Source organism: Solea senegalensis, linkage group LG13 (genome assembly GCF_019176455.1).
Source record: "Solea senegalensis isolate Sse05_10M linkage group LG13, IFAPA_SoseM_1, whole genome shotgun sequence".
Taxonomy (NCBI): domain Eukaryota; kingdom Metazoa; phylum Chordata; class Actinopteri; order Pleuronectiformes; family Soleidae; genus Solea; species Solea senegalensis.
Window position 1 is genome coordinate 17,777,242 of NC_058033.1, and position 123,093 is coordinate 17,900,334.

The 123,093-nt window shown below is 39.6% G+C and overlaps 3 protein-coding genes across 12 annotated transcripts; all 3 read left to right on the plus strand.

Annotated features, from left to right (window-relative positions):
* The first annotated feature begins 5,176 nt into the window (after window positions 1-5,176).
* On the plus strand, window positions 5,177-18,355 carry LOC122779730 (sodium channel subunit beta-4-like). Its single transcript, XM_044042317.1, has 7 exons — window positions 5,177-5,365; window positions 5,621-5,675; window positions 5,919-6,140; window positions 14,241-14,404; window positions 15,507-15,726; window positions 17,112-17,241; window positions 17,569-18,355. The coding sequence occupies exons 1-7, from the start codon at window positions 5,177-5,179 to the stop codon at window positions 17,663-17,665; spliced, it is 1,077 nt and encodes a 358-aa protein (XP_043898252.1). The 3' UTR covers window positions 17,666-18,355.
* Window positions 18,356-35,793: 17,438 nt separating this feature from the next.
* Window positions 35,794-93,624, plus strand: LOC122779892 (spectrin beta chain, non-erythrocytic 1). Of its 4 annotated transcripts, XM_044042555.1 has the most exons (40): window positions 35,794-36,251; window positions 49,737-49,924; window positions 68,945-69,096; window positions 69,260-69,433; window positions 70,335-70,426; window positions 70,940-71,020; window positions 71,993-72,108; window positions 72,422-72,534; window positions 72,658-72,845; window positions 74,310-74,427; window positions 74,604-74,762; window positions 74,850-75,152; window positions 77,189-77,342; window positions 77,463-77,857; window positions 77,952-78,215; window positions 78,298-78,509; window positions 78,691-78,828; window positions 78,933-79,152; window positions 79,316-79,852; window positions 80,702-80,904; window positions 81,003-81,093; window positions 81,205-81,351; window positions 81,446-81,709; window positions 82,298-82,522; window positions 82,644-82,733; window positions 83,560-83,838; window positions 83,932-84,062; window positions 84,153-84,357; window positions 84,446-84,820; window positions 84,915-85,159; window positions 85,248-85,386; window positions 85,524-85,608; window positions 86,093-86,289; window positions 86,402-86,529; window positions 86,619-86,694; window positions 88,083-88,154; window positions 90,013-90,191; window positions 92,159-92,332; window positions 92,730-92,772; window positions 92,884-93,624. In XM_044042555.1, the coding sequence occupies exons 2-40, from the start codon at window positions 49,768-49,770 to the stop codon at window positions 93,094-93,096; spliced, it is 7,134 nt and encodes a 2,377-aa protein (XP_043898490.1). In that variant the 5' UTR covers window positions 35,794-36,251; window positions 49,737-49,767; the 3' UTR covers window positions 93,097-93,624. The 4 variants fall into 4 exon arrangements, with proteins under 4 accessions (XP_043898490.1, XP_043898492.1, XP_043898491.1 ...); XM_044042557.1 differs by lacking the exon at window positions 88,083-88,154 and having other exon boundaries at window positions 35,795-36,251; XM_044042556.1 differs by lacking the exons at window positions 35,794-36,251; window positions 49,737-49,924 and adding an exon at window positions 57,418-58,035.
* Window positions 93,625-101,046: 7,422 nt separating this feature from the next.
* On the plus strand, window positions 101,047-118,989 carry LOC122779634 (zinc finger protein ubi-d4-like). Of its 7 annotated transcripts, none has more exons than XM_044042173.1 (12): window positions 101,047-101,130; window positions 106,274-106,434; window positions 106,704-106,811; window positions 107,227-107,405; window positions 107,503-107,595; window positions 108,128-108,218; window positions 110,392-110,433; window positions 114,478-114,615; window positions 114,704-114,835; window positions 114,922-115,034; window positions 115,462-115,543; window positions 116,712-118,989. In XM_044042173.1, exons 1-12 carry the CDS (start codon window positions 101,099-101,101, stop codon window positions 116,792-116,794), a joined length of 1,254 nt encoding a protein of 417 aa, XP_043898108.1. In that variant the 5' UTR covers window positions 101,047-101,098; the 3' UTR covers window positions 116,795-118,989. The 7 variants fall into 7 exon arrangements, with proteins under 7 accessions (XP_043898108.1, XP_043898109.1, XP_043898110.1 ...); XM_044042174.1 differs by having other exon boundaries at window positions 108,140-108,218; XM_044042175.1 differs by lacking the exon at window positions 110,392-110,433 and having other exon boundaries at window positions 108,140-108,218.
* The last annotated feature ends 4,104 nt before the right edge of the window (window positions 118,990-123,093 follow it).

The window sequence follows — 123,093 nt, forward strand, 5'->3', positions numbered from 1 at the left end:
GTACCTTTTCAAAGGCTACAAAGTGAATGAAATCAGAAGGAACTAATCTCATGCCAAGGGTGCAGACACACTTGTTCCTTTTAAAATGTAAAAATGAAAATGTTCTTTAGAAAGGTTATTTTCAGTACCACTGCACATTGTATGTATGTTTGCAATGTTAAAGCATGAATTAGCCTTTAATTTGTGCAAACAAATTAAAATTATTGTGTGGACAATTGTTTATTTTTGTCCAAAGAAAGTCACGCTGTATAGCAGTGGCCAGCGTTGTTGCCTCACAGTTTGAAACCCATTTTTTAATCTTAGATCAGGACTTTCTGTGTGGAGTTTGTGTGTCCTCCCCATGTTCAAAGACATGTGGAGGTTATACTCTATACATATATATATATATATATATATACATATATATATTGTGCTGCATACCGACACCACCGTTACACCCCACAACCCTGATGTTGAGGATAAAGCCCTAGACGATGAGTGAATGAGTAAAAAAAACATAATCAGAGCCTTTCACTGGGTATAATTCTGTACCATATTGTTGTAAAGGTGCATCATGCAGTTTGATAAGGGACACAAATGGACTTTCACGAACAGTTTTTGAGTGTTTAGTAAATGTAAGTGCTTTTTTAATTGTAGGTTTATTGAATAGAGATGAAGGCCTTGGAAGTCAACTCAAATTTCCCATGTAGCCTGACAACTAGGATAGGGTAGGGATATTAGTGACCATGATGATGATGTGCAGATGGGCAGAACCTCTTCAGGTATACCACGTTTTCAGGTATAAACCAGTGTATATCTAGTAATGTTATTTGTATGATCCAGGTGCACATCTATTAGTATTGAAATGGGATACATAGGATAAAAAAATGTGTGCGTCTACTGCCTCTCTCCAGTAAAACACCAGCGACTGCATTCAAATGTTGCCATTATGTAAAATGTCTTCATTCTGAAAAGATTTGTCATCAGTCAGTCATCATCTAACCGCTTTATCCTCCACCAGAGGGTCGCGGGGGGTGCTGTGCCAATCTCAGCTACATCGGGCGATAGGCGGGGTACACCCTGGACAGTTCGCCAGTCCATCGCAGGGCCACACACAGATAGAGACAAACAACCATTCACTCTCACACTCACTCCTATGGTCAATTTAGAGTGTCCAATTCACCTAATCCCCACATTGCATGATTTGTTCAGAATTCCATAGTTTACATCAGGCATTTCCAAAGTCAGATGTTGTACGGCCCTCAGGTCTGGTCTGAGGGACATGAACAGAAAGTCAAACACCAACCTGTGATAGACAGATTCAATTCATTATGTTATTATAATATTTGAGTCAAATATTAACATTTTTTTGGTTACGTTGCCGTTTAAAAATTAGAATTGTGACAATGAAATTGAGTGATTATGAAACCGCTCATGTTAGAGCCATACTTACCTGAAGGCCACAGTAGGTGGCGCTCTGCACTGTGCAGGAAGGTGTTAAATAGAGCAGCAGGTAATTACTCGGCAGGTGTGCTGCTGACTGGGGACGCACACCGTTTTTTGACCGCCGCCGCCGCCGCTGTCTGTTTGGATTAATAAATGTTGGTGATTACATACGACGCTCATGTGTGTAAATTCATTCATTGGACCCGGAAGACGACGCGTCAACTACTACGAGTACCAGCACAGCGGCCCCCTCAAGTGGCTTAGGTTCGTTTTGTTGTTTTATTTTAAGTCACTATAGCTCATTTGTATGTAACATTTACTGTTTGTTGTCTTTCTGTATGAACACACGGGTCTTACAGTAGTGATACTGCATTCCATTGGAATTTACACAGAAATGTCACCTGAACCTGAACACTGATACTTTTACACTTAATAGCACGTTTGTGGTGTTTTTTTTTCCTGACTTCTCTGTGGAATGCTGGGAACTCTGACTTCTGAGTTGTGATGTAAATGCAACACAGCATGAGATGTGTGTGTGTGTGTGTGTCCTTGTTGCTGCAGCAGCTGACACGTCTACATGTAAACTGTGAGCAGACACACGGAGCAGGATGACTGTTCACGGTCCTGTCCTGCTGTCTGTGTATTTATACTTGCCTCCACTCCACAGCAGCACCCTGCCTTTCTGCAGCAAAATGTTTTGTTTTTTTTCTCTTGCAGTTCTGGAAGAGTTCCCACAGCTGCTGCATTGATACTCTAGTGGAGGGGCATGAAGAGGAGAGCAGTGAGCCTGCAGTCCAGCCACTATCTATCACTTAAAGCTCCACACCCATGAAACAACCTTCTACTTCTGTCATCTCACACCACTCCCCCACCTTCCTTGGGTCACCATGGATTACCACAAACACTGGTTGTTGTTAGTCGAGTTAGGGCTATTCACCCTGCAGATGATCACTGAGGTCAGTCTCTAAATCTTATTGGTAACACTTTACAATAAGGGTACATTAATTATTCATCTTATTATGAGCATTTAGTAAGAGTTAGTACATGTTTTAACTAACCATAGTTAACCATTATTAACCTTTATTAATGCTCCTATAGTGGTTAGCACTCTTGCCTTTGCAGCTAGAACCCCCAAGTTCTTAAGTTAAGTGATACACAGCCCACTTCATATTAAAGGTCACAAGGAGCCTTGATAAAGTTTAACAATGGTTAAGCAATGCTTATTCTGTAAAAAGTTATCACTGTGTTAACTGATGTTATCAGTAGCTTCATAAACTATTGAATAATAATAAAAAAATTATTAACTGGAATAACATTAATAAATGATTATTTAAAACAAGCAGTTTCTAAATGCTTATTACAGCATTTCCTATGTTCCTTATGTGCCCTTTTTGTAAAGTGTTACCTTGTTCTTTAACTGATTTTGATTTCATTGTTGACTATTGGGGGCCACACGGTGGAGCAGGTGGGCAGCAAGCAAGATGTTTGCCGGTTTTGCGTCCTGGTTCTGGCCTTTCTGAGTTAGGGTTACCTGTGTCCTGTGCAAAAACATGCAGATGTTAATTGGACACTCTAAATTGACCATAGTTGTGAATGTTCTTTCTTCTCTGTGTCTCTGTGAGACCCTAGTGAGCTGTCCAGGGTGAGACCCCAGTGACCTGTCCAGGGTGAGACCCTAGTGACCTGTCCAGGTTGAGACCCCAGTGACCTGGCCAGGGTGAGACCCTAGTGACCTGTCCAGGGTGAGACCCCAGTGACCTGTCAGGGGTGAGACCCTAGTGACCTGTCAGGGTGAGACTCTAGTACCTGTCAGGGTGAGACCCTAGTGACCTGTCAGGGGTGAGACTCCCTGTCAGGGTGAGACCCAGGGTGAGACTCTAGTGACCTGTCCAGGGTGAGACCCCAGTGACCTGTCCAGGGTGAGACTCTAGTGACCTGTCAGGGTGAGACCTAGTGACCTGTCAGGTTGAGACCCCAGTGACCTGGCCAGGGTGAGACCCTAGTGACCTGTCAGGGTGAGACCCAGTGACCTGTCAGGGTGAGACCCTGGTGACCTGTCAGGGTGAGACTCTGGTTACCTGTCAGGGTGAGACCTAGTGACCTGTCAGTGAGACCTAGTGACCTGTCAGTGAGGGTGAGACAGTGACCTGTCAGGTGAGAGTGACCTGTCCAGGTGAGACCTAGTGACCTGTCAGGTTGAGACCCCAGTGACCTGGGGGTGAGACCCCAGGGTGAGACCCTAGTGACCTGTCAGGGTGAGACTCTAGTGAGGGTGAGACCCCTCAGGGTGAGACCTGTCCAGGTTGAGACCCCAGTGACCTGGCCAGGTGGAGACCTAGTGACCTGTCAGGTTGAGACCTAGTGACCTGTCAGGGTGAGACCCCAGTGACCTGTCCAGGGTGAGACCCTAGTGACCTGTCCAGGGTGAGACTCTAGTTACCTGTCCAGGTTGAGACCCCAGTGACCTGGCCAGGGTGAGACCCTAGTGACCTGTCCAGGGTGAGACCCCAGTGACCTGTCCAGGGTGAGACCCTAGTGACCTGTCCAGGGTGAGACCCCACATTCTACCCTATGTCAGTTGGGATTGGCTCCAGCCCCCAGTGTCCTTCATGCGGAGGATAAAGCAGAAGATTGAATAAATGAATGAATTACTGTTTGGTCTGAGTGAACAATGTGACATTATTTGTATGCTGCTTCCTTCATCTAGCTCTGTCAAGCAATACTATCAGACATGACTGAGGGAGCGTTCATCCCAGCAAACTGCTGAATGACGGGAGTTTTGAGCAATAAGAGTAACGTCTGGAACCTTTTGTGGGAGCTTTTCTACTGTATTTGTTCTGTTATCCAACCTTTAGTCATCTTGTTTACTAGCACTTGCCTATGCACTACATGGGAATGTGAAGCTACAGCTGACACACAGTTTAAATACCGTTACACTGAGAAATGCAGACAGTTGTTTGGAGCCGATAGGCTTAATTGTAAATGGTGTGTATTTATAAAGTGTTTCTCTAGTATTAATGACCACTCAAAGCTGCTTTACACTACAGTTTGGCCTACACCAAACTCTATAGAAAAGTGTATCAATGTTACATCACAACACACTGTGTTATTTTGTGACCTTGATGTTTGGAAAGGAGAGAGCCAAAGTTAATGTGCAGTCGTGCCTTTGTGACTGTTCAGTAGCTCGGATTGCAAACTCTGTCACATTCTCTCAATTTTAACCATTCACAATTTTCCTTTCTAATAAAATCATACCAATAGGCCAAAATGACTGCATAGTCGGTTTCTCTTTACAGACTCTGACTGACAAGCCTCTAAGTGTATGAATGCAATATGAGTCAGGTCTAAAAGTGACTAATCAGATCCGGGACCTCTGAGCTAAGCAGTTCCTCCATCGTGTCCTGCAGCGAATAATGCAGACACAAGCTGTTGTTGAGTGATTGTGTTTGGATATTTTAAAAAGGAGAAAAAGAATAGACATCATATTGCACTTACAGTTGCATCACAAGAAAATAAGCAGTGCATATGATTAACACGTCTGTTTGACCTTCCATGTTTTGAATGGGACACCGGAGGGGAGGGGCGAGGAGGGGAGAGGAGGGGAGAGGAGAGGAGTGCAGAAAGAAGATAGAATAAAAGAAGCAACCATTTTAAATTGTATTAGTAAGAAAAGATAGTAACTCTGTGAGTCTCTTTTCTTCTTGTGAGTCTGCTGAGTGTTGATGCTCTCAGTGACAGAACCTGTCTGTGAATGGAGTGTGACTCGGCCCTGGGGCTGCATTATCCAGCCTCCTCCTCCTCCTCCTCCTCCTCTCCCCCTCCTCCTCAACCTGCAGTGCAGAACTTTCCTGTGATCTTCACAAACACTCCGGTGAGAGTCTGCATACACGCCCAGAGGCACGAGATGGGGAGGAGGGTGAGAGTAGCAGAGGGGAGGCAGGTAAGGGAGGGGGAACAGAGGGGGGAGGCAGAGAGAGAGAGAAGGGGGGAGCTGCATGCAGCTACTTTACGGAAGAGGGGAAAGTTGTGAGATAGCCAGAGGGACAGGCAGGGAGAAGAGTCAGCTTCATCGTGGCTCCACTGAGGATGAAGAGGAGCAGCAGCTTTTCATCCTGTCCCCCTGTCTTACTCTGTGTGTCTGTCCTTCTTTCTGCTTGTCCACCCCCTCTCCTCCTGCAATTGTCTCTCATCCCAGCCACCACTGCAATGTGGCTGCCTCTGCATTGAGAGTGGTGGCAGCTTCTCCTTGAGTGAACCCTGAATGTGCACAGTGAGTGTTGGTCCACGCTGCCAGCCTCCTGCGAGTGAGTGAGTGAGTGAGCGAGCGAGCACCGGCAGCACAGCAGGTAGGACAGACAAAAACTGCATCACATTATGTTGTAAGGACACCTTTCACCTGTGTGCAACTTCTTTGTGTGTTTCTCTGGATTAACCTCACGTTGCTCTCCGCTCTCTCCTGATCTTTTCTCCTCTGCCCTCTGGCTCACCTGCAGTCTCTGCCACTGGCGTGTGGCCGGAGCCGGCAACTCTTCACCCAGGACCACTGGGATGCGGCTTGTCTAGGGACGACACACTCGACAACCTTGTCCACATCGAATCCAGTTTAGCAGGGCAGCTACATTGTGCTAAGGTTGATTCTCCCAGCCGTCCTGAGCCTGGACTGGATCCTGCAACACTGTCATGGAGGTTCTGTGGTTTGGGGTTGAACCCGCAAGGTTGGATCCTCCATACACAGCCATCGGCCTGATCTTCTCTGTACTGCTCGGTAACGTCTATCTCTTCACTGCACGTCACCTCCCTTGGTGACACTTTACAATAAGAGCTCATTAATTAACATTCCACAGTAATGTCAGTAATAACTGTTAACAGAGTTACAAGTGAAATTAAAATTACATTAAAAGTAACTGTAACTGTAAATATCTTTCTTTTGTTAAAATTGATTAAAGGTTTCTGTGTCTGTAAAGTTGAAAATGTGTTTCTCTTAAGCGACACTACATTAATATATAATAGCACTAAATAATAATTTCCTGACTCATGTGGGAGTACAGAATAAGCTTTACTATAATTAAGCATTTATTAACCATTATTACCCTTTATTGATGTTCCTTGTGACTCTTTTTGTAAAATGGGAAACATGTCCTACAAAGGTTCAGTATCTGTGTAGTTGTTTAAGACTCTTATTTAGCATGTATGTGTATACATGTATTTGTGAAGATGTTGTCCTGCAAAGCATGACCCACTTTACTATAAGGGTCATGAGGAGCATTAATAAAGGTTAACAATGGCTAATAAACGCTTAATAAAGATAAGTAATGCTTATTCAGTACTTCCATAAGCGTAACAGTTATTACTGTGTTAATATACCTTAATTAACCCGAAAAACACGATTAAATGTTATAATTTAACAGTTAGCAATGCTTATTACAGCATTTACTAAACGTTAAATGATGTACCCTTTCTGTAAAGTGTTACCCCTCCCTATTTTTGCACGGTGGTCATCAGTGTGTTTGTTTTTCTTCTGCTGTAGCTTCTCTGAAACTGGTCCTCATCTGCATCTGACCTGCATACAGTGGATTTTAGATGCAGACGTATTCATTGTGTTGCTACAGTGGGGATTTTTGTGTCAGGATTTTCCTTTAGTGACAGAACTGGTTGGCAGCAGTGCACTGCATGTTGTGATTAGGGCTGCAACTAATCGTTTTGGTTATTGATTTATCGTTTGGGCCATAACATGTTCTTATGGAGCAAAGAAACCGGAAATGATTCACGTATTTAGAAGCTGAAGGATTTGATAACTTGCTTTTCGTTTTTTTAAAGCGTTACATCCAGGTTAATACATGCTGTTGTTGTTGTTCTTGGTAACATGACAGGCCAAGACTATAAAAGCTAAAACAAAACAATTGTCAGCTTGCAGTCAAACAGTGTGGTGTGTCCTGTTTGAGTCATGACATTTGCAAAGAGTCATAGAGACTAAAGCTATTTTGGTGCTGACAGTGAGGGAACAGCACAGTAGGAATCTGATAGTGATAATGTTGTGGGTCAATTCACATGGTGGTGATAGCCTCTCATAGAATAGAATAGAATAGAATAGAATAGAACTGATTGAACAGTCGAAAAAGAGCAGCATCAGTCAGGAAATATCTGATCTAGACAGGTAAAAATATAAAACAAGAGAAACAAAAAAACAATAAGAAAAATACACACAATTAAAAGGCTGTATAATATTAGAAATATTCACTGGCCAGGTAATAGTGCAAATAGTGCAGTATAAACAGTAAGAACACAGTAGTGCAGGCAGTACAGTGATAACATGTAATGGCAAATGTGACAGTCTGTTAAGTGTACCATAAAAGGTGCATTTACAGTTTGCCTTTACCTTAATTGACATCGACCAAACAAAAGGTTTTCTTTTAAAGGATAGTCCAGGTTTATTTTGAGGTATTGACATCAGAATCCGGTTTATTGCCAGGTATAGCTAACACAATGAAAGGAATTTGTTCTGGTCATTGGTGCAAAAAACACAGTGAAAGGCGCTTTATAAATCAAAGTTGTTATTATTATTATTATTAGCAAAACAAGAGCAAAACATACATCACTGTACAATTCATGCAATCAGAGGGGGCAGCCATAATTTTAACTGCCTTCCTCAGAGCATGGAGGTTTAGTTCCTGTATATTCACTGACTGGACTAAACACTCCTCGTGTACCAGGAACCAGCTCTAAAATCGACTGTACCTGATTATTAAGATTAATCGAGTACTTGTTTGATCTGTACAAGGTCAGAAAATCTTGAAAAATGTTGCTTAGTGTTTACCAAACCTGTTGTCTTGTTTTGTCCACAAAGCAAAATGATCTAGTTTTAATGATTAACGTGTTACATGGAGAATAGAAACCAGACAATATTCACATTTAAGAAGCTGAAAAATCAGAGCGCTTGTTTTACTTGTGTCTAACAGTGAGATAAAGAAGCGAAGAAGTCTAGGACACATTTTCTTGTTTTAGATTATTAATGTTGATGTAATTATTCTGCTGAGCAACTTAATCAGCCTTATGTGAAATCATTTGACCCCGGTTTCAATGTATCAGACATTTGTTTATATTCAAATGTTGTTCACAACAGTTTTCAGCAGGAATACATTTTATGCTGTGAGCATTTTATTACATAACTAAAGCCTTTTTTGCTGGCAGTGAAGGCGGCACAGTGTGTGAGTCCTGGCATGTGTCAGTACCTCATTCAACACGTTCAAATCGCCATACGTGTGACTTCAAATTTATGTTCATGTGACAGGAACTGTGGGTTTAAATCAATAAAACGTATTATTTTATATTGTTGATTTTAGTCAAAAAAGTTAGTGAATTCTTTTCTTCAGAGCCTTCGATGCTATTTTTGCTCACAGGTGTTGTCTTAATATAGAGAGAAGATGCTACAAGAACTGCAAGATAGACTTAAAACCAGCTAACGTAGGGAGAGATATATTACCTCATTTGATGAAGTGCACTTAATGCGTGCGGGATAACCCACATATCTCTTGTGATTTCGACAATGCACCAAAGTCACCTAATGTTTCCCCTTTTAAACAGAATAGACAGCTCAGTTTTTGTTGAACATTTATAATGACTAGATATCTGGTTGAAAAGATATGAAGGTTACCACGGATCCAGAAGTAATTATTACAAACAGGGTGACAAGTCTGGCAAGCTACTGGCACATAATTACGCCAGTCTGCCTCTTCTCACCAAATCCCCCAGATTAATACATCAATGGTGAATTTAAAACCTATTATGCTTTATTATATACATCTGAGTCTGATTTGTAGGACTTTTTTCACTTGACATGTTTGAGAAGTTGGAGATGCCAATAACCACCAATGAACTTTCATTACAGCAGATGCCCATTAGCCCCTGTTTTGTTAGATATGTTTAGTGAATCATTCCCATCCCTTAGTTTACCCACCAATCCTCTATCTCTCTTATTCTTAAAAAGAATAAAGACCTGTAAAGACCTCCAATCGAAGTTTTTAAAATGCTTGCCCTACACTTGGATCATCTCTCCCTACCAAACTGGACTCTTTTTTTAACTTAAGAAGTCTTTTTAATTTGATCTATCACCACACTATGACAAAGTGTCATGAAAAGGTGATTGTGAGAGAAGTTTGGCTTTAGTAAGAACTTTATTGCATGGGTGAAGCTACTGTATTCCTCCCGTGTAGCCTCGGTGAGGACAATAACACCCAATCAGCGTACTTCCCTCTCCATCGCTGCACTCACCAAGGTTGTCCTCTGAGTCCCCTCTTGTTTGCCTTAGCCATCGAGCGCTTTGTTGTGACCCCTACATGGTTTCTCTTTATGCGGATGATCTGCTCCTCTACATTTCTAATTATAACGTCTCCATCCCTGTGGCTCTCACTATATTTGACTGCTTTATATTTGGTGCTATTTCTGGCTGCAAACGCAATTTAAATAAGAGTGAGTTGTTTCCTTTGAATAAGGCTGCACATGAGTATTTTTTTTTTAGTAAAATTGATACTATCCTTTTTGAATTATGGTATGGTAATTAAACATTTGGAACAAGAAAATCCAGAGGATTCGTCAGCAATTTTTACAGAGGCCAAAAATGCTGGGTGGAATGGCTCGACCAAATCAGAGGTTTTATTACTGGGCAGCTAATCTCAGAGTTTTCGACACATACTTACCCACCTATCTCGCTCAAGATGGAGGCTGTGTCATATGACCCAGTGTCCCTCTCGGCATTGGTTCATTCTCCCATCAAGAGTCCCTCTTTTAATTATACAAAAAATGTGACTGTTAAAACATCCTTGAGGGTCTGGAATCAATTCAGACGTTGTTTTAGTAAATAATAAATGTGCTTTTTCACATCTACGAATGTACAATATAGTATATATTGACTATTAAGACTATAAAATAGAACACACTACACAGTATGTAACAGATTCTATACAGTATGAGCTTAATATTTACAGTGGATTTTACTTTACTAGTGTATGTAGACTTACACTACTATCACTTCAGCTTCAGTATTGATTGCAAAAATACTGTAAAAGGGGGGAAAAAAAGCCAGAATGACACTTAAGAAGGTCCACGAGTATAAAGAGATGGGGGAGGAAGCAGATGATGTTGTTGCTCCCCTGGCGCTGTTTTTGCAAGCTCACTGTGCTGCAGTGGACCAGCTGAGGAAAACACTGGAGAGACAGCAATGATAGATTAGAGAAGCAATCAATAGCATCCCCACATACAATGGTTGACTGTTTTTCACTCCTTCATTCCTATGCTGTGGCATTCATATATTGCTGCAGTGATGCTCGCCGTTGCACACCGACCTTGAGCGCGTTAGCGACAGAGCACTGTGTGTGCGAAACAAAGAGCTGAATCAGCAGAAAAGATCCCAGGTGCTCCTGCAGACTTTACTCCAGGTGGAGTGTCAGCATGACTGCATTGTGAGAATGTAGTTTTGCAGCTATTTGCTACAAATATGACCTTGACACATGACTGATCAGGAAACTGAGCAGCTAAATGAAGGTGACATACTTGCACCATGTAGAAATGGGTTTGATTTCTCAATGCATCTTGTAGTGAGTCATGGGTGTGACTTTTCAGTGCTGTTTGAATTTTGTCCTTTGGTGTACAGTTACAGTTTTCATAGGGAGCAGCAGATTCCGTCCTCTCTTCTTCACAGTAACAGCAAGGACTTGGTGTGGTCATGCTACTCAGGGTTTGACTCAGCAATAATTCTAACAGCACATTCATTCATTGTCTACTGCTGTATCCTCCACTGCTGCAATCCCAGCGGTGGAGGATACAGCTGGGGTTGGGAGCCAGTCTCAGCTGACATAAGGTGACAGGCTGGGTATACCTCAGACCAGTTACCTGTGCCTCTACTCGCCTCACCCCGGCACGACACGGCACAGTTTAGGTTGCATTTCCACAACAATAAAAAGTACCTCAACGTGGGCGGAGTAATCACTGCACGGCTGCGTGAAACTGCGGTGTCTTCGTTTTATATGCGACACACACACACAAACATCATGTGACTAGTGACTTTACACCAGACTCCTGGTAGTTATTGGAGATGAACCCACGTTTTTAGGATTGTTAAGTAGTTTTAATGATTTGTGTGTGGGACGTCTCTTCCTATGACGGCAGTCTGACCAATCATCGCGTAGTACCTACTCAGCACGCTTTTGGAACCTCGCCGGAGAAGGTGCTAAAAAGTGGAAACGCTGCTTAAATCGTGGCGTGGCGTGGCGAGGCGAGTAGAGCTGGTGGAAATACGCCAAAACAGGTTGCCCGCAGGGACCACATGAGTTGTGGGGCATGTTTTAAAAATAACACTAGTCACCAATGAGCTCGTCTAAAATTGTGTTCAATATTTCACACTTGCATTGATGTATATTTGAAAACGGAAATTTTGCAGAAAAAATTTTTTTAAATGTTATATGCATACATCAACTCTGATTTCTAGTTTGGTTAAATCTCATAAGCGAGCTTGCGCTGCGAGGGGCTCAAGGTGGTTTCTACCCCCAAAGACGTGGCAGAAAGAAAACCAAAAACTTGAGATTTTCACAGTGAATGGAAGGAAGAGTTATTTTTCCTGACTGTGAAAGAAAGCTGTGTGTTTCATTTGCGTGGCGACTACTGCAGTGAAATTAATTTCAGGTTGGATATTTAATGGACATTTGCTCCAGATCTAGCGGCACCCTCCTCTCTTTCCATCCAGTAATAGCTGCACAGTCACAGTTTTTTCAATGTCCGACCCATCGCTCTTAACTACCACGGCCTCATTTGGGGACCATCAACAAACTACTGCTTAAATGCTAATATTTACAATAAAAAAGTAATAAAAACTGAGTATTATATTAAGTATTACAATGGAATAAAAAGAGTTGTGTCCTGATTAGGCAGTGCAGCTACCAGCTCTGCCCAGGTCGACTCCCATGCTGCAGTCCTGGGTCAAGAGAGGTGATCTCTGGGTCTCTGTGGTGTTCTCGGAGCAGCGCTTGTACCACCCCCTCTGGGGCCCTCTGCTTGCTTCTTGCCTCTGCCCCTCCAGGATCAAATTTCATTTTTTTATTCATTTTTTTATTTCTGTTTTAAGTTGTGGTAATATAGCTTTAACTAAACCATATGCTAAACAGTAGATCTCTATGTCTTTCATTTCTCATCGTCACTTGAACCTGGAAACTGGCCTATAGTTCAACTCTCTGATTTTACATCATGCAAGAGCTCTCCATCATGCCTCTGGAATGTTTTTTTCTGTGCAACTTGCATGAGGACCCTCAGACCCTCAGATGCTTCAGCACTGATGCAGATCTGTCCTTTGTCACCACCTCTCATCCTTCACTGAGCATTCACTCGTTCACTCCTCTCTAGTGACCTCCGATTTCTTAGACTTCGGCTCCTCCAGCAGTTACCTGGCTAACCTGAAGGGTTTCTTGAAGAAGTTGTCTCACTCCTTCTCCTTCCTTTCACCTCCTTCTGATGCGCTCTGCCCTCGCAGATTGGTTCTGCTTGATCTCATTCCAAAGACGTTTGAGACCCTCCTTCTCATTCTGATTTGCTTTCCTCCAACACTTGCGGAGTTGATGCCACGACTGGACTAGCTGCTCAATCTCACTCTCTCTCCCCTCCTTCAAATATGTCTTTGCATTCATGACAGAGAATGTCTCAGAACAAGTTAAGCCTGGACTCCGTGGTCCCAGGCAGGACTGAAGAGCCTTACTGAGGTCCAAGTCCAATTTCTGCCACGTTGCTGCCTCTGTACCTTGATTTTGCTCTTCCTGACTGGAGCCTTCTCGTCCATGCCTCTTGGCTTCACCCTTTCGTGAGAATTCCGTGGGCCTCCGTGGTGACCGCAGTGCTGGCCTTCCTCCTCCACAGGGCCTTCCTCAGCCTCAGCCTCCTCCTCCGTCTGGCAGTGCTTGTCAGATTATGGAATGTTCCCTCCACATTTGTTCTCCCCTGTTGTATTTGGAGGCCTCTCACAGTGGTCACTTTTTCCCACCTGCATCTTCATACCCAGAGGCTCTTCACGTTGTCCTTGAAAAATCTTCTTTTTTTTTTAACAAATCCGAGATTTCCGGATATTATTATCAATATGTATTCATATTTGATCCTTCTAACTAAAAAAGTATATTGCCTTTCTTGTTTTTCATTTTTATTGTGGCGAGAGGTGCTAGGAGCTGATGGGGGCGACAACGCCACCTGGGGGCTTTCACGCCAGGAAGTTATAATTAAGCACACAGGTTAAATTTTACTTTTAATTCAAGAGAGACATGAGCATACTTCCAGTTTGAACAAAAATCAATCAAATCATTTATACAATATAATTTGCATGTTTTTAAAACACCATAAAAAAAGTGATTAAAAAGTGCATGTATTAATTATTAAGAGACCTAATCAGTGCTGGAGCTCACCAGTGAGAGGAACCTGGGTTGAAAATGGGTGCAAAAGCTCCAAAAAAAACATAAATCACCCCAATCACAAGTGCACAAAATTAAAAGGATAAGGGGGTGCACAGCACACACATGAAGGAAGGGAAACCACCAACTGGGTCACTAGGACCATCACTGTGGCTCTCAGAGACTAAAAGAACAAGAACAAAAAAGACAAATAGTATAATACTTCGTTTTACACACGACACACACAAACGAGTGACTGGTAAAGCAGTTGTTTTCAGTGTAACTGAATAGGACAAGCCATAAATGAAGGACGGATGAGGATAATAGTAACATTAGCAGTACTGTGAGCAGCTGCTTAACTTGTGTGTTCCATCTTATCATGTAGTTCTTGTCTCACAGGTGTGTGGTCTGCTGAGGCCCTGGAGATGTCAGTCGGGAAGATTCCCTTCCTGGAGGCAGTGAACGGCAGCACAGTCATGTTGCCCTGCACATACTCAAGCTGCATAGGCATCGAGAACCTCTACTTCAACTGGCAGTTCAACCAAAATGGCACCATGCAGAGGGTAAAAAAAAAAAAAAACAGTCTGAGAGAAACAAGGGTAACACTTTATTTTGATAGTCCATTGTTGACGCTCTATTCGTAATCAACAGATATAGTAGGGGTTTGCTTGTCCCAATGATCCTAGGAGCTCAGTTGACAGTAACCTGGTAGGATTACCCAAGGCAAACAGATCCCAAGTGAGGGACCGGACAAAAAACAACGTGGAACCCCCCCTTCCCATGGGCTCAACACCTGTGGGAGGGGCCATGGAGGTTGAGTTGGTCAAGCTTGCCTTGACACACAGCTTGGGCTTAGGAACCAGTCTCCTCAAGAGGGGCTAGATGGTTACTTGCTTCTCCCTGTAAGCAGACAGCTGCACTGCCATTTAATGTGATGTGCCCTGCATTTGAATACGTTTGAATACGTAACAGTTTGAATGCAAACTCAAACATACGCACGTGACAGTGTGTCACATACGAAATGTTCCCACACTGTGGACCTCATTTTGCAATCGACTATTCGTCAACTAGTCGTTGCTACAGTGGCTGATGCATTGCAACGACCCAAAACACATGCAGCAGGAGGAAGGAGCTGCATATTCACAAACGCAAACAAAATTCCCTAATTCAGGCATTAAAATTCAGCATCAGATAGTTTGACTGCAGAGAAACGAGTGTCAGATAGCTTGACCACAGTCGGATAACCTCTTAATAAAGGTATTGTCCCTTAGTATTGTAACGGCTGGTCATAGAGCTGCACGACAACGAGCGATCCCACAGACCTGGCACTTATGTTTCAGACACCTGTTAATCGGACATAAAGTTTTGGGTCGTTGCAGTGTGTTTGCCCCTGTCGGCCACCGTATGTTGCAGCCTTAAAAACAAATACACACACATCTTACAATTTTGCGTTTGGGGACCCAAAATATTTTTTTCTGTTTCTCAACCCAGTTTTTGGGATCCATTGCTATGGTTGACAATCAACATACAATTAGTAGGGATACTACACTTGCATCTGTAAATGTGTCAGGACCGTCTAATTAATGTGGAAAAACACTGAAAACAACAAAAAAGAACCCAGTATGTTCAGGTTGTGGTTGATTGATAGCTCACTGTTTGTGTCAGGTTTGTGAGTCAACAATACCAACAGAGGGAGTGGAACCTAAGGTGACCATATTCAAGGAACGAGTAGAGTTTGTGGGGAAGAACCATCACAACAACATCTCCATTTTGCTGTGGAACATCACCTTTGATGATGGAGGCCTGTACACTTGTTTTGGACGCAACCCAAAAGAGAAGGACAAGAACCACAGTGCCATCTTTGAACTCATTGTGGTGGATGAGTGTAAGTGGTTGCAATCTGTATCGGTGCTGTGTGTTGATATGTGTGAGGGTGTGGTCTCATCTGTTTCCCTGCCATTATGCACATACATTAGGGCATCAGATGTAGAGTCGCAAAGCAATAACAGTCAGTGCCAGCCCAAAGCAGTGTTTGGTGATACAAATGTAGCACTTTAACTATAATTGCTTAAATTATAGTTGTGTTATCAAACCAGTGTCACAATTTGTTTTTTTTTGTTTTTTTTTTTTACATCCCAGGTAAATGAATCACTTCTGTGCACTTTCGTATTCAAAATGAAGCATTAAGTGTGGTGATACTGAACTTGGGTTAAAAGAAAAAGTAAACCAGTAACCTTTTTTAAAACAATCTTCAACAATAAAATAAAACCAAATACTTTACTCTCAACACTATTTGCATATCTAAATATATCAAAAGTTATCTCGATTTGTTTATATAGTATAATAAAATGTTTTTTCTCCACACACCAGTGGGGGGGCCCCCTGGTGGTCACTTATGCTTTGGGCCAGCTCTGGTAATAGTTACAGTATAAATGCAGTAGTAGTAGTAGGCCTTTTTATTATTTTAGCACCCAGTTTCAGATGGCAGGAAGTGTGTGAGCCATTACTTTTTTTCATATACATATTAAGGATAAATCTGATGATGTTATTTTTTTCTTAGATGTATATATCTCAGCGTCATCTTAACAGATCAGGAAACATTTTGTCATGCTTCTGAAAGATGGTGATAAGCAGGTAAAGTTCTATGCAGATCTGGATCCAATGCTCAAAATGTACATTTCAGGAGTGGTTTGACAACATGTTCAAGCCTGTGCTCTCTGAGGGATATTCTTTTATTGTTATATTTGAATGTATGATTTGTTATTCGAAAACATTTTCACTTCACTGCTGATGGCTCACACACTTACATCCTAATTTATGTTTGCTTGATGAAGGTCTAGTACCTAAAAGTAAAATATTCTTGCAAGTTCAGACAGTGTGCAAGTGTCCCCTAGCAACTCAAAGGAACCCATCAATGTGTAAAAAAAATGACTAATGAATAACCTCATGAATACTGACATGAAAATAAATTAGAGCATGTTAACTTATATTTAAATTTAAGATAAAATACACAAAAGCCCCATACATAAGAAGGAAACAATATACTGAAACAAACCTGGATCCTGAATCTCTTAGTTTGTTATATTTGAGTATTTTCAAATAACAACCTTAGCTAAAACCTCCTTGGTGGAGGTAAATATTGATAATCAACCACTAGATGGCACCAGATGGGCAGATCTATCTATCTGTGTGTCTGTCTCTGTCTGTTTGCCTGTATGCCTGTATATCTGTATATCTGTCTATCTGTCTGTGGTGCGGTGTTGTTTGCAGTGAGGGTGGTGGACAAAACACTTACCATCATCATAGCATCAGCTGTGGGCGGAGCCATCGCCTTGTTGATGGGCTTCATGTTGCTGAAGAACTTCACTCTCTTTGTTCTTTCCAAGCTGGAGGAGAAAAAGTGAGTTTATTTTCCACATGGGAGGATGTTGTCGGTGCTTGGCCTCATATTTTTATGAGGCCCTTTTTAAATCAAACATATTTTCATATAATCTTTTTTATTCTTTTTATTCTTGTTTTCTTTTAATGCTGTGTGTCTGTAATGCTTTCATTTTGTAAAGCACGTTGGTCAACTGTGGGTTGCTTTAAAGGGCTATAGAAATAAAGTACATTACATTTTATAGTCATGATAAAGCAAATTTACACATGTAAAAAGTTGACGACGTGTTTGGAGCTGTTGTTTCTCTGCAGCTTGTCTGTCTGTCTTACTTTTTGTCTTCATCTGCAGTAAGGAGTGCCTTGTAACTTCATCAGGGATCGACAACACAGAAAATGGCCTCTCAGGATCCAAAGCTGACTCTAAGGCAACACCAAAAAAGAAATGAGGAGGTGCATGTATAAAAACCACATATCCTCTCTGCATATATTTGTATATGCACGTGTGTTTGGATACTTCCCACATTTCTTGCAATTTGAAAACAACTCTGCCTGGCTGTGGGAGTAAACCCATTTGTACCCAACCTTATCAAACGTGCTTAGAAAAGTAACTGTGCAGATTTTATGAAAACTTACAGATGTGCAACTCATGACATCAGGATTACAAATAATTTACTTACTTGCGATTGCAAAAACACCTATCAGAAATAATCCAGGGCTGACTTATTTATGTGCTATTTTATATATACTGAATTTCCACCCCTCACTTAATTGTATTAGTTTAGTTTATATGGATTATATGGATTGTATGCACCCTCTTGGCTGCACCACAGACCCTGTTCAGACCTGATATTCACATCTGTCCTCAGAGATTTGATCACAAGTGGGCAGCCCTGATTACAGGTCTGAACGCACCCAATGTGTCCTGAATGTGACTTCCGATCTGCTCACAACACTCACATTTGGAGGTGGTCGGAGTGAGACCTGCTATGATGTATGACTCGGAGACAGTGGCACTGTTTAAAAGACAGGAGGCAGAGCTGAAGATGTGTTTGGGGGTGACAAGAAAGGACTGGAATAGAAATTAGCATATTGGAGCGACAACTCAGATTAAATGGTTTGGAAATAAAGTGGTTTGGTCACGTGCAGGCGTGGGAAAGTCATGATTATATTGGACAAAGATGGAGATGCTGGGCAGGAGGAACAGAGAAGGCTCATGGATGTTGTGAGGGAGGACATGAGGACAGTTGACGTTACAGAAGAGGACACAAAGAAGAGGACAAGATGGAGGCAGAGGATCTGCTGTGTTGAGCTGAAAGAAGAAGAAGAACAAGAAGTAGCCACTGTTATCATTTATAACCGCACTACTGCCTCTGCTGAAGAGGAAGAAAACACACTGAATTAACAAAGTTTAACTGTTCACTTATCATTATCATTAGATGGTTGTTTAGAGGAAGTCACACATAGGTTAAATGCTTTTAAATCCTGGGTATGTTTTGATTTAATTTGCATAGTAATGACATTGTGTCAGTTTATCCCTGACAAAGTTGCATGTCATTGCAGTGTTTTGCACTGTTTAAAGTGCTTTGTTGCAATGACATAGCAGTTGTTTCCACAGCCAGAGCAGAGTTTCAAAGTGTTTATCATGTGATGTCCAAACTAACATTTGTTTTCTTAAAATTAATTTTCATTGCTTGAAATTAAAATAGAAAAAAAAAATCTGGATATAAATTGAGAATACATTTTAAAGCAGCTCTACTTAACAGATATGCTAATGCATTTGTAACTGCTCATCTGAGTATGTTCTGATTTACTAAAAAAGTGTTAAAAAAAAAAAAAAGTAGCACAAAGCTGATACTGACAAAATATTGTAGGATTCACAGTGGTTCTTTATCTTCTATCTTCTCTTTGCTTGATAAAACACAGGTGCCTGGTAGTGCTTCTCTGCTCTTCTGTCAGTGATGTTGATGACATATTGCAACAGTTTATAGAACTCAGTAGACAATGATAATAATAATAATAATAATAATAATAATAATACAGCCAGCTTCTGAGGTGAAACCATAAACAATCAGGGGTCTCAAACTCAAATGACCTGGGGGCCACATGAGCTTCAAGTCTGGTCAGAAGGAGGGCTGGTCAGGTGAAAAACAAATTCCATAAGATTGGGCAATACGAGACTGAAACTATATCACAGTATTATCCCATCATGACATTCATATGTATATATATATATATATATATATATATATATATATGTATATGTATATATATATATATATATATATATATATATATATATATATATGTATATGTATATATATATATATGTATATGTATATATACATATGTAGAGAGAGACAGCAAAATCAAAATGTGTGTTTCTATAATTAACAATATATAGTTAAAAAAAATCATGATGCAAAAAGAATCTATGATTGTAAAAACAGACATTCAAGTGGTCACCCCAATTGAATTCATGTGGCCCATGGGTCACAAGTTTAAGACCACTGCCTTAAAGCCTCCTGCCTTTAGAAAAAAAGTATTAACCCTCTGATGATGATGCTTTTAAAACAAATAACCAATGCATTTTAAGCATGTGCAACATGGGGCAGACTTTAGACAAAGTGCTTGAAAACAGAAGTGTAAAAAGTGGTAGAGTGAGTGCTGAATATAACTTTATGCCATGCTAATTACACTGAGCTAACCCTTGCTAAGGCTACAAACACTATTTGCCTTTATTCTTTAGGCTGGGCCTGGATTAGGGTCCACATTGCTTATAGTAATAACCTCATCATGGAAATGGCTTGGTTCTGCTGAACACTGACTAATGGTCATTTTGTCAGTGTTTGATTCACAGCAGTGAATATTTCTTCCCTAGTCTCCATAAACTCACAGTTTTAATCAACGTGGTCTCAGGGCTCAGACAGCAGGCTGTGTGTGTGTAAAGATAAGATAGTCTTTTATTTGTCCCACAGTGGGGAAATACACAAGGGTGTGTGTGTGTGTGTGTGTGGGGTGGACGAGGGACCAGTGTTGACAGGGACGATTCCTACTGAGCATCACCTCAGGAGACAAATGTATCTGCATCAAACTCCCGCAGCGAAATGTATATTTTGAAGCTGCTTTTACATCTCTTGCATTTCTAAGACTCTGAATGTCTGGCTTTAAAATAAATAGTAATACCTCTGCAGTGTGACAGTGTGGGGGACAGATGTGTCATCAGACTCGCTGTTATGTCAGTAATAATGTGCCACAAGTGTTTAGTCACTGGCGTGTAGCAATATTATCATAAAGGAGGTGTGTTGGACACTTAAACTGTCATATATTTTTGGGTATGTATGATGACATTTTGTCAAACGAAATTTACCCATGGAATAAATGGCCTGATGTGAGTTTGACAGGTGGCTGACACTCTCCATGACAGACAGGAATAAATCCTCTCATATAAATATCAGCAAGAAAGCAAACATACTGTATGCATTTCCTAAAATGATTACCTCAAGTATGTTCCACTTCATGTGTATCCCAATAGGTGATATACACTATATGGACAAAAGTATTCAGATGCCTGACCATTACACCAACAGGGACTGTAATGACGAATGACTTATTCAAATACTTAGTCATTTAATATGGAGCTGGTTCCCCCTTTGCAGCAATAACAGCTTCCACATTACCTAGGAGACTTTCTTCAAGATTTGAAAATATTTCTTCGCAAACTTGTGCCCATTCATTCTGTAGAGCATTTATGAGGCCAGGCACTGATGTTGGATGAGAAGGCCTGGCTTGCAATCTGTTCCAATTCACCCCAAAAACTCTTGATGGGATTGAGGTCAGGGCTCTGTGCAGGCCAGTCAAGTTCTTCCACACCAACCTTGTCAAACCATGTCTTTATTGTCCTTGCTTGCCTTGTCAGGCATGGGTAAATATACAGCTAAATGTACTTTAAAATAAAATACCAAATGCCCAACTAATAAATGTATCAGAATAAACATCAAAATAAAATAATGTATTTTTGTATTTTCAAAATATTAAAAATACTCAGATTCAAGGAAGTCTTCCTCAGTATCTTTATTTACTTTCTTGGTGTTTAGTTACAGATGGCAAACAGTGAATCTGCAAACAATCCAAATCGATGATCTGACTGGTGTGATTGGTATGTGCACAACCTCTATTAAAAAGAAAAACATCAGGTAGTCATATTTAAATGTAACGTCCTATTACCATCCAATCCAATAATTACTTAGAAGCCAATAAAAATGACCCTGTCACTTCATCAACATACACAAATTCAAAGAGATCAATTATTACAACTCAAATCGCTAAATGGAGAACAAATAAATACATGTTATAAAGGGTCACTTGAGTGACAAATTAACAAGTCCAGACAAATTAAAGTTGGCACCATGACGTCCAATCTGCAGCAGCACCTCACATATTCTTATGATGTCAACATGTTGTATTTCACAGTATTTTAAAAAATACATGACACGGATCTTTTTATAAAAGATATGAAGGCACTTTTGTCATCTCAATAAAATACAAAATACATTAAATAAATGTATCAGAAATACTGCCCATCCCTGGGTACAATCATGTCCTCAAACTGTTGCCACAAAGTGGAAGTATTGCATTATCCAAAACATCAAAGTGTTAAGATTGCTCTTCAGTGGAGATAAGGGGTTTGCCCACAGCCTGATTGAAACACCTACTGTATATTCAACTTAATAACAAGTGTGGCCAAATACGTTTGTCCATATAGTGTATATGTAAAGTTTTGTTTTGTTTCTAATTGAAAGAAAATCATCTTCTAGCAGGACTTTGAAATCCGACATTTGCATATAATCTATTGCTGTGTCCAGGGACATTACAGTGGAGTTTGGGGGCCCTGGCAAAGGGACGTGAGGGGCCCTTCATCATACAAGACATTCTTTGTATTTATGCATTAATTAGTTTAATCCACTGACAAGCTAGCTGTTGTTAATATTTAATTCAAAGTATCTATTTTATTTTATTTAAATAATCGTATGAAAAAAAAATTAAATAATAAGATCTGTTATTGTGTATTAATCAGTTACAACCCTTAAAAGTGTGTTAAATATGGCTATAAAAATCATTGAGTCAAAATGTATGAGAATGATTTACATTGGCGTTTAAGTATAAATGTCAGAGCACACAAAACACACTGGATTGATTGAAGTTAACAAATCTATTTCTTAATTATTAAACTTGGCCTTGACTGGAATATACATCACATGAAATGCATCCATCGGTTTATGTTAAAACTGTGTAATCCCAACCAGCATGTCCGTGTGGGCTTACAATATGGGTCCCAAGTGGATTTGTCTGTGGTTTCCATGGTGACCATGTAGTACCCCTTCCTGTCCACCTGGTTATCAAGTGGGTCCCAAGTGGGCATGGGCTTCAAGTGGACAAATTTTGCAGGTCCCATATGGTTTCAGTAACTTGGACAAACACGTGTGGGGTCACCATGGAAACCACAGACAAACCCACTTGGGACCCATATTGTCAGCCTGAATATAATCCATATGGGGCTCACATGGTCTATGGAGGAGCAAAAGGGACAAAATTCAATAAATAAATACACCATTAAATCATTCATTAAATGTGTCATTAAATTAATGATCCACTGCAACATGGAACATGAAATCATGAAATGTGTCCTTAATTAATTAAATGTATTTCATGACACATTTCATGATTTAATGACACATTTAATGAATGATTTAATGGTGTATTTATTTACTGAATTTTGTCCCTTTTGTTCCTCCATAATGGACATGCTGGCTGAGTATGAGTATGTGCTTACTCTGTTACACACACCAGGCTGTGACTTTGGAACCACAACACTTGCTTTTTGAAAAATCATAAAATGTAAATTATTTCATTTTAAATTGAGAATTTTAACATTTGTTTTTTTTTTCTTTTGACTTGTGTATGTTACATTAATTGTCTGTGGATGAATCTGGCAAAGCAGATCATTCTTCTTCAAACACGGACATTTAAGTTGGTGAGCAAAAGACCAATATGTTTGCCCTTTTTTAACTTATGGATCTTATGGACTTGAAGTGGGCAAACATGGGTGGGGCCACAAACCAATTTAAGACCCAGATTGTCAGCCCAAATATAACCCTTATTGGACCCACATGGACATGCTGGCTGGTCAGTGACAACTACAACGACAATGTATTTGTGCATCAGTTGTTCTTGGGGCCCTCTTTCAGCTTTGCCCACCCCACCCTGTTGTTATGCTCCTTTGTGACTCTGAGAGTTTTTTAAGCAATATGACAATGTTCTGGATCAGAAAGTTGTGATGATGAGATGCAGGGTGAATGCGGAGTATCTGCAGAGGAGCGTGGTGAAAAGTGCAGCTCTTGTACTTGACTGGACCCACTGTGCATCAAATCCCAGTCATACACCTCACTGCTTCAGAAACACTGCTATTATACTCTGCTCACCCTTAAATGATGTCCCCATGTGGAAACATGGAATCTAATAAAAGTTTGAAATAAAACCTGTCTTACTTTGTCGTTTTCATTCATTCCTTGACATCACTGCCTCCTGCTGGAGAGAGGGAGGTAGTATCATTATAAAAGTAAACTTAAAGAAAAACAGTGTCCACTTTAAATTTTACAGCAAGTTTACTTTAAATAATACGTTTTTGAATATTTCGTATTTTCCTACAGATTAAGCTTTTTTAAAAGCAATAAATAGCTTAGAGATTTGTAGATAGTAGCAGTAATTTAACAATTTGCCATAATTCAAAATTAGGTTAATACTGCATTTTTTATGGAAATGTATAATATTTGTACATATTTAAATTAAATTTTACATGAAATGTGGGGTGGTATTTAACAGATTATTTGCTGTTCATGATAAAAATATCTGTGGAATTACAGAAATTGGCATCCATTGAGTGTTTTCCTTAAAATATCAGGCAAGTATATTTGGGTATTTGTACATACACTAAACTGTTGTGTACATCACTGTAGAAAGACAATTAAATGTTATTTACAGAATGTGCACTTTAACTGCAATTTTACAGCTTTTTGTATTTCTTACGGTCTCTCTCTCTTTTACATTAAAATGTCTGTAGGTTTGTAGTTGTTTCCATTAATTTAAAGCTTTTTCTATAAAGGAGACAGAACTCAAAACACATGCAGAAGGAGAAATGAACTGCAAAAAAAAAACAATCTGCAGAAAGCCAAAACACACGCATCAACAGAGCGGGGACAGACAGGGTCGATAACGGGAATCTGTCCAAAAATTGCTGGAGAGACTAGTACAAACGACATAGAACAATCTGGCAGTGAGTGCATGGTGGAGAGGAGAATATATATAGTGGACTGATTAGTGATCAGGTGCAGCTGCTGTGGACAGGTGAGTGGAGTTGAGCTAATGAGGAGGGAGTGGCTGGTAGGTGATGAAAAGAAGGGAGAAAGAACTGTGAGGGGGAATCATGACAGCAAGTCCCAAAACACCAGCAGGTCTTCGACCAGCCTGTTGACTCGCAGTGTTGGGCCAAAGTGAAATACCGGTAAGTGATGGATGAAGATGATGAAAATGTGTTTTAACAAAATGTGGAGATAAAACAAATTGTGTCTAGTACAAATTGGCTCAGACAAGTTTGCTCATAAACGTGACTGGAAAACCATGGGAAAAAATCCACAAATTTGTGCCAGGAGCCAGGAGCTGTTTTGGCCCCTGCCATTTGTGGCACACATACAGTCCTGTCTGTGATAAGTGTAATTGTAATGTAATTGAATGTTGTATGTAATACATTTAATGATGTGATAATTATGACTGAATGTCTTATTATTACTGTTGTAAAAACATTGCTAGCAAACATTTCTACACTAGTCAATAACAATTCAATTAAATTCAGTTTTATCTGTATAGCGCCAAATCATAACATACATTATCTCAAGGCACTGTACATAGACAAATGTTGATAAAAAATTACACAGATATTGACTTAATTATAGCATTATAATAATGGTGATGATATTTATGATAATAATATCTGGATCCTGCAACCTGCAAGATGAGGACACAGAGAGAGAGAGAGAAAAGGAAGGAAAGACACAAACTAGGGAGAGAAAGAACAATGTTAATGACGTACAAAAAAGTCATATTCATACCCTGAGTGTGAGAGAGTGAATGTGTGTGCACCACAGGAAAATCCCCCAGCAGTCTAGGTCTATAGCAGCATAACTAAGAGATGGTCCAGGTGTCCCTGAGCCAGCTCAAACTATAAGCTTTATCAAAAATGAAGGTTTTAAGTCAAACTTTAAATACAGAGAGTGTCCGCCTCCTGATTTTGTGACCCAAGTGGTCTATTTGGATGATAAGGCAAGACTAGGTCTTTCAGGTATGAAGGGGCCTGACCAAGTGCTTTGCACTTGAGGAGGAGGATTTTAAATCTGGAAATTAGTTTTATGTGTGAATGTATCCGACCTCATTGACAAATATGGCTGTGTGTCATCTGCATAACTATGAAAGTGTATGTTGTGCTTTCTAATAATGTTCCCTAAATTGTGGCTACAACAAAAAGTAAGAGCAAACCGACCCAAGACACAGGGATTCCACTAGACAACAGATTTGCTCCACTTTTACAAGACCCTGACTCCCCAAAAGAAAGGTCATCTTCCAGCACCAGAGAAAGGTATGAGGCTAAATCATATACTAAAATATGAGGAATCTGACACTTCAATCTTCCCTCTAGGTGGGGCTGTCTGTACAGTGGGAGGGTCTTCAACTCCTGGTGGTTGGCATCTCAATGACGGGCAGGAGTCAAGATTGGGTCAGTTTAAGCTTCATGTTCGTTGTATTATCGGTGTTTTATGTTTCTTTATTTACACCAATCACAGAATATTTGGATTTTAAGATGAACTGAGTTTGTTGAAATTCAGTGGTGACAATCTGAGACACCATATCAGGCCTCCCATCTCTACAGAAATGGAGGGTGGAGGCTGGAGGCTGGAGAAGTTTTGTCTCCAGGTTGGCCACTTGCTGTCCATGGAGTCTCAGACCCCCACTCTGCTAGATCCCATTTCTGACACCAAATTGTCATGGCAAATTCTTAATAAGACCATAGTGAGTGGATAGCTAAGGACATAACAGCAGTAGCTGTTTTTGAGTTTTTTTTTATCAATTTTGCAAGAGGAACAGACAGCACAGCACATCAAGGTTGTCTGTGCAGTAGTTCCGGGGAAAGGAGTCACTGTTTGGGTTGTTATCTTATTTTATTTAGTTTTTCACCTCGTGTGGGGATTTGCAGATACCTCGCACAGAGACACACAATGTAACCTCGGGAGGAAAAGTCAGGGCACATGTTTGGACTTTGCATGTGTAAAAAGGTTCAGCTGCATTATTTTCACTTTATTTTGTTTAATTCCTTATTTTTATCAAATTTATTTTTGCTCCTATTCTTTGTTACCCACATCGACACTTTAAATACAAACACATGAATATACAATCATACAAATTCAATTTAATCCTTCAAAAGCATAAAATATTTTTGCTTTTGCTTTTTGAGATGTTGATTATGAAGGCGAGGAAATATTTTTGTTGCCCCTGTTTCTTTATACATATATTTAGGTGTGTTCACAGAACCAACGGAGCTTGTTTCCCCCAGGATACGGGAGTTTGGTTCGCACAAGGCCCCTAAGCAAATAAAACCGTCACTTTGAGGTTCCGTCATGAAAGGTAGTGTGTGTGTCTTATCCAAAGTTATGGCTGCTTATATTGAACACCAGGCCTGGTTATAAGACCATGTGAGTAATTAAACTTAAAGTTGGCTCAAGATAAACATTTTCTCTCACAGATCCCATGACATGGGACGTGCTATCGTCGATAAATAGCTTCCACTGTAATTCAAGTGTCCTAGTACCCTAAGTGAAGTCAATAAATTTGTGCTTATCAATGTTACGTCTACAAGCTTGACCCTGAGTCTGCTACTCCAGGGGCCAACTGTTGGCATGAAAAGAAAAACTCTTTTCTTTTTGTTAGTGGTCAAAATAAAGAAAATTAGAAAAGATGTTTTCTTCAAAGGGTCTTTCTTGTAAAACAGGTAAAGAAACTAAAATACAAAGTACAAAAACTAAAGTTAAAAGAAACAATTCTGGTACGTTAAATTTCTGTTACCTCCCACATCACGTGAGCCCATATCAACTGTGTTAGGATTTCATCTGACATGATAAAAATAATCGAATAGACATAAATGTGTTAGTTCAGTTACTGGAGATTCTGCAGGTCTTTGTCATTGCTGTTATGTCTCCCACTTAACCTGTTGATTCTGGGACTTTTGTTTGTTTGGTTGGTTTTTTTTTTTGTGCAGACCTGCAAATGGTCCTGATTCTATGAGCTTGTTGAGTCATGTTGCAGTGTGGTGGCATCACAGCTCCTCACAGTCCTGGTTTCAGTCTGTCCAAAAAAGTCTATAATTTTAAACTGGAACAGTAGGGTGACCTTCAGCAACTAGTGTAGGGAGAGCGAGAGAGAGATAAGAAAAGGAATAGAAGAGATAAAGAGATGAGTGGGACCTAGAACAGAAATAGCATAGTTGTCCTATAGGGACATGTCTCAAAAAAGTGGAGGGAGGATATAAATATATTTATTAGGTCACAGTGACCAGAGCATAACCCAGTGCTGGCTGTGTATAATGCAAGCCATGGCACTTTATTCTTCTTTGCTGTTCAAATATAGCTTTGCAAGCTGGGGGACAAACATGACATTTTGTAATGACTTCCATATTTCACATCTGCAACATACAGATGAGATACAAGCCCACATAATGTGATGTTTTACCACATTAATAGCACAAAGTCATAAAGAGTTTATATTTGGAAACATAACCCCTTCACTCATCAATATCTCTATAATCATTTATTAAAAAGGGAATGCTTTAAAGGCAATGTATTGTTTTATTGGCAGAAACTATATTAATTCAACCACAGTATACAAGCACTCAATATAAAGGGTGTTTCTGTTTGTGAGTCAATGGAGGCCAAATATACGGTGACCAACAGGGATGCTGCGGATTCACAAAACGCCAGCAAGTCCTAAAGCACCGGTAAGGCCCAAAATACCAGCAAAGTCCTAAAACGCAGGTAAGTCCCAAAACACCAGCATGTCCTAAAATGGCAGCAAGTTCTAAAATGCCAGCAAGTCTCAAAACATTTGCGGAAGGGGACTCAAAAACAGAAGTGCTCGGGTCTGTGGGAGTTGTCGTTTTTGTGCAGCTATACGACCAGCCGTTAAATGCTCGGGGACTACTTAATTGTTACTTTATTATATTATATATATTGTAAATATAAAACTACATTTAACATGTTGTTATTGTTCCTAATAATATGATCACTGTCATGAACTATTTCAAAGCAGAACAAGGGACTCAAATGCAGGATTCTGGACACGATTCAGTCAGTAACAGGGTTTTATTCTAGGCAGAGGTACGGTACACGGAAAGTCAAAGAGATCAGGCAGAGGTACAAAAACGACAGGCAACAAAAACACGAGAAGACTAGACTATGGCTGTGAAACAAGAGTGCTGGAACGTGAGCTATGAACTACAACAGACAGGCGACAAGACACTGAGGGGAATATAAGCAGTGCTTGATTAGGGAGTGATTGGATGCAGGTGTGGAAGACACAATCAAGGATCAGGTGCACGCAGACGAGGAAGGGGGCGGGGTAGACAGGAACCTGAAACAGAGACAAGGGTGAGTGATTTCAAAATAAAACAGGAAGACTAGACATGGAACATGAAGGGAAAAACAAAACAAGATACTTAACAGAAGTGACAGATCATGACAATCACAAGTCTGCAGGTTTTCTGGCTTGACTTTATTCTAATATTTTATTTATTATATTTACCATAAATTGTAATTATAGCAATAAGTTAGCTGTAAAATGTGTAAACCACCTATAAAAACAGTTAGAAATTTGAACTTTGAAACGTAAATCAAAATACAAAGCATAGCAATGAGACCAAAAATCATATTCATGGTTATTATTCAATGTAATTTTTTTTAATCATCATAAAAGTATTTTCTTGGACAAATAGCATTTAAAATCCCTGAGTTCTGTGAGAGGAAAATGTTGTATTTTACAACATTTTTGATGATTACCATACAGTATATCAGTGAATGGAAGAAAACAACATAATTCCTGTAACAACACATATCAACTAATAGTCACTGTCAATTAAATGAACCATTAAATTGATCATTTTATCCTGTAATGACGACATTATACTTTTCATCTTACTGTATTCACTATTGTTGGTTTTAACATTCATTTACGAATCCATGGTTTAAAGCCTGAAGCAAATGTGCCATCGGTATTCATGAAATCCGCTTGCGCACGTCAATAATGTACTCCCATCATGCCTTTCGCTGTTCATGGACGCGCCGAGCAAGTCGAGAATGTGGACGGCTCGTTCACATTGCCGAGAGTAACACTACTGCTCATGCTCTATGGGCTGCACAACCCGGAAATAAACCAGGAAGTCAGAACGTTTTTTGGCATATTCACTGAGTGAGCAACTCCATAGGGATGAACGAGAGCCAAAGGGATGGAGCTATATCCAGTTCTTATCAAACATCCATGATGTGAGTGTGGAAAACAGGAAGTAAACAAAGAGGAAGAAAGAGGAAGTGATGATTAGTAACCAGGGCACTGCCACTCCCACTTTAGGAACCAAAATGGCGAATGTGTGCACAGTAGCAGTGACTGTAGGCCAACGCCTCCACACAAGATGGTGCTCTAGCACAAGTTACGATATGGCCGCTGATCTCATGCAGGGACTGTAGGCCCACATTTCTGCGCAAGATGGTATCCATGAGTGAGGTCTCAGCCGACTGAGCCGCCACAATAGAGTGAATGGAAGAGAGAGAGAGAGAGAGAGGGGAAGTTATAAATGCTGAGTGTGTGAATAAGGACGGACGTTCAATGCACAATATGTAGTGTGAATGAACAAAGGATCACTACTTCCACGCACATGCCACGCAGTTCAAAATCTGGGCTGCACGCACAACCTGCGCGTTGCGCATTGATTACACAAATTACGTCATGCGCATGATGCGAGTTGGGTCAGAAGTGCAGGGAAGTATACTAGGGCCTTAAAGGTTACTCAGTCACTGACTCCGCATGCGGCGACAACAACAGTAAAGGAAGGAACAGGGCAAATAAAACACTTAAGTTACATCAACATGTGAATGCACAGTCTGACACCTTCAACACAAGGAAACAGAAAACAGTACTCCAACTGCCCAGACACAATACAAGTGAGGTGTTCTGCCATCTTGGGTCCGGGCAAATCTGTGGAGTGTTGACGGGCATTTCTAGAAAAATGTCTGTAGAGCGCTTACATATTCTGCATTCCCTGCCAAATTGATCCAAGTTCCCTGGACTATCCCTTAGAAATACATATAAATATAAATAATATACATTGCCCTCCTATAGTATTGGAACAGTGAGGCCACTTTACTTTTGCCATAGACTGAAAATATACCTGGAAGTAAAAGCTGAAATGTTCATCTTTTATGTCAAACCCAAATGTCAGTCTATGGCAAAAATAAAGGAATTGGCCTCACTGTTCCAATACTATAAGAGTATTGGAACACTGTATGTCAAATAAATTAACATTAGAGAGAAGAATTGGGGTCAAAATAATTTTTATAATTTGTGTGGGTGTGTTGTTAATAGTGGCTGTGTGATGATACAGGTAGTAGGTGAAGGTTATCTGAGTTTTAATAGTCACCCTGTTTTTTTTTTTTCAATTAACGCTTTTGTGTGTGTATCTGCGTCATTAACTCATCAACTCTTTTCCAGGCGATCCTGCCTGTGGATGTGCCTCTTTCTGACATTTTTTAATTGGAAAGGGTCTGCATTGCATTTCACAATGTCCACAATGCTGTAATAAACATCAGTGGGATACCTGTTTATGGAAAGTAGTTTAAAAAAAGTTAGAGTAATGTGATTCAGCTTTATGCTGAGAATATCAGTCACACTCTCATTATCCTGAAAAAAAAAACAGACGAGGGATCCTACCCACTTGGCTGGGAAACGTTATAGTCACACCAACTTCCCAAACAGAGGCCCCTCCACTCCACCCTGGCTGCTAATGATGACCCCACCCCTTAGGTCCTGTCTATAGAGAGCAGACATAGGGGGGTTTAGTTCAAATTGCTGCACTCTGCAGAAAGCACTGTGCTGGACACACTTTGTCAGCCACCGGCAGCCTTATATCCTGCACTCAGCTCTTTCCCTTTGTCATGGAGGATTGTAGATGAGCTCCCTGCTGGGGCATGGGCCTGTGGGCTGGGATAGGGACTAGGGCCGGGGGAGTAAACAGGTTGTGTGTGTGTATATTTGTGTTTGTTCTTGTATGTGTATTTTTGTGAGGACCAAAAAATGAATAAACCACAGGGAGTGAGGGTTAGGGTTAAGCATTTGTGATGATTAAGGATAGGTTAAGGCAGTATTTTCTCAAATAGTGGGACGGGCCCTCCTGGGGGGGCGCGGTGAGGTGTCGGGGGGGACGTGAGAGTCAGGGCAGGACAACTCATACAGTGGTTTATACAGATAAATAAATAAAAATGATCAGGTTCTCAATAGTATTTCAATTCGGGGGGCAAGAAAACATTTCTGTTCTCTGGGGGGGGGGCATGACAGAAAAATAATAGAGAACCACTGGGTTAAGGTGCTAGGAAATGCATTATGTCTATGAAGGTCCTTACTACAAATGTGTGCGTGTGTGTGTGTCAGATGAGAGATTATTTTAAACCCTGGGATTTTTGATTTTGTCTTGTTCACTACTGTCTAGCATCTGGATCTATGCTGCATTTACATCTATGTTCGGAAGTCGAATAGTGTCTTTTGGAACTAGGAGTGACATCTCCCCAAACTTCATTGCATGTGTATGTGTATTTGTCCCAAACTGTGCGGTACAGGACGTTCAGGACGAATACGGGCATGCATACTTTCAAAATATGTTGAGCAAAATATGTTGAGCAGTAAACCAACGGAATGGGATTACACTGCAGGTGTTTTGCGTTGTTTGACAGCTCCGTTCCGCTGTTGCTGCGAGTGCTTGCATGGCTAGACAGCTAAAGTGGAATCCTGTGGTTATCCCACGAGCAGCCCATGGCCAAGTGGAAAGGGAACTGAGCTTGTAACAGGAGGGTTGCCGGTTCAAGTTCCCAAAGGGCTGGGTTACCCCTGAGCAAGGTACCCAACCCCCACTGCTCCTAATTCGAGGAAGGTTCCTAGTAGAGGATGGAGAGAAGAATTTCCCCAAGTGGATTAGTAAAATATAGAAAAAAAGAGCCTTCTATGGAGAATGTGAGAGTAGTTGAATAGTTGATCAAGTTGAAAATATGGTTTGACTTCAATAAATTATCATTAAATGAAGATACAACAAAATGTATGATTTTTGGTGGCACCAGGACCAACTTTGACATAAAATTGAACTTAAAGGATGTTGAGATTGAAAGAGATGAAACAAAGTCATTAAAGACCACAAACTTTGTTGAAAACCACACATAGAACACATTTGAATTACCTGATTATCTGATCTGACACAGTCACTGAAATACAGCGGCAGGGTTTGTGATGCCACTCGCAATCACTATCAGCAGTGCTGTCCCTAAATACAGTTAAATACTGTTAAATATTGAGATTTTAGACATTCCCCTGGTAACTGTTGGAGATTAACCCACGTTGTTAGGATTGTTAAGTCTTTTTTAACTGATCTACAGGTCGGCACTGTTTGGCTTGATTTTAGTGTCGGACTTCTCTTCCCGTGACGGCACTCAGGCCAACCCGTGCAGTCTGACGACGTCACGCACAGTTCCTACTCAGCTCACTTGGTACCTCACCAGAGCAGGTGCTAAAAAAAGTACCTGGTACCAGGTACTTTGCTAGTGGAAACACAACTTATCCGTGCCGTGGCACATTTGTGTGAAATTATTTCACTGTATGTTTACTTCTTATATGAATGTAATTCATTCATTCATTCATTCATTTATGTATTTATTTATTTAAAAATGCAGAATACCAAAACCAAACTTACAACACAGAGGAGCATTTCAATTACCACTCACTTCTTTTAAAGAGTAGCATGCTATTCCCCAAACTGCTCAGCCTTTCCCTCACAGGCCTATCATTCCATAAAGCCCTCACTCACCACTGCCACTTTGTTGGTTCAGCTACACCCATACTCAAAGATACATACCCTATTATAGAGAAGCAGACACGGTATAGACAGAGAACACAAAAATAATGTAGGTGATGGAGTTTGGATGCCTTCCTTTGCCGGTGTCTTCACAACACCAATATGAATGGTTTACTGAGTCTGGATCTTTTACAACAGAGACAATAAAATCGCTGCTCACATTCACTACACCACACTGAACAAAAAAAGAAAAACACAGGGGGGAAACACATCCTGGTTTTAAAGCTCTCTTGACTGAAGATCTTCGAAGACTTAATAAATAGAGCGAAAAGCAGGTCTTCAGTGATTTGAAATACAACATATCATGATTGAAGAGGATTCTTTTTAAATGTATTTATTAATTTTGGAAAAGCGATTTTAAGCTCAGGACTATAAGGCTGCAATGATTAATCGATTACTAAATTAATCATCAACTATTTTGATAATGGATTACTTGCTCCATATAACAAATAAATTATTAAAACAGAATCATTTTGGTTTGTGGACACAGTTCCAGATATTTAGCCTGCTAGATATCTTTTGTAAAAGCACCATTAGTGACATCTAATGGTGAAACTGCAGATTGTCAGAAATGGATCGATCTTTGTTTGTGTAGTAAGCTTCTACTTCAAAACGCGGGACATATGCTAAAGCAGATTTGTCCCCTGGTGATGTTGTAGAAGATGGCAGCATTAGAAATCTGCCCCTGACAAGGCTCTTGTGTTAAGTAAGTAAAGGCTTATTCTAAGGTTATGAAAACCGAAAGGTTTTTATGTTAGAGTGATTATATGCTTATCTAAATGTACCTATGGGCCATGTATTGGAAAATATATTGTTAAACCCTTTATACTTTGCATTCACCTACATGGGTTCATGCGAGGACACTGTCTCTGTGTGATATCAGAACTGGTTTGAATCAGCTCTACTTTATCGTGTAACCTTTCTTCATGGACAGATGATACAAGTTTTATCACAGCACCATGAAGCTGTGGACGTCACATGGGTTTGGTTTTCTTCTTTGTTTAAATCCGCGCAGCAATGATATTATGGCACTTTTAACTTGATTTTTTGAGGAGTAGTTGCCCGTCTCCTCAGTCCTAACGCCTTTAAAGGTGAGATTGAATGCATGTATTAAACATATATGTTAGTTATGGAGGTCTACTTACATATATTAACTGGTTTTCGTGATTAAAAACCTCCTAATTGCTGCAAACGAGCTGATCAAAATATCTCCTCACTGATGCTCTCGTCAGCTGCGCTGTTTCAGACCAAAACCACACCCCCAGAATGTGGACTGTGTTGTGATTGGCCAGCCAACGAGAGCTTTCCCACTGTCCTGTGATTGGCCAGGTACCTGGAAGTGCCGTAATGGATAGGCCAGCTCTCAGATACACAGCTCCCCCTCTGGCACGGTGGATGCTCTGCATCTCAGCAGCTACAACGAGAGTAGTTCTTCTTCTTCTGCGGTTGAATGTACGCAACCGGATGTGCCCGGACTAGTGCCCGCACCAGGAGGCGCTACCGTGGTGAGGATTTCTGATGACGACATCAAATTAAGGAAGTGCTGATCCGCTTCGCAGAGCCCAGGAAAACAATACAACACTATTTTCTCAGCAGTGGCTGAACTGTTTGTTCTGAAACTTTAGGGTTTCATAAACGAGGTAATGACGCAGATACACACACAAACGCAGCGTTAATTGGAGCTTCCGGTCTATGTGGGCTTTAAATGTGCTTTCAGGGTTTCGAGGGATGTTAATGTCATGATGGGTTGAAAGCATATCAAGAATGACATTATATGTATGTCCTCTTTCAAAATATTCCTCTATTAATGTCATATTGTCCTCCATTCTTTCCAACGTGGTTTAAAACTTGTACACTTGACACAGCGGAGTAGAAACAGGAATTGACGTTACACTGTCGGGTTCTGTCCAATCGAAAACAAGAAGTGTTGTCCCCCTTTCTGTAATCTCAGATGTTGCTGTGTTTTCTGCAATGTTGTTGTGTTTTGAACTTCAGGGGCACTGAAGGTAACAATTAACTGTGCCCCCACTCAAATGCAACAAATAGGACATTAAAGTGGGCTATAACACCAGAGAGATGTGATAGATTCACTGTGTATCTGTTTTAGCACCAGGGACAGCACCACATAGACATACACCATCTTCCATCCAGTGTTCTGTGCAGTTATTGAAGAGATTATTGGCAACAAATGAGCACGGTGTTTCCCACGTGACCGTGTAGGGTCAGCAGCACCCACACATACATCCACCAAACCACCCACACCACGCACGTACACACCCCTGACAACCATCAGCACGTCCACTTTTCTTTCTTCTCCCTGTTGAGCGGGAGGATAAGGGAGTGAGGTGCGGACGGCCCTTCGGATGCTCTGCAGCGAGGAAGAGAAGAAGAAGCTACCTCTGCCGCGGATATCCCAATCAAACCTGCCTGCTCAAAACGAGCTCTTCTCGACGCTGATATTTTTTCTTCCCCACTGACCGTTTTTATGTGAAAGCTAGTTAATTAAAGAAAATACCATAACAGACAACAGTTGAGAGGAGAGGGAGCGAGAGCAAGAAAGAGGGGTCTATTTTATGAGGATGCGGATTTATCGCAAAGTCGTTATCAGTGTCACCTGGGATTTTTAAGCATTAAAATTCGAGTTAGCTTTGTCGCACGCGTTGGTAACGAAGCAAGCAAGCTATTTTTTTTTATGTCTGCCGAAATACCACACACTGTGACGCGGCAGAAATAATACCAACAGCGTTTCCAGCAGACGACAAAATAAAGGGGTAAGACTGTTGTTTTATTTTTTCTTCACCACCTCCAGTAGGCTCCCCACTCATAACAAAGCTAATGTGATATTAGGTGACTCCTGCTAGCTTGCCACTGCTATTAGCTCTTTTCGAGCCCACATATTACGTCCTCACATCACATCTCATGCCTTTTGTTGAAAGTCTGACATGCTGGTTAGAATGGACATGTATCTGGACTATGAGATCTGTCACAGAAAGAGAGAGAGGGAGGGAGAGAGAGATGGACCAGATTGTATCGCCTGACGTGTGTTACTGAGTCCATCTCTCTCTCAGTGTATCTATTTTCTGCCTTTGTTTGAATCGATGTGCAACGCAGCCACATTTCATCTTCATGCTCTGCTCTCTATATGAGCCGTATATGGATATGCCTTGTTGTTGTTGTTGTTGTTGTTGTCTCTCTGGTCAGGTCATGCGAATTAGTATGTACCAAAACGTAGTATGTAATAGCGCCTGCATCTTGTAAATCTGTATAGATATTGTGTGGCTATGTTATGATATAGGACTGCGTGCCTGCCTGGCCTAGATTGAGAGTCATAGGTAATGGATGGATGAGATGAGAGTGTTTAAAGGAGAGCTGGCAAGTAAAACACAGTGGCAGTCTGAGTTAATTGGAATAAAAGCCTGATCAGAATAAAAATATGTCATGCCAATCTGAAAACTCTGATCCAATATAGTCCAATATATGGGAAAAAAAATAATTCCAAAAAAGTATAATTAACAGACTTGAAAGTCTTTCTCTGTTTCTACTTCTGGAGAATTAGACAACACTACACGTATCAAATGTCAAAATTCTCCATTGTGCACACAACACAAGCGGATCATTTAATTGTGTTTCCATGTCAGAACAAAACGTTTCGTAATGAAGAATTTTTGCACATGATGTAAACATAGCTACAGATGTTGACTGAAGTTGTGGTTTCTTCTTCCTTCATTCTGCTCCCTAATATGAAATACTTTAACTTGCCACCAATTCCTGGATCATTTCAATTAGGTTTGACAGGTTAAGACAAATACTGTTTTACTATTGTTCCTGAAAAGTTTACACCAATCCAATTTATTTATAAAGCACATTTAAAAACATAGTTATAGTAACATAGATTTGACCAAAGTGTTTTACAGTAATATAGCAAATATTTAATAAACAAAACATGAACAGAGCACAACACACATCGCAGGTGCAAAAATACGAAGAGATGAGTTTCTAAGAGATTCCATAATTTGGGAGTTGCTACAGCGAAGGCCCGATTGCCCCTGAGCTTCAGCCTTGTTTTGGGGACCACAAATAGCAGCTCATCAGCTGGTCTAAGGGATAGTAAAGGAGTGTAAGGCTGAAGTAGGTCGTCAAGGTAAAGACATTTGTCGACAAACAATAATAACTTAAAATTGATTCTGTCGTGTACTGGGAGCCAGTGGAGGGAAGCCAAAATTAGAGAGATGTGTTAATGTCTGCACGGGCCACAAGGTTGGTGTAGTGGTTAGCACTCTTGCCTTTGCAGCAAGAAGCTGTAGAAGATGGATGGATGTTCATATCTGTGAATTCTTGTCAAAAGTGTGCAGCAACATTGTGAACAAGTTAAAAGCGGCAATGGAAGTCTGGCTAACCCCAAATGGAGATACATTTGAACATTTCACCCACTGAGTCATGACGTATATGGAATGAAGAGATCATTATTAAGATATAAGTAATTATCAATTCTGTTGCAGCAACTTAAACTTAAACTTTAAGGGTATGCATGTAAAATTGATGTTTACTAGTTTGCCTTGGCCGCTTTCCTTTTCCATAAAATTAGCTCTTTAAAAAAAAGACCTCTGTTAGAAAGGAAGTATTTGCATGTCTTTATTTTTTTTTCGTTCTATGGTGTCAAAACAATGTTTAAATGTAGTTACCAAATTTTTTTTGGTAATGTATTTGTACAAGTTATAAATACTTGTTAATTACTTGTAATGTTGTTTGGTGCATGATAAGCATATAAAAATAAAATAAATATATATATATATCTGTATATAATCATTCAGTTTCCTTTACTCATTAATTTATGTTTAACTAATATAAATAATCAACTTAGGATAACAAATCCACTGTCAAAAAATCTATTTGACGATAATGCTTCTTCTCCAACATAATAAACCATAGAGAACAAAATACAATAAACAGGAACTGATTCCCTGTGAAAACTATATTTTTATGCTTTTTCTATGTGCTTTATACTTTGACATCCTGTAACTCTTCATTCCTCAGCCTGTACACGGTGCATATAGCCTAATATTAGCCAATACTAACCTGGTATTCGACATATAAATCTGGGTGACGACACTGCAGGTGTTTTATGAGGTTGGATGTGTTCCCTCCTTTGGCTCCTATAGCTTGGTGGCAGCGCCTGCACAGTGGACGGCCATCATCCATTGCTTTACCGTCTGTGCCTTGTTTAAAGCCAACATAGTTCCAAATGTGACTTTTGGAGTTTGGTTTCTTTGAGCAAAGTTAGTGGTGCCACTGACGACGATGCCGCGGCAGACTCGCCGCTCGGGCCCGGTGCTTCTGCCATGGTGAGTGTGTTGTCTCGTGTTTGTGATTGTAAGCCATGCGCGCGTCTGGGCGAGACAGAACTTTAGCTTGTTGTTTGTTTTGAAGTGAATTTCTATCAAAGTGGAGCTGTCTTCGTGGAGTTCGTTCTTGGTGAAACAAACAAACACCCAATCAGCTAACAGACGGGCGGACCTAGCGTGTGAAGCCGGGAGGCTATGTAGCGGAAACTGGCACCGGTAGTATAGTAGAATTTCTAGTGTAGATTTGGCACCACAGGGTACCGTGGGTATCATGCAACTCTAACATACACACACACACACACACAGACACAAGGAGCTACACATAAACCTGGCGTTACACTGTGTTCATGGCCATACAATTATGCTTAAATGTCTATGCCTTTTGCTGTATTATAAACAAATATATTTGGTTTCTTTTTGCTTTTCAACAACAGATGGTGATTTAATAGGGACAAAGTCTCTGGTTTGGGCAACAGCAGAGTCACAGCACTGGAGAATTGTCACATGATGAGGCAACAATATTGTATGAGAGAGTTAGCTAATGGTGGCTGAAGCTTTTTTCAAAACTGTATCCGTTTTCAGCACCACGTTTTTGGTCAAAGCTTTTTGAGGTCATGAGGCTTTGTCATTAGTCTAATGTTCAGCTATTTGTAATTGCAAATATCTGATCAGCCAATCATATGGCAGTACATTCATGCCTTTAGCTATTTAGACATGATAAAGACAACCTGCTGAAGTTCAAATAAAGCATCAGAATGGGGAAGAAATTTGATTTTAGTGACTGGTTGTTGGTGCTAGATGGGCTTGTTGAAGTATTTCGGAAACCGCTGATCTGATGGGATTTTCATGCACAGCTATCTTTATGGTTAACATAAAGATTGAAGTTTAAAATGGTCTGAAAAAAGGAAAATATTCAGTGATGAAAATCTCAGCATCTTCAGCGCCGCCTCCTGTCTTTTAGACAGTGTCACTTTCTCCAAGGCATACGTCATAGCAGGTCTCACTACTGTCTTGAAGTACTATTTACTCATATGATATGGTTCTCATTTGCAAATGCAATACAGGGCTGTTTGCAAATTTCTGATGAGGAACTTATTTATAAGAATAAACTTTAAAAAAATAAATAAATCTCAGATTATTTTTAAGTGAACAAATCCTGAAAATATTGTATTACTTGGTGTAATGTTAGTATGAAAACTATTTTTGGTGAGCAGAAAAACAATTGTAAATTGTTATGTCAATTTTTTTAAGTCTGTTACTTTAATAAATAACAAATATAGCAATTAATTTTTTTAAAATAACTTGCTTCTTTGTTTCAGATGAAAATGTATGTACCACTGTGCCATATGTAGAGTAAGATGTCTGTGTCTGTGTGTCTTTGAGGGTGTTCTGGCTGCTTGATTTTTTTGACGAATGAGATACTACAGGTCAACAAAAGACCTCTGCTGTCCTATTCACCAGGGCATTCAGGTCAGGATCAGCAGCCTGTGGTGGGCCTCTGATATATGTGCGCCTCTGGCTGGCTCATTTCTGCAAACAGGAAAGGCTGGCCTCAACTCTGCTGACTCCTCCATTGTATGGGCAAAAAAAAATCAAAGGCCAAACTGTCCGGTGGAAAATAAGCCAAATAATTAAATCAATGACATTAAACACGCGGGGGTGAAACATTCTAAATCGATCGTAAAATAAGGAGAGGAGAAAATAGAAGCTTTTTTTACTTGAATTAACAAAACAGACTGGTGATTGCTCCACATACAGTCTGCTGCACCGAACATCCACAGCTTGTCTGTGACCTTGTTTATGTGTGCTGTGTGTGTCTGTGACTTTGTGTGTGTGCGCCATGAATAATTGTATGTAGGTTTATGACAGAAAGTCGCGTTTCAGGGGGTCCACACCTTTTTTTTTAAAAAAAAATGTTTTTTAAAACTTCCTACTGACAAATCTAGCAACTTTCTGTCATAAACCTAAGTACTTTACAAGAATGCACAATTCTGCCACACAAGTGAGATCCATCTAACTGTATTTACTGGGGGCAGAGAGTCTGCCTCGGACACACACACACACACACACACACTGAGTAACCGCAGCGCACACACAGTCACAGACAAACACACGGACCAGAGTTTACAATATTTTTGATGGGCCATGTGACTGTTAATATTTTAAAATTCCGGCCATGCGTATTTAATGCCGGACATACAGTATTCTTAAATAGACACACGTAACAAGAAATTGTCCAAGTCTTTGTGACAACTTTACAGTATGACGGCTTCTTTGGGCTGTTTTGATTCAGATTTGGAACAAGAATCTGTGTTCACGCACCAGACACGGGAATTATGGTGGCGATCTTACAGACTCCAAGTTTTTTTAATTATTAAAGCCCACATAGACCGGAAGCTCCTATTAACGCTGCGTTTGTGTGTGTATCTGCGTCATTACCTCGTTTATGAAACCCTAAAGCTTCAGAACAAACGGTTCAGCCACTGCTGAGAAAATAGTGTTGTATTGTTTTCCTGGGCTCTGTGAAGTGGATCGGCACTTCCGTAGTTTGATGTCATCATCAGAAATTCTCACCACCGTAGCGCCTCCTGGCGCGGCACTAGTCCGGGCACATCCGGTTGCGTACATTCAACCACAGAAGAAGAAGAACTACTCTCGTTGTAGCTGCTGAGATGCAGAGCATTCACCATGCCAGAAGGGGGAGCTGTGTATCTGAGAGCTGGCCTATCTATTACGGCACTTCCAGGTACCTGGCCAATCACAGGACAGTGGGAAAGCTCTCGTTGGCTGGCCAATCACAACACATTCCACGTTCTGGGGGTGTGATTTTGGTCTGAAACAGCGCGGCTAACGAGAGTGTCAGTGAGGAGATATTTTGATCGGCTCGTTTGCAGCGATTAGGAGGTTTTTAATCATGAAAACAATTTAGTATATAACTAACATATATGTGTGATACAAGCATTCGATGTCACCCTTAAAAACAGTGACTAGCCATATATCTAGCGACTTTCTGTCATAAACCTAAATACACACCACGCACAAACAGAGTCACAGACGAGCTGTGGATGTTAGGTGCAGCAGACACTGTGTGTGGAACAATCACTAATCTGTGTGATCTGATCTGTTTGTTTATTCAAGTAAAAATAGATTTAGTTTTCTCCTCTGTTTATTTTATGAGTCAATATTTCTTTAACCACTGTGTGTGAAATCTCTAAAGACCGGATGTGTTCTAGTGATATCTAGTGATATCTAGTGTTTTCAGACTCACTTCAGTTACTTTCATTGACAGTAGGTAACACTGTCAAGCAATCTCCAAACACAAGACAATGAATGACAGTGCAAGAGAGAGCTGGGAATATGACATCATCGTTTTCCTAAAGTATCGTATTCACTGAAACGTGGCCGGCATTTTGAGTTTTTCCCACTCTGGGAGGCATTTTCAAAAAATAATATTTCAGGTCCACTAAAACACTTTCTCCATGCAAAAATAGTATGCATATTCACCTAAACCCGTTTCCGTGTGGAAGGCCCCTAAGTGCGATACGGAACGCCTTCCACTGCAGTCTCCTCTGCCAAATTTAGTTCGCATGAAGTTGGTTTTTCATGGCATTGCATACAGTACATGTCAAGGAGATAGTGGGGTCTGACTGGGTGTTGCATTTAATTACCATAGGACAAATAAGTTTCCGTGTTGTGAGATGACTTTTCTCTTTTCATGGCAAGTGGAATCACACTACATCTTAACTCCGTTACATTTGCTTTGTATGCTCAAGCGACATCTGTTCCCAGTGTGAGGGTTTTGTGGTTTATTTGGTCAATGTTTACATATTTGTGGTTTATGGCACAGACAGAAAGTTTGAAAGCTTAAATCATCTCCACAATGGAGTTTAGTTGTTTATTTTTTTATGTTGCATTGTTTTTAAATTTTTGTTATTTAATTTCTGATTTACAACACAGACTGAAAGTCCGTTACATCCAAGTGTGGAGGAGATTATTTTTTGCAATAATTTATGTAATTTACTTTGTTACAGAATGTGGATTAATAAATAGTCCAGTTTTTGTTTTCAAAGTCTCTTTTTTCATCGACAATCCAAATCAGTCAAAAAATAAATTGAACCTTGGTTCGAAAATCGTGATGTGAACCAAATCGTGACTTTGGTGTATCATTAAAGGCCTAATATATATATCGAGTACAGTCACAATGAAGCGCAGGGGATGCGAGTAGATCTTAGTAAAACACTTTGACAGACTCACATTTTAGGGAGCACTTTTAATTGTTTACACTCCCTGGTCCATCTCAACCTCTGTGTTAATATATAAATTATAATATATAGTATAATATATAAATTAATATGATTTGTTGACTACCAATTCATACTATTGTGTGTGTGTGGCTAATGTGCACAGGACTAATTCTCTGCAGGGGGACTGACTGTGGTCTCCATTTCTCTTCTTTTCTCCCCTGCTTAATTAGTGCATTGACAAATAGGCCAGCTGGGTGAAGGGAAGAGTGTGGCAGAAAGAAGTGGTGACTGCCCTGCTTTCTTAACTGGTGTCATTCTGCTGTTAGGAATGACCTGATGGTCAGATGCCTTGAGGCATTGCTCTGTGTCCCATTTTTACTCTTGTCTTTGCTACATGGTTGGTTAAATGTGCACTCATGAGTTGACACATACAGTATCTGGATACTATCTGAAGTTCTAATACTATTTACATTTGTTTATTTTAAAAATGATATCGTCATCTTGATCAGTTTCAGTCTTTGTGCAACTTGTGACTTCCAGCGTAGTGATATGGGCAGTGTTGGGAAGTAACGATTTACATGTAACGACGTTAATACTACGCCTGCATGACTGTGATATAACATTACATGTCATTTAGCAGATGCTTTTATCCAAAGCGATTTACAATGGAATTGAGTACAATCAGCCAGGGGTGGAGTCGAACTTGTGACCATTGCGACCATGATGTCTTTCGCACACAGGGTACCGGTCTTAACCACTGAGCCACTCCAGCCCCACCACCAATGATATGATTATCATTGGTGGTAAGGTTTGGCTCAGGTTAAACTCTCTGTAAAACATGAACGAATACAGCAAATGGACACCATTTATTTTTACAGTGATATGTTATTTCGTTTTTCAGCTTGTACTTTTGTTTTGACTCTGGTCCAAACACCGCAGCATTGGCAGAGCTTCATGTTTCCATGACGACTGACCGGGAAAGGACGCGCGTGACATAATTTTTACATGATTCCAGATTGTTAAAATGAGTCTCTGAAGTAACGCTAAACTTTAAAAGCAGAGGCATACATATGCAGGACACAGGTACGCTGGATAGTTGTAGCGCTGCTCTTTCCGTTTAATAAACGGGCCGCTCCAGTTTGATTGTAGGCGCGCTAATGTAGCTAGCGCAGCTAACAACGCTAACAGAGCTAACTGGTAAATACTGCCAAACCGCCGACATGATGAGCTAACGTTAGCTCCTTGTCTACAGGTGTCGGGTAATCAGTTCTTCTTCACATCTCTAAAACAGCACAGCACAACTGTTTCAATAGCAGCGAAGAAGAACTGTGTCAGAGAACTGTGTCATGGAGCTCTAATAAATTACGTGGTATTGGATCGGTGCATGGACTCCAGTACTCGCCGATACTGATGCCCACATTTTCGGTAGTATCGGAGGCATTTCCGATACTGGTATCGGAATCGGAACAACTCAAAGTCAGCTTTAGTTTCATATCATTTCTGATGCAAGAATAGTGCACAATAAAGTAAGATGTAGCCTAATCATTAGTCTCAAACAAATAAGCGCCAACTTGTGGTGCAATATTTCTGTTAGTTTAAATGAGATTTTGAAAAGGTTAGACCAGGTTAGACCCATAATGTATGGTTAAACTTTCAAACACATAAAACAACACTGACTTTTAAATAAACATTTTTTATTATTTATTTACATTTCATCATGTTTTGTTATCAAAGAACAAATATGTAGTTAATTCCTAAATAATGATCTATGGTTTTAATCCACTTTTAAATTAAGAAAAGTAATCAAGATGTAATCAAATGTAATTAGTTATATTATTTTGAGAAAGTAATTGAAATAGTTACACTACTGTTACATTTTCAACAGGATAACGTGATTGTAACCAACTACATTTCCAAAGTAATCTTTCCAACACTAGATATGAGCCAGAAAATAGTGCCAAAGTGATCGTGATCTGACATACTGATGGGCAGTGGTTTTATTGTTCAAACCTGTTAACATAACATGCATGCATGTTTGTGGTTTAAAACCCGTTAGTTATGTCATAAACGCTCTCCCAGAACTAGGGCTGGGTACCGAACTCCGTTCTTTTATGGTACCGACTGAAATGCTTTGATAGTACCTGGTATCGAAATATGCCTTGTTGTTCGGTCCCAAGGGTTAGAGGCTGGTGGAGGTGAGTAAGGGTAGTGTTGACCAGTTAAGTCTTGGTTTTCTCAGCCTAGATTATGGAGTAATAATAATACAACCATGTTATTGTTGTTTTGTGTCCTAATGTCAAATAGGGAGATGATAAGACAGGTTAAAGAACTGCTAAGAAACCTCTGTAAGTTTCTGTGAGGTCCTTAGTGAAAATGACTTGTCATTTATTTGCAATTGTTCTTTTTGCACTGAAAATAATTTGTATATTTTTCTATGAAAAACTGCATTGAGTGTAAAAATAAAAACTCAGGAATTGTACCATAATGTGCAATTTTTTATTTTTAAAACTGTTATAATAAAACTGGTATCGAAAAAAGTATCGTTCAGGAATCGGTATCAAAGTGAAAATGTTTCATTGATACCCAGCCCTACCCAGAACTGCTTTTCTCAGCTCCAAACCGGGGCAAGATCTCTGAACTGCAGCTGAAATGATTTAACAATAATGCATCCACTCTACTCCTGTGGTCTGTGTCATATAACTTAATGTTCAAAATCTGAGCTATCCCTTTAATATGGTTACCTAGGGATCATGGTCTCTTTTAATTACTGGAGGGTTAAATGACATAAGGTCATGCCTTTTTTTTGCAGTGATGGGCAATGCCTTTCTTGTTTTGTTAATGGTGGTCATTAATTTTAAAAATACGGTCTGCTCACGTTTTCTACAATTTCCTACAATGTCACTTTTTGCATCAAAGGAATTTAAAAACTATACTTTGATGTTTTATTCAATCAAAGCCATTCAACCAAAGTGCTGCAGAAAAAAAGTGAAATGAAGGAATGCGTGCATTGTCTTTAGCTTCAACTGACTCACCAGCACGTGCATGGCACAGCGACACATCAAAGGACTAACTGTTACCATGACATCAAAGTGATCCGGACACAGACAGCCAGTCGTTTCTTGAATTAATATACCTATAATTCATTGCAGTTTTACAGGTAAGAACATTAATCATTTTGCAAATACCTACCTGTCATTTTACAAAGGCACATTTGGACACAGAAAAACTGAAGCCCAATGTATGAACAAACATTTTTGACACACTCATAAAACTGCATTTTACTCCCTCATTGTTAATAAATTGGAAACTCTAAAGTCTTGTTTCCATCATGGCGCTTTTTAGTTTGGTATAGTGCGGCATGGTTTGGAGTGTTAAAGCCCCAGGTTACTCTTGCATTTCGAATGAGAACAGTACCATTGCGCCAGTATGAATGGCTGAGTTTCATCAGGAAGGGGATGTGTTGTAAAAATGTCTCCCAAATCACGTGTGAGGATGTCATGCCCTGGACAGGTTGCCAGTCCATTGCAGGGACGAGCAACCATTCATATTCACACCTACGTGGGGCTGAAACAATCCCTCAAATGACTCCAGTAATTAGAATATAAAAACAATCCTTGAGGCAAAAAAGCTTTGCATTGTTTAACTACTGTTTAAATAGAGTGTTTTGCTCAGAGGACATGGTGTTAGTAACCCTGCAACACATTCAATGTCAACAAGGCACACACATGGAAGAAGAAGTAGCAGCAGTGGAAACTCATTAAAGGGGACACAATGGAGAGAAGGCTGCACATATTGCAAATATGTATGTTACCAGTCAGTATACAATAGCCTGTGTTGTCTGAAATAGACAACAATACAAATATGTCTATTATGTGAATACTTTGAAAATGTAATTAATATTTCTGCATGTGGTTAACTGGTTGCTAACATAGTTTTTGGTGGTGGAGTATATTATATTTAGTTTGTATTATGGATGTTTTATAACAGAAGTATTGTATTGATGGGTTTCCAGGTGATAATGTGAAGATTCCTGGTGGCTAATGGTCCCTTTAGACTTTTTTCAGACCAGTAAAGGTTATATAGAAATGCATTGTTTTATAATAATTTTATTTTCCTTGTAACAATTTTCATTATTAATTATCATCATGTAACCAAATCTATGCCACGCAGCAATGAACAAATGAAAAAATTCTGCCTTGTGAAAATTCTTTCACATCTGAGTTAATTGGGCAACACACGACTAGAGCTGATATTCTGTCAGAGTCCATCCCTGCCCATAACTAAAATGAAAATGTGAAATGTTTATTGTGCTCATGAACAAAAAATTAGAAACATTCAATTAGGCATTAAAGTAAAATGCCTGTGTGGTTTATTTAGGCCCTGAACATGGCCCTGCATAATGGGCTTATTGTTGTGATTATTGTTATTGCCATCACAGGAAGAGGCACAAGTATAAAAATGAATAATGTCGAACTGTAGATTTGTATTTATTTTTTATTAAGCATTTAGCAGACATGTTTATCCAAAGTGACGTACAAAAGAGGAATAAGCTACATAGAAGTAGTCTTTGAACTAGACTAGATAGGAACAGTCGACTGATAGAGGATGAGAGTGCCGAGGTGGATCCAAGTGCAGAAGGAGATAATCTACCCCCCGGTAGGGTTACAGTAAGTGCTAGGACAGAAGATGCTCTTGGAAGAGCTTGGTTTTCAAGAGCTTCCGAGACGACGGTCCCTCTTCATCGTTGTTGTCAGCCACAACGTGCTTCCTATTCAGGTGCTCGTGCATCGCACTTGTGCTGCCGTGGAAGGCAAGTTCTGTCTTGCAGATATTGCATTGCACATTGTTTTCTTTTGTTTTCTTAAAATGCTCCCACAGCTCCATTGCCGCCGGGTAGCCATAATACCAGAGAGCCCGTCTGGTATAACTTCTGGTGACATCACGGCTGACCCAGATTACCACTACTGCGCATGTGTGTCAAGGACCGAAAGGCTGACGTGGCAGTGTAAGGTGCTGCAGCAGTTTTGAGAGAGAAAACAAAGTTTATGAAAATAGCGTCGGCTATTAAATTAGTTGTCGACGATTTTAATAGTCGACATAATCGTGACTAGTCGACTTATCGTGGCAGCCCGAGTCTGGCTGTCTGGTCCAGCTGGACTCCTCCTCTCTCTGTCTGTTCTTTCTCTCTGGTAAAGTTCCTCATCTGTGTACTCTGCTTCATAAAGATAACCCAATGGATTTTCTCCACAAGGTTCATCCTCAGTTTCTTAGTCAGATGTGTGTGTTTGTTTAATTTCCGTGATACGGACCAGAAAATAGTACCCAACTGTTTATGGTTTAAAACCCATTAGGTATGGGTCCCAAACTATCTCCCAGAACTACTTTTCTCAGTTCCGAACCAGAGACTCATGAAATGATTTAAAACGTTGCGTCCACTCTACTCCTGTGGTCTGTGTCATACAACTACTTCTAATCCTGAAGATGGCACATCTGGACAGCAGAAAGCCTCCACATCTTCCGCCGCCGACTAAAAACACATCTCTTTGGACTCTACCTTGACTAAGACTACGACAACGACAAAAAAAAGCACTTACATTGTACATCACACTTATGACTAGCACTTCATAGTTTGGCTTACTTTTAGCTCTTGTTTGTACGCAAATGTTAAAATGCACTTATTGTTTGTCGCTTTGGATAAAAGTGTCTGCTAAATGACATGTAACGTAATGTAATGTAAAAATCCGACTATCCCTTTAATGCAAGATCAGATTAAGTGAAAATTTGTGTATGGTTAAAATGTATCTTTATCCCTTTTAAAGGCTTTACATTTTCCATCTCTGATTTCTCACTGGTCAGGAGTAGGCAGTCGTATGTCACTGAGAGTAACATTATTGAAAGTGTTCATCTGACTCATTTTGTATTCTGAATGCAAATTCAGATGAATACATCATGGGTGGCTTTAGAAGCGGCTTATCAGACCGACACTCTGTGCTCCGCTCATGGAGGAAGTACTGAACAAATATTTTTAATTAACTGATTCTAGTGATTTGATTCAGTTACACTGAAAACAACTGCTTTACAAGTCACTTGTCACTCGTTTGTGTGTGTCTCTCGCATGTCAAAGTCAGCGCAGTTTCACGCAGCCGTGCAGTGATGACTCCGTCCACGTTGAGTAGGTACTTTTTTTGTAGCGAAGATGCAACCGAAACTGTGCCGTGCCATTTGCATTACAAATCCTGAATTTTTGTTTTTATACACAATGCAATTTAGACTGTGACTGGTACCCGTCTTGTTTTTCTTTACTCATTTTCTTTTTCTGCCAGTGTGAACGGACTCACACTGACTGGCCTTGTCCTCCTCCTCAACACTAGAAAGTGCTATATAAATAAAGACCATCTACCATTTTATTAAACTTTTGTACTAAACACAGGTACAGTCTCAACAAGAAAGTAGACAAGGCAGGCATGCCTTTTCAAGGAAAATAATGTTTTTTGTTTTGTAATTTGTATTTGAGAAAAGGACAAGCACCCTGTGAAAGGTAATAGATTCTGTTTTTAAACTGAATCTTCTAAACATTAAAAGGAAAACTCTTGAGAATGTTTTGGTATGTGTTGCCTTTTCCCCTCTCTGTTTTTACTGACTTTGGATCATTGTTTTGTCTAACTTATAGGTTGAATGTGTTTTCCTCCAGCCCGGACACCATGAGCACCATCTCACCAACTGACTTTGACAGTTTGGAGATCCAGCAGCAGTATAATGACATCAACAACCGTTGGGATCTGGCAGCAGAAACTGACTGGGATAATGAGAACAGTTCAGCACGGCTCTTTGAACGTTCACGAATCAAGGCTCTCGCAGGTATGCTACACTTAAGGCCTCACCAACACACTTAATATGTGCTTGCATGAGAGCCAACAACCATTCACTCTCACATTCCCACCTATGGTCAAATTAGAGTGTCCAGTTAACCTTTGCCTCTTTTTGGATGGTGGGAAGCAACCGGAGAAAACCCACGGGCAGACGGGTAGAACATTTAAACTTCACACAGTAGCGAACCCGGGTCTTGTTGCTGCAAGGAGACAGTGCTAGGTACTACAATATGGGGTTAAATTTGTTCCAATAATATTTGTAAATGTGCGGACGGTGATCCACACGTATTTCTTTCATGTTTCATGTTTTGAGATCCACAAATAAAAGAAAATCCCATTTGTAACTTGTATATTGATTTGGACAAATATAGATTTGTATTTGTAAATAATATGACTTCTGTAAAACTGAAAATTGCATTTGTGAATTGTGATTCCGCATTTGTGGATCACCAGCACACGCATTCCTCTCTTTCCAGTTACAGATTTTTGAGACAGTCTTTGCATGAAAGTCGCACAGATCGACACATATGTGCAGAGGGTGATCCACAAGTACGTCTGGATTTGCATGCATGTTTTTTAGATCCACATATAAAAAAATCCCACTTGTATATTGATTTTTACAAATAACATTCTGATTTATGGTTCGCAGCACACTCATTCATCGCTTTCCACAGTTACAGGTTTTTGAGACGTTATATTTGTCTGAATAATGCCTTCCTTCATCAGCAGGTGGCACTCTTTTACAATTAGAATCTAGGGCTAGATATACATAATAGTCAGCATACAGAATTGTATTATTTGTGTTGAAACTAAACATGTAATAATTCAAATTATTTTATCATATTAGTAATATTCCTATTATAATATATAATAGGAATATTACTACATATACACAATATATATTTGTATATTACAACATAATAATAGAATATTAGTACATTAGTACATTATTCTATTCCATTATTCTAATTTCTTTTTAGAAGATAATTATTCATAAGTATGCTGTGTCGTAACTACATCTCTGACGTTTATAACAAACCAAACCGTTTGAAAATCGGTAGAAAATTGAGGAAAATGAATTGGAAATGATGGTTATTTAAAAAGTACATGTACCGCTACAACACAATGTTATGGGTGAGCGAGCTGACTGTGGGAAGATGGCCACCAGTGCGGAGGTTTGATACTCCGCCATAAGACATAAGAAGATCTAGTCTTTATTATGTATATCTATGTGCTTAAGCCCTAGATTCTACTTGTAAAAGAGTGCCACCTGCTGATGAAGGAAGGCATTATTGAGACAAATATAACGTCTCAGAAATCCATAACTGTGGAAAGCGATGAATGCATGTCCTGGCAATCCACAAATGTGGAAAAACAATTCACAAATGCAATTTGCAGTTTTACAAATGTCATGTTATTTGTAAAAATCAATATACAAGTGGGATTTTTTTATTTGTGGTTCAACAAAACATGCATGCAAATCCAGACGTACTTGTGGATCACCCTCTGCACATATGTGTCGATCTGTGCGACTTTCATGCAAAGACTGTCTCAAAAATCTGTAACTGGAAAGAGAGGAATGCGTGTGCTGGTGATCCACAAATGCGGAATCACAATTCACAAATGCAATTTTCAGTTTTACAAAAGTCATATTATTTACAAATACAACTCTATATTTGTCCAAATCAATATACAAGTTACAAATGGGATTTTTTGTGGATCTCAAAACATGAAACACAAATCAAGAAATATGTGTGGGTCACCGTCCGCACATATACAAATATTATTGGAAGAAATTTAACCCCATATAGATAAATGTTGATAAATCGACAAACAAATGTGTCTTTTTTGCCAAAGCAGCTTCATTTGCAATTACAGTTATATCTATAGTTGTAATCTTATTTTGTTAGACACCAAATAATGTTTTTAAAGGAAAGCTGCAGTTTTGATAAATGTTCAGGAAGCATTAACAGCAATCTCTGACATACATATAAATTAGTGCTGGGCCATATACTGGTTCATATAAAATGTATTGTTCGTATACCGCAAGACCAGTATATAAAATTGGAAAGTGGCCCAGCAAAACACTGCTTGACGTGGGACAGACACACACACACACACACACTCAGCTGCGCCTCTGTTTCACTGTACCACTCACTTATGCTTCAAAAGGAACTAAACCCCTGGTCTGAGGCTAACTCCGCCCAGTGCCTGATCTTGAAAATCTAAAAAAAGTGGGCTGGGAGTTATTGGTGAGTGAGCACTGCAGGGGGCATGATGATCAAGTGACAGCAAGCGCAAATTGCGGCAGCGGTAGGTTGCTGAGGTATTTCCAGTGGCAGCTTAGAGCTGCATTCAGCATGAGATACACGCATTTCAATAAGTTCACACACTCACACTCGCTGATAAGTGATAAAAGTCACCGCACATAAATTAGTCATCTATGAATCGATGATGCGAAGGCAGATTGCTCTGCGTAGTTCATTCATATAGCTGTCTTGAATTAGCGACCTATCAGCCAAACAGAAAATAGTATTCACTGTTGCTGGGCAGACTGGGTGCGCTGCACTCTGGTTAGCACGGCTCCACCAAGTTACAGTGCTTGTGTCTCACATCCACCCGCTTTTTGGGGGGTTCTTCCTACACAGAAATACACTGTAAATGTTGTAAACACAACAAACGCCCAAATAAACGGGAGCATGCTGAGCTCGCGAGGACTGTGATGTAGTTAAGTGAAATACGATGTGGTGTCAACATGGGATCTTGTATTCTGAAAAGTAAACCGGATGTTTTATTTTCCTACTTCCTTTCCTGCTCGTGCTGAATTTTCACAGACAAAAATCCTAAACTGTCATTAGCACAGATGTAATTTCGCTCTGTTGACGAGGGAACAAACTTGAATTGGGTTTTTCCCAAATGGCATACGTGTCTCTTTATAGGTCAAGACAGAAATACTTCTAAAAAGAGGACAAAGCTGGAAGACAATTCACCAGGAGCAAGAAGCTGTGAAAAAATTAGGTGCACAGACTACAGTCAATTCAGATTTAGTCTCTTTTCTGAGGTTCGATCATTATATTAAATTTGAATGTTTCTCCTTTTCACACATTATTACATAGCACAGCCAGAAAGTCAAGTGAGGGCCTTATTGTGTGGAGTTTGCTGCGATATCTTTTGTTTTGAAAATCTGTCTTGGTGCGTCTTTATTTGAAATTCCTCAAGATGAGGAAATATATTGCATTAGAACAGAAAAAAAGGCCACATTGTAGTGAGTGAGTGAGTGAGTGAGTGAGTGAGTGAGAGAGTGAGAGAGAGAGAGAGAGAGAGAGAGACTCAGTTGAACAAGAATATGAGAGAGAGAGAGAGAGAGAGACTCAGTTGAACAAGAATACAAGTACAGGCTTGACATATGCATTCTTTTACATGTTGTAGCAGCTACTTGCCTGCAGGCCCAACTCCCGCCCCTTGCTTTTCATGCTATCTTCAAATGTCATGCATGACCTGCATTCTGTAAGCTGCTGCTTTCTCACATTTCTCTCATGCTCTCAGTCAGAGTTTCACAGAGGTGGACAACCCAGTCATTTGCATAAATATCTGCTCATCTACTACTAGACAAGCTATGCTGATTTGCCTTTAAAAACAGTTGCCTTCACACTCAACCAGCTACTCAAATGTATTATACAAGTGTACGGCATCAAACCCATGGCGTTGTGAGGGAGATATATGAGCTCCTTGTAGAATCTTGAGTTGTATAGCTTTACCTCTATTAAAGACACTTAAAGCCCTCACACTCTCCCAAGCATCGTGCTATTGGTCATTTTATTGTAATATCTACATCAAGTTCTTTTCCCCAGATTTGTTCCCACTGAAGAGTGCTTATATTACCATAGTCTCTGAGATTATTGTGGAACAGGTTTACAGATTTGGGGGCTTCTGAACAAAAAAGCAGTCTTTCTTTGCAAGAATAACTTTGATCGAAGAGTAGTGTAGTGCTTCTCTTGACATAGTCAAGATAACAAAAAAAAAAATCTTGTTTCTAAATTTTGTATTTTTCTGCTAATTGAGTTAAAGCAGATTTAAGAGATTTCAGTGGTTTAAGAAATAGTTTTTTGAAGGAAATCTGGACATAGAACTCTCAATATCTAACCACCCAGTCAGTTCTAAACTGTCTTCAGAAGAGAGACGTAACATAGCCATTTTGAGGTGTGCTCTCTTCTTGGCCCACATGAAGGAGCTAAACCAGCTATTCAAATTGTTAATAGTTTTATGCAAGAGGCAAATTGTTCATTTGAATTGGGTATGATAAACTTGGGAGGATGTTCATCATAAGTAAATATAGAAGTAATAAAATGGAATTCTCTAGCCTGTAGCAAGTATCTTTGAGAGGAGCTTTAGATCCATGTTTAATAATAAGATTGGCCTATAGGAGGCACTATCATCTGCTTGTTTATCCTTCTTTAAAATTAAGGAGACATTAGCTTCGCCAGACTGCATGCCTTTAAACGGCACACAATAGACCTGTCTCAGCTAATAATTTTGAGCACTAAGTGTAGAATTCTGATGGTCTGATAGGCTAGGTAGATTAAGCGAAGAAAACTCCACTAACTCTAGGGCATCAGCTTGCAACTCTGATTTATACAAATTTTCATAAAAGTTCTGAGATGTGTCATTAATAGTTGTAGTATCAAATGATAGCAATTTCCAGTTGCTACTCACTGTGTCACTGTTTTTGTCGGCTTAAAAACTAAACATTACCCTTAAGTCTTAGTTGAGTTGGGTTGTGGTATTTTTTAAATGAAAAGAAAATACTTAACCTGGGGAAAATGGCCAAGCTCATGTTTTATTTGTGAATATAAGACAAATAAAATATCATGTATGATGGAGCGGACGAGCGGTGCAAATTGACACACAATCTTCACAAAGAGCATTAATAACCTTTGCCTATGGAGAAAGAGAGTTTGTATAAGGGGAATTTGTCCATAATAGGGTTTAAATGACAATTGAAATGCCCTCCAACCAACAAATTCCTAACATTAAGATCAGACAATTTAGAGAATGACCTGGGGATAATAGATAGATTCATAACAGCAATCTCCTCTCCATTTAAAACCCCTTTCATAATTATGATGTTTAAATGGTCTTTTTATAAATAAAATAGCCACACCTCTGCTCATTGATGTAAATGAGGAGAAAAACACCGGTCCAAACCATTCTTTTTGTAATTTTAGATGTTCCTTATCATTTATGTGAGTCTTCTGTAATAACGCAATTTGAACCCTTTCTCTTTTGAGGTAAGTCAAAACCTTAATCCGTTAAACACTAGTGTGGACACCATTAATATCAAGATTGAAGTAAAATATTTCCTCCGCACTTAATCTGCCTATAAAATGACACATAATACAAATGAAAAGTGAGTCGATCGACAATCCCCAAACAACAGTACAGATAAAAACAAACTTTACACTTGAGGTGTAACCTGCCTAACATTGGCATGAAAATAAGGCACTGTCCTTCTCCTAATTAGAGGAGAACTAAGTGCAAAGGCCCTCTAACGGCAATAGAAAACCAGGCCAACTGTTCAAGAAGTCGAGAGGTGACGCCATAGATTTAACCCACGACATAAACTTGAATTAGTAATAACACTTTGTAAATCACAACTTTAAGGCAAGTAGTTCAGTCTCACGTAAAAAACAAACAAACAACCAGACAAATAAACAACCTACTGCAAAAGTCCAAACCTCAAGTTAGACTGACATTCACACATTATCGACATCCAACGAATCGATAAATTTCTCCACTGCAGTTGTGTCCTGAAATGTCTTGGTGGTGCCGTGGTAGGTGACTCTGAGTAGAGCAAATCGTTTGTGCCTGCAAAGAACAGCCGCTGAGAAATCCCGGAAAATCATCACCATGGACTCAATATCAGATCTCTTTTCCCCATCTCATTCGATGCGTCACAAGCTGTTTATCCAGAAAGTTATGGAATCTCACCAGCATGGGTTTACGGTCTTGTGGTGGAGTAGCAACTCAGTAGGAGGTGTGGCAGCACCCCATTACCCGTGCCCCTTATTCACATCACCATCTTTATCATCTGCATGTGACCATTACATGGTCTCTGCTCTTCAAAAGGAAGCCCGGTCTTGTTGGATCTCATTAGTCCAACTCCTCCTCCATAAACACCCAGTGAGTGAAGGCCTGCAGCATTTTGTCCTCTAATGACACCCGTCCAGATGCTCCCACCTCATTGGGTCAAACAGATCAAACGCACAACCATGGCTTTTTACGAGTACCCCCTGATCAGACCATCCACTCGTTAGGATGTTTTGACATTCTTTTTGCACGTGCATGTGTACATTTGAACTTGGCACACAACTGTGACCCACAGTCAACTCCCACCCTCATGCAGAATAAACTGATAAGATATATTGGTCACTGAGATGTGTTTATTTTTGCAGGACCTGTTAAAGAAAATGCTATTTTGGTTGTTTTCCATCAAAATCACCTGGAAGACTCCCACTTCTCTGTTGTCAGTTAGACAGTGCAGCTCTCTTGTCACAGATTAGACCTGTCTCAGCTAATAATTTTGTTGTTCTTAGTATTTCTTTACAGAAACAGAGCAGAGTGGGAAATATTGTTTAAGTAATGAATAAAAGCAGCAGGTGAAGGCTGCAATGCATCTCTCTCTCACTGTTTCCTATGGAAGCAAATCTGCTGTGGAATCTTTTGAAAATTAAATCTTAAACGTCCTTTTCTTTTTTTATTTTAATTAAGTTACAAAATGAACAGTCTTGAAGACGAAAATGATTTATTATTCATTTTATTTATGAGTCAACAAATGCAGTTATATTCTGAAAATGAAAAAGCATTTCTGTTATTCCATTTTAGTTTGAATTATGGTACAGATTTGCTTCCAGAGTTTCTGTTTTACCCAATCTTTCTCTATCTGCTCAGCAGGACAACATGGGTCTAAAGTCACATGTATCTCATGCAATAATAGTTTGCAATACTTTTCTATGAATACATAAAGTGTAATTAGTAAAATAAACACAATTTATGATGGAGACATGTGCAAACCATGAGGCAGGAAAGAGCTTTTGGCTTTGTTGTTGCTCTTGCAACAACTTCCTTCCTGTCTTTAACACCCTGTGAAGGCAGGGCCTCTTACCAGAAGATAGGAGATCAAGTGTTTTCTTAGAGAGTGATAAAATAATAAATGAACTGCAGCAAGACAGGATAGGGCCTCACATTCTGACTGGGGACTTCTGATGTACCTTTTTGGCAAGCCACACCCCCACTGCTCACTGGAATTAGGGTGGGGTTACATAATCTGCCCGAAGCTACACTGAGCAAAGAACTCTAATGGTTTATTCCACCTCTACTCCTCCTCCCTCCCCTCATCCTTCCACCATGTTCTTTCTTTGTGCTCCTCCCTCAAACACACCTTATGCAAATGACACATTTTCACAGCAGGCTTTGTTTACACAGCTACTCCAAATGCAGCCAGTTAGCTTGCTGTGCGCTGCTCCAGCCTGTGTGAGTTTGGAGTTTGTAGGGAAGGGATTTCCACTCTTCTTTTTACTTGAACCACGAGGGAGTGTAACCAAAATATTTTTTTACTTTGCTCGGCAGCCACAAGTGTGGTGAAACTAGAGAACGTTTTGTTCTTCAGTTTTGGTTGAAAAGCTTCTTTGAAAAAAAAAAAAACAACTCTCCACCCCTGCACCCATTGCTGTTTTTTCATTGGATAAGGTGGGACACACAGTAGATGAAGAGAAGTACGGGCCGTGATATTTTCAAGTTGTGTTGTGCCTTACTGAGGCACAGCACTGAGTGAATCTGGCATTTTGGATATACAGAAATCTTACCTGTGAAGCAACCCTCTAAAAGATTTGATCCATTCGAGTCGGAACATTAGGGTCCATTTTGCTATGTGCAAAGACTGTCATTCATTCAGTATCTGAGAGGAATATTTTGAGGAAGATTCTGAAAAAAAGGACATGGAGTGGGATCAGAAGGATAGAGAGCCTTGCTTGTCTCCAGCAGCATTTGTTAATCAGGTGCAATACTCTAATATCTTGGAGGGACGGTTTAAACAACTACAAGGTAAGAGTCATGTTAACTGGGTTTTATTTCATTGGCTTTGTTTTATATTATATACAATGTACAGTTGGTTTTAGTGTTGAAAGTTATTGTTAAGGTGAGAATTGTTACCGTTAAACACATCCTGTTGTGCTTTGAAACAGGAAATATGGTTTGTGCTCTCATTGTAGACCTCTAGCACTGGCAAGTACCCTGCTTTCTGAATGAGCATGGCTCCTTATGGGGTTATGAGGTTAAAATGATTTCTGTGTATTTGTTAATGAGTTACTATTTCCGGGAGAATGTGAAGATAATAGAGAAGAATAGAGAGTTGTAGTAGACATGCGACAGGCTTCAGCTCAGCTCTAAGAGGCAGGCAGCCTGGCACCTGATCACCAAGCCACCTGTCCTTTCTTATCTTATTACAATATACAGCTCTGTGTCTGACCAAAGCCTCTGAGCTCTGTGAGGTCCTGCACACGACAATCACACAAGCCCTTATTTGTGACTTTGGACTTTGGAAATAATGTGTTAAATAAATGTCTGTTTTTTTTAAGTATTCTATTATCATGTGCCTTCTTTTGCTTGAGGTTAAAAACCCATAGTCACAGGCTATATGTATGCAGAAGGAGAGTGTGTACATGCGTTTGTGTGGTACTGTATGAAACCGGTATGTCAGTCAGTGCTGTGTGTGAAGATCACAGTGGTATGTTGGCTTCCGGTCCCTCCCTGGTTGCTTAAACCCATATGTCGGTGCAGTGAAGAATGTCTACACATCCACCCTGACAGCTCAGGCACTCATGACTGTAGATAAGATTCAGAGAGGGAGATTTGATCTTTTAACTCAAAGAAAGTACACAATTCACAACACTGTTCCATCCATAAAAACATCATGTACAAAGAGTCAAAGGGTAGATACCAAACCCACACACCCAGAAAACCTTTGGGGGTCAGTGGTCAGTCACCAGGTTTATACTGAGAGGATATATTCACACTTCCCTTAAATAAGTGTAATAGTGTAAAATGATGTAAGTGTGTGACCTTAGTTTATGAACAGAGGCATTTAGACATACACTTGTTGTTCTTCACTGGTCTTTTCTGTGAATGGATATGCTCTGGATGGAGTTTGCTGTAAATACACTCACACACTTACGTACTCTGACACACAAACACATCTTGGCAACACCCACTTGTATTTCCAGTTTGACTGTCCTTGTGGTTTATGTCGCTCCCTCCCTCCCTCTCTCCCACTCTGTGTTAGATCATGATGGCTGTTGGAATTATGAATAGGACAATGTGACATATTTGTGTCATTAAACCACCGTTAAACACAACTGGAAGACAATCACATCACATAGTGGAGAGTAGACTCTAATTAACTCTGACTTAACCTGGGTTCAGTCTGGTTTCTGGTACACGGAAACTTGCTCCCAGAACACGTTCTCCATACATTATATGTTCAATACACATAATTCTGATTGGATTCTAGTATACCCACAAAAAATAGTGTAGAAATTTGAAAAGTGATTTGTGCAAGGACAGTGGTTTCAATTATGTCTTTGCAACAACAATACCTCAGCTGTATGATACATGAATTATGATGTGAAATTACATATTTTGACAAAAAGACAGATTTAATATAACAAAATATATTATATGCAACCAGTAAAGATTATTAGCCTCCATGCAGGTCTAATACTGTAGCACTGAAACCTGTATCATTATGTGACTTGCTGGTAAATGATATCTAACAGTAAAGAATGAACTGAGTAACTTAATAACTTTGGCTAAGGGAGACAGGATTAATGAAACACTGGGCCTGTTTAAGTTAGGGGGGAAACAATTCTGCCATGTTTTTGAGTTGCTGTTTTTCACCATGTCAGTACGACAGACAGTACTTCAATTTCATACTGCGTTTTATGCCCTGTGAACATTTATAACACTTTGTACTTTCTGCTGTTGATCTCTGTGCTTAGATAAATCGTTGATAACCCAGTTGAAAGATAAATACAGTGTGAGTTTGGAAATCGGGTTCAGGGTCCTTGTTTATAGGGTCACTGCACAAGCTACCTGGGCCCTCTGAGTCAGCTCCTGTGGTCTTTCACTCACCACTCTTTATCCGTATGGCTTTATTCACATACACAGTAGTAGTGTGATGTTTTACAAACAGGATGTGACTAATGCTTTATAGCACTGTTTAAACTAATCTCAACTCAAATTCTATTCATAGAACATGTTTAAAACAACTGAGATTGACCAAAGGGCTGTACAGAACCCCATCAATAAAATAGCAAAAAAAAAATAAAAAATAGCAGCAAACAATTGGAATATTATAAACTTAAGAAAAGTTGTGTTTGGTCGATTATTTCTTAGTTGTAACTGCTTCTTGGTAATAAATCTTAAGCCATTGGAAAGCTTTTTTATTTAGCCTTTTAAATGGTGCCACATTTGTAAGAAAAGTTGTAAGAAAAACATTTGAGCAGAGGAAGTTGGGTTTCATGGGTTGTGCCCATGAAAAACTTGCCAAAGAGCATATTCTGCTATTAACTCTTGTTTGGTGTTTATTGGATTGGATGATGGAAGTCAGAAGAAAGAAGACATATTGGCAATTTATTAATTTAACAAAAAGGGGCCTCAGTAGCATGTGGAAGAACCATACACTGCAAACACAGCCTGGCACTTCTTCATGCTGGTCACCAAGATGACAACTCTCACCCCCACAGAGCGGGGTTTATCAGAAACTACCTCCAGAATTTGGGAGTGGAGAGGATGGAATGGCCTGCCTGCAGTCCTGACTTCAACCCCATTAAACACTTGGGATCATCTTGGGCGTGCTGTTCATGCCATGAGTGACCAACACAACCACACTGGCTGTGCTACAAATGCTGGTTGAAGAAGGGGATGTGACCACTGCTGGTGGCCAGCATAAGGAGGATGTGCCAGTCTGGTGTGGCTGTGTATGGTTAAAACAAATAAATACTCAACCAAACTCAAATTTCCTTATTTTTTGTTCTTATTTCGCCACTTATGTACGACACAAGAAAAACACAGAAAAAGGAGAAACATAGTATGTTTGTAATTGATCAGTCCATTACTTTTTTTTATTCACAACAAATAATAATCAATTAATTGATTATGAAAATAGATGGAAATTCATTTAGGAATCGATTAATTATTAATTTATTGTTTCAGTCATAGTGTATTATCACCATTTTAAAAATATATCCCTTATATTATATATTTTCCTTTTCCCACCCAGTGAAAGGTTGGACTTTAGTGGCCTCCAGCTGTAACTCGGAGTCACATTACCATGGCCAGGTTTCATCACATACACAGCGAAGACATACAGACAGAGTTTGTTTGTTTTGTTTTACGAATGTTGACCATTGACAAATTGGAAGGGCAACAAGAAAGCTTTTGCAGGCTTGAGGACTATTATTGTCTTGTTGACATTTCACACCCTTCCTGTGTCCAGATGTTGTGACTGAAAGCTGCTTGTGTCTGTCTTCTTTCTCATGGGATTGGCCTTGGACCGTCTTCTACTTCCTCGGTCTTCCCTATTATCAGTTCCAGCTGCAGATGCACAGGCAGGCATGGCCTCTCAGTAATAACCAACCTGTGAGATTTGGGCAGAGCACATTGTGTTTCTACATGAGGGTTAAACAGTTAAAAGTGTAACAATATCATTGACCACATGTCATGGGTGGTGGTTTTCACAATCTTCCTTGCAAAATAATAAGAAAAGGAAGTGCAGTTCTGCTTTTATAGAGAGTAGAATGGCAAAGCATGAAGTTGGTTGTATGAGACACTAATATTATTTGCTCGTAAGCACGTTTCACTGCTCTCATGACTTTTGACATACACATACATTGCTTGCTTTATGATAACTTTTATTTTCTTTGCTTTGTCGCTTTCTTCATTCTGGCTCCATTTCTGTGATTATATACTTTATACTATTATATTATTATACATTGTAGGGGTGTCACTATCTCCATTATAAATCGAATATTGATAGAAACAATGTCACTTCAAAAGCAAAGGTGGAATCAAGGATTTAACCACGGCCCTAGTGTGATGTCCTGTTGTTTGCGCATGCGCCAGGCAGAGAGAAAAGAGAAAACCGGAGCAGATCAAAACGAGGCATTGTATGAAACATGACCACTTATTTCTATATTATATCTACATGAAAGACCTGTTCACTAATAATAAAACGGCTGACACACAGCTCTTGTGGAATGCCCTTCAGTTTGAGTAAATACTCATGAAGTCATTTAGGAGTTTGTCGATCCACAGTCACTTCAAATATGCCCATATCAGCGGCTATCTGATGCTTGAGATCGAGATCACAACATCCATACTAACTAGTAACAGCAGCAAAAGGGTCATAGGTAGACAAGCAACAAATACAAAAAAGGAAGAATAAGTTATAAAATAAATAAGATTATTAAGAAACTTATGTGTGTGCAATATGTGTCGCATGTACAGAAACAAGTTAAACAGATTACAAAAACATCACTTTTACAGTGGATGTAGACAGAATCACAGAAATGTAAAATGTAGAAGATTGGAATTTTAACAGAAACATCCTAAGGAAAGATGGGAACGACTAAAACTGCATGGCCTCCTTTCAGCCTGATGACCAGCGAGAGAGAGAGAGAGACCTAGTATTCAGAAGTAAGATTATGAAAAATGTGAATACAAAATAGAACAGTACAGTATAGTACAATTGGCAATAAATAAGATACAATTAGGAATATAAAAACACAAACATGGGGACAGAATTAGTATATTTTTCTTCTATGGATGGGTATAAAGTGCAATGTCATGTACCATAACTGGCCTTCAGTAATGTTAGCAAGGAGAAAAAGCCAGCCTGTCCATTTGAGGGCTTCAAGTGTACTGTACAGTCCACTGAAGCTATGTGAATGGTCCTATAGCATGTATCCAGCTTCTAGTATTATCTGGTGATTTGAACATTTTACATGAGGTTACATGGTCACATGGCAAGCCGCTATAAAAAAGTTATCATAATAGATGAAAAACAGCTTCTGTCATCACTCGGTACTCTCAGGACTATTCCAGGTCACGTAACTCTCACATTAATAGCATACTGTCTGACATGGAATGGAAAAAGTCTGCATTTTGCTTCTCCTTAAAAAAAACAAAACAAAAAAAAGAAAACGGTTTCACGTTATACATTGTGCATACATATTTTACAAGCACAATTTAATTATGGTCACTATTAAATTTGTACCTTAAATGTTTTTATTTACTAATATTTATTGTTTTTACATTTTTTTAATGGGGTGTCATAAAAGCTGCAAGCTCCATTTTATTAAACCTCACACTGTGTATGTCATATTGTCCTCAGTCATAAATATCTACGTGTTCATGTATCCTTTCTCGTGTTATCTAATTTCATCCTAGCCCCTATTCGCCACATGCACAGGGTTAAGTCCGGCTGCATATTTGCTCACATAACATACAGATAATCATTGTTCTCAGCAGTACTCAACTATGTTTGGTGTTAAATACAGAAATCAGCAGCGAGCTAAACCTCAGGACTTTGACATTGTAGAGGTCTCTCTCTGCTCTGCATCCTGACATATACTTAAATCTTACTACCAAAGACAAACATGTTCAAAGTGAGTGGACATGCCCAAATATGCTTTTGAAATCTGTAGTGCTGCCCCTAACTACTAGTTCTGATCTACCATTATCACTGGTCTACAAAACAAAAAAAATAGCACAGAAAATCAACTTGTTTTTTGAGCTTGCAAAGAAAATGCTAGGCTATATCTTCCCCTTCATATTTTTGTTTAAAGCTGAATAAATTCTCTACTACCCCAGGGATTTAGTGCCCCAGAAACAGTAAAGTTTAAAACCACCGCCGCCTGTAGACCCGATAACAATCCATGGAGAGCCCGGTGGTCTCACTATGTTGTCTGGGATATTATGCATGTCGTGAAAGTAGCTCAAAACAGATATCTGGTGTTGGTCCCCGATGTCCAAACGTGTCGGTGGTGTACTGGATTTTCGTAGAACCGATGTGCACAAACAAGCAAGAAAGAAGTACAAAAATGACAAGAAAGAGCACTGAAAAGGAGAGCCGTAAGCCGCTGCGACCATGCGTGCCACCATCTTGCCTTCTCTTATGTAGCAACCATTTCAGCGTGAATGTCCTTGGGGGCTAACCCCTTTTTCTGCAGATGTGCCAAACACCATGTGCCAAATTTTGCGATTGTTAACAAAATGTCCAAGTACCAAGTCCTCAATTACCCATCAAATGTAGATTTGAAAGAAAACAATGCAGTCAGTATCAAGAAAGGCAGAATTTAATGCAGGTTAATCCAAGTTTCATCGCAATGGCATTACTCGTTGTTAGTCAGTCTATAAACTGGTCAGCCCACATTCATATTGTGTATGCAGCACTTTTTCTTTCACACATCTGTCACACACATTATCATCTTTTGTCACTTTAATAGCCTTCACCACACTCTGCACTTTGTATATTTTAAGTAGATTTTACTGCTGTGTGTCATGACCAGGACCAGGACCAGGAGGTTATAGGTTAGTATGGAACAAAGAATTAATTTAGAAGTGTATGTGCAAACATTGCAGAAGACATCCTCCCATGCACTAAAACAACACAACCTACAAAAGTCACACTGTTCGAGGATACAGCTTGGATAGATTTGACCTTATCTAACACCTCTAACTGGTGACAAGTCTGTGTTTGCTTTATGTAATGAGTAAACATACCTAAGACTCATATCTGTGTTTGTTTGGCATTCTTGTTCAGTCGCTTTGGTATTAGAAGTTGCATCACTCGTCTGGTAACGACACTTGTCAGGATCCCAGCCCACTGTCCTACAATGTGCTCAGTGCTAGTTGTTGTCACAACATGACCAAGCTTCTGAAGGAATGTAGACCTCTCTGCTGTGCTCCACCTGCCATGGTAATCCACCTCTCCTAGCTCCTTGAACGGACTGAGATAGCTTTGTTGACCTTCAACTGAATAATATGATAGCAAAGGTGAGCGATAGAAGGAGAAACAAAGCAGGGTTAAGTCTGTCAGTTCTTAAAAGCTGGAACAGAAAAACCCCAAAGAAAACTTAACCAGCACACCGTATTGCATCATACATTTAAAGTGTGATTGTTGAACTAGCAGAGAAATATCCTCCTCTGCCTCAGCTGCAGACATTTAAATTTTCCAGTCAGGGCTGTAGTCAGTCCTGCTACCTGCTTTGAATGAACATACTGACTTTGTACAGTTAGATAATGTATTTGCCTCTATGTCTTAAATGAACTGTTCATTATGGAAATTTCAATTTTATATAGTACTGTGCTGATTCTGAAGATTTGAATGAATAAGAAAAAACATTTTTCTTTAATGATGTTGATTAATTTTTATGTGAACTTGCATCCACTCCTCAGGTAGGAGTACTCCGACAATATTGACAACAGGGGTTGGCACCCCTTGATGTTTCCCAGAATTTGAACCAGTGATCCTCCGGTTACAAGCCCACTTCCCTTCCTCTTGGCCATGTGCATACTTTATTCAAACTTGAGTTTACGACAAACACTTCATACATGTCACACTGGCTTACCTGTGTGTTCTTGTTAGCATGTTGGTGATGTACTATATACATTGAATAAAATAAACAATATGGAACCTTACTCATTCAAATATCATTCTATCATTCCAAAACAGGTCAAATAAATACACAAATAAAACCTCCATTATTTCTATTACCTAAATTACTGCAGAGGTGTAAGGTATTGCGTCTTATATTTAATAATCATAAAATAACAGTGTATTTAGTTTAATCACATTAAAAACAATAGCTGTGGGAGTCTCTCTTTTGGTGTTCTTTACTCACTGTATCATTTCAAAAGAAGACCTCTACAGGTGAGTTTAGATACAGAGGTGAGCCGGCAGTTGGTCGAGTGGTTAGTTAATCCTCGATCACCTCAGCCTTCAGAAGTGGCCCCATTACCTCTGTGTTTGTGTATCTCCAATTGTGAGCAGCAAATCATAAAAAGTAAAGGATACATTGCGATGACATTTTTGGGGGGTGTAGATTGTGAAAATACTAATTCAAAACAGAAACAAACTTAATCCAAACAACCAGTAAAAAATATAAAGAATCTTATTTATATTTAAATCCAACAAAAACCTTGCTCACCTTTAAACCCCCACCCCCCCCTTCAGACAAACTACAGAGGTATGTGGTAGGCTGGACCTTGGATTTGAACTATTTGGAAGTTATTTCATTGGGTCAAACAAACACAGGCCACTTTTGGCAGTAGAAACAAAAGCTTTGGGAATTAAAAAACATGTCGGTAGGATGATGTTGACAGTAAAAACATAGTAAATCAGTTTTTATGCAATGTTACATAATATCAGAATATTTACACACAATTTCAAGTCATAAATTGAAATGTTTTAAACATTAAATTGAACATTAAATGAATATGACAAGTGACTTTCTGCTACATTAATTGCATTTTTACCATTATTTTAGGTTTTCATTGCAATGAAGAAAATAGAGAGAGAGAATATTTTAGTTTTTTTGAAGTGTATTGAGGTACTGAAGGCTGCGTAGTTGCTAGCACTGTTGCCTTGCAGCAAAATGACCCGGGTTCATGACTGGCAACCTGTCCAGGGTGTACCCCACCTTTCGCCCTATGTCACGTCTGTGGAGATTAAAGCAGTAGGCAATGAGTGAATAAATGCATGAGGTACTGACACAATGTCAGCATTGACTGACTCTGCTCATGGAGACACAATGAAAAACCATTTCCCGTAAGGCATATAATCGTGTCAGTGATGTCAAATGTGTTTTTTTTGTGATTTCACTGTCCATATCCCAAGCTAGTTCTCGGTGCAGGGGGTGCACACAGTACAGTTCGTGCTGACTTAGGCCCTGTTCGCTTGGAAATGGAGCGAAACCTAAATGACCTTTTCCTTTGGGCTTTGAAAATGTTTTCCGTAAACACACCTCATTTCATCGCTTCATCCAACCCCCCAGAACGACTCTAAATGCTGTAGTACATATGCCAGGCCTGAGAAAAAGAAGTTGAGCATGTGCATTGTGTACAAACTTTTTTTTAAATAAAGCTTTATTTGAATTAGTATACTTTACAATATATACAATCACAGGAACAAAAACAGCATAAAGCCAGGGTGACTAAGGAAAGAAAAAGAAAGTTATCATGAAGCAAACAGACAAAACAATCCGAAAACACAAGATGAGGTTAGAATATGACAAAGTATTGGTTGTCTACATAATCACAAGGGTGTTGAGATTTTCCCTCTACTGGAATCATTTTCACTTGGAATCAAATATACAGTTTCAGTGCCTCCAAAACACAACAATTGACCACAGATTTAAATTAGCTATTTAGCTAACTCTGGTACAGACCTGGTTCTGTACATGGTCCCTGTCAACTAAAACAATACAAAAACAAAACAGCTGATCTGTCACTTTCATGTTGGTACACCAATCTGTTTGAAGTTTACTCTATGAATCCTCATGTTGCTAATTGTAGTTGTTTTTTTTAAATCACATATCCCATTATAATGTGTTATTTTAGGGTATTTTTTTAAATATCTATTCATCCTCATCACTATTGCTTTCAATTACATGCTGTTATAAGTGGGTTTCTTTTCTTTGACTCATTTGCACGTCTGTGACGTCTGTCTGCTTCTGGTTTGTTCTGTTCAGGCTTCTGTTAGGTGCTGTTAAGTGCAATGCTAGGGAAGTCTTTTTTAAGAGGCAGGGAGACCTTGTGTCCTAGAAATGAGGTCACCTTGTTAGGTAGTGGATCAGGATTAGCTTCTTACTCCCCTGCTCCATATGTCTGAGCTGCTGTTACAGCTTAATTTATTGTCATTCTTTTTTAGTCCTGTTCTAAGAAAGCATCTACATAAACACTTCATGTCATTGCCTTCATACTCAGTCTTGCATAGTCATGTTTCTCTTTTAAACTCCCATAATTGGAGTAATCTCACAGCAATGTAAACATGAGTACAATCGTCGGTAAATATCGGTGTGAAGAGTGAAAACCTCTTGCTAAGCTGCTGATTTAATGGTGCAGCTTATGAACTGCTCAAGAGCTCAAGTCTTTATGATTTACTGTGTTAACTGTCTGTTCTCAAATCAAATCAAAGCTATGAGACTGGTGCAAAATTAATTCCTTGTAAATGAAGCCTGAGCAACTTATTGATATATCTATACAGTGACAAGAGAAGAAGATATGGTCTCGTGATAAGGTGTCTGTGATGACTTGTCCTGGTTTTAAAGGCTGTTGCATTGATTACCACCATATTTATTAGATTGAATAAATTAGTGAAATACAATAAATATTATGAAATAACTAGTATTTATATTGATAAAAAAAACATGGAATTGACAAAATTATATATAAAAAAAAGTCACTTGGTAAGCCTAATTATTTGTGTTATAGCTGAATATATAGTAAATTTCTTTGTTTTGAACACATGTAAATATCATTCTTAACATTAAAAAGCCATCGAAATAATCCACGTATTATTATAATAACTGTATTTTAAGATCATGTAATACAGATCATAAATGGTAGATATTTTACAAACCTCTTTGAGATACACAAACATGTCAAAAGAAAACCTTTCATAAGCCCACAGAAACAACCTGTTTGCACCTTTAGGATCAGGATATAATCTGATATAATTTATAAGCCATATAACCCAGCCTTACAGAAATATTGATTTGATTTACACCATGGTATATATCTATATTGGTTTTTTTCCCATATCACCCAGGCCTATTTTATATACATGGATTTTTTTTCTTTGACTGGAATGACATTAAGACCAGTGGTATCTCAGTCGTTAGAGATTACTACACACTGTCACTAACCACTTCTCTTTTTTTGCCCTTTGCAGATGAGCGTGAAGCAGTACAGAAGAAGACCTTTACCAAATGGGTGAACTCTCATTTAGGCCGTGTGACCTGTCGCATTGGGGACCTGTACACGGACCTTCGTGATGGCCGCATGCTAATCCGCCTCCTGGAAGTGCTTTCCGGAGAGCAGCTGGTCAGAATCACACAGAAGTCACATTTTGCTGTCCCAGACCCTAACGTGGCCTCCATGTGGCCTTTATACTTGTTTTCCCCTTTTTAAATTCCTGCTACATTTCCTCTTTGTGCATGTTGAAACCAATTTCTGACTGACTTTCTCTTCTTTCTGCTCCTTACAGCCAAAGCCCACAAAGGGACGCATGCGTATCCACTGCCTGGAGAATGTTGATAAAGCCCTGCAATTTCTCAAAGAGCAAAAAGTCCATCTAGAAAACATGGGCTCACATGACATCGTGGATGGTAATCACCGTCTCACCCTGGGTCTCATCTGGACCATCATCCTTCGCTTTCAGGTAACATGAAGAACCCTCTCCTCACTCCACTCCCAGACCAGCTTAGCTCTGCATGGTCACAGCAAGAAGGTGCTGAGTTCAATTCCTGGTCTGGGCCCTTTCTGTGTGGGCTTTGCATGTTCTCCCCATGTCTGCGCGGGTTTCCCCCGGGCTCTCCGGTTTCCTCCCACAATCAAAACATGTAAGAATGTTAGACACAATCGGTCAGGTTGGACCCTTGTGGCTGCGCACTCAGTCGCAGCGGCTCTGATCCCTCCATCTGACTTCGCAATTTCGTTGTGCAATCAGTTGTATAATGACAATAAAGATCCTTTCCTTTCCTCTGGGACATCTGGCTTCTGCATGAAGTCTGGTCCATCCTCAGGCAAAATCACTACAGTAGTAAAGAGGTTACACTGGGGTGTGATTAACAAAGCAGTTCTTCATGTTGTTTTAGTCATGGACTAAAACCTTTTTTCCCGCAAATGATTTGGAAAAGTTGTTAATTAGGAATGGCACAGTCCCATATCAGATATATGGGATACAAGCTTCAAGCTGCATGGATGTCTCACTTGTGTCACATGATACACGTGTCATGTGATACATGTAGTCTGTATTATGTGTGTGGCTTTCAAAAGACAAATATAAGATGTGGCTCAAAAGAGAGACAGAGTCCACTGTGGATGTCATTAGAAATTCCATGTGATATATTTGCAACAAACCCTGTGATAAGGCTAACTCATCAAAGTAAGAGCCTTTGTTTAAATACTTAAATTGAGTCATGGAAGTTGGGTAAAATATTGTGGGAAATGCATGGGAAACCTGACTACCGTAATACACATGACATGCACAAATGAGAATACACTACTGAATGTTCTAGGACTTTTTAATGGTTTTTACTGCATTATTTGTCTGCTTACAGATCCAGGACATCAGTGTGGAGACAGAGGATAATAAAGAGAAAAAATCAGCTAAAGATGCCCTGCTGCTTTGGTGCCAAATGAAAACAGCAGGGTAAGAAAGTATCAGGATTTGATAAAATAACATGAATAAAAGTAAAATGAATGTTACTAATTAGGGCTGCAAATATTAATTAATTATGAATCGATTACTAAATTAATCAAATATAATTTGATAATTAATTAATCCGTTTGAATGCTTTTAATAATTAAAAGAAATTTTAAGATTATTTTTCAGCGTCTTTAAAGTGAATATGTGAATGTTCTGGTTTCTTTGCTTCATATGACGAATCATTAAAACTGAATAATTTTGCTTTTGGAAGCATCATCATTTTCAGGTTTAGAAAACAATGGTCAACATTTCTTGACATTTTCTGACATTTCATGGACCAAACAACTTGACCTGCAATGATGAGTCATCACTAGTAAACAATGAGAATGATGATGCTTGGCTGTTAAAGCTGATTTGTCTGTAAATAAATGAAAATGAACAACTAATTGATTTATGCAGTAAAGAATTGACTGTGCTGTGTTGGTTTAACAATTAATCATTTCTGATCTTGTGCAGATACCCCAATGTCAACATCCACAACTTCACTACCAGTTGGCGAGATGGCCTGGCGTTCAATGCCATTGTGCACAAACACAGGTCATTGACTTCATCTTTCACTTGATATCACATGCTACATTGTTATGTGGCATGAAACCAGCCCCTTTAGACGTAGTTTTAAGAGAGCTCCCTTTTCAAAAGTAGACTTTTACCATGCAAAACAGAACATTGTCTTCTATCCGTCCCCTCTTTTATTAGTTTTTATCTAATGAGGAGCTTATGTTGTTCTCACAGCACAGCTATGCTTGTGGGTGTTTCTTTTTTGTTTTTTTTTTAAATCTCCTTTTCTATGTAGGTCTCATTCTATCATTCAGTCTTTAGTGTGACCCAAATGATGAAAGTAAAATAGGGAGTAAGATGACCTAGATCATCGAAATACAGCAATAACCCCTTTTTCTTTTTTTTCAATGAAGACCTATGTGTGTGCACTCACTTGCACACCCTGCTGGAAAGAATGTGTTAATAGAGAAACTGTGCCATAAAATCTCATATCATTTAGAACAAACTGCAATGTTGATACCGAATACATCATACATACATCTTTATCTCCCTGTAGAGCACAGTGTTCAATACTACGTACATAAAATCACTGCACTAGTCAACTTTTGCCCTTTTATGTCTTCTACAGAAGTTATGTACTATGTAATCTATATGATTAAGATCATACCATGGAAGAGACACCACAGCTCCACTAGTATTCTTCCCCTAACTTTAGTTTAATTTCTCAGGTTTCATAAATTAATAATATACTGTGATATACATGTTTCCATGTTTATATTTAGGATTTGCCAAATCATGCTATTTGGTTTTCTTTTTTTTCTATTTGGTAGGCCCAATTTTATACACCTGTTATATCCAAGGAAGCATGGTTTAGAGACCACTGAAAAAAAATGCCTGTTAGCATGTACACGTCACCTGAATTGACTCAAATACTTTATGCAACCTTGTTTAAAAACTGTCATGAGTCATCATATTACCATTCATTGTCACCTTCACTGTTGACCTCCACAGACCAGACCTGATTGAGTTTGATAACCTGAAGAGGTCCAATGCTCACTATAATCTCCAGAATGCTTTCAATGTGGCTGAGAAGGAAATGGGGCTTACCAAGTTGCTGGACCCAGAAGGTGAGTGCCTGAAAGCTCCAAAAAAAACAAAAAACATGAAACCTGATGAGCTGATCCCTCTTTCCCTGCCGAACATGTGTGTTCTCCATGGAGGATTACTGGAATTTTTTATTGCACTTCTTATTAGGGGTGGGAATCTTTAGGTACATCGTGTATTGATTTGATTACCAATCAATTATGATTACTATGATTGCATACACTGACATTTATTAATACAAGTTGGAACAACATATTTTACTGGAAACCACGCAAAGGAACAAATATCTAAATATAATGAAAATAGTAACAGTTAATCATGCTCTCTTTTTTTCAGATGTCAATGTTGATCAGCCTGATGAAAAGTCCATCATCACATATGTGGCAACCTACTATCATTACTTCTCCAAGATGAAAGCCCTGGCAGTGGAGGGCAAAAGAATTGGAAAGGTTATCTCTCCCTCCCTCTCTCTCTCTCTCTCTCTCTCTCTCTCTCCCTCTCTCTCCCTCCCTCTCTCTCCCTCCCTCTCCATACAGTATGTTTGATTCCAAACATATCTTTCTCCATTGCAGGTGCTGGACTATGCCATTGAGGCTGACCAGCTGATTGAAAAGTATGAAACGTTGGCCTCAGAGCTGCTGCAGTGGATTGAGCAGACCATAGTGACACTCAATGATAGGCAGCTTGCAAACTCACTGAGTGCTGTGCAGAACCAGCTCCAGGCTTTCAACTCCTACCGCACTGTGGAGAAACCACCCAAGTGAGTAACAGCTCTGACTATCTCTGTGTCTACATCCACACTACTCCTATTACTACTACTGCACTACTACTTTTCATGTGAAAAAAGTGCTGCTGTCAGATAAAAAAATGCATGTTTTAGCGACTTATCAAAAGTGATCTTCATCCATACTAAGTGGCAGCAGGGCGTGACATCACCCATAAAAATCCTTACTCCCTCCCTATCCAATACTCAGTTTTAATTGCACCTAAGATTCAGATGTATCTCATACTGACCTCAGTCCAAATGAGTACTTTATTGACCCCAAAACTGGGAAATGATTGTGTTACAGCAACTTAACAGACACTTAACAACTTTCAATATTTCATTTTACATTTTACAATTTAAGCATTTAGCAGACACTTTTATCCAAAGCGAAGAAAATAGATTAAAAAATAAAATGTTAAAATATAAAAATACAGATTTAACATCAAGAGGAGGATCTGAGAACAACCCTGTCCAACATACAGTGAACCAAACTGTGTGCCTCATTTCTGGACAGGTCAATTAAATATAACCTGACATACTGAATACGTATATCATTCATTACGAACGGAAAATGGAAAAACAGATAACAAACTACTAATTTGATTTTCAAAATAAAATGAATAAACAGATAATTCAGCTGGGTAACCCGAAGAACAAAAATCAAATATGCAAGGAAACAAAAACAAAATAAGGAGTTAATAAGGAGAACATACGTTGTTCTTTATCGGTTGAAAAAGTTAGTGCGAGGACACTACAGTGTGGACCAACTTCCGGTTTTCAAAATAAAACGGGGGTAATTGAAAGGCAATAAAAAGAGTCAAAATGTGTCAATATGATCCAATATGAGATAAATGCAATTTTTGAGAGAAGTATTAAAATGGAATATAATGTGTCTTCACCAGCCACTGTAGTAATATTATCCTGCCCTGATTTTGAGTCATGAGGTCACATGACCTGGAAGCTATTGAGCTAAAATGCTAACATTTACTTCTTCTATAACATCTGTTATCTGTTTTTTCATTTTTCGTTTCAGTTTGAAAAATGACTGAACAAATGATACACTGATTCTACTGATTTTGAATTTTTGGGTATTTGCAACCGTTATATCACATATATCACCAATCAATTATTCTGTTGTCCTCGCAAATGTGCCGTGCTTTACTGTCTATTTTCTACTCAATGAGAACATTATGTACAAAACTGACAACATCTGTCTACAAAATCAAGCTCCAAAGTTTTCGATTGAAAACAGAGACAGTAGTGTTTTCAAACATTTCTGTTTTCAGGCCTTGAAATCGAATGATAGTGTGGATGTATACAGAGCAGAATGTATGTAGTTTTAAAATGGAGATGTGTGGGAGTAGTTTAGGTAAATATAACCCAGTGATTTATTCAATACATATTATTAAGTGTGAAAATACACAGTATCTGAAACCGAGGTTGTGTCTGTCTCTGCAGATTTACAGAGAAAGGAAATTTGGAGGTACTCCTCTTTACCATCCAGAGCAAAATGCGAGCAAACAACCAGAAAGTCTACATGCCACGAGAAGGCAAACTCATCTCTGACATCAATAAGGTTTGGCCTGTTCTACTTGTAAATAAATCTTTCCAGAGATTCTATTTTCATATGTGATGGTGTCAGTCAACATGATAATATGTTAAAATGAAATTGAATGAAATTGGTCAGTGGGCCATAGCCACCATCGCCTCCGTGAGCCTAAACCTCAGTTTGTGTTGACATTGGTGTGACAGGCGTGGGAGCGACTGGAGAAGGCAGAGCACGAACGTGAGCTGGCTCTGAGAAATGAGTTGATTCGACAGGAGAAGCTTGAGATGCTCGCTGCCCGTTTTGACCGCAAAGCTGCAATGAGGGAGACATGGCTGAGTGAGAACCAGAGGCTGGTGTCTCAGGTAGACAGATGTAAAATCCTATTCTGACATACAGTTCATTACATTTCATAGTTTCACTGTAACATGCTGAATTCACTCTGTTATTAGGACAACTTTGGAACTGACCTTGGAGCAGTGGAAGCTGCCACTCGTAAACATGAGGCAATCGAGACAGATATTGGGGCATACTTGGAGCGTGTGGCTGCTGTGGAGGCTGTTGCCAAAGAGCTGGAAGCGGAACGGTACCATGATGTACGGCGTATACTTGCACGGAGGGATAATGTCCTTCGACTCTGGGAATACCTGAAAGAGCTTCTGGTTGCACGCAGGGAGCGGCTAAATGCCCATCGTGACCTGCAGAGATTGTTTCAGGAGATGCGCTACATCATGGACTGGATGGCAGACATGAAGGTAAAGACACTTAACAAAAGAAAGAGGATTAGGACCACATGTGAATATTTTTTCAGAATTCTGACTGTTCTCAGTGTCCTGTAGGGGTGGAGCAGTTCACAAAATCCACAGTTCGGTTCATATCACAGTTTTGAGGTCACTGTGTTTGGTGCAGTGTTTTATTTGTACTATTTTTTACCATACATCAGCATCAGCTCTATAATTTAATAATCCACCATGTACAGATTTTTTTTACTCCGATATTCTTAAGGACATGTTGTGCAATCATGCACCAACTGAAAGAATGGACATACAGTTATTGTTACAATGTGAGATGACAGCAAGAGGGGAGACGTTGCTGCATTTAATTTATCCGTTTGCCTTTTAGGTAAGAATATAAACAATCTGTTCTGTCAAATCTTAAAATAAGTTTTCAGACCAACAGCAAACACTGAATGGACTGAAAGATAAACACCCCCCACACCCCGTCTGACTTCACACCAAGTGGCTGTTTAAATGCTGCGGTGTGTAGAAGTTGCCCTTTCTTACCCAATTCTCGCTACCCAGTGCCGCCACCTGTCACACTGGGGTGATGTCTCCGTATATCCCCCACAGTCATCGTAGGTAACATGAAATCTGAAGTATCTGGAGAATCTGGAGAATGAAACGATGTTGCGCATCCATTAACTCTTACTCCGGCCCTCCTTTGTCTTCTCTTGTGATTTCTCCAACTGGCTCGCAGCACTCACGTTCCCCGAACCGAGACATTACCGAACGGGGCGGATTTTTTTAAGTGAACCGTTCCACCCATCGTATTCTTTTTCTCAGAATTCTGACTCAGATCTTAGAATGTAAACACTTGCAAACATATACATTCTGACAACTATGTGAAAAAAATCGAATTACAACTTTCATCTCAGAATTTCGACTTTTTTCCTCTGTATTCTGTTTTCTCAGAATTGAGATTAAAGTCAGACTTAAATCTCAGAAAACTGGCTTTAATCTCTGAATATCTTTTATTTTTTTAAATTTTTTATGTGTAATTCTCTTCTGTACCCCCACTATTTTAGCAGTCCTCACATTGTCTTAACTTGTGGTGAACCACTGTCAAGTTCTATAATTTGTTGGCTTTTTTCATTAACACATAGTGATTCCCTAATACATTTAATGAAGGTAGTTGTTGTTCACATACTTTGTTAAGAGCTTTTATAGGTCTTGCCTGTACTGTGTTGCTTGACATGGGGGAAACATGAAAAAAGCAGATATTAACCACTAATCAAAAGGCTCACCTAATAAAATCTACAAAATGTTTGCCACTTCATCTAGTATTAGCCAGCCTTACTTAATGTAAACTAAAGTGTGAAAACCACTCACTCACCTGCACCATAGTCAGTTGTAACACTAAATGTCTTTCTGTCTTAGTTGCTTTAAACTTAATTATCAGTCGTGTAACTGTTAAAACAGTAAAACATAGATTCCTGTTTCCTCTGATCTAATGTCATAACTGCACTGCATCATGTCGTCAGCCTTTCTCTGCTTTTAAACAAACATTGCTTTATTTACTCCTTTTGAGCTTTTACCTGATTAAAGGTGGTAGGTGTTAAGTTTAGCTGTGTAGAGCTGGGGCGGAGTCTGTACTTGTTTGTCTGGGGTGGAGTCGATTGGGAAAGAATCAGTTTCAACTGTAATTTTCAGTGGAAACTGAAAATGTCTTGGTGTTCAATCACCTATTACCACAACATTGTTTAACAGTATTATCTGTTTATGTCATTGTCATGTTGTCAATTAATGGCTCAGATTATTGTTATTCTTATTTGAGTCCTAGCTGCTTGGTCATTCACTTTATTGCTTTAAGCTATTTCATTGATCATATACTGCTTTTTTTGGATATTTGAAATGTCACTGCTTATATTGCTTAATCTTTGTAATTACACTATCTGTTCTGTTCACTGGATTTTCCTGGGAAATGTACCTACTGTATTTGCTGCTGAAACCAAGGATTATGTTTTAAAATGAAATAATCCAACATTATCCTGGACTTGTTCTGTCTGTTACAGGGTCGTCTGCAGTCTCAGGATAGTGGCAAACATTTACATGATGTGTTAGACCTACTTCAGAAGCACACACTGGTAGAGGCTGACATTTCCGCTCAGGCAGAACGGATCAAAGCAGTGCAGGGAGCTGCACAACGCTTCACTTCCTACGACCAGGGTGAGTCCCCAAACATGCCTTTACTCCTCTGTCCAAACCATGAAGCTTTAGTCTGACTTATTTGTGCCTATATCTAAGCACTGTGTATTTCTGCCTTATTTAACTTTGGTACTTTGACAGTCTACAAACCATGTGAGCCAGGACTAGTAAGTGAAAAGGTTGACCTGCTGGGTCAAGCCTATGAGGAGCTTGGTCAGCTTGCTGGTAAACGCAAGGAGCAACTAGAGGACTCACGTCGTTTGTGGCAGTTCCTGTGGGATCTTGGAGAGGAGGCAGCCTGGATCAGAGAGCAGGAGCAGATCCTGGCAAGCGGAGACTGTGGACGTGACCTCACGTCTGCTCTTCATCTGCTCAGTAAACATGAAGCTTTCAGTGATGAGATGGCAGCCCGCTATGGCCCCCTGAGTAACAGCATTGCTGCTGGGGAGGCTTTAATTCAGGAGGGACACTTCGGAGCCCCAGAGGTCACAGAGAGGATTCAAGACATCCGCTCACAGTGGGCTCACCTTGAGGAGGTAGTTAATGATCACTACTGTATTTTTTCCCATCAAATTTCTTCTTATATATGTTTCTGTTTTTTGTAATCTACCTGCTTTTAATACTTCCCAGACAACCAGACTGAGAGAGCAGAGTCTTAAGGAAGCTGTGGCCCTGCATCAGTTCCAAACAGATGCCAATGACATGGAGGCCTGGATCATGGAGACTCTTAGACAAGTGTCGAGTCAGGAAGTGGGCCACGATGAGTTCTCTACCCAAACCCTAGCTCGCAAACAGAGGGAGATAGAGGAGGAGATCCAAAGCCATCGCCCCCTCATTGACTCCTTGCATGAGCAGGTCCAAGCACTGCCACAGGCCTATGCACACAATTCTCAGGTATGTGTGCTTTGTTTTCATATTTCTTCAACAATGACATGTCATTAAGTGTACTAAATGGTGGTTTACTGCTTGACTGTAGGTGGATGGCCGCTTACCTGCTATTGAGCAGAGCTATGAAGAACTGGAGACTCTGTCAGCAGCTAGGAGACAGGCCCTGGAAGGTGCGCTGGCCCTCTACCGCATGTTCAGTGAAGCCGGTGCCTGCCAGCTCTGGGTTGAAGAGAAGGAGCAGTGGTTGCACAACATGGAGATCCCAACCAAATTGGAGGACTTAGAGGTGGTGCAGCAGAGGTCAGTCTGTAAGAACGACAAGAGAAAAGTATTAACACTAACTTAACTGCACAGTAACTCAATATTTGTGGACACTGACACTGGGTTTTACAGCCATATAGTCAACAACCATCTGCATCACTTAATTACCATATCCTTTTCCAAGTTAATTCACTGGTGCTGTTTTACTTTCTAACTACAGATTTGAGACTCTAGAACCTGAAATGAACAACCTAGGTACTCGAGTCACTGATGTGAACCATGTGGCAGAGCAGCTGCTGGGCTCGGACAACTGTAGCAAAGACCAAATCCACCAGACACGACACCAACTGAACAACAGGTCGGAGCAAACAAAGGCAGATTTTGCAAGAAAATATATTTTTACTCAGTGAGCACTGTGGTTAAATTGCTTTCACTCAAGCTTTGCATTTGTGTTGTCCGTAGATGGTCAGAGTTTGAACAACTGGCTGGTCAAAAGAAGCAAGCCCTAGAGTCTGCCCTAAACATCCAAAACTACCACTTGGAGTGTAATGAGATTCAAACTTGGATGAGAGAGAAGACCAAGGTGATTGAATCTACTCAGAGCCTGGGTAATGACCTGGCTGGAGTGATGGCACTGCAGCGCAAACTCACTGGCATGGAGAGGGACCTGGAGGCCATTCAGGTATGTATGGTTACATGCAAGAAGCAGTTGGTGAGGGATGGAAACATAAATACACAATACAGTTAATAATCTAAAGATAAGGCAATTCATTTTGATTATTCTGTGTGTTGTGTGAAGAAATAATATTCATTTCTACATTATACCATTTTCCCTATATTTTTAGGGCAAATTGGATGACCTGAGAAATGAGGCAGAAAAGCTAGCCAAGGAACATCCAGATCAGGCAGGAGAGATTCAAGGGCGCCTGGCGGAGATTCAGGAAGTTTGGGAGGAGTTGAATGCCACCATGAAGCGACGTGAGGAGTCATTGGGTGAAGCCAGCAAGCTGCAGGGCTTTCTCAGAGACCTAGATGACTTCCAGTCCTGGTTGTCTCGCACCCAGACAGCTGTGGCCTCAGAGGACATTCCCACTTCTCTGCCTGAGGCTGAGAGCTTGCTCACCCAGCATGAAAACATCAAGAATGAAGTGGATAACTATAAGGAGGACTATGAGAAGATGCGGGCAGTTGGTGAGGAGGTGACCCAGGGTCAGACAGATGCCCAGCACATGTTCTTGGCTCAGAGGCTCCAGGCACTGGATACTGGCTGGCATGAGTTGCGTCGCATGTGGGAGAACCGCCACAGTCTTTTGGCCCAAGCCTTTGACTTCCAGACTTTCTTAAGAGATGCTAAGCAGGCAGAAGCCTTCCTGAACAGCCAGGTTAGAACAACAAAACTAACTACTGTTTACTTAGATTGTTGTTTTTTGCAGTGTATGTGGGTTTTGTGGTTTGTTTATCTGTATTCACACAGATTGGGACAATAATTGGGACAAGACACTGTAAGTAGTCCGAAAGGTGTACACCACAATACAAGGTTTATTTATAGTTCTTGAAAACATTTGGATTTCATGAAAACCAGATAAATAAAAGGTCTGTGTAGCCCCAAAATCAAATGAAGAGAAAAACAAAGTTCATATTACATCAAACAAGACTGGAAGAACCCAGGTGTCAGCAGCAGGCCTGTGTCACCAAACATCTTCCATTTCTTCTTTAAGGAACCCACATAATCAAATTAGAGTGGTCACACTGCCCATGTCAAATTTGCATTTCACACTTCTTGAAATAAGAGCTCTTGAAAATCTGTTTTAACACCGTGGAAGACTGAGTGGCCCTTGTGGAGGTTTGTGTTCTCTGACAGCTTTCACTAGAAATATTTGCATGGTGCCACATGTTTGCACAGCTTCATACTGGAGAGTACCGAGTCATGAGCACAGAGGCATATCAATAACCATATTTATTGCCCTTTGTATAGGCAAACCTTGTGTAAAAGTTTACACAGCTGCTCCGCCACTGCTGTGTAAACAAGAGGTGCATGAGATGCAGCGAATGAGTAACACATTTACTGTGGCCAAGGCAGAAAATAGTTTGCTGTAGTTTGAGTTGTGCTTGTCTTTTCAGTTAATTACTTATGTCAAGGCAAAGGTCAAAATCAAGAAAAATATAGGAATTTAATAATCGCTTGTAACAAATTTAGAAAATATTTTTACACCCCTTTCCTCTTTGTGTAGGAGTATGTTCTGTCTCACACAGAGATGCCTGGCAGTCTTCAGGCAGCAGAAGAGGCCATTAAGAAGCACGAGGATTTCCTCACTACCACAGAGGCCAGCGAGGATAAGATAACGGGTGTAGTGGAGACCGGACGGCGCCTCATTAATGACTCCAATGCAAATTCTGATAAGATCCAGGAAAAAGTGGACTCCATCCAAGAAAGGTTAGAGTGAAAGTTTAAGAAGGGAGAAGAAAATTTCAGTAATGTAAGTTTTCTTTATTTTTAGATGTTTGCCTCATGTTGTCCTTAATTTTCGTCAGGCATTTTAAGAATAAACAGGCTGCAAATGAACTATTGACAAAGCTGAAGGATAACCGTGAACTTCAGCACTTCCTCCAAGATGGGCAAGAGGTACAAACAATTTAAAAATGAAATGAGATTACTTATAGGATTTGCTTATGAATAAATATGCTTGAGTTCAAATAGGTTAATAATTATGTAATGATATGCTCTTTTCTGTAGCTCACACTTTGGATCAATGAGAAGATGCTGACAGCACAGGACATGTCTTATGATGAGGCCAGAAATCTTCACAGCAAGTGGCAGAAGCACCAGGCCTTCATGGCAGAGCTGGCCTCAAACAAAGACTGGCTAGACAAAATTGACAAAGTGAGACAATATGTGTGCTTTATTTAAGGGATCTTTGTTTTACACCAATATTTATGTAAATAAAAATGTATTGCTGTTATTTTTTCTCTAACAGGAGGGTCAGGCTCTGGTGGCTGAAAAGCCTGAGCTGAAACCGGTTGTCCAGCAGACTTTGGAAGACCTACAGCATCAGTGGGAGGAGCTGGAAAACACCACCCGCACCAAGGCCCAGTGTTTGTTTGACGCTAACAGGGCAGAGCTCTTCACACAAAGCTGCTCCTCTCTAGATGTCTGGCTGAAAAACTTAGAGGGCCAGCTGCAGAATGATGACTATGGCAAAGACTTGACCAGTGTCAACATCCTGCTGAAGAAGCATCAGGTAAACAGCCCTGTGCAATTGAATCATCATCTCTAATATTCTTTGCTGAGTACTGTTGCATAATAGAATTTCACAATACAAAACATAAAAATTATAGCTATTAAAGATATAGTTTAAATGTGGTTGTATGAGTCACTGACACATAATCTGCGTTGCCCTTTTTCAACTGGAAACAGACGTTTTGCAAACCACTCAAATAGTCATTTTGCGCCACACCACGCAGGAGTAGTTGATCCACTACTGCCGTCATCAGTGAGTTCACATGTATTATGTTGTGACTGTGTGGAGTCCTTTCACAGTGACAGTTGATCAACTGCTGTATCCTTGTGTGCTAAAAATGCACATTTTCTTAAAGGACTGTTGCAATGTATATATATATGTATATATATATTATGATATTACTATAATACAGTATGTCTTTCTCTTACAACCACACTTAAAAGAACTATCACTTTAAATGTCCTGAAAAACAAATCTGTGCCTAATTTTTCTGAACATCCTGAGTTGAGTGTGTTTATTGGAACTGGCCATACTTAACTGTACAGTCAAGTGTCATAAATATGTTTTGTATTTTTGGTGTCTGTTTAGATGATAGAGCACCAGATGGATGTCAGAGAGAAGGAGGTGCAGTCCCTGCAGTCTCAGGCTCTGGCCCTGTCCCAGGAGGACACTGGACTGGCTGAAGTAGATGGTCAACAACGGCGTGTCACTGACAACTTCTCCAGACTTAAGGAGCCTCTTGAAGTCCGGAGACAGCAACTTCTTGCCTCCAAAGAAGCACATCAGTTCAACAGAGATTTGGAGGATGAAATTGTAATTTGGATTACATGTCTTATTAATTAAATTATATACTGTGTGAAGTCTGTAATGTTTGGTTTTCTATCCTATGTTGCTTTGATCCCCGTGTTTTATTTATTCTGCATTTTTCTGTCAGCTGTGGGTGAAAGAGAGAATGCCCTTGGCGACCTCCACAGACCATGGAAAAGACCTGCCCACTGTTCAGTTGCTAATCAAGAAGAATCAGGTAAAATGAGGACAAATCTGTTTTTATAAGGCAAAATTGTGTGGTCTCACAAATCGGTATTGATCATTAATCCTGTATTTGATCCTATCCTATATGATTGATAATGACATTTTGCTGCGTTGTATAGTGTATCTGTGTACAGAATTGCTGTATTATAATATTGTTCACCTTCACAAATGGTTTTCCATTAAATCCTCTGGAGAATTCACAGTTAAAATAGTACATGCTACACCACTGTGTGTGGGGTAGCTCAGTGGTTCAGACCGGTAAAAAAGGGAACCAATTTCTAACAGGTCACAGGTTTTTTCCCAGGCAATCTAGAGGCAGGCTTAACACAATCATGACAGAGTTGTGATGTCCAGCAGCTTTTGTATGCATCCAACATGGTAGCCACCAGAGAGCAGCTGTCTTTTGATTTGACTGTTGCCATTTTAAGTGACTTGCTCCATAGAGCTCCCTCGGGCAAAAGTCGTTAGATGGCATTACTAGATAATAGCCATCGCTCCTAGAAAACAGCAAGCACATTTGTTGACATGTTTTCTGTTGCTCTGCATACGTCATCCAGATCATTGGTCTGGTTGGTTGTTGGTCTATCCAATTGCCTACAGAGACATTTTGATCTACGTCTGTTCGTCACACCTCTTTAAGGTGATGACTACACTGTTTCCAGACTCATACTCAATCTCAGATAAGATTGAGATGCAGTCTGATGTTAGCCAGGTTAAAGGCTCATAGGAATTATATCACAATTTGCACTTAACGTAAATTTCAATCATGAGTAGTAGAAGCTGTCGACCCATGAACACCCTCTTTGTGTCTGACCCAGACATTGCAGAAGGAGATCCAGGGCCACCAGCCCCGCATTGATGATATCCATAGACGAGGAAAGACTCAGAGCCAGGTAGATGGTGAGAGGCAGTCTGCCCTAGAAGAGCGTCTTTTTGAGCTGAAGGATCTTTGGGACCAATTGATTGCAGAGACGGACAAACGTCATGACCGACTAATAGAGGCCAATCGTGCCCAGCAGTTCTATGCTGATGCAGCGGAGGCAGAGGCCTGGATGGGTGAACAAGAGCTACACATGATGTCAGAGGAAAAGGCCAAGGTACAGCAAAAATAAGGCATCGATTTGCCACTTTTAACATTTTACAATCTCATGTTGTGAGAAAACATGATCACATCCTGCTCTTTCTTGCAGGATGAGCAGAGCGCACTAGTAATGGTCAAGAAGCATCAAATCCTGGAACAGGCACTTGAAGACTATGCCCAAACTATTCATCAGCTGGCCAACAGCAGCCGCCTCATGGTCACCAGTGAACACCCAGAGAGGTCAAGTAGCTGTGAATGTTGACACAGCTGTTACTTATTCCATCTCGGCAACAAAAGCTGATAAGTCTTTTTTTCTCTATAATGGAACAGTGAGAGAATCACCTTACGGCAAGCCCAAGTCGACAAGCTTTATGCAGGATTGAAGGACCTAGCGGAGGAGCGTCATGGGCGGCTACAGGAGAGATTGCGGCTGACTCAGCTCAAACGGGAGGTGGATGACCTGGAGCAGTGGATAGCTGAGAGGGAGGTGGTTGCTGGCTCCCATGAACTAGGACAGGACTATGAACATGTCACAGTGAGTGTTGTCTTTTTCAGCTCAATTAATTTATTCAGCTGAATGTATTATGTTGATCACATTTGGCCTGATTTCCGTTCTTCTGTAGATGCTCAGGGACAAGTTCAGAGAGTTTGCCCGTGACACCAGCACCATTGGCCAAGAGCGAGTAGATGGCGTGAATGTGCTGGCAGATGACTTGATCGAGTCTGGTCATCCTGAGAATGCCAGCGTGGCTGAGTGGAAGGACGGCTTGAACGAGGCCTGGGCAGATCTGTTGGAGCTGATTGATACTCGCACACAAATGCTGGCCGCCTCCTATGAGCTGCATCGCTTCCATCAAGATGCCATGGAGGTGCTTGGACGTGTTAAGGAAAAACAGGAGGCACTGCCAATTGACCTTGGCCGTGATCTGAACACTGTCCAACATCTACACAGGCAGCACAACACTTTTGAACATGACATCCAGGCACTTAGTGGACAGGTCAGCCATCTGTTGATGATTGGATCTCACATGAGTAAGAAGAGCAACGTGAATAGAATTGTGAATGATTCTTCTTCTTCATTGACCCCCCCAGGTGAACCAGATACAAGATGATGCAGCACGGCTGCAGAAGGCATACGCTGGAGAGAAAGCTGATGACATCAACAGGAGTGAACATGCTGTGAGTTCTGCCTGGGAGGGCCTGCTCCAGGCTGGTCAGGCTCGCAGGATCCTCCTGCTGGACACAGTTGAGAAGTTCCGCTTTTTTAACATGGTGCGAGACCTCATACTATGGATGGACGGTGTAAACCTGCAAATCGATGCACATGACAGTCCCAGGTGAATGTTATTTCACACTCATAAAGTTTCCTCTTATCAGTGTTACGTGTATATTTAAATGTCACCTCTCTTCCATCTGTTATCTCAGGGATGTATCCTCTGCAGGCCTTGTCATTGCTAATCATCAAGACATCAAGTCAGAGATAGAGACCAGGGCAGATAGTTTCACTGCCTGTATTGAGATGGGAAACACCCTCATCAACAATAATCACTATGCAGCTGATGAGGTATTGTTCCAACTTTTCTCTAATCACATTTATGTATACCAACAAGAAATTGCCTTGCGTGAAAAAGAACATCATGATCATGGATTCATACTTAATCCTTTTCTTTCAACTTTCCTGAATACTTGATTGATTCACAGATTTGTGAGAAACTGCTGCAGCTCCAGGAAAAAAGAGATAAGATCAACAAAAAGTGGAAAGACAAGATGGACCACTTACAAATTGGTATGAATGCTTCAGAAAACAAATGGTGCCATGATAAAAAAAATGTTTGCTACAGGCTAGAGAGGTTAATCAAGTTTGAAATCCTGTGATGCAAAGACACTACACATACTTACAGACAGACACAATTATTTTGCCAGGTGCACAAAATTGGGTGTCATTCCTGCTGACATGAATAGTAATTTTACTGAAAAAAAAAGGCTCCAATTAATTGAGCCTCACCTCCATCATGGCTATACTTATTATAAATACCATTATCATAAAATTCTCTGCTGAATCTTTTCATGGATGCTTCTTTGTGTTTTCAGTCATACTGCAGCTTACTCTCTTTGGTCGTACAATTTGCTGTGGTCTGTTTTCACATCAAACAAATAGCTTTGTGTTGAGGTGCAGGACTGTTGGCTTAATACTTGTTGTGTGAACTTGTTAGTTTTAACATCTTAATCTTTGTCCAATGTTTTTCTCTTCCCTTCTCCCTGCATCTCAGTGCTGGAGGTGCTGCAATTTGGACGAGATGCCTGTGTGGCAGAGTCCTGGTTGGTCGGGCAAGAACCTCTGGTGCGAGCAGCAGAGCTGGGCTCAAATGTCGATGAGGTAGAGAGCCTAATCAAGCGCCACGAGGCTTTTGAAAAACTTGCTGCAGCCTGGGAAGAACGCTTTGTCCTGCTGGAGAAACTCACTACAGTAAGGCCAGACATATCCTCCTAACATCAGTTCATCTGTTTGTGAATGTTTTTGGTTTTTTTGTGGCTTGGTAGAAGTGTTTAGATTGCATTACTGATTTCCTATTTTTCAGCTGGAGGAGCAAGAGATCCAGAGGAGACGAGAGGAAGAAGAAAGAGCCCGGCGACCCCCTACACCATCCCCTGCTGAAGAAGTGGTACAATCAGAGACAGAGAGTCAGCTACATAATTCTGCAGCCAGGTAAACTGAAGGGGACTTATGAGTAGAGCACAATCATTGTGGTCCATGTTATTTTTCTATTGACATGCTTCCCTCTCTCTCAAACACAGAACCAGTCTGGACCAGACCACATTGAATCAGTCGGTGTCAGTGAATGGAGTACACAGTGACAATGAAACATCTCAGGTGAGACATACTTTATTTATGCCGTCACAATACTAATAAGTTTTACACAATTTGTGCTCTGTTGCACTGATTATTGTTTCATGTTTTGTAGTGATTTTTCCATGCCGCATTGTTTTTCAAAAAATGAATGTTTAACACAAAGAAGGGACCAATGTTAAATGTTTTCATTTTAACATTTTAACAATGACATTTATAACGTACACATCCTATTTATACATACATAGCAAAAGAAATAATATATGGATTCAAAACTTTGCAGTAATTCTTATCTATATAAAAATGTCTTTTTCTAGAGTGGTCCCTTTCAGTATTAACATTTTATTGTTATATTCCTGACAAATTATCAAAACATGTCAACAGTTTCCGAATGCAATGAAAATATGTCATGTTTGCTTTGGGTTTTAACAACTTCCAAAGCTGTGTGTGTCATACATGATGTATAAAAGTGTGTTTCTGTTCTGTCTGTTGAAGTCCAATCAATGGTTTCTGTGCGTGTAAGGTCACATAATGAAATGGATATTATTTCATTAATGTATATTATCATGTATTACTGTGTGTAGTACAGCTGCACACGTCATGCTTGGTTTCTTTGGTCTCATATAGAACTATGCTTTGCTGCACTAGCCAGAAGATGCTAGAACTGTTCTGTTCTATGATGGTGTTGAACATAAATCTGAGAAATGTCCAAACCACTAGGTTATAGCACATGAAGAGAAACTGAAAAAGCCAGACAGGTTCTATGTGTATGCCTGTAAGGTTCTACAGAGAGAAGGGCATAGCATTTCTTGTAGCCATTTGGGTTAAAATGAGACATCCCCTCCTCGAATGATGCCCAAAAAGAGTCATCGCTTCAGTGATCCCTCAAGCAGATGCAAAGCCTGACCATGAGAACACTGTCACTGCAAACAACAAGCAGGAACGTTGCTCATTGGACAAAGGATGCTGAAGATGGAGCTGCTGGGCAGGAGGAAGAGAGGAAGACCACATGAGGACAGTTGGTGTAACAGAGGAGGACACAAGGGATAGGACAAGATAGAGGCAGATGATTCACTGTGGGGCCCCAGAGGGTGAAGCCGAATGAAGAACAAGAAGACTGGTGCAGGAAGTTAAAAAAGTGACAGTCAGAAAAGGTTTTCCAATGGCAAGACGTGGCAAACATTATTCCCATATTGTAGACTTAAGGAGACATAGATTCTAAGCCTTTGGCTAAAAAATATTGGTTAAAATCTGTCTTTCCTCGTGTCTTTGCTGTCTAAGGCTGTGTCAGTGCCTAATGTTTAGTACCTGCTACAGCCACACTTCAAAAAAGCTGAACTATCCCTTAAGGTTCTAGAGTTGAAAACTATGTACTAATTTTCCTCAATTTCTTATTGCGTCTTTACCCGCAGTCGTTGTCGTTATCAACGGGAAAGAAATCAGAACCTAGATCCCGTGTGTGTAAGCCAAAGCAGCAGGAGCGTGTGAGTACCAATCCATGGACACACTTGTAGCTTCCTCCTCGTCCGCTACATAGCCTTTGCTCAGTTCCTGGTCAACTGCAGTTCCCACGTTCTTTAATCACAAAACCATTGCACTCAGTTGCAGATGCAGTTCATTGCTTCAATTATTTATTCATGCAATACACAGTTTCATTTGTGAGCCTCATTTCTGTTAATGGCATGATGCAGATTCATCAAGAGATTGTCATCATGGATCAATGAGGTGTGCAGTCTGCAGGTGCATATGTGCTCATATTGACCAGGACAAGAGTCCATTTAAATGTGAGGCCCAGAATTATTAGTGTGGTGATATGGCTTATTTATATGTATCGTTGAGTCTTTACTTGTGTGTGTCTGTATACCGTTTCTGTGATGAGTGTAAAAGTCATTTTGATTCAGTCAGTTCAAGACTTTATTAAGGAACAATAACATAACCACGGGCATCTTATTAGCTAAAAAAGCTGCCTGCTACTTTGACAGTTAAGTGCTTAAAGACATTCTTTTCTCTGTGGAGTTTATCTGTATGATTCGTAATAAGTAAAACAATCTTTACAAATACGTCAAAGACAGGACTGGGCGATTTGATATAGATCAAATGGGTATTTCTGTAAGGCTGGGCAATTTGACTTATAAATAATATCGGTATATTTTTAGAATATATGCCGATATATCTTGTATATCAGCTAATCTTAGTGTAGTGTAACAGTGCATGTTTTCCAGATGTGTGGTTCCTTAAACTGTTGTGAGTGAGTGACTGTAGTAGTAAATATCAGTGTCCTGCTACTGTGATTATGTGAACCCTTTGAACACACATTAGCCATGTCTCATTCCAGAGTGTGGATCCTGTGAAGTGTGGATTCATCGTCAGGATGTTGTCAAAATGCTATATAAAAACTATTAACATGAGAACAGTGGAGCTATAATCATGATTAAATTAGATATAATTTTGAAGTAATTTCAGCTGATTCTTCATATTATTGAATTATTATTATTTGTTGGATTAACAAGAAGCGTTAAGAATCTTAACCAGGTTTATTTTACCTGGTCAAACCTGTGTTTGTTCTAATATTTCATGTCCAAAGTCATCTGTTGTGAATAATCAATAATTATAGAGTCGACTTACATATTGTTGTTAAACTATTGTTGTAGAAATAATGTTTTTATTGCTGTTCAATTCATAAACTGTAAATCATATTCCAGGTTAATAACATTTAATGAAAATTGTTTGTCTTGACCATGTTTATCTCTCAGTATGAGACGCATCGCATACATGAAATATTTACAATAATAATACAGTATTAACTTAATCACAAAACTAACTGGTACAACACAAATAATCACAAAATTCTACTACCATTTCTGTGCATGACCATAAAATATATTTTAAACATGTTTATTTTACATCAGATATGTGTAAATAAACCAGATTTTTGGGGATGTTTTGGCTGATTAGAGCTTAAAACAACAGTCGGACTTCGAGGGGCAGGAGAACTGTGAGTCACGACTTTGAACTGTAGAGGACAGTATTTAGCCTATTGGTGTACAGCCTGACAGATTTGATAGGAGAAGAATAGGGGAAACCTGTGCGTTGTTGTGGGCTAGATCGCCTCATTTCAACAGCGCATGACTTCCGTCTCTCCCTCCTTCACTTCACAGGATCCAGACCCTGAATTGAGACACAGCTACCATGCCGTTATCTTAGCTTTTCATAGGCTGCCATCAAAGCAAACGTCATCCTGGCTCCTCACGTGTGACTGTGAATGCCTGCTCTGCTGCTCCCTTCCTCCGTCCCCGTGTTTTCTACCTTTTTAACAACTCACACATACATTTCATCCCACAGGGCTCTGAGTCCGAGTCGGTGAACGGACCTGGTCGGGACAGTGGGCTGGCGTCTTCTCGTCTTGAGCCTTCTGCCACGTTACCGAACAGGGGTGGAGCAGAGTCCGACCCAGACACCATGGAGGGAATGCTCTGTCGAAAACAAGAGATGGAGTCCCACAGCAAAAAGGCAGCAAGCAGGTAACTTCATTTCACCATACTCACCAAGTGTAAATTATAAGGACCAGAAAAAAATGGCTTCACAGGAAGATCAAGTGATGGTGCCCAGTTACTTTATTGAATAAACAGTAAAAGATACGTGGGTATAGTCAACACTTTTAATATTGAAATTATTCAATTTTGCCATTTGCTTTGTAAATTCTTGACACTGGTCTACTCTTTTGTCGCCCTCTTGTCCAACTAGTGCGACGCTCGTTTTTCCAGGCTCCTCCCCTTTTTATAAATACAGGAGCTGTCACTTCGTCGTCATTCTCGTTCAACCACTCAAAGTGCGGTGTGGGCAGGGGCGTATCAAGCTTGCGGGGGATTGATGTGGGTCGTCGGGGGGGGGGGATAATCACCAACAAATTGAGAATCTTAATGGCTGCATGTTTTTATTTGAATTCATTTATACAAACTCATCAACTTTGCCAACCCAATAACTTTGGCTTCACATATGTTTTCAGATTTTTTGAGCAAACAATAAAAAAGAATGACAGAAGGGTACAAAAGATAAGATACAAGATATAAAAAGCTTCCCTTTTAAATGAGTGATACTAGAAAAGTATAAAAACACACTCAGTATAAAATAATAAACACATTTACAAACTAACAGGAAATAAAAACAGATTAAAAAATTTTTACATGAGTAATAAAATAAAAACTGTATCTGTGAAAATGAATGCCTAATTGGGTTTGAACAATTTTCTCAATTTTTTCACGTAGATATTTAACACAGCTTCTTGATATGATAATTAAATAATATCTTATACTTTATTATCAATATTGATAAATTCAGGCTTCCATATGTCCAAAACTGACAGTAATGGAAAATAAGTCAAAACTCTATAGTGTGTGAACTATGAACCTAGCTAGTTCCTGCCTCCGCAGCACGAGCTGAACGATAAATCTCACACACCAAGAAAGGCGGGACTTAAGGCAGAACAGCCAATCATCAGCCAGTCACACTCAAAGCCGGTGTCATGTCTGAGGCAACAACAGGAGAGGGACCATGGATGTATTATAAGAACTGGATAGAGCACCGCCCCTTTGGCTCAGTTCATTCCTATGGAGTTGCTCACCCAGCGAATATGCCAAAAATGTTTCTGACTTCCGTGTTTATTTCCGGGGTGTGCGGCCCATAGAGCATGCGCAGTAGTGTTACTCCCATAATGCCTTTCGACTATGTGAAGCCGTCCGCGTTCTCGACTTGCTCGGCGCGTCCATAAACAGCGAAAGGCATGATGGGAGTACGCTACTGATGTGCGCGAGCGGATTTCATGAATATTGGTTGCACATTTGCTTCGGCCTTTAAACCATGGATTTGTAAATGAATGTCAAAACCAACGATAGTGAATAGTAGATAGATAGATAGATAGATAGATAGATAGATAGATAGATAGAAGGATACTTTATTCATCTCACAGAGAAAAAGTAAAGTAGTACAGTAAGCTGAAAAGTATAGTGACGTCATTACAAGTTAAAATGATCAATTTCATTTTTGTATAGGTGGTTTACATATGAAGCTAACTTATCGTTATAATTACAATTGATGGTAAATTTAAAGTAAAAAAATATAATAATAGGCCAGAAAACCTGCAGACTCATGATCAAATGATTAGGAACAATAACACATTATTAAAAGTAGTTTTATAACTCCAGATTCTTTCACTCAACATCTTTATCTTCAACTCTAACTCATGTGTTCATCACATTTATCAGTAACTTTATGAACCGATAGTGACGATAAATAAAAGCCCCATCATCTCTCAGTGAAACTCTGTCGCTGATGTTTTATTAATGAATAAAATATTTGGCTAGTGAGGAAAAACCTTCAGTCAGAATGTAAGATATATACAAAAAAGAAAGTATTACAGATTAGATAACAAATGTAGAAAATATTAATATACTTGCATGCTGCTCCTAATGCCATTGCTTTGCTCCCATAGGTCCTGGCAGAACGTGTACTGTGTGCTAAGAAAAGGAAGTCTTGGCTTCTATAAGGACAACAAAAGTGCCAGCAATGGTGTTCCATATCATGGTGAGGTTCCCATCAGCCTGGGAGAAGCTGTGTGTGAAGTAGCTCATGACTATAAGAAGAGGAAACACGTCTTCAAGCTCAGGTGATTTTGACTTTTTATCCACACACACACACACACACACACACAGTGTTTTGGGAGCCCTGAAATGCTACTTCAAAAAAAAACTGGTCCAAGAGTGTGAAAATCTTAAAATATCACCCGTATGATTTCATGTAGACAACAATATGCTACTTTGGGGAAACAATGTCATAGCAGCACTACAGCGCCGTGTACAGGCCGGCCATTTGTAGTTCAGCATTTAAGGTTATTTTGCGGGTTTCGTGTGAACGAAGACATTTCATGAAACAGTGCAGTCTTTATGGAAATGGACAAAGATAAATGAATGAATGATAAAAGAGACAATGACAAAAGAATGGGATGTGTTGCAGATTACAGGTTATCTCTGACTAATACTTCACCTCTTCTGCTGTGTCTGCAGGCTAGGAGATGGAAAAGAATATTTGTTCCAAGCAAAGGATGAGGTGAGAAGATCATTTCTTAAAAAATGACTCCGAATAAGTTTTGCGTAAAAACTCCAGTTACCTTGAAGAGCCTCTGCCTGAAGTCTAATGATGTGTGTGGTCTGTCTAAAGGTGGAGATGAGCTCCTGGATACGCTCCATCATCAGTTCCATTCCAGCAGGAGCAGGTGACTCTCCTGGAGCTCCACGAGCTCTCAGCCATGCCATGACCTTGCCTCCAATCTCCCCCAGCTCAGGTGAACCTGGAGGCGTCACCATGCGAAATAAAGAGGGCAAAGACAAGGATCGGGAGAAGAGGTTCAGCTTCTTTGGCAAGAAGAAATAGAATCTTCTTTTTTCAATCCATTTTCAAGACAGAGGCAGGCAGAAAGAAAAGTAAAAACAGATCAAACAAACACACTGTTTTCAGAGGAAGCCCCAAGAAATGAGACAAGATCTGCTGGATGTGGCAGACAGAACAGAGTGCTTTCTTCCTTTTGCTCTCTACGACTTATTGTCATTTAAATTTTTGTCTTCCCATGTGACATTTAGCTGCACCCAATAAAGAAAGTCCTCATCCACAGCAGGAGAGTAAGATGTTGTATGAGCAGAAAGCGTGTTAATGCTGCTGCGTCAGGAATGAAACACTGGATTGGATGGATGGTGGCTTTCTATTGTTTTTGTGCTCTCTCTATGGGAAGGATCACATCAGTCTATTTTTCTGTTCTTGGTGTTGATGTTATTAAACTGACCAATATTAATGATATTATTCTAATTATTATTTATCTTTTTGTTATTTCTGCTTTGAGAAAATTCATTTGACAGTAGATAATCCTCTTGTGGAAAAAATAAAATTAGCTAAGTGGAGAATGTTGGGCTTTGTCCTTGTATGTTTTTTTAGGAATGATTTATTTAGGTCTGAGGAAAAAAAACAAAACTTTTAGCAGTGTGCAGTTTGTGATCACAAATTTCAGTGGGAAAATGATATATTTAATAAGTGGTTTATTCTAATTTTGCCTGTATTTGATTACTTCTGCTGAGTGATCTTTTCTGCTTGATTTTCAACTTGTTTTGTTTCTGTACATAGCAGAGGAGATTAGTTTTCTAGTGTGTGTGTGTGTGTGTGTGTGTGTACTGTATGTCTGAGAGTTGTGGTGCTGTGGATTTTGCACGTTCATGTTCTACCTAATTAAACGTGACCACATGAACGCTGCGTTTCAGTATGGCAAATACAGACTAAGCTCCAAATATTGCTGGAATGATTTCATGGAATTAGCTTCTTTCTTTTTTTTTGCTTTTGGTTTTTATTATGTATAGGTCAATTTATCAGGTGGAAGGAAATTTCACCTGTTGCCCTCACTCGCTCTCTGTTAAGGTGCTGGAGGCTGATAATAGTTTAAGTATAGTCTCCCGATGTCTTTTCATTTTGAAAAGTGAAATGTGTGACAAGATTTTCGCTTTCTACTGTTATATGTAAGTTGTCATTGCCAATGAAGTTCCTTGAGGCGGTTTTATTCTGTTTCTTTCTCCTAATAACGGTGGTGTGAAGGCGTGGCATAGTCAGTGAGCAGGACAGACAGGAAGTGAAAGTGAAATTTGACAGGCAGTGAAGAATGCATTTCGTTCGCTCCCTGACTAACAGGGGTTCACCAAGCCTTACTTGATACACTGAACCCTTTTTTTTTATTATTCAGACACCTTTTTATATGAGAAGAATTTACAAAAAAAGAGATTGCCTTATGAGCAAATGAGTGTCTGGACAGAAGGAACATGCATTCTCTTAGACAAGCTCTTGCATATGTGGTATATGACTAGAGCTGCAACTAATGATTATTTTCTTCATCGATTAATCTGTCAATCATTTTCTCGATTAATCGTTTGGTCCATAAAATATCAGAAAACCTTAAAAAATGTTGATTGGTGTTCGTCAAACCTGGAAATGATGATGTTCTCAAATGTCTTGTTTTGTCCACAAACCAAAATAATTCACTTTTAATGATTTCTTTGTTATCCAGAGCAAAGAAATGAAGAAAATACTCACATTTAAGAAGCTGAAACAATCGGAAATCTTGTTTTAATCGTGAAAAAAGCTTCGAACCGATTAAGCGATTATCAAAATAGTTGACGATTAATTTAGTAATCGATTAATTGTTTCAGCTCTATATATGACTTCATGTAGGTTAATACTTGTGTGTCTCATGGTCTCTTCTCTGTGCTGATGTCCTCTGGAAACATGACAACTCTTCATATTCAGGTTTGAGAGCAGCTAAATTACTTGTGACAGTATACAGTACATATATAGGTTTCTTGATTAGTAACACTCACACTAAAATTAAGTTTTTATCTTTAAAGGTCAGGTGTGTAAGAATTAGTGATACTGCAGATTGTAACAAACAGAGGACTCTCTTTTTCCCTTTCCCAAGGGAACTACAGTGTGATCTTCAATACCAGAAAGGATATAAACTGTTGCAGTTTCACGTTCGTAAATGCTGTGGCTGGTTTGTCTGTGCAAAAAGTATATAAATAAGGCTTGTTCTAAGGTTACACAAACCAAACCATTTTTATTCTGAAGCAGTTATACTCTAGATCTACTCTAAAATAACTTGTGTGTAGAATATCGGTAGCAATTTCTGCCAAAAAACATTCCTACATCTTTACACACTGGACCTTTAATGTCGACTGCAGGTTGCAATTTGAAAGTAACTCTTTACTTGCATGTGTGTCACAAACAGGTGGAAGTAAACTGTGCAGGTTATTGTAGTTAAATTACTGGAAACAGACAACCACCCAAATAAAGAAGAGACGTGACCAGAACCAGGTTCAGTGAATAACACCAACTTCAAATGATATCAGCATTGCATTGTGGGTGCGTGCGTGACAGAGCTCTGTAGCTTCAGGCCAAACCAGGTCAATGAGGTCAGTGCAGTCTGTGAACAGTGTGTATCATTATCCCTGGGGGGAGGGTTGAGCTGTTAAAGTGACTATTGCTACACTTCCTCTGCTCCACACACACACACACACACACACATCATCCATGTGATATTAGGGAGTTCTAGTTACGTGCTGTATTTTCTTAACAGCTTGTTTGAATGTGTTATGTTTCATAGTTTCAAGTTTGGCTAAATTGGTCTCGTGACACAAAAACATTCTACTTGACGTCTCTTTCTCTCCTTCACACACACACACACATATATTTTAATACTGTACTGTGTATTTAATGCAGAGTGACCTGGATGATCTCGAGCTGGCCATGAGTGGATGTTGCATATGAAAGCACTGTGGTACCGGTGAGCTTTGTGAGCAGAACATGGGACCTGTGTGTATTGATGTCAAAGAAAGTTTTGAAAAGTACTTTTAGCGTTGAGGTACTATTAGGTCTCAGACCGGTTACATTTTAAGCTTCCTTTTGTAGAAGGCGGCTGGATATCTGCTGTCCAGTTAGGAGCTTGCATTTTTTCATCCACAAGTCTGCGTTTGATAAGCCCATCTGACAACCTTCAGCTCTCTTGACTTTTGACAAATGTCTGTTCCTCCCTCTGTAATGCAGAGTTGTTAATACCACTACTATAATTAATTGCTATTGTTATCATTATTGCTACTGTTGTTACTATTACTACTGCTGTTACTAATGCAACCTATTGAAAAATGATTACTGTTATCCATTTTCAGGTATGTGTCTGTAATACCAGACCCTTCCACACGATGTCAGTGTGCTGTGGAGCATTTTCATTACAAATTGGGAATAATTTGTTTGTTGACTTGTGTATCCACATCTAATATAAGAATAATAAAACATGGTTTAATGAATGAATCTGATTTTGGCAGTTTTAATGGTGAGAAGTCTCTGTGTCTCTTATTAGTGGGAGTGAAGTATTGTTTTTGGTGGCTCTGTCTGTCTGTGTGCTTCCGCACTTGCTTGCAATATGAGCAACAGAGGCCGATAGATGCTTGTTATCAGACCTGGGCATGGCCATTCTTGACTGACCCACAGTAAAATGAATTGGAAATTAGAAAATAAATGTTGTTGTGGTGTAAAGGACTATAACTTGCTGGTATTTATAGTTTGTGGCCTCTGGGGGGCATCTGTCACAATGCACAAGACTCCAGATGTTTCTCAAATTCAATTCTCTGCTTCACTAGACCTGCTCTCCTTCATCACAGCCGCCCCCAAATTTGTCACGTTAAGAGGGTAGGGCATCGTCATAGTCCGGGAGGGCAGGTCAGGTCTTGTCTTTAACCTGGATCACTGCAGTTCTGACTCTACCATCCTGCCCTAGGACGACCTGAGTGACATGGCCGACTGGCCGACGTGCTCTCGGCTGTTGTGGGTCCACTACCATAACAGTGGTTCCAGGTTGCAGCTGGGCCACTTAGAGCGGGTTTGAAGAGTTGGGAGATAGTGTTGAATGAAACTTCTCCAGAAGTGGTCAGCCAAAACTTGAGTATGTCTCTAGCAACGTCGGCTCAGCAACTCTGTCTGGCCATATATTACTTGTGAGAGTAAAGGATCCAGCCACCCCATAAGGAGCAAGTTTGGGGTCACCGGTGGCATCCGCTGCATCTGTTGACACGTAGCCTAAAAGCTTGGAGTTTCCCAACTATGTTGTTTCTGTTCCTCATGTGGCCCCTTGCCCACCCCTGCTCTATATGGTATTTTGTGAACACAGTGTAGAAGCAAGTCTACAGTTCGAAATTAAACAATACCATGTGTCTGACTGGTTTACTGTAAAACAAATACAACAGAAGTGCCATTAACTGTAAAAAGAAATAGTAGTGTTTGTATAGAGGCAGCCATCGTGGAATCCCATGTCAGAATTAGTGAGTGTGCGCCATGTTTTCAGGTTGGAAGGGTGACCCATGACCTTGGACATTTAATGTTCCGAAAGCATTAGCCCATGAATGTGCTGTTCATGCAGTTTAGGCAGAAGTTAGTTTGCTCACAAGTAGCTGTTACTAGCTCTTAACTTAAAGGGTTGTTCTTGTCTTATGTGAAAAAATATTTTACAAAAAAACATACTCCAAACATACAATGCATACAAGGAACAGAAAGGGACTCGACAGCTGTTTTCAGGGGCCACACTCTCAGCTCAGGGCCCCAAGCATGCCTGCTTTACAACACTGTTGTAATAGCAATGGTATTGCTTTTCTAGTCGAGATGACCACTCAAAGCTGCTTTACACTACAGTTTTGCCATTCACCCATTCACACCCATTATGCATACAGTCGCCATGGGGTTAAGTGTCTTGCCCAAGGACATATTGGCATATAGACAACATGAGGAACAACATTGGAAATCAAAGTCTTCCAGTTCAGAGAACTCACTCTACTACTGAGCCACCTTCACCCCAATAGTTGTCCACATGAAGCAGTTAAAGATCCCCCTTGTGGCTAAAGAATGAGCTGCTCAACTGCAGCCGATTAAGTAGATGAACTTGAGTGATTGCACTCAACCACAGCCAGGGGGTGTTATGGCAACCTGCTACACTGCTCAGATAAAGAAGACCATCAATCCCTTGAAATGATCTATGGACTGTCCAGTGTGGTACATGAGATTAGGCAGGCATAAGATAGAGGAGGTGGCTCTTGGTCAAAGGAGGTGTCTCATTTTTTATTTTATTTTTTAAAATCATGTTTCTGTTAAATTTAGGGTAATTTAGTTCAGTTAGAGTCACTTATTATTAGATTTGTTGCCATCTTTATTTGTAAATACTTTGGGCTAATAAAACCCCTATATTTTTCACTTTGACCTGCTGACCTTGATTCATGCTTAACCTGGTCCTTCACAATTTCCAAATGCAGTCTCACCCTGTACTGACTGCAATTTGGTAGCAATCAATCATTCACCCCACACTCCACTGCCAGAGTCTGTGTCCTGGGTGAGAGGAATCAGCCACTATCCTAACTGCCCTCTTCAGGGTCCTGGGAGATTACAGTTAGTCACCTTCTCTGCTTAACAGATAATACACTCTGCCCTTACCCCTGTTGTTGGCTGCAGTGAACCAGATGGTGATGGAGGAGGTGAGGATGGACTCCGCGATGGCGGTGTCACCATGTACAATAATGTACACCATTATTGTTACTGGCAGGTTGCTGAGGGAAGAACATCCTATGCTGAACGGCTTTTTTTGGTGATTGAGCTAAAAGTGAAATGACTCCATAATGTCAACTAGGGAGTCTCTCAGGGCGGAGCAAATTAGTGGGGATGGGTTCTAAACCCACAGCCATCTCAACGGTTTTAAGAGCATTGAGCTCCGAATTGTTCAAACTGCACTAGGACGGTGATCAATGTCTGGGTCCAGTGAGCGTGATGTCATCTGCAAACTTCAGGAGCTTGAGACAAGTGACTGTTGGTGTAGAGAGAGAAGAGCAGAGGAGAAAGAACACAGCCTTGAGGGGGTCCAGCACGGATGGTCTCGAGGTTAGAGTCTTGCCTTCCTAGCTTCACCTGCTGCTTACTGTCAAACATTAAGTCTGTGATCAACCTGCACATGGAGTCTGGGAGTACTTGTCTTGGACAAGAGCAGAGAGAGTGGCGCTGAAGGCAGAGCTGAAGTTCATAAACAAGATCCCAGTGTAGGTTCCTGAGGAGTCCAGCTGCTGGTGGATGAAGTGGAGAGCCAGGTTACAGAGCAGTTGATAGAGAACTGGAGTGTTTATAGTCCAGCTGACAGAGAAATAGTTGATATGAAAACATAAATAACATAGCAATAAACAGCTTTAGGGTTTATAAAGTGGTTTAGTGTGTCCACGAATTATTGGAGGTAGGCTAGGCTAATGTTTATATTAGCATGTATATGACATTTCGCTAGCATATAAATCAAATTAAGAATGTATCTTCTTTTTTTTTACCTGGGATTTCCTTAGATGTGAAACCAAGCGAGTACTCACAGATGAGTTATTGTTTCATGTGTACTATAAAAAAAACCAAGAGGATTCATTTCAATAATTGAACGCAGTTAACGTTGTTTGTTTACTTCCAGTGAGCTTGTTGGACAAAACTAAAGTGTGTGTGTGCGCGCATGCCGTTTCTCTCTTGCCCTCCCTGACTTGTGTGGTTTGTGCGCTCTCTTTCAGTGTCCACCAGTGTTTTCTGTGGGTATTGTATTTCTCTCTCTCTCTCTCTCTCTCTCTCTCTGATCTTTAATCGATCACTCACCACTTCCGTGTGTCAGTTGTTTTTTTCTTTTGTATTTCTCTGTTTCTCTGTAAAGATTTACTAAAATGTTTAAAACATCAAGATGCCTTTTTTGTGCCAAATTTGTACTTCACAGGAGAGAAACTGTGTTTAAAGTTTAAAGAAAGCCATTAAAACAGTCTTTGAATTGAAATATACTTGTTGTGTTGATTCTACATCCTTTCCATGATTTTATAAAAATAAACATCTACTTCCTCTGCTCTGCAGCCCATCTGATGTCTTCTGCCTCATAAAAGTCAGACTGTTGGAACTCCCCCAAGCCCCTGGCCAAGCCCTGTGTCTTGTACAGGGGAAACACATTTGTAGGGCAGTAGATATACTTCTCTGTTGGGACCCTGCTTTACTGGCTGGTGACAGAACCTGCACAAATGACTTGTTGGCAGCTGCACTGCTGACACTGCTGACATCCTCTGGGTGACGTACAGCACGTGACCCTGGCCACAGACCCAACGCATCAAGCTCATTCCTCATCCATATGTTCTGCTGATGGGATCAGTTACACTGGGCACGGCAGAGCTGTAAAACACATAAAACACTATAACATACAGTATACACAACAAGAAAACACATATAAAACAATGTCACCAAAGTTCAGACCTTCATCGTGGACAGTGTTGTCCTTTGTTTCAGTACAGTATAAGTGTGACACAGACATTAAAAACTGACATATGCTTATTATATTGTGTCTGAGAACATTTAAGAAAATAAAACATTTACCTTGAGAAGGAGACAGGGCTGCTGCAGGCTCAGGTTCTGCATGGAGTTTGCATGTTTTCCCTTTGTGTCCAAAAACATGTAATATGGGGTTTAGGTAAACTGGTCACTCTAAATTCACCATAGATGTGATTGTCAGAGTGAATCGCTGTTTGTCTCTATATGTGGCTCTGTGATGGACTGGCGTACCCTGCCTATCACCCTGTGTCAGCTGAGATTGGCACAGCACCCCCGCGGATAAAGCGATAGCAAATGGATGGATATGACACTAACAGGATAGCATCTGTGCTATCATTTTTGCAGGTTTGCAGTCAAACTCTGGCAGTGATACGACGCCACCAGTAGGAGGCAGTAAACACCGCCCTCCTGCTCTCCGCCTGTAAGTCCTGGCAGAGGGCAGACATTCGCCCAGGACACTTTCCCCGTGTATCAAAGCAAGATGGCAGCTGTTGTTGAGAATGTTGTCAAACTGTAAGTGTTGGACTTTTACTTAAACCTTACGGCAGTAGTTGACCCTTGCCGCGGTCATATCGAAGCGACAGTCTCATCCCGACACCAACTGTATCGCTAGCTAGTTTAGCCACTTTTCCATTGATTGTAGTAAGGTTAGCCTAAGCGTCGTATGTGATCACATCCTGGTATGAGAGTGAAAGTTAGCAGATACGCAGTTAGCGTTTCTGTAACAGCACCCTCGAGTCTGTGTGTCTCGAGTCTCCTTCTAAAGTATGGCCACGTTTGACCACAAATATATGTAAACATGACATGTCTTTTTAAACTAACAGTTAGCGCAGCGTTGACGCCATTCAAGCACAGCTGCTAGGTAGCGCGCACGCTAACAGGCTAAAGAGAGTGTAGTTGTTTACGTCGTTAGCGCAGACTAAAGTGATTGGACAGTTAGTAATGAATGAATGAAAGCCCTGACACCGCATGGTTATCGCCTCTGTAGCCTTCACGTTTATTGTTAGCATGTAGTAATCATTTTAGAAGTGTGAATCTGGAGTTTTAAATAGCCCACAAAACTGCTTGTTCTAAAACGTGTTTCTTTTCCCGCTGTCTGTATTTTACGTGGCTGTACACATAAGCGTTTTCTTTTTTCTTTCTTTCTTTTGTTTCTCCACCTTGACTAACAAATGAAAATGAGATTTTATGTTTTTACTGACTTGTCAACTGTTTCACCTATTTATTTAACTAGCCTTCCAAAATCATTAAATTAATTTTAAACCACTGCCCTTTTAAATAAGGTTTAGTCAACAGCTTATAAGATGTTAAAATTGTGACATTGATATTGAAATATTTCAATTCTGGTTCAATATAACTAATATATTTAGGGCTGATGGATTACTTGTCGATTAATCAATTAGTTGATTGGTCCATTAAATGTCTGAAATTTAACCATCTCAAAAATCTATAATCTGCTCTATAATATTAAAGCTTGTTTTAATATTAAAAACACTTAAATCGATTATCATACTAGTTGATGATTCTTTTTGTAATTGATTAATATTCATCTAATCAATACATTGTTGCAGTCCTAATTTAAATACCTGTTTATCCCTGTTATGCATGATCAGAACAGACAACATGAATTAATAACAATAATACACATAATTTAAGTCAGTAAACAGTTTTAATTACATAAACAATATTTAATTGCACACAGACATATTGCAGTGAATGCTACAGATATATCATATATTGTAAAACACAATTCTAAAAACATTCATAAATGTTACTTTTTGTTTTGTTCCCAATTTTTTTAATTTACAAGAATTCTGATGTAATGTTAAATAAATGAATATACTTCCCTTCACGGATATATTATTGTTATTATTGTTGTTAGTATTATTATTATTGTTATTATTAATAATAATGATAATAATAACGATAATAATGATAAAACAATTTCCATGTATTTTACACATATCTGTTTGCTTATCTTTGAACATCCTGATTCTGATTCCGTGATAGTGTACAGTGTCCATCAATGTATGTATGATATTTTAGGGATGGGCATAAGTGTTTGATTATTCTTGATTATAAAGAGTCAGTTACTATGACAATTTGTAATATATTAAAAATATACCAAACAAATGTTTTATCAATGATTGCATTTATAATATCAAATATTTCTACTCCAGTAATGACCTTCTTGGTGGTGTATTTAATTTCATGAGGTGGCAGCAGCAGCACTCATTAACTTAATGTGTGTTTGCAGAAGTGATGACATTTTGGCTGGAGTTTAGAATATTTGAATATACAACAATAAATACAATATTTATAGAAATATATTCGCAAGAGATATTATATGATATAATATACTTGCTAGAAATGTACATCTCTAATATTTACGCATGTCTATGTGCGACTTATTTATATTCCTATATGGGTGTATGTATCTAAATATGTCAGTTTATGTTCATGTAAAACATGAAGTGGATGAATTTATGGGGTTGTGAGGGACTTTGAGTTGAGCTTCTGTTTGTATATTAGTGTAACTGTGTTGTGTTAAATTAAAATCAGATTTATTGTATTTTCATAGAATGAAATCACAATGCATTATCTTAAGATACTTCGATTGTCCTTAAAGACTGAGACCTTTCAATATTTAATTATAGAATTAGAGCAACCCAACAGCTCACACAGAGCAGTGTTACCACTGTATATATGCGGCATGCAAGTGTAAAAGCACTTTTGCTTCAATTGGATTGGAAGAAATCTCTGGTAGAAGCAGACTCAGAAAACGTGTGTCATCAAGTGAGCAATAGTTTATAATGAAAACATATGAAGAGGTGAAACACTTGATGTAAGAGATTAGATACAGTCGCTTTTTATACGATCAGGGGAAAAGCCTGGCAGATAATTGCATACCGACTGAATCCATATGTAGCCCAATATAGATACTTTGTTTTTTTTTACAAAACAGAATTCAAGAAGGGAAAAAAAAAAGTTGTTTTAGAAGTTTTTTCATGACATTTGTTTGCTATAGCAGTATTTGGCCACTAGAAGGCGCTAGATTATTCTGCACACAGTTATTAAAGAGTTGTTGCCAGCATTAAAGTCAGCTGAATGGAAGATAATATGTTTGCACCTGTTTATTGATGTCCAGAGATATCACAATTCAGAAATACATGAGACGCTGAATTTATCAGATACACAGTGTGGCAAATCATGCATTTATTTAGATTTTCCATGTGTCCATTTGAATATAATAAAAACAAAATAAAATAATAATAAATAAAACATAGTCTTTGCCATATAATCTGTGTTAACTTCACAGCTCCGTGCTGTTTGATACATCATTTTGGATACCATCTCTGGATAATCAATACACCTCATGAAGGCACTTCAGAACTGTCCTGAAACAGTCTGTCCAAGTATCAGAGCTTCATCATCTAAAACATTGTCCAAAAATGGGAACACCAATGTGACAGAAACACAGATGACTTGAATGGGTATTTTATTTATATTAGACTTGATTGACACCAACTTTGGTCTGTTAGAATTAAAATAACATTGAATCACATGTAATCACATAATATTTTAATGCAGGGTATTAAACTGAGGGAAAATACATACAGAGCATCATAAATAAGTGTATTACATGTTTATTTCTGATCAGCGTGACAGTCCTGAACTGATTGAGCAGCAGGAATAACAAATCTTTGTTGTTTAGCCTGGTCCACTGCACAGAATACATGGTAACTTATGCATACACATTTCATGCTTTTGAGGCTAAATTCAACCATAATAACTGACATAGCCCGGCTTAATCCCTTATTCTAGTTTTGTGCAAAAGGCCCCAGGAGTAAATGTTCAACAGTTGTATTTAACATCAAATATACTGTCAAATTAGGTTTTAAAGTCAATACTTATAAAACAATAAAGTTGCTGATAACTAATGTAGGCAAAATGGGAAAAAATATGTTTGATATGAATACTATACACAGTAACAAGAGACAATGTACAATACAAGTAGGATAAAGGTGATTGTGTGTGCATGTAATTTATTTATTTTCGTCTGAAGAAATTCAACTGTAGGACTTAAAGTAATTATTATTTTCTTAATTGATTAGCCTGTTGATTTGTTTCGTCCACAAACCTCAAATAACGATGTTCTCAAATGTCTTGTTTTGTCTGTAAACCAAAAATCATCAATTTTAATGGTTACCTAGTGATATAGAGCAAGGAAATACAAGCCAATTGTTGCAGATGTTGGATTACAGATTAGTCATCGAGTCCCTCTGTCACATATTTGTGATGAAAACAAGGCTTGCTTCTGTTTCTGCTGATGACCAAGCTTGTTGGTTGTTGATGTAGCAACAAAAGGGAACCTTAAATGGCTCTCTATGGCTGAAAAAATAATCCAAATTTGATCGAAATCGCAATATGGCCTACTACAATTTTCAAACCGCAGAAGGTACAATATTTGTTAAAGCCAAAGGTGTGTCAAAATATTATATAATAATATAATATAATATATAATGATGTAAAAATAATCATCACCTTTGATATCATGACTCATATTGCAATCCCTGTCTAAATAATTAGATATTTATTCAAAATCATTCAGCCCCAGCGCTCTCAAATTTTATGACATGATGTAGTTTATAGACATTGTCTATCATCTGTCAACAATACAAAGAAATAGAGAAAAGTGATAGCGGTTACAAATGTTGTAGTAAGGCTGAAAATATTGTAATTTTGCCATTAGCTGTTATAACCTCAATCACACTGATTTGTAAATGTATTTTGCAACATGAGATTCAACATGGGACAATGTGAACATTTCCAATATACTTTTGCTCACCTAAAAATGTTGCAAATAATGATATCTTCTAAATTGTGTATCAGATCCAGATGTAAATACCTGGAAATAAAAGCTGAAATGTTCATTTTTGTCCCATATTCCATCTCATGTTTTCTTTGGAAATGGCCTCGCTGTTCAAATACTATAGGAGGGCACTGTATTAACATTTAAGAATCTGAAAACCCATAGTATTGACCACACTCTCCCTCGCCTGGGCATGGGCTACTGGGCTCTCCCCCTGGAGCCAGGCCTCGGTGTGAGTCGCTCGGGCCACTTTAAAACAAATGTGTATTTCTGTTGTCAGTGTAAAACTTTGGAATTCTCAAAAGAATGATGGGTTGTACAAATATTTTTCAGTTTTAAATATGTATAAAGAAATTAGACAATATGCACTTGAAAATTGACTGGATGTTTATTTGTTTTGAGTATGTGAAAAATAATTTGGGTGTTTTTAAGTTTGATGTTATTGTCATCAAGGGGGTAGTTGCTGGTGTAAGTAACGAAATGACCCACAATCTACTCTCCAATCATGAAAAGTGTGGAACTGAAATATGTATTTATTTATATCAATGTCATATTGTGTAATTGTGCACTTTCATGAAAGGAACAAATAAATAAGATAGTTGATTAATTTAGTCATTGGCAATTCATTTAATTATTGCTGATTTTTTTTAATGTAGTAGGAATAGTCACCACATCTTTTAGTAATCAAGCAAATAATTGAATACTCATGCCCTAGTTTATTGTAGGACTGCACTGGTTATATAGCAAGCTACTGATATTTCTTTTTTTGTTTTATTCTGTCAGTCTGGGCGAACAGTACTATAGAGATGCTATGGAGCAATGTCACAACTACAATGCCAGGCTCTGTGCTGAGAGGAGTGTTCGAATGCCGTTCCTCGACTCTCAGACTGGTGTAGCTCAGAGCAACTGCTACATTTGGATGGAGAAGAGACACAGGGGACCAGGTGAGACATATTCACTGAGTGTCTGAATTTAAGACCTACCCTGTTTAGATCTCATAGTAACATCTGTTTTGACAGACAGTGGTATTTTTTTAGTTCTGAATGTAGGCCCAGGCAACATTCAGATATACAAGATATATTGGGATATGACTTTGCACACAGTTCATGAAACGTTTTTATCTGGAAAAGCTTCGAAAGGTTTTGTGCTTCTCAAAGGAGAGTGACACTACACAAAAATCTTTGTGTATTTTGACTGTTTTACTGTTCCTTAGGTATGGCTCCGGGGCAACTCTATACTTACCCGTCCAGGAGGTGGAGGAAGAAAAGGCGGTCGCACCCTGCAGAAGACCCACAACTTATCTTTCCTCCTGTCAAGTCAGGTAGAACTTCAGCATTCTCTATTTTACCATGTCACTTTTTAAGAAAAAAGCTATAAAGTTTTATTATCTTCAGTAGGGCTGCAATGATTGGTCGATTACTAAATGAATCGTCAACTCTTTGTTTGAGTTTGTTTGTGTTTTTTATCATTGAAACAAATTGTCTCAACAAAGAAATCATTTAAACAGGTTCATTTTGTTTTGTGTAAGGCACAAGACATTTCTATCATCATTTCCAGGTTTGGGAAACACAAATTGAGAAAATAATTGACAGATCAATTGATTATGAAAATAATCATTGCAGCCCTAATCTAGAACATTTGAGAAAAGATTTCAGTTAACAGGCTTGTAAACATCATTTATTAAATTGAAAGTTATTGTTGCATGTTTTGTTTTTCTTCTTGTGTTGTATTTATAGAGGTAGATTTAGGAGCGAAGAAGGATGCTGTGTTGTCGTCAGATGGCAGCAGCCTAGAGGCTCTGTTGAAGGGAGACTCCTTGGACAAACGGACGACCTCAGAGCTGCGAGGGTCTGAAGAAGACTCTAACCTGAGCGACTACACTGTGGGACTGAACCCTGCAGCTCGGATTAAAAAGGTTTATTTATTCATTATTTTCTTTGGCATGGCAGGTGTCGAGAAAATTATTTTACTTCCCTGTCATTAGTTGATTATTCTCATTGCTTTAAACAAAGAGAATTCTGGAGCCTGATGACTTCCTGGATGACCTTGATGATGAAGATTATGAGGAAGACACACCTAAAAGGAGAGGCAAAGGGAAAGGAAAGGTAAAAGAAATTATAATAATAACAATGATAATAATAATAATAATAATAATGGTAGTAATTCCTAGAATAATTGTGTCAGATCTGTATCCTGCAGGCCTTGAGTCACTGGTACATGTAGAATGAGGACAGAGGTTAAGAAAGAGAGAAAAACTAGGTTAATTTTGTCATTATGTGATTTGATTGCAAAGAGAGAGAGATATCAGCGTTCATATTTACCTTAACAACAAACATTCCAAATGGAGCAGCAGTAGACAAGCAGCTTTTGTGTCCCTTCAAGCTTAAGAGCCAGAAAGGACTGTCTAATAGTAAGAACTGGAAAACATAGTCTTAACATATGAGAGACTTCAGTTGGCATAAAAACAAATTTTCTTTGTGTCCCAGCTGGAAGCCATGTTTTCACAGAGAGTTACCGCTCCCATCTCAAACTGGTTTGCGGCACTGGAGATTATATGGCACTGGAGTCATTTCTGATTATGTGTTAGCACCTTTACTCTTGACCGGAAACGTGAACTACTGTTGAGTGTAATGACAGTTGTGTCCTCAGGGTCGAGGAGTGGGCAGCAGCAGAAAGAAGCTGGATACAGCAGCACTGGATGACAGAGACAAGCCGTACGCCTGTGACAGTGAGTCCTGATGAGTGAAAGCAGAGCATGTGAACTCAATCACAATAGAGGTTCACTGCACATGTTAATAGCTATAATAGGCTAGCAGTTAGTCCTCAAAAAAGGCTTTAGTTTTCGAGCTACCCCTACCCGAGTTAAGTAAAATACAACCATGTTTTCCATATCTCATATGTGTCCCGTTGATGAAATGGATGGTTGTGGAACTTTATTTTTGTGGGAAATAAGTTTTTTGGGCTATTGTTTAGAACTGCCCTAATATCTGAAACAGCCAAATTAGTCTTGTCTGGACAGAGGTAAGGTGACAAAACAGCTTGTAATTCGATAATGCTCACTCAGATCTTCCTCAAATTTGCTGTGGTATGAAGTAGGTATCTGCCCAACATAACTAGAGAGTATTTTTTTTTATTTATATACTGTAAATTTCGGCCTATAAGCTTTGAACCCTGCGACATATACAGCAGTGTGGCTAATTTATAGATTTTTACTGGCTAACGGCCACCGGGGGGCAAGATTATGTGCTGAAGAAGAAGACTTCAGTGGCTTTAGTGCGCAAGACAAAGATGAAGACAGCGACCAATGACTTTTCTGGTAGGCTAAAGGGTTTTAATTTAATAACCAGGCGTGTTACTGTCGTGTTGGTGCCGTGCAGACCACAAAAAAATTGAATGCTTGTGCAATCGAGTAAATTATGGAATCGTCAGCATAAAAATGTTATGAGGTAGGCGAACTTTGAAGATAGCGTCCTATTTGCCAAATAATCGTTAAACTATGTGGCAGCTTTTGTAGAGATGCCGTTTTTATCTAGCAAGAGACTGATCCCCAATTTCAAATGCCTTGAACAGGTCAATGAACTGGGCAACGCAAAACCTTTTTGGCACTAAAAGTCAGTAAGGCTAAATCGGGAAGACTTTGGAGCAGAGCCATGCTATCAACAATGATATAGGCTGATTTTGTTGTGATCTCCACTACAGACTGCAGTTTCTTTGCTAGGTCAGCTTTTGTGGTTTTCCTGAAATCTCCATCATCATAGAAGAGAGAGGGTGGGATGGAAGGCAACTTGTGAGACATTGCCTTTTCCAAAGACACGTCTTTTTGAGTTTGAAGCGGCCAGTAGTCTCCTGAAGAGCACCTGAATCAATTTGAAACTTTGAAGATTTACTGCAATTCAATTGTAATTTTATCATTTGGTGGTGGTTTCTTCTTTCGTTTTTCTTCTTGCCACATAACATTGGCAATCCTCTGTGTGTGCCAGTTTAAAATGGCAGTTGAGGAGGCACACCAAAGAGCAATCAATCCATGTTTGAGAGTGTGAATGGAATGTGGTTCTGTATTTTGTTCATTACCCTATTGACTTCAGAGGGTGATATGGATTTCATATCCCAAACACTAAACAATGAATATATCTCTATCAGGAAGGGATAGCTTCTGGTAAATGGAAAGGATATTGACTTCCAAGAGATTTTCATTTTGTTCAAAGGACAAGGTTTTGTGTTATTTCACTATGAAAAATAATTTACTTCCTCCTATTCATCACTCTGTTTAGAAGTCAACAGTGCATAATCAAAACAAGTTATCAACATAAATTCACAAGGTACCTGACTACACAAAACTATAAGTGGATCAGAGCTTCCTTTGGAAAACTGGACTGCACAATGTAACCCTTTCACCCCCAGATAGTTCTTTGTTGGCTCTGTGAGGTGCATCACTTCTTCAGTTGATTTCTCCAACAATGCATTTCTTGAATGGAAAAATTGTTGTGTTTTTTGGTTTACAGATTGTTGGTGTTGTTTAACGGTTACTTGGGTCAAACCACAGCAAATTTGATGTAAATTTGAGTGACCATTATGAAATGATGGGCTTTTTTGTTCCCTCACCCCTATCCGCACTAGCCTAATTTGGCTGTTTTCAGATATTATACTATTTAATTAATGGGACACATATGGGATGTGAAAAAACATGGTTGTATTTTTGTTCTGTCAAATGTCAAACATTTCTCATACCTGAAATATCTTGGTCAGGGGCAGGACAATTTCTTCCACTTGGTTTAGTCAGACTGCTTGACTTTTATGAAGTATTTTCACTGCAGTTAGTTAAGCAGGACAGACGGGCTGTCAGTCTCTGAACCTGTTTCTCTGAGTCTCTGTCTCTCCTCTCCTTCTCTTCTCCTTTTCAGACACTATCAAACAAAAGCATATTTCAAAACCTTCTGAAAAAGGTATATTTCTCTCACTTTTCCTTATTGCATTGTCTTATGTCCTCATTGCCCATTTTTCCTTTTTATTACTTTGTAGCATTTGCCCCTTTTGTAGTTTGAGTAAAAGTTTGTGTTCTACCCCATTTACTTAAATGTAATTAAAGAGATTTAGAAAAGGTCAAGACTGTTATTATACCCCCTAATTAAACTGTAGTCTCTAATCATTTTAAGATATGATCCATTGCAGGCAACAAAGATAAGCTGTGCCTCATGAAAATAATTTCCCTGTCACTGTGACCCAGAATTAGATTATCTAGAAGCAGGAACCTTCTGTTGGTTTTCACCTCTGCTTTTTTTTCTCTCGTCTCACTACTTAATGTTTACAATCTGCCTTAGTTGAGTTTTTTCTTTTCCTTCCCACCAAATCTGCACCCTGTGAATTCACATTCTGTGTTTCATGTTTTAAAGTGACAATATTTTTCTGCTATTGTATGCATTCAGTCTGCACACAACTGAGCTGTGTTTTCTGAAACTTTACCAAGAAGCTCTGTAGAAAACCGATCACTTCTTCAGATGATAGTTAGAGGAAACGGGGCAGTTCATTTCCTCTTTGAGAGTGAGACTGAAGAAATTATGGAAGTGAAAGAAGAAGTACTTGGGTGTCAAATGACAAACCTCACATTATCCCTATGACACCGACTGCACACAGTGGTGTCTTTGTTCTTTCTAAAGTCAGGCAGTGGCTTCTCTTACTCAAAAGAAGCCACTGCCTCAGATCAAACTCAGATTACAGTATTAGGAGCAGTGTAGAGCTATTTTTAGAGGTTGTATTCTCTCATGTGTAATATAGAGACAGCTGTGTGTAAAGTTAAATGAGTCAAAACAAGGACATTTCTTTACATTTATTTTAGTGGTCTTTAACATTAGTGAAACGCTAATGAGGTGCTGCATGTCAGTTGTCGTAAATTAAATATGCTACAGTGAGGGTAGGGCTGCGTGTTATAGATTTTATCTGTGATAAGTGCCTATCATAAGTATTCACCCCCTTGGACGTTTTACCCTTTTATTGCTTTCATAAATCAATCTACCATTCCTGTGTAGCTTTTGCAGTATGCTTTGGATCATTGTCTTGCTGGAAAATAAATCTTCTCCCTAGCTGTAGTTTTCTTGCAGATTGAATAAGCTTGTCCCCCAGGATTATATTTCTCTATATATTTTTGTTTCATTAACATTACTTTGTTGAAATCTTTTTTGACTTTGACATTAAAGAGTTTTTTCCAATAAATTTTTGCTTGAAAAAAGTAAATTTTTATTGACTATGATTGATTTATGAAAGCAATAAAAGGGTAAAACATCCAAGGGGGTGAAGACTTATGATAGGCACTGTATATATACATATATATGTATATATCTGTAGAGATGGGAGTATCAATAATATGCCCACAGATGTTGTTTCTCTGGGCTCATCAGTAGTCTTCCTTTGAGATGTTTGCACTTAAATACAATCAATAAAATAGCTACTCTTTATGATAAAATAGAGATATTACCTTTTATTTCAGATTAGATGTGGTTTATTTATTTGGCTTTTTTATTTTAAATTAGGGATATTCACATTTGCTCGAAACAATGAATTTTTTGCTATAACACAAATAATTAGACTTAAAATTAAAGAAATGTTGTCAGTGCATTTTTTTTTATTCTTTTTTTTAAATTCAATATAATAAATATGATGATTATTAATACTTTTAAAAACTGGAAAAGTCATCATAGATGCCTTATCACAATGTGATGATATCCAAAATCTAAGACCAAATATTGTCTTGTGTCACAATATGGATAAAATATCGATATACTGTATTGGCCAGCAAGTCATAAAGATACAGTAGTATTTCCTGTCTGCAGATGTATAGCAGTGTGAGAGACTCAGATGTTATCTGTCTGTGTCTAATGGCGCATTTCCACCGGCTCTACTCGCCTCGCCACGGCACGATTACGTTGCATCTCCACTACAAAAAAGTACCTACTTAACGTGGTTGGAGTCATCATTGCATGGCTGAGTGAAACTGCAGTGACTACATTTTATACGCAACACACACGCACACAAGTAACTAGTGACTTTACCCCAGACTTCTGTAGTTGTTGGAGATTAACCCACGTTTTTAGGATTGTCAAGTAGTTTTAACTTATCTACAATTCGGCATTGTTCGGCTTGATTTCTGTCCACACGTCTCCGGATTACAGCCTCCTACTCCACAGACTACAGTGGCAGCGGTCTGTGATGCTGCTCGCGATCAGCGGCGCTGTCCCTAAATACATCACTCCACCTTAAAAGACTGCTGTTAAATATAGAGTTTTCCCTGGTAGTTGTTGGAGATTAACCCACGTTTTTAGGATTATTAAGTAGTTTTAAGTGATCTACAGTTCGGCGCTGTTCGGCTTGATTTCTATGTGGGTCATCTCTTCCTGTGACGGGATTGGCAGTCTGACCAATCATCGCATAGTACCTACTACTAGCATGCTTGGAACCTCGCCCAAGCAGGTACTAAAAATAGTACCTGGTACTAGTGGAAACGCTACTGAAACCGTGGCGAGGCGAGGCGAGGCGAGGCGAGGCAAGGCGAGGCAAGGCGAGGCGGTGGAAATGCACCATAACTACATGTTTACCACAGAGGATGTGATGACGTGTCTGAAACCATCTCCTCAGAGCATGTTCTTTGTTTTCTTCAACCTCTTCATCTTTAACTCTAATATCATTGCATGCACACATGACATGTCATTGTGCCTATCATTTTATTAAAGGTGTAGTTCAGGTTTTGTTGAAGTGTGATTGTGTGAGGTACTGACACACATGCATGCCCCCTGCACCAAACACGAGCATAAGACAGGCAAACTCACTCTCAGTGAAACATGTCTGCCATTGGGGACATCCAGTCCAATTTATTAAAAGTGCAGTACAGTAATAAGGCAAACATTTATAAACCTAAAACACTAACGGTGCATATCACACATTTGTAGTGAGAAGCAAACATAGGACACACACGGCACACTCTCACACTGAGTAAAGGAGAAAAGATAGACTTAAAAACTGGAAGTGATGAGGCCTGCCTTATGTGCATTTGAAAACTCAAACAACAACACAAAATGCATGAATGATCTTCATAAAATGTTTTCTTCTTTCATGTGTTCTAGGTCATATCTACGTAGTTACAAAGGTTAAAGTGTTCAGGAGTGCCCTGCTCTTGAAGTGCCTAAACACCTTATTTTGTATTCCTTGCACTTTTTTTTCTGTAAATCCAACATGCTACCTTTTATCTGTTTGAAATTGGCTAACCAATTTTTTCACTTTGCACGGAGCATCTGGAACAAAAACAATTTCCCCCTGGGGATTATTAAAGTATTCTGATAACCAGACTTGAGCTAAAACACTTGAAGTGTGTTCAATCAGAGCACCATATCAGCTGGCATAGAACAGATGTTGCACGGATTAAATTTCCGAAAGAAAATCTATCTCGTGTCAAGGCTCTTTACAGTCTTTATGAATAAATTGATGTAGACTTTTCCTGTTTAGCTGCTAGTATGGCTGGACAGTATGCCTTATAAATAATATCTGGATATTTAGGCTTTATTCACACATATGAGATAAATCGGGACATACATTTCCACAGAAGTTGTTCCTCTGGGCTCATGAAAGGTTTTGGTGCTTCTCAAAAGAGAGTGACAAAACACTGTAAATATACTCTAAAATAAACTGTTTATTGTTTATTATGTGTTCAGAATCAGAATCAGAATACTTTTATTATCCCGAAAGGAAATTGTTTTAAAAACATGCAGGTTTGACAGTAGGTGTGAGTGTGAGTGTATGGTTGTTTGCCTCTCTGTGACCCTGTGATGGACTTCGCTCTATGTCAGCTGGAATTGGCACCAGTAGCCCCCTGTGACCCTCATGTGGAGGAGAAAGCATCAGATGATGGATGGATAGATGAATGGAAAATGATTCAAAAACCTGCCCATTAGTCACCTCCCTCATTGTTTTCATACATGCTGTGTTTGTGGTTTTGGTGGCAGTCTGTGGAAAGCGTTACAAAAACCGTCCCGGCCTGAGTTACCACTACGCCCACTCCCACCTGGCTGAGGAGGAGGGTGAGGAGAAGGAAGAAATGGAGATTAATGAACCTGCCTTGCCACTGCCTGACGAGCCTAAAAGTAAGAGACATGCATTTAATGTTTGAATCAGAATCATTTGCCTTGTTTGACTTTGCAGTAACACTTCTGTCTTTAATTCTTTTTTCAGCCCCTAAGAAAGGCCCAGATGGTCTTGCGTTGCCTAATAATTACTGTGATTTCTGCCTGGGAGACTCCAAAACCAATCACAAGACGGGTCAGTCGGAGGAGTTGGTGTCCTGCTCTGACTGTGGACGCTCCGGTAAGGTCTGATGTACTGAGGAGGATGATGTACTAGTGTGAGTATAGTATATGTGTAAAAATGATAACAAACTTTTGTGCCTGCAGGCCACCCATCTTGTCTACAGTTCACACCTGTAATGATGGCTGCTGTGAAGACCTACCGCTGGCAGTGCATAGAGTGCAAGTGCTGCAACATGTGTGGCACATCAGAGAATGACGTGAGTTCACCTGCTTTCAGATATGAAGTACTGTGAGTCAGCAAGATATATGTATGTGTATGTATATATACACATACATATACTCAAAGTATTATATTATGAAAAAGAACTTGATGTTATTCACCTAACCCTGTTTTTTTAGTGTTTCTATAATATAATTAGCAAACTACTGTCACTGTCATGTCAGTATACTACATGGTACTATTATTTAAAGTTTGAATATTGTTTTTACCATTGTACCTCCATCAGTAATGATGGGCCAAGGCTGTATCTGACAGCAGCAGCTGCAGTAGTGAGTCTCTGTGACCCACCACATGACTAATGGGAGCTCTGCTAGATGGCAGAACACATACATCTCTAACTAACTGCTGTTTAAAGTATGTTAAGGTTAGATTTGACAATTTCACTGTTGTCTCATTGATTCCAGGATCAGCTGCTGTTCTGTGATGACTGTGATAGAGGCTATCACATGTACTGTCTCAACCCTCCCATGTCTGAACCTCCAGAGGGTATGTTCACATGTTTGTTCCACCAAAATAACGAATGCACACACAATGTATTCCAACATTTATCAGCCTCTGAAAGACTTCAATCAGACAACAATGGAGTTCAGCAGGTTTGGATTCATGTGAAACTGCTGCCAGTGTGTTACAGTTCATCTTAGACATTTTAATTTTCTTTATAAATAACCTCCCAATAAATACAGTTCTCATAAGTAGGTGCTCAACATAAAAAGAGTTCATATGCAGTGCCATGATATTTGTAATGTAATTTCTTGGAAATTGCTTGATAATCATATAATACAACAATATTATTTCTAGAGTAATATCCAGATAATAACTTGGTCTTGAGAAAATTAACTAGAGACTACCACCAGTTTTACCTGCATATGGAAATGGAGTCAACAAAGTAGTTAATAACCATGTTGTGAAGTTGAGTAGTAGTTATTGTGCGATAACTATGAATCAACTACTTGGGGCCAGTGCTCCATGGAGTTTTTTTCTTTCTTTCTTTTTTTTGTAGCACCAAATCAACTTTCTTTATCCTGAGACACTTCATATTGTAAGGTCAAGACCTTAAAGTGAGAGAAACAGAACCGAAACAATTCACACTCTTTCTACTTCCTCTCAGGGCTGCATGACCTTACTATTACCATGTTGTAATTGAGCAAATGTTTTTAAATGTATTTATATTAGACACAATTTGATATCTCATAATTTAAAAAAAAAACTAATTCAGAAAATGATTAATTTGCCAGACGAGGTTTTAAATTATTATTTTTATTATTAATATTATTATCATCAGATATCAACAAACACACCAAGAGCCCCCAATATACTAATAATGCTACTTCCCTGACGTCTATGCTACCACCCTCTACTCATAACTATTATATTTTTTTCATTTTGCACAATGAAGAAAATGTATAACTGCATCTGCTGCGACATCACTACATTCACTACAAAAGACGCTAAATTACCTCTGTATTTGGGCAAATGGAAAAATGTATGTAGCAGATGTATGTAGTGGTTATTGGTCCAAGCATTCCCGATACGTCGACATGTCAGGTATCGGCAAAAAGTCTCATATCATACAGGATTTTATAACATTTAGCCAAATTAAGTGCTTTATGAATCTCTGGAACTAATGTTTCTTCTGTGTTGTGTTGTCACTCAGGGAGCTGGAGCTGCCATTTATGTCTGGACCTGTTAAAAGACAAAGCATCCATATACCAGAACCAGAATGCACCACCATCATGATGGTCGTTCCTGCTTCACCCGCCCCCCCCCCCAAAACACATACACATCACTCAATTGTCCTGCAGCACTGTAGTTTACCTTTTAGCACAGATAAAAGCTGAACAGCCAATACGGTCGTTTTTCAAATCTAATAGTCCGCTAGACTTGGTACGATTGGGGGTTGCGACATTCAGCCACTCCGAGTTTGCTTTCACACTGCACTTCAGTGACATGAACCGAGCCTTTTGAATAATGTATTCCTCCTCGCCTGAGGTGGCGCTGCATTAAGAATTATTGAAGGAGAAGACAACAATGAAATGTATACCCACAATGCCCTGCGTTGTAGTGTGCTTCCTGCATTTGGTTCACTTGAAGCGAAGCAAGGCCTACGTTTTTAGGCAGACCAGAGTTCGCTTCTTTGGTGCAGATGAGACGGTTGCGCATTCACACGTACCCACAACAAACCAGACTTTCCGAGTAAACAAACTAAGATTTGATTTAGAAGGGCTGGTGTGAATGCACCATTCATTGTGAAAAGAGAAGTACACCGTACCTCACTGGCCTCACTCGAAGTCACATATGACTAATTCCACTGTTCCAAGCTCAGATTCAGCCCTTAAGATTTCAATCATCACCTCTTTGCCACACAGCCAATTTAAGCAGTATTGACGTTTAAATTACCTCTACTTCAAAATCAATTCACGGCCAAATTCAGCTTTCGACACCTTCACTCAGCATTGCTTAACCTTTATCTCTATCCTGCAGTGTATTGACGTTTTGGCTAGGGCAGAAATAGAGCTTGTTGGACTTACATAGCATGCAAATGCTTGCTTAAAAAAAGAAGATATTTTATAATATTTATATATTTCTATGGTATATAATAGTGTTAAGTATATTCTAATTGGAAAAAGAATGAAAGTCATGTGATAGTCTTTATATAAGTGTCCTTCTCATCATTATGGGTAATTTACTTTTACATTTAAGCAGACACTTTTATCCAGTGACTTACAAGGGAATTAAGTATTGAACTCTGAGCTTGAACTTTTTCTACAATCTGCCAGGGGTGGAGTTGAATTTGTGTATGTCTGCACACGGGGTACCGGTCTTAACCACTGAACTACCCGGCACCTGGCTTTTTTATGAAGCTGCTGATATTTGATGATTAACATGACATTTAGCCCCAACTCCTGCACACTTGAAAAAAATTGTGTCCGTCTATCTTGATACTTGACTTGAAAACTGTCCCCTTTTTGACCCATCATGAAAAATAAATATTGCATTAACAGCCAGATATGAGGATAAAAAGCTTTCATTGCTGTGTTCTAGCAGTCAGCCAATCATGCAATATCTGATATCTGCATATGCTGTGACACCTCTAGATTGTTCTATTGTAACTGGAGATGGACTGATTGCTGTCGAGGCCAGGATGAGAATGACTTGTCTGTTTACGCTCTGAAGGCAATAATGTGTGAAACTGTACATTATAGCTGGCTCTGTATTGTAGAGGAATATGTATATGTACAGAATGTCCTATGGAAAGCTGGCTGGTTTTGGTTGAATATGCAATAGTTTTGTTCTGTGGCAAAGAAAAAGTCTGTCTGAACTGCAAGAAAGTGCAGTTACTTACCTCAAACAGAACAAGTATTTAAAGAGCTGAAAGATGCTGTAGATAGACATGTTAAAGGCAGAGGATTGAACAGTAGTGTTTGCTTTAATAAGTGCTTATTCTATACTTCAACAAGTACATGCTCCGTCAACGACTGCACTCATATATGTAGTCGCCTCAGCATTAGGTCGGCAAAGGTATGTGGAAGTGGTATATTATCAGTTAACCATGCTATCATGTTTTTTCATTAGCCAACTAACAGTTACTAAGTATAACCTGGTTTATTTCCTCATCATGTTTTAAACTTCCTGTTGAGTAGAGACAGATATCTTTGGTTGTCATGGATGTTTGCAACATTTTGGGATTTAAGTGGATTTAAATAACTTTGTTGTTAATCCTGTGATCAGTGGAGCTGCTCCCAAACCTTGAAACAGAAGTAAAGCTCATCATGTGTTTAAGATTTATCTTTAAACACTGAACAGTCAAGTAATGATGGACGATGTATGCAAATTCTAGGCCGCACTCAGACAAGAGTTTACACAGCAGGTGAAACATCTGAAACGTAATGGAATGTTTGTTTGACTTCAGGAAAATAAAATGCTAAGCACTATAACTTGGTAATGTTTTCATTTCCTTTACTGTTAAACATTAGTTGTTTGTTAAATTGGATCAGAATAATCCAGAATAATCCAGAATAATCCCCGGATCTTTTACACAATTTGACTTGTCAACCACAAATTTTAATATATTTTACATGTAAAAGACCAAAGGTCTTAGTGAGGTTGTATGAAGTGCTGACACATTCAGTGCTGCCTCCACTGACCATGTGTAAATTCAAATGTGTTATTTTTTGACTTCAGTGTTTTAAATCCTTTGTTCAGATTTACCTCAATGACATAAACTGACCACAAGAGACTGCAGTAGATCAGCAGCTCCTGTGTCTCAATGAGCTAAAATCACAGATATGGAGTGGGTGGTTTAGAAACTTCAGTTTACGAAAAAAGTCAATGCACAGATGCGAGTAGACGTTCATGAAAAGGCATCGTTTTCTCCATTCACTCGAGTTGTAAAATCTAAACTTCGGCTCATACAATGAAGTGAAAACCAATCAGCATTGAGATTCTCTGACTGGTATCAGGTGATGTCATGTCTGTGTCCAGCTGCCAGCCAGACTCTGTTGTTTCATGATAGACAAAAAGAAAGTATCATAGTATAGTAGCTCTATGACACCTGGTCTCTCAGCGCCTTTGGTGTGACCTTAGAGTAACAGTGAGATAAAGCAGTGAACATACTGTAATTAGTAGGTCAGCTCTCAGATAAGCAGCTCCCTCTCTGGCACGATGGATGCTCTGCAACTCGTGAGCAGTAGACTCTGCAAAAGCATTTCCATGAGAGACTGGATCAGACAAAGATGTGTGAGCAGCACATTTGCATACTGAAATTTGTGCTGGGAGCAAGATGGTGTCAAGAAGGGCTGCCACAAGGGACGAGTGTGAGATGGGAGAACCATCAGATCTGAGAAAGCAACAATGACGCCAGAGAGCACCAAAGTCATGAACAACACCGAAAGCGTAACAAGAATCAGTGTAAATAGTCATAGAAGATCCCTTAGACAGCTTGCAGGCCTCCGTTAGAGCCACAAGTTCACCTGCTTGTGTTGAGAGATGGGATGGAAGGGAGGCAGAAGCAACGATGTTGGAATCCGTAACTACGGCAAAACCAACGTGAGAAATGCCAGTGCCGGGGTCACAAGAAGCGAAACCATCCACGTAAAAGACATAGTCAGGATTAACCAAAGGTGTGGACATAAGGTCAAGTCGAGGAGTGAGGACCTCTTCCAGTGCGGCAACACAAGAATGGGGTTCCCCACCAGAAGGGAGGGGCATGAGGGTTGCGAGATTATATAGAGTTGAACATCTGTGAACGTAGACGTCGGGTAATCCCAGAAGAATGGTGTTATACTTTAGCCACCTAGCTGAAGACAGATGAGATGAGTGCGCATATCATGAAAGATGGAGATGACACAATGTGGCACATACAGGTGTAAGGGTGCGTAACCGGTAACCTCGTGAACGGCCGCAACAGCTTGTTCAGACGCTGCAACAGCGCGAAGACAAGGTGGAAAAGGACAGAAGTCATGCAACCTGCTCGCTCATCCACGTAAAGGTGAAAAGGCTGGAGCAGATCAGGTATTCTCAGAGTTGGAGATCGTTGTAGAGCCAGTTTCAGGTCCACAAACGCTTGATCAGCGTTGGAAGTCCACTTGAGGTTGGATGTAATTAGGCATGTTTGATCCCTCCAAACTCCACTGGCTTGATGCAACTTCTCACATTGAATGCAGGCAGCTGGCCCAGGTCCTCCAACCACCTTTTACAACGAGGCAAGATGTCCTTGGGCTAGAGTTGCATGATACTCACGGTACCCACTATACCCCGCGGTGCCAAATCGTAACGGTTCCTACTATACTAGAAATTCTACACGACGGTACTACCGTGGACTACTATACTACCGGTGCCAGTTGTTGCTACATAGCGGCCGCCTCCACTCTCCCCCCGGTTTTTCACTGCATGCTACTCCTTTGTAAACAAACCCACATTGCAACTACTGCAACCGAACGACACAGCTGCTGAATGATTGGCTGTTTGCTTGTTACTGGTGACGTTCTGGGATATGATAGGCTGTTTCTGCACGCTGGGTCCACTCGTCTGTTAGCTGATTGACTATTTGTGTGTTTCTGCCGGTAAGAACAAACATGAAGATGAAGACAGCTCCGCTTCGATAGAAATTCTTTTCAAATCAAACATCAAGCTAAAGTTCTGTCTCGCACAGACGCGAGACAGGAACAGGGAATCAGTTCCTGTTTATTGTATTTTGTTCTCTATGGTTGATTATGTTGGAAAAGAAGCATTATTGTCAAATAGATTTTTTTAAAAGACAGTGGATTTGTTGTCCTAAGTTGATTATTTATATTAGTTTAAATGAATGTGCAAAGGAAACAATGATTATATATATATATGTTTGTATATATATATATGTACATTTATATTTTATATATATTATATATAAATATCTGTCACAAACCTAGACAGTAGCGGGAATGGCCCATATGCTATAAAGACAGTGCTTGGATGGGTTGTTAACAGACCACTGAATAGAAACAGTGGTGCTTCAGAGGTGGAGCTGCCCTTGGCGATGGTGAACAGGATTTCTGTGTTTCTCCTTTATGAGAAGACCATAAAGGAGAAGGAAATGTCCAGAGAAGACCATAGGTTTCTTGAAATCATGGGGCATCATAGTGAATTGTTGCCAGGTCCCAACTGTTAATGACCTCCCAGGGTTGGTTCCAATTAACAGGTCGACATTTGCTTTTATATTTGGGATGTTCACCTTGGACAAATATGGCCACTTTGCCAGTTCTTCAAATATTACCATGTTATTTTTGCATTTTTGTCTGTGTGAGAACCTCTGGGAGAATATGAAAGTCATTGCTGTCCAGATTAGACACCTCCAAGCCAGTTAATGAGTATGCTGGAACCACCGTTTTCCCATCGTGCTCAACAGGAAGTTGTTTTTTCTCCCTGTGATGTTCAGCTTCCTCATTAGATGTTCCTTTCCTTGTGCTTCCAACCCTTGAACTGTTTGCGGTCCTTCAAAGAGTGGCTAAGAGCACAGCAAAGGCATCCTTTTCTGGACTTGATGTAGGCTACTTAACCCTTTCAGGCGCTCCCATAGATGTTATGGTGGTGGCCACGACATTTCCTTTCATTTTGTTTCTAGGTTGTGCTTTGAACCCAGAAGTCTTTATCCCAGCAACACCAGCGATTTTGTACTGATTTCCAAAATGTTTCTGGAGAAGTTCCTTTGCCACTGCGTAACCATGCTCTTGAGCCATATGCTGGCAGCTTGATTTGGAAGCTGAAATAGCTGCATCCATCCACTGCTAAGCTGGCTGTATTACAGGCTTCCTAGTGGCTTCAGTCACAAATTAATTCATAATAATTCATTTTTTTTACCAAGATTTTAAACATTCTTTGTAAATATATATTTCTCAGCATTTGTACAAAGTACATTTTTCTTTTGTTATAACAATTACCTTTGTTTGACTTGAAACAGGTAGGCCTGCAGTTGTTGTCAGCTTGCAGCTTGTATTTTAATTTTGATGCATGGTCACAAGCTATGTAAACCTATGTAAACATGAAGATGCAGATGAGAGCCAGTACTTCTTTTGGTTCTAAAGGTTATGATACCATATAAGTTACTTTGTCAAATACTGTTACAGGGTTGATTACGTTAAGTGCACTTTATCCCTTTGTGTATTTGCACACACTGTACTTTTTTAGCTCTTCTTGTTTTTCATATGTATATTTTGGATTGTATTGTTTTGCACAGTAAAATGTGTCATTTAAAGTATTTCATGTAGCTGCTGCTGTATTTATACAATCAATGTGGCAATGTAGGAGCAAAACACAGGACGGAGCTGTGGAAGCCTCCACTGTTGACATCTGGGGCCTGTTTCAGAAAGCAGGTTCAACAAACTCAGAGATAAAACCTTAACTCTAGGTTGACCAACTCTGAGCTGTCAAACTCCGAGTTTTTGGTTTCAAAACGGCTGAGGAGTGAGGGTAAGGAGCATCAGGTGAAAACAATCAGGGAATCAGGCGAGACACAGAACAAGGCAGACAAGGTGCTCATAGGAAGTAGAGAAAACCCCTTA

Coding starts and splice junctions, on each gene's coding strand:
- LOC122779730 (XM_044042317.1), top strand. CDS start 5,177: ATGGAGTGTGACTCGGCCCTGGGGCTGCATTATCCAGCCTCCTCCTCC. Junction 15,727..17,111: donor ACTCATTGTGGTGGATGAGT/GTAAGTGGTTGC, acceptor TGTTGTTTGCAG/TGAGGGTGGTGGACAAAACA. Junction 17,242..17,568: donor TCCAAGCTGGAGGAGAAAAA/GTGAGTTTATTT, acceptor CTTCATCTGCAG/TAAGGAGTGCCTTGTAACTT.
- LOC122779892 (XM_044042555.1), top strand. CDS start 49,768: ATGAGCACCATCTCACCAACTGACTTTGACAGTTTGGAGATCCAGCAG. Junction 70,427..70,939: donor TGCCAAATGAAAACAGCAGG/GTAAGAAAGTAT, acceptor GATCTTGTGCAG/ATACCCCAATGTCAACATCC. Junction 83,839..83,931: donor TGTCAGAGGAAAAGGCCAAG/GTACAGCAAAAA, acceptor TCTTTCTTGCAG/GATGAGCAGAGCGCACTAGT.
- LOC122779634 (XM_044042168.1), top strand. CDS start 101,099: ATGGCAGCTGTTGTTGAGAATGTTGTCAAACT. Junction 114,616..114,703: donor ACTGCCTGACGAGCCTAAAA/GTAAGAGACATG, acceptor TTCTTTTTTCAG/CCCCTAAGAAAGGCCCAGAT. Junction 114,836..114,921: donor CTCTGACTGTGGACGCTCCG/GTAAGGTCTGAT, acceptor TTGTGCCTGCAG/GCCACCCATCTTGTCTACAG.